This window comes from Rhineura floridana, chromosome 6 (genome assembly GCF_030035675.1).
Source record: "Rhineura floridana isolate rRhiFlo1 chromosome 6, rRhiFlo1.hap2, whole genome shotgun sequence".
NCBI lineage: Eukaryota > Metazoa > Chordata > Lepidosauria > Squamata > Rhineuridae > Rhineura > Rhineura floridana.
The window spans coordinates 72,720,671-72,845,839 of record NC_084485.1 but is presented as its reverse complement, the minus strand read 5'-3'; the positions used below and the strand labels follow the sequence as shown (position 1 = coordinate 72,845,839).

General features: G+C 42.2%; 2 protein-coding genes across 9 annotated transcripts in view; one reads left to right on the top strand and one right to left on the bottom strand.

Annotated features, from left to right (window-relative positions):
• Positions 1-3,763: 3,763 nt before the first annotated feature.
• On the top strand, positions 3,764-89,870 carry PACSIN1 (protein kinase C and casein kinase substrate in neurons 1). Of its 6 annotated transcripts, XM_061632373.1 has the most exons (11): positions 3,764-4,304; positions 63,599-63,691; positions 64,608-64,738; positions 66,735-66,891; positions 68,531-68,766; positions 69,540-69,695; positions 71,833-72,008; positions 82,940-83,060; positions 83,601-83,728; positions 83,888-84,081; positions 85,521-89,870. In XM_061632373.1, exons 3-11 carry the CDS (start codon positions 64,676-64,678, stop codon positions 85,628-85,630), a joined length of 1,341 nt encoding a protein of 446 aa, XP_061488357.1. In that variant the 5' UTR covers positions 3,764-4,304; positions 63,599-63,691; positions 64,608-64,675; the 3' UTR covers positions 85,631-89,870. The 6 variants fall into 6 exon arrangements, with proteins under 6 accessions (XP_061488357.1, XP_061488359.1, XP_061488355.1 ...); XM_061632375.1 differs by lacking the exon at positions 63,599-63,691 and having other exon boundaries at positions 3,764-4,018; XM_061632371.1 differs by lacking the exon at positions 63,599-63,691 and having other exon boundaries at positions 3,764-4,152.
• Positions 89,871-96,462: 6,592 nt separating this feature from the next.
• SPDEF (SAM pointed domain containing ETS transcription factor) overlaps positions 96,463-125,169 on the bottom strand; it is a 49,647-nt gene continuing 20,940 nt past the window's right edge. For all 3 annotated transcript variants that reach the window (XM_061630394.1, XM_061630395.1, XM_061630397.1), the window contains 5 exons: positions 102,066-102,557; positions 100,214-100,411; positions 99,577-99,624; positions 98,571-98,711; positions 96,463-97,203 (listed from right to left, as the gene is read on the bottom strand). In XM_061630394.1, the coding sequence (XP_061486378.1) occupies positions 97,025-97,203; positions 98,571-98,711; positions 99,577-99,624; positions 100,214-100,411; positions 102,066-102,557 (1,058 nt within the window). In that variant the 3' untranslated portion in view covers positions 96,463-97,024. The remainder of the gene's footprint in view (positions 97,204-98,570; positions 98,712-99,576; positions 99,625-100,213; positions 100,412-102,065; positions 102,558-125,169) is intronic.

The following is a 125,169-nucleotide window of genomic DNA, read 5'->3' as shown; positions in this document are numbered from 1 at the left end:
TTTCAATAAGGTTAATTAGAGCCTGCTTCCAAATACATTTGTTTCAAGTCATGAAGCCCCACAACATATATTCCCCACAAGGACCGCATAGTTATGCCATCCAGCGTCTGATTATCACAGATGTGGGGAACCTTTGGACCTCCAGATGTTGCTGAACTACAACTCCCACCACCCTGGCCACTGACCATTTTTTTGCTGGGGCTGATGAGAATTGTAATTCAGCAACATCTAAAGGGCCACAGGTTCTCCACATCTGGGTTATTGGCTGCCAGAATTTACAATACGGAGATGAAATTTTCTCTAGCCTATTATCATCCATTTCGTGCCCCCTTTCAACCACTCTGGTCCTCCAGGGAGAGTAGTTACTGTCACATCCTCTCACACATACAATAACCCCCCTCCCAACACTACATGAGGAGTTGCTAATTGTTGAATTGGTTCACATATATGAATGTCAATGAAGTGATATTGCTGTGATGAGGCTGCAGTGGATACACCTGTCAGATTGTTTGTCTTGCTCTGGAGATACCTTTAATGAGGCATTTTATGAACTTTTTGCTCCTAGGACAGACACACAGGGCTCCAGCTGTAGTTCAAGTTGCAATTCCACCAGCCAGTCCTCCAGTCCCACTGACAAGTACACATTCCACTGGATTCCTTCAGGAAAAACTTATAAAGAGTTGCTGATGCTCTTAGAGCAGCACAAGAAAGCCAGAAAGCATCCCAGGAATAGACTCCATGAGTAGAACACTACTTCTGCAGTGGTCTCCAAGAATGGTACTTTATTACTGAGCATGATGTGTGTGGACTCCGTACCTCTCTTCTCCTGGGGTCAAGAAATACTCTGATTATTAATTGCATTATGATACCAATAACACAGGATCATTCTTTCTATTTTTCCAAGATATTTGGAACAACAAAAAGTCTGCAGTGGGCCATACCCTTCTTTTGTGACACTGAGTGCTTCCAGATCTGTTTATTGAGCATTTATCCTGATTTGTTTGAGGGGAGGTTAGATGACACTGCGTCAAAGCAAGTGTTAACCATCACTTTCCTTATCACAAAGTCTATACTCTTTTAGAGAAGCAGGTTTGTTGTGCAGTATCTCCCAATCCACTCTAACTGCACGACTTGAATTTGCTGGTATGTGACTGAATCCGTCTTAAAAATAAAAATAGCCTGGATGCACACTCATTCTTTTCTTTGGGGCTACCAGCACGCTCTTAATTCTAGCATTCTATCACATTTATTTTCCAGGTCTTTTGTGGGAGTAGATACCAGTTCAATTCCCCTCCACCTTCTGTGCCATGTTTGAGAGAATCTATAAATGCCCAGTTCCTGCAAGGTTGCACAAGCAAACCCAATGTTGCCTGATTGCACAAGCAAAGACTCCCCTAAGGAGGCCATCTTGTTAGGGCTACCTATGAAGTAGCATGGCTGGTCATCTCTTGCATTGTTACAGAGGAAGCCATCAGAAAGTTGAACCACAGCATCCACTGTGGCATTACAAAGGATCCAATGATGCAGTGGTGCAATTAGGTCACTTTAGGCTCTGGACTTATAGGAGAGGAGTGCTCTTTAGAGGTTCTATCCTCTCTCCCATGCTATTTAACATCTATGTAAAGCCGCTGGGAGCTATCATCAGGAGTTTTGGGCTGCGATGTCATCAATATGCAGATGACACGCAGCTCTATCTCTCCTTTAAATCTTCACCAGAGATGGCTGTGGAGACCGTGTCCAAGTGCCTGGAATCCGTGAGTGGATGGATGGGAAGGAACAGGCTGAAGCTCAATCCTGATAAGACCGAGGTGCTACTTGTGGGTGACAGGGGGAGGTTGGGTGCTGTTGACCTACAGTTTAATGGGGTGAGTTTACCCCTGAAAGATCAGGTCCGCAGCCTCGGGGTGGTTCTTGATTCCAAGCTGTCCATGGAGGCTCAGATTTCGGCAGTGAGCCGGGCAGCTTGGTACCAATTACATCTCATACGGAGGCTGCAACCCTACCTCCCTATTCATCAGCTCCCACTGGTGGTACACGGTCACCTCTCAATTAGACTACTGCAATGCGCTCTACGTGGGGTTACCCTTGAAAACGGTCCGGAAACTACAACTGGTGCAGAATGCGGCAGCTCGGTTGCTTACAAACAGCCGCCGCCGTGATCACATCACGCCAGTATTATTTCACCTACATTGGCTGCCAGCTGTTTTCCGGGCCCAATTCAAGGTGTTGGTATTAACCTTTAAATCCCTATATGGTCTTGGCCCAGTTTATCTGAAGGAGCGCCTCCAGTACCACAAATTAAGCCGCCCAACCAGATCAGCCACACAGGGCCTTCTCTCAGTCCCACCAACAAAAACAGCTAGGTTGGTAGGGACTAGAGAGAGGGCATTTTCAGTGGCGGCCCCCACTCTCTGGAACTCCCTCCCATTCGATCTTCACCAGGCCCCTTCCCTGAATATATTCTGCCGGGCATTAAAAACTTGGCTTTTTGGACAGGCCTTCAGGAATTCCGGGGAGGGCTAATTTTTTGGGGGGGGGATATTTTATTATCTATTGATCGCCCTAACTGATTTCATGCTGCTATGTTTAATGATCGTACTGATTTTATTGTATTTTATCTGTATTGTATTGTAATTTACTGAATTTTAGTTTGTACGTCGCCTAGAGTGGCTTCGGCCAGATAGGCGACACAAAAATTAAATTTATTATTATTATTTATTATAGATGGTAAAGTGTATTACTTCACTTCAGAAGTTGAGTTAAACTATGGAGTTTGCTCCCACAAGGCATAGTAGTGTGTTGCCTAAAGGCCAAATTCAACTTTATTATAAGAATAATTTACAGGGATAGTAAGACCAGCGCTCAGACAGTATCAGATTCTCAACAACTTCAGGTATTGGCAAGATACACTCGCAGTTTTCTAAACTGAAATTGTGTTACTTCTTTTCTATCTTTGCCATATTGACTAGTTGTGTAATAGGATTGTTATATGTTGTTATATTTATAGTGTTGATACGGTTTTTATGCTGCTGTTATATCTGCCATTTATTTTCTTTATTATTGTATTATTTTGCTTGAAATTGTTTTTGAAATTGTTTTGACTTATTGCAAGCTATTTCATATGCAATGTGTTTTTGTTTTCTTTTTTGTACGTCGCTTTGAGTCCTATCTTTGGAAAAAAGCGACTAATAAATGCTATTAATAAAATAAATAATAAAATAGTGATGGCCACCAATTTGGATGGCTTTAAAAGAGGCTTTGAGGAGGATAATGCTATCAATGGCTACTAGCCTCCATTGTTGAGATAGTATGCCCCTGTGTACCAGTTGTTGAGAATCAGAAGTGGGGAGTGAGCTGTTGTGCTCAGGTGATCCTGCTTTTGGTCTCCCCATAGGCATCTGGTTGGCCAGTGCAAGAACAGAATGCTGGACTAGACGGGCCTTTGGTAGGGCTTTTATGATTTTCTCCATATGAGCCAGCCCTACTGCATCTAGGGGCCCTTCTGTGCATTCTGCTGAGTGGGGCCTACCCCGCAGCCTTCTCCCCCAAAGTCCTGCCCTGAGTGATAGTACCGTCGCTGGTGGATCCACGCATCGGATTGTCCAAGAGACAAAAGGTCTTCTTCGCAGGCCTCAACATTTACCGTCTTCCAACCTCCACGCACATAATCCCTCCTATATGCAAGCTGGTGCGTCTTTACATATCCCCCGCATCACACGTGTCGCACGCTTTCCTGTAGTCACGTGCGCGCCCGCGTGTCTCAACAGATCGGGGCGGGTGATTAGCGCTCTGCTGCCACCCGCGCGCGGGAGGAACGTTCTGGCGGAGCAAGCGCCGGAGCCCAGCGCGCCTGCATAGGACTTTCTTTCTCTCCGTGTGTGCGCGTTTTATGCGCCGGCGCCAACGGGGTGGTGGGAGAGAGTGCGACCCGGAGCGCGACTGGAAAGGGGGGACGTTGGCGTTCGCAGGCAGGATGAGCTGAGCATTACCCAGTTGCCATAGAAACCAGCAGAAGGAGGTGGGCGGCCGGTCGGTCGGAGGAGAACTGGAGGGGTGGGGAGAGGGGAGCGATTTGCCCGCAGTCCTCGCGAAGCTGCTGCGTTAGTCGGAGCGTCGCCAGAGGAAGCAAACGGCGCGCTTGCTGCGGTTCAGGTGGGAAAGGAATTAAAACTCTTCCCCCCTCCTCTTCCTACACACGCATACACCACTCTAGCTTCTCATCCATCTCGAGGGGTCTCTGGGAGCCTTTCGGGGCAATCTGCTACGCCTTCCGCTCTCAGCACCCCAGTCCTAGAGTTACGCAGGTAAGCTCTCTTCCCCCATTTGGGGGGGGGATAGCTTGGGGCTGATCTTCTGCATCCCCATCTCTCCAAGCATGCAGCAGCGAAGCGGGGATGGTGGCATTTGAAGCAAAGGCCCACTTATTTCTGACTACACCTGCAAAAGAGGTAGGAGGACACAGACACACCGGAGAGCCGTTCCGTACCCCTTTGAGGGTAAGGGACTCCAAGGGGCAGTTGTTGGGCTTCATCACCCTCGATGTGCTTTTATAGGGGCTTGTCCTGTGCGTCTCTGTCTCTTTCTTCTACTCCCCAATTTTTGTGGGGGTTTGGGGGTAGGAGGGTCCGATTCCTATTGGTATTGCCCCTGATTTCATGTGTGGTGCATTGCATGCAGTGGGGGGTGGGAGTGGCCTGCACTGCTGTGATCAGAGCCTGGACTGGGGGCGGGGCAGAGTTGTGGGGCAAGGAGCTGGCAGCCATGCATGCACCTGGTGGGCAGGTTGCTTGAGATGATAGGCGGATGAGCAAAGAACTCTTGGCGGAACTGACACGTGACTCTGCCACCACATCCATTGATTACATTACTGCAGAATAGTCTGCTTTAGGACAAAGGGGGTGAATTAGATGAGGCCTGTGGGTGCTTTCCAACTATGGTGGTGATGATGAGCACATTCTGCAGTGATACCGACCTTTCCAGCTTAGGCTGTCTGCACCATTCTCATTTAAAGAGGAATTTGCTCTGCTTCATCATAATCATTGTTGGATTGCATGACTCCACCAGTGGGGCCAAATGTTCTCAAAGAGAGGGAGAGGATTTTTTTGGCCTCTTCAAGGAAGGAATATTGGAACCATTTTAGGGAAGAGTAGAGGCACCCCCTCCTTCATCCGGGCTGTCTTCTGATCAAATATAGGAAGCCTTTTTGGAATTTGCCATCTCCAGACCAAGCTAATGGGCAATGGCAGCAGGGTAGGCCAAGGTTTCCATCATTATGTTGCTCTGTATGTGTGCAGTCCTGCAAGACCATTCCTCCTTAGTCTAGGAAGAGAGAAGCTTGGTCTGGAAAGAGGAAAAAGTGTGGTGTACAGAGGCTCAGTATCTGCTACATGCTAAATTCTTCCTTTCAGCTCTTCCTATACTTAAGCCATACACCGCTCCTCCCCATCATAGCATAATGAATTGTTTTGGTGGGGATTAAATTGGAGAGATGACCTGTGCCTCACTCCAGTCGGTCTGCTGTGGGAACTCTGTGATGTCCTGTGATGGAAAAGAAATCAGGTCAAAGGTGAAGCAGATGGGGGGGAGGGTCACTGTTATATTCCTAGATATGTAATCTGAGACCAAAGACATCCTGATTATGCTGGTGTCTTCTTGTAGAACTGATTTACATCAGGTGCAATGGTTTCTAGAAATGATGAAATCATGGTGGTATGGTCTGTCTGCCAGCCCAATCACACATAGGATCAAAGGTTTGTTAGTGCTGGCATGTTAAAAATGAGAGCCTGTCCTTGGTGGGATTGGGCCATGATTAGGCCACCATGAGTAGGGAGTGAAGCATGGCAGTTGCCATCATGTGTCCAAGTGGTCATGTGAATTGGCCCTTGGTTGTCCCTAAGCTTTCTTTAGTTGTAGTATCCTCCTAGATTTAGTCATCTTTATTCACATTAGTGCAATCACAGAAGCTTGCCTCTCCATTTCCCCCTTTACAAAAACATATATCAACATATCAAAGCCATGATTGAAGCCACCTGCTTCATTATGCTCCTAAATACATACTACACACCTAGTTTTAAGCATAATACCATCTCATTTTGCCTTTAGCTTTGTCTATATTCTACCCAGTATCCAGTTCTTCTGTGGATCTCTTCTGAATCAAATCCAGATTATTTGCTCCTTTCCTTCTTACACTAGCAAACAAACCCCCTTCATTTATTTATTAATTGGCCAATTTATATAATATATTGTATAATTTATATTACCATATATTTTCTCAGCAACCTTCTATATATACCTCTATTGTGGCAAACTGCCCTCCCATTTTGAGCAAGTGTATAAGACTTTATAAAATAGACAAGACTGTAAGTGACACAGGTGCAAATTAGCACTAAAGCCAGTAGGATTTCATTGGCACAAGCAGCAGCCTCAGAACCTCTCTAAATCTATTCTTCTCTGAGTCCCATATTTGAAGAAAGTTGACAGTCTCAGTGCTCTGTATCATCATTTGTCTTGTTGCTATCTCCTTTCATTTGCTTAAACATATCCCAATATCTTAGATGTCTTGTCTCTGGAATAATTGTAAGCTCCTGTAGGCAGGGACTTGATATATCATCTATCTGCAGAGTATCATGTATGCTTGGAGTATAGTGCAGCGAAGGTGGGTGGCATCTAATACGTCAGAGGAAGGAAAAAAGGGGGGGAAGACCCCCAAGATGCCAAAAAGTGTGTTTGTAAAAATAAATCCAAAGCAGTTTATTAAAAAGAAAAGCCCAACACGTTTCAGCCACCTTGGGTTTTGGCCTTCATCAGGGGATACCGAAGATGGAAAATAACTCTTGATAAATCTTGGACTAAAGAGATTTCTGACAGTATAGCTAAAGGTACTTTTTAAAAAGAAAGAAATTATCTGAGTTATTTTCCATCTTTGGTATCCCCTGACGAAGGCCAAAACCCAAGGTGGCCAAAACGCTTTGGGCTTTTCTTTTAAATAAACTGCTTTGGATTTATTTTTATAAACACACTTTTTGGCATTTGGGGGTCTTTCCCCCCTTCCTCTGCTTGGAGTACAGGACAGAAAATGGATACTGGGAGTTTGAAGATCATTCCAGATTTCTTGTTCTTCAGTAATGTTCTCCCCTTGTCCAAAGGAGGGAGAAGAATTGCATGCATGCAGACAATCTTAATAATGAGGAATGTGCAAAGCTGCTTTCTGTCACTGGCATGCTTCCAAATGCTGCAGCAAGTGTATGTACAGGTACAGATTCCAGTGAGATCACAGTGCTCTCACCTGCATCTATGGCATTTTGATTTTAAAGGATGCTTGATGAGAAGTGAAAGGCTGAAATGATTTTAGAGCAAGCTTCAGCCTGAGGTCCTGTATGTACTAAACAAGACCTGCCATCACAGAAGCAGTCACCTGGAACACAAATGCAATGACTACACTTGCTTGTGGCTTGTGAAGCCCTGATAGTTCCTGCCTTTTCACTATGGTTCACTAGCTGATATGAGTGTGCAGATAGCACTTGTTTAAACAGCATAACTAGCGTCCCAAAATGACACTTAACTGTTAGGCAGGCCTATTCTATGGAAATGGAAATAAACTGCCTTCAAGTCGATTCCAAGTTATGGCGACCCCATGAATAGGGTTTTCATGGTAAGTGGTATTCAGAGGGGGTTTACCATTGCCTTCCTCCAAGGCTGAGAGGAAGTGACTGGTCCAAGGTCACGCAGTGAGCTTTTAGCTATGTGGGGATTCGAACCCTGGTCTCCCAGGTTGTAGTCCAACATAACCACTACACTGGCTCTCCTGTTCTGTTATATAAGAAAGTAAAATAAAAATGAATACATTTATGTGCTCAGAATTCTGCAAATCATAACTGTGTTGGCATAAGTATTTGGGGTATTTCAATAGAATTTAGTTCTCTGCTCCCTACCCCAAAAGGGAGTGAAAATGCAGAGAGAGAGGAAAACCATGCTTGCACTAAATCCACTCAGTATCATGGATGCTAAAAATCAGGAGGTTAGCTTTTTAAAAGGCAAACCAGCATTTTCTCTCAAAATGGTAAGGGTTGGAGGTTTTAATTACCATCTTCACATTTTGAAATTTTTGATGTTTTGTGTCCTCCTAAGAACATGGGAAATCTATCGCTGCCAGGTACCAAAAAGAGACACAAAAGTATGACAGTTGGACACCTACCATTGTGAGCTGATGATATCTAGAACCTATGGTGAGGCCCAAGCACATTGTTTTCTTGAGGTCAGATTTGTAGGAAAGCGTAGCTCATATGCCTCCCCAGACCTTGCTTTTTCTTATTTGAAGGCTGCTCCATAGGTTCTAGATGCTTTGGACTGACTTTCTGAACAACTGTACTCTAATGTATATTATGCTGTTATGATAATGATGATAAAATTTAATATTTCAATTATTCAAAGCACTTCACATGCACAGTGTGGTTGTACAGTGAGCCTGTAAAATAAGTCACTATTATTTTCCCTAGTGATTTCATATCTGAGGTGAAATTCAAGCTGGGGACTTCCTGAGATTATGCCACACCAGTTCATAGTGATAATATTGCAAACAAAGGAAAAGCAGAAGACTCTATGACCAGAGATGTGTCAATTCTTCAATTGTATGCAAGTGCAGAATTTGGTATCTGATGTATACTTTGGCATCTTGAGACTCTTCGCTTCCATTTTTAAAAGCAAATTTTAAAACCTTTGTTGTTGCTAAGATTAAGAAGAATCTTCAAAGGTTGTGGGCAATGCCTGATGACATTTCAGGAGCTTGAAGGGGCTTAGTAGGATTTTCAGCCAGTAGGGAGGCCTGACTTCAATGCTCTGCATAACATTTTGTCCTTCCCTATGACCTGCCAAAGCTGATTGGCTTCTGCAAAGCAAGCATGTACATGCAAATATGGTTGGCAGGTATTACTGTTGGCGGTTGCAGAATATGGCTTTTCTTGATGCAGGATTTGAGCTACCTTGGTGCAGAAGTTTTATTTTATGTATACATTTTATTTGCAAGCATAAAGAACACACATTCTTCCTGTTTTAAAGCTCAGCAAAGCATAGCAATTCGAATGGTGTTTAAAAACAAACTTGTCACAATCGCTTACATTAGTCTTTAGCAGAATGCATGATGTTTACCTTCCATTGTGTAATGTTTTAAACTAAAGATCTTGCAATACAATTCTATACATTTCTACACAGAAGTAAACCTCACTGACTAAGTGGGATTTACTCCCAAGTAAATGTATATAGACTGCAACCATTTTTTTAAAAATATGGTAGTTATAAAAAATGCTATAAAAAGTTATAAAAAACTTCTTGGCATGGGTGCAGGTTTTATAAATACTTTGAAAGCCAGTGTAGTGTCATAGATAGAGACTTGGACCACAAAGAGCTGGGTTCATATCCCTGCTCAGACAAGAAGCAACACTGAGTGATATTGGACCAGTCATGATCTCTCAGCCTGAGCTAATTCAAAGTGCTGTTGTAAAGTTGACGGGACATGAATATCATGCACACCGTTGTGAACTCCTTGGAGTGATAATGGGATAAAAAACATATCACAGTTAATAAATTTATTGGATCCTGAACCCAGCTCCTGATTTAAAATACATTTTGAGGGTTCTGCAGGTGGTAACAAACCTCAGTCCTAGGACATAAGATGAAGTATTCACAGGATGGGCACCTGTGGTGGCTTTGTCACGTAACCATTACATAAAAAAATGGCTGGCTGAACGACCCCTCTCCTAGGTAGAAATGGGTCCAAATTACACTTTATGATAATCACACTTTAAAAAAAAAAAGTGTGCTTAACACTGCAACTTTTAATTTGAAGAAAAAGCAGCTTTATTTTCCCACTGAAGATCTCCTTCCCCTCCAATTGCTGTTTGGCACAGAAGGTGAAACAGCACCCTTGGAGCACATAGCAGTGGTGGTGGTGGTGATTTTGAGCAGGAAACTGGTGCAGGTCCTGCTCCAGATCAGGACTGCAGTGCTGGATAGGGTCCCACATAACTGCATTTCCTTCAAAATGGAAGTGCCAGTGTTAAGCATATTTTTAAAGGATAATTAATATAGCATTCTTCCCCAGTGTGGTGCCCAATGATGTTTTGGACTAGAATGTTCTGGCTGGGGTTGATGGGAGTTGTAACCTAAAACATCTGGAAGGTACCAGATTGGGGAAGGCTAGATTAAAGCTATTGCTCTACTCCCTTCCACAGGTTATTGAGCTCCCTCCCCCTCCTTTCTTGTGGCTTAACACTATGCTTATGTGGCCCAGATGGAGAGACTTTTGTTAGTACTGACCAATGTTGGTTCAGTAATAGTTGTTTGAAAGAATCTCTGCCATTGCAGTGTTTGTCAAGTGGAGCTTGCTCTTACATGTTGTGGATGTATGTAATAGACTGTATCCTTAAAAATGGCAACATAATTTAAACAATAAAAATAAAGCAGAGTTGGGGGAGCAGATGGGCTTCTGCTTCTGCGTTGGAATTGCTTTTTAATATGTTTTTTAAACAATATGTTTTTTGAGCCTTTTTTAAAGATGTCTTTAAAGCTTTTAAAGATGTTTTCACATTTGTTTTGTTTTAATGTATTTTAAGGTCTGTTTTTATGATGTTTTAAAGTGTTTTTAGCATTTTTGCTTGCTGCCCTGGGCTCCTGCTGGGAGGAAGGGCAGGACATAAATAAATAAATGTATTGCATGAATGTTTCCTTATTACCTGGACAACTGAGCCAGTGAAAATGGAGCTGTTCCTATGTGAACTGGGGAAGCGGTCCTTGTGACCAATTTGATCCAGAGTAGGCTGCCTCTAGAACAGTTGCTCAGCTACGGTCCAAACCAGAAGATATGTGAAATGAACATATTTCATGTGTCAAAAACTCAAGCAAACAGCAGTTATGGAGGCCCTGACCAGGCATGAGGCTGTGGCACAGAGTGAGTTGATTTCATCTTTTCCCCACACTGTGGTTCTGAGAAAAAAATTCCCACCCCCTGCTGCTATTCAACCTGAAAGGGAAGCTGCTGTTGGCACCAACATTCACTCCCAGGGCAAATAGCTGCTTCTGGGGGAGATTTTTGCTGGATTGCTATGCAAGTAGGAGACCGTGTGCTATAGTCACTTTCTTGGTTGGGGATCTTGTGATGGCTATTTTAAAAACAGACATACTTGATGTGTTCATGCATGTAAGGTATCATGTAGATTGGCCCTAAGATGGCTTTAAAAGAGAACTAGAAAATTCATGGAGGACAGGTCTATTGGCTATCAACCATGACTAAATGGATTCTCTATCTTCAGAAGAAGATAAGTATTTATTATACCTCTAAATATCAATTTCTTGGAGCCAAGGAACAGGGAAAAGCTGCTACCTTCATGCCCCATTTGTGGGCTTCATGGAAACTTCAAAAAAGAATGCTAAACTAGAGGAACCCTTGCAATACAGGAGCAATACAGCAAAGTGCTAGTTCCAGGTCGAAAGATTACCAGCTATCTTTTCTTTTTCCAGTGGAAGAGAGAAGAGAAAGTTTAACTAGGCTTTGAAAGAAAGAAAATAAACAAATGTGTTATGTAAATGATTGAGATGCCCACTACTGAGAAGGGATTGATGGTCCAAGGAAGAGGAGATAAGAAATTCCTTGTTCCCCAGGAAGGAAGGAAAACAGCAAGTCAAGACAAAGCAGAAGAGAAATCAGCACCTTGGACGGAAATTGAGTTGTGGGTTTAGGATCACAGATGGTGCTCCCGAAGCTGAGGCAGAGCTAGGTAATCATTGGCTGGAGTTTTATAGCAGGGTTAGGTAGTCATTAACTGAAGGTCCAACTCTCCGAGTGCTGCCTCCTAGCCAGTGAAATGGCTGGTACCTTCTGCAGTCATTGGTTCCTTGGGGGTAATGGAGTTTCCAGCTATGGGGATCATCCCTTCTCTTGATGCTCCAAGAAGTCTATGGACCAGCTATCAAAATATGGCAGCAGTAGTGTTTCCTCAGTGCTCAGGGAAAGGGAAGTGGTCTCCAGTGCACATGGACCCACATGGGACAGACCAGGGAGTGGATCCTTCTACTCTGTGAAGAGTCCTGGTCTGGGGCCATGACAATGGGCTTATACATCTAAACTGTATTTATCCACCAAAGGTTTACCAATCATTGAGAGTTAAGAACTGTAATGCTCTTGGTATTGTTATGGGGATAATTCCAGCAGAGGAAATTGTATATGAGGCTATTTGATGAAGCTCCCTACAAGGATGGTTACTGTGTTCCAAGTGAAGCATAGAGGAGGTATAAAACTGCTATAGAGTACTGAATTGTTCTCCATTAACCTAGTAGAAGCACAGTTCCTTCTACTGTAGTCTGTTAGATCATTTTTCTATATTATACTATACTATAGTATTTTTTCTAGGGCTATTCAGTTGAAAAAATTGTCTTTTATTAAGAGCAGACAGGAATTAATAATGGGTTTTACATTGGGGGGGGGAGAAGGGGTTTATTCTCCTTATATGAACATTGCCTCATGACAGTTTCTTCCTACACGTCATCTAGGTATCCCTGGTAATTAGAGAACCATAAATTGTTTTGGTTCAGATAGACCTTCATATATAGCCCTTCTCACCAACTCTAATTATCTCATCACCCCTTGTGAGTGAAGAATTGGGAATAAGATGCCAGTCTGTAATCTGTAGAAATTCTGTGCAAATCTTTGCAGATAGGTTGGTGCAAGCAATTGGGGAAATTTAAAAGGAAATAATGTTAATATTGCCCCTCCAAAGTTAAGGTTTCAATTGGAATGGCTTTTAATTAGTATGTTTACTAAGGAGACAACAACATGGGTATATGAGAGTGTGTACTGTGTATGTGTGTGCTAAAAGCTAAGCTTCTTTGGAATACAGCTTTTTGTAATAATTATGCCCGTAGGTTTCTGACAGGCTGTCTTTAATCAGGTTGAAATTCATGTTTTAGGAGACATAAAAGGTTATCTTGCAAATGTAAGAAGCTGTATCACACAAGGAAAAAAATCCACAAAACCTAGCAGTGTTTTAAAAGCATTTGACTGCTTGAAATATTATTGCATTTTAGCCTGAGCAGTTAACAAAATAAAGCTAATCAGCAAGGGTTATTTGTGTTAAAATGAGCCCCTAGAGGTCCTGGTGTGCCATACAATATTCAGATTACTAATAAGAATCTGTCTTCAAGTGCTTACAATCAAGACAGCCAAGAAAGAAAAATATCCTAATTTTATAGGACGAGGTAAATCAAAACAGAGATTGAAGGTCAGGTATTCTGTATAAAAAATGCAGGCGATTGATCAAGTCCTTCAGATCTGGCCTCAGACCGTTTGCCAGTATAGTCAGAACACTTTCACCAGAAGCAGGATGACTAAGGCTGCAGTCCAACACACATTAAGTCCCATTGAACCCAGTGGAGCTTACTTCTGAGTAGGCACATTGGATTGCAGCCCAAATCCATAACTACTCAATTTCCAGCAGGCCTAAATCAGGAGGAACTCAAAACTAAATCCAGCCTCTGTGTTGGGTTTACTTCATTGGCACTAACTTGTTGGCGTGTAGGGATTCTTTGGCTGTTCTCAGTCACAATTCTAGGCCCAGTTTTGACAAATCCTTTTTCCAGAGCCTGAAGAAATAGGAAAATGGATTGTGACTGATAGGCAATTGCTGCTGAAGTAGCAAGATAGTCTACCTAAGCTTTTTCATGTTAACCTGGTGTTGGAATGGGAGGCACCCAACTCAAAAATTGCATAGAAGCAACTATTTTTGTGCTTATTTTTCTATGGCAGGGATGAGGGACCTGTGGCCCTCCAGGTGTTGAACTACAACCCCCAAACTATGATCTGTGCTAACTAGTTTGTATGATTTCTGACAAACCATAATTGCACCTCACTCAGAGGCTACTGCACCTAGAAAATGGCATACTGAACAGACAAAATGAAAGCAGACACACAACCCTAAACTGGTTTGTCTGCATGACAGGAGACTCAAACCATGGTTTGGTATGATGTCTGAACTGAGCAGTTATCTCAGATATGGTCAACCTTAGCAACAGCTGGATTTCAAGATGGAATTTGATTCTGTTGATATTTGGGTCAACTGAAAAGCTGTTTCTCTATGAAAATCTGCTGCTTTAATATATTATTGGAGCATCTTAAGACCTTGGTGATTCCATGGGATTCCCTTTCATAAGCTTTGCAGAACACTGGATGGACTATTACACTGAGATCAGTGAAAATTTTAGTAATATATATATTTTAGAATGACTTTCAACCAGAGTTGTTAGGATGGTATACACTGTAAAATACAAAATAAGTTAATCCAATTCACAGTTCAGTTGCAAAATAGCAGTACAGAAGTCACTGTCAACAGGAACTGGCCAACCATCTTCTCAGGCTCCAAAGTCTGGATGAAACAGATATTTTTGTTTAGTTGGAATATTTATAAACTGTTTTATACATATTTATAAATCTTTAACAGATGATGAAAACATCAGGAAAAATATATTTCTGAGAATATGTGAATTTCCATTCTTTGGGAAGTGGCTCATTTATTTAAGAAGATTTTAAATGGTTGAGGATTTCTTAAGATCTCTCCAAAAATCAAATGGAATTTAGTAATATCTTCCTTGTAAGTCTTAAGCACTGCAATGTTGAAAATACTGGTATGTTATATTCACTTCTCCGAGTTTAAAAAATAAAAGTAACTGTAAACCTTCATTATGAATACTTTATCTAGAATTTGTTCTTGTAGCCATACAACAATGTTCATACTTCTTTAGAATAGGTACTTCACTATTAGCCAGCTATGTTGATCCAGACTGTTCTTTTTGCTGCTCTGGCTGTGACCCCTTGAATCAAGGAACCAGTCCCTTGACTTTTTTTTATTATGCTTTAGCACAAACTGCACTTTGCCCTTAGGAACACCCCAAGACTGCTAAAAGGTTAACGGCTGTTGAATTTCCACTGATTTGAGAGAACAGACCTCTCAGCTGAATTCATTAGCAGCTTCTGTAGCTGTCAAAGGATGCTGCAGTCATATCACTTACCAGGCACTAGAAGCCAAAAACAGACACTGGTGAGATGCTGCCATTCTGTTGTACACTATGATCATAGCAAAAACCTGTTTGGAAGAATTCTGTGGGGTATTGCAGGTCAGTTCCACCTCTGACAGTGTATGTTTTATGTTTTGCAGAATAAAAGCATAAAACCTGAACCCCAGCTCTGGAGTAACAGTTTGACTTTCAGGCATATTGAACTATTGTCATTAGGTAACTTTTGCCATTAATTACAATTACCTTGGGACGGACTCACCCTGCTGCTGTTTTCTCAACTATTCTCCAAGAAGGGAAGCAGCTGCTCAATTTCATAGTCAACTTTTCATCAAGACGTGGAAGGCAACTCAGTGGCTACTCTCAATCTTCCTATTCAGTGGCATAATCCAACCAAGGGCTACTAGTCCTGGGTTTCCTGTACCACTCAATTAACTGTTGTTCCCAGCCATGCACAAATTCCCCCACCCCTCCTCAAAAGTAAGTGAAATAAAGTGCCAGGTCAGACTGCCATCATGGAACCAAGAAATAGTCCTATCTGCAGCTAGGGATAGATGGATCAGCCTATGTCCACTCCATGTCAGTTTTGCATGTGTTCATTTGTAAGTCCATTCTGTTCTGTTTCCTCATTAATCTGTGGTTTTTCTTAAAAACATTTTTTAAAGTTGTGTTTTTCACAAAATATACATTTCTACATGATTTTATTTTAAAGTATTCATCCTAAAATATATGTTTGCATATGCATTTTGGTACATTATTAAGAACTGCACACAAAAGTTGGAGAAGTGTGATCCAATGGGTAACTGCATTCCACTTTGCACTTTAATCTGAAAGATGCGGATCAGGTTAGTTTGTATTGAAATTTGCAAAAAATGATGGTGGTGTTCAGAGCTAGTCCTACTCAGAATAGATATATTAAAGTGAATAGATGTGACTAATTTACGTTAATTAATTTCAGTGGGTTTGCTCTGAGTAGGACTTAGTTGAATACAACCCTGAGTTCCTTAAGCATCTCTGTTGAAACTGCACCACAAAGCACAATCTTGTTTCTTGTTTTGTGATGTGAAGTCCTGAGAATCTCAAATTGCATTTTTTTAAAAAAGCCTGGCTCTCATATTTTAAGAGAAAATGCCAATTTTCATAAGCCGAGAAGCATATCAGTGTTTTACACCCTAAATTACATAGCCTTTCCACATAGCAGGACCCAAGGCAGCTACCAACAAGTAAGATTTTAATATAACATGGAAAAAATCCTATAAAATATAGAACACAATATAAAACAAGCAGGGTTTGTGTCTTTTATAGTTGTATAGCTGGGAGCATATGTGCTGCAGTGATGAGAGATTATTCGCCTGTCAAAATTCTGCCCTATATCTATTAAAGTCACAGAAACCATGCTCACTTTTGAAATCTAGTGTCCTGGTTGAAAGCATGAATATAGAAATGAATCCTTCTCTATTATGTTGCTGATAGTAGACATACCTTCTTTACAACAGAGATGGGGAACCTAGGGCCAGCCTCCAGATGTGGTTGGGCTGCAACTCCCATTATCCCTGACTCATGCTGGCTGGGGCTGACCGGGGATGGAGTCCCAACATCATCTGGAGGGCACAGTTTCCATCTCTGCTTTACAAGATACTGCAAGGAGCCTCTTCCCTATCTTCAAGGATTTCAGCCTGTTTCATCAACCAATAAGTAGAATTTTATTTATTTATACAGAGATTTCTATCTTGTCTTCTGTTTCTTGTGCACAAATCAGAGTGGCTTACAACAATTTAAAACCATAATACCTTAAAATGCAACAATATACATTTAAAATACAGCAAAGAGACTACAGATAAAAGCATAACCTTTACAAAATACACACATCAGGCAAAATCCTGCTGGAATAAAAATGTCTTTACCAACCAATGAAATGCACTTCAGAGAGAAGGCTAGCTAGGCTGCATGAGACAAGGTGTTCCACAACAGTGGTACAACCACTGAAAAGGCCCCATTTCTTGTTGCCATCAGTCACTCCTCTACCCTAGGTCGGACTTGGAGAAGGACTTCTCCTGATGTTAGAGAATGAGCACAGATGCTATGAGAGGAGGCAATCCTTCAGGTATCCTGGACCTAAGTCACTTAGGCCTTTAAAGGTAATACTGTGAATTGTTCCTAGAAGCAAATTGACAGACATTGCAGGATAGGTGTAACACGGTCCCATGAGTGCGCACCCACTAACATCCTTGCAACTATATTCTGGAACAACTGCAACTTCTGAAGACTCTTCAAAGGTAGCTCCATGTAGAATGCATTGCAGTGATCCAATCTTGATGTAATATTGAGGCATGTGTTACTGTAGCCAGGCTGTACTGAATTCCCCAGGAATCGATGTAGCTGGTACACATGCCTCATCTGAAAAAAGATATTCCTCACCACTACTAACACCTGGTTACATCCAGGAACATTCCCAAACAATGAACCTGATTTTTAAAGCAAGTACAACCCCATCCAAATCAGGTCTAATCTCTATTACAGAGTCTTATCTCCTTCCTGCACAGGAGCACATCTGTCTAGATTGAGCCTCAGTTTGTCAGCCCTCATGTAACCCATTGCCCTTTAACCCAAAGGTAAGAACCTGAAGACCTCCAGATGTTGTTGTCCATCTCTCGTCAGCCTGGCTAATGATCAGGGGTGATGGGAGTTGTAGTCTAACAACATCTGGAGAGCTAAGTTTCCCCACCCCTGTTTTAGCCATGCAATAGCATATGTATCTCCTTCTGGGAAATATATAGTTGCCTGCCAGCCAAGACTATTCAGATTGTTCTTTTTCCTGCTTTGATTGTGCTTTCTTAAATTAAGAAACCACCCTGTGGCACTTTTTTTTTAGCTGTGCTGTAACAACCTGCACTTTGCCCTTAGTAAAGCCCCAAGTCTGCTGGAAAATAACGGCTGTTGAATTCCATTGATTTGAGAACAGAGCCCTGATAAGAGAAGATAATGTCACATTATGCCAGACATGACATCTCCCAGTGCACCCTTTGCAACTGCCTTGGGGATCTCAAGCAAGAATCTGATACGACCAAGCGTGAGAGATCTCCCCCTCCCTGGCTTCCCTCTTGCAAAACACCTTTTGTCTGCATCTCTCAAATGCCTCAACATCCCCAGAACAGATGATTAATACTATGTGCAGTACAGACAACACAAAGGTTCTGCCGTCAGAACATATTTTGATGGGCGCATTGCCTTCTTTTTTATACTGAGACATGGGTATCTACAGGCAGCAAGATAATACTGATTTTAAAAGGATTGGGAACCAAAGGAGGAACAGCTATGAAAAAGGGCACTTTCCTTCTTGATTCTCAGAACGCTACCCCTCCTCACATCTTCCTCTCCTTTAGAAGGCACTTTGAAGCCATCCTGCATTGTATGTGAATCAGCTAAAATCTAGTACTAAATCGTGCTTTCTCTTAGGTACGTGTGCAAACTCCTGCATAGCCTGCAGTGCCATTGTGACTCAGGATTTCAAAACCTGGTGAGGTAGATGCATTCTAAAGACAGCCACATATATTAGGAAGCTGCCTGTCAAAGACTTACCCAGTGTTATCTGCTCTGGCAGACAGTGGTTCTCCAGGGTCTTGGGAAGAGGTCTTTCACATCATTTGCTGTCTGGTCCCTTTGTATGTGGAGGTATCTGGGTCTGAACCTTGGACCTGCATTCAAAATGTGTGCTCTTTCACTGAGCTATAGTTCCTTCCCAGCACACCTATTTATGCATGTGTCTGCCTCACTCAAATATTAAGCAACAAGGTTCCCCCCTCCCCTCTTTACAAATAAATGGGCATGCAGGTGGAATGATGATGATTATTATATTTCACCCTCCCAGTAGGAGCCCAGTAGACCCCTACTGTCATTTACCTGTCTGGAGTCTGTTGGTTCAAGCACTATTCTCCCGTGCCTGGTTCACCTCCAGGGCTAGGATAAAGTACTTCAAGGAAAAGTGCAGTGAGGTAAGGTTAGGGGAAGTCTTTGCTCTTCTCACCTGCAAGCTCCTTTGCAGGTAAAAAGAAAGCCCTCGCTTCATATGTGGACAGGGCCAACTTGTGCATCAATACATGTGACCAAGTGAGAATTGCTTATTACATTCTGGTACACAACCTTCCCATACCAGCCTTTCCCAACTTTTGAGTCCCTGGAAGTTGCTGGACTACAATGCCCATCATTCCTGACCATTGGCCATGTTGGGTGGGACTGATGGGAGTTGGAGTCAAGCAACATCTGGGGCCCAAAGGTTGGAAAAGGCTGTCATATGGGCAGTTTTCAGGTGAGATAAGTGCAAGTACCTCTAAGTTATAACCGTCGTACTTCCCTGACTCCTCAAATCTGCACAGTGGACATTATAGGGGAGCGAAAGCATTTCTTCTCCCTCTCTTCCATAGGATGAGTCACAGGCTTTCTTTCTATGAAGTGTTCACCATGGAGAAGGTGGTGGAGAGAGTAGTGGTGGGTCAGCTGCAGGCATTCTTGGATGACACTAATTATCTGTATCCGTTCCAATTTGGGTTCTGGCCTGGCCATGGGACTGGATGACCTCTATAGAGCAGGACAGGGAGAGCACAACTTTGCTCCTGCTTATTGATCTCTCTGCAGCACCTCTGCAGGTATCCTCCTGGACTGGCTTCATGGGATGGGAATTAGGGGGCACTGTGTTACAGTAGTTCCAGTCCTACCTACAAGACTGAGTACAGAGAGTAGCTTTAGGTGAGTGTTTTTCAGCTCCCGGCAGTTGTGCTATGGGAGGCTGCAGGGTACCATCTTACTCCCAATGCTATTTAATATCTATATGAAGCCACTAGGAGTGGTCATTAGGAGTTTCGGGGCAAGCTGTCATCAGTATGCTGATGACACTCAACTCCTCCATAACATCCAAATCAGGAGAGGTTGTGTGGGCCCTGGACTGGTGCCTTGAGGGAGTGGTGGGATGCATGAAGGAAAATAAGCTGAACTTGGATCCTGGCAAGATGGAGGCACTGTGGATGAGTGGTTTCCATGTCCGAGAAATTGATAATTTTTCTACCCTCAACAAGGTTGCACTCTCCCTGAAAAAGCAGGTATGCAGTCTGGAGGTGCTTCCAGATTCAGCTCTGTCACTGGAGGCCCAGGTAGTCTCAGTGGCTAGAAATGTCTTTTATCAGCTGGATCTGATGAGATACCTACGACCATTACTTGACCAGTAAAGCTTGGCCACTATAGCTCAGGCATTGATGACTTTGACTGGATTACTGTAATTCACTCTATGTGGGGCTTCTCTTGCCCTTAGTGCAGAATGCTGCAGCCAGGTTGCTTACAGGAGTGAGACCCTGCCAGCATATAACACCTCTGCTCAAGAGATCTGCACTGGTTGCCAATTTGTTACTGGGCCAAGTTCAAGATGTTACTACTGTTATATAGAATCGATATTTCATCAATAAGGCTTCCCCTCAACCATTGTTTAACTTCTTCCCCCCACACTTTTGGATCCCGGACCGGGGAAGGTTGGCTCCGACTACTAACCAGAGATCCCTACTACGCCCATCTTCTTCCGCCTTATCAAGCGGACAGCATCACTTAGTTGCAAAAGTTTCTTCGGAGTGTAGACCTTTGAGACAGATAGACTTTCTCCCGGAGGAGCTCTGCCTTTTAGAATCATATGATTCCCTTCCGAAACTCGATCAAGAGGAAATCAGCAATAGACTATCTCACCTGCTGCAAAGATTAGCAAAAGGAATTCAAGAGCCAAAGGGTGTGAAACAATTATTAGCCAGGTACAATAGTCCCGATTCTCAATCAACAAGCCCGGTTAATAATCTTCCCAGGCAAACGAAACAATTGAGCAAAAATAATAGCTTCTCTTCTTCTGACAAGGACATGACACCTCCAAGTCTACTATATCGTGAATGGGGCCAGCTTTCCAGGAAGACGGCGAACAATCCGACCTGGCTAGAGATGCGTGAGTTACAACCGGAGGAACAGGGTTCCTTGGATGAAATATCGATGAGTAAAGATGTCGGTCAAATGATGACGATCATACCCAACAGGATCATTTCGAATGTCAGCACACTCTATCCAGAAGTAAACATCATCACTCCATGCCCTTGACAAGGGCCAATAACACCAGTTGTCTCAAGGGATACAGTGACTATGCCCAGCCCCCAAAAAGGATCTTACACTCCCAGAGGCAGAGAAAGGGACTCTTCCCTTTCCTTCTTATCGTGGAATATAGCTGGATGGAAGAGCAAGATGGCTGACCCGGCATTTAAACGGTTCCTTCAACATTTTGACATTATTTTCCTTCAAGAAACGTGGTTAATTGAGGGAGAGCCCCTTGAGATTAGGGGTTACAAAACTTGGTTAAATCCAGCGACCAAATCCACTGCTAGAGGTCGCGGACGAGGGGGTTTGGCTATATTAGTTTCCACACATCTAAATGGCCAAATAATTGATCTGAACTCCCATACCTCGTCAGTCTCTCTAGCGCTGGGTATGAAGTTCCAGGGCCTACCGCTGGTCATAGGCGTAAATATCTACATCCCCCCGGCAAATTCTAGCTTGCCTGATTCCCCCTGGTTAGTATTAGACTCTTTTCTAGAAAGTTTACAGGACAGGTTTCCTTCCTTTGAGCTCCTCCTAGGAGGTGACTTTAACGCCAGAATGGGCATTAATTATCCTATAAGGGATGATGGTTTGTTAAGTCCCTTGGAGGGCCTTCTATTTTTAAACAGATCAACGGAAGATCGAGTAATTAATAAGTACGGCCGTGCCCTGTTTCAACTAATCCAAAAATTCCAACTGGTATGTTTAAACGGCTCCCCATTAGATATTTCTAAAGGCTCTTTTACTTACCATGCTAGGTCCGGGGCCAGCCTAGTAGATTTCTTTCTGGGCTCCTTGCTTTTGGTAAATAACGTTATGGAACTCAATGTCTTAACCAGGCCAGAAAGTGACCACCTCCCCCTAAGGTTAACCTTCAAGTCCGCGCCTAACAATAGATCTGATCTAGTAAAAGCCCCTTATTTAGACCTTGAATATGGACGAAAACGATTAAAATGGTCGCAGGAGATAGGTGAGAAAGCTAGCCTTGTTCTGTCAACAAACTCTATTATGCATTTACGCCAACTGGCCCTATCTGACCCTCAATATAGCTTAAAACTATATGAGTCCATAATTGCAGAACTCACCCCACGAATTGAAGATCTTACTATGATAGCAGTCTCTCCCTATCCCAAGACATGGTATGATAAAGAGTGCAGGATGGCTAAGAAACAATTGACTAAGCAAATTAAATTATTTAGATCTAACAGCCTTCCGGTCACTCTGCATCAATTAATAATGAAAAGAAGAAGTTATAAATCTCTTCTCAAGAATAAGAAACATTCTTTTTACCAGGAAAATTGGAGGGCGCTGGCAAAAGCTGCCCAGAAGGGAAATGAGATTGAATTCTGGAAAATGTTACAAGGAAACCCGAAATCAGTTAACTTTATAGCTGCCTCCCCCATAATGAAGGAGGAATGGGAAGCCTATTTTAGCTCGATTTTTGGATATCTCCTCCCAAATTCGTCCTGTACTTTTGAGAAGCCGGCTGATCTTCCGTCTTGGCCTCCGGTTACTATCGAAGATATTGAGGGGTTGGTGTCCTCCTTGAAAGCAGGTAAAGCCCCTGGTGAGGATTTGCTCCCTCCTGATTTTTTTATTCAAAATACATCTTGGTGGGCGCCTCTTCTTGCCACTCTTTTTACGTATATAAACAATACTGGAGTGATTCCACAAGGCTGGTTAACTAGCATAGTAGTCCCAATATTTAAATCAGGAGACCCCACTAACCCAGCAAACTACCGACCCATAAGCTTGTTAAACGTATCGTTAAAACTATATAGTCGTTTGTTGTTGAACAAATTACAAGAGTGGGATGAGTTAGAGTCAATTATACATGTTGAACAAGCGGGGTTCAGACCCAAAAAATGCACAATCGACCAGGCATTTATACTCCACCATTTAATAAGGAATACTAAATCCAAAGTCTTCACATCCTTATATATGGCCTTTGTAGATTTCTCAGCGGCCTTTGATTCCGTTGACAGAGACCTGCTGTGGCAAAAATTGGCCTTGACAAGCATAGATCGAAGATTACTCTGGTTGATTAGAGCTTTATATCAAACTAATGCCATCCAAGTTCAGCTAGGAAATAAAGGTACCCTGTCTGCTAAAATCCCAGTGTACAAAGGTGTCAAGCAAGGGTGCTTATTGGCTCCCTTTCTTTTTAATTTTTTTATTAATGATTTAGTCGATTCATTATCATCTCCTTTTTTTCCTCCCTCTGTTGGCGCGGTAAAAATTTCTATTCTGCTTTATGCAGATGATGTAGTTCTATGCTCCCTTACGAAAATTGGACTTAAACGTATGCTCCACAAATTAGAGGAGTATTGTCAGTTGCAGAAACTTAAGATCAATCATACTAAAACCAAAATCATGGTATGTGGTAAAGCCAGGAAAGTAAAGAATAATTGGTCACTAAATGGGATCCCTATTGACCAGGTATCTTCTTTTAAATACCTGGGTATATTTTTGTCTAACAACCTATCCTGGACCCCTCAGCTAAAAGCAGTGACCTTAGCTGGAACACGCGCCCTAGGCTTAGCAAAAAGGTTTTTCTATACCAAAGGGAGTCAACTTGTTATGCCAATGATAAAAATTTTAACAACTAAATTTCTCCCTAAAATTCTATATGGTGCAGAATTATGGGGATTGGCAGCAGGAACTAAATTGGAGTCAATTCAGAATGCTTTTATGAGGTTGGTGCTAGGTCTTCCCTCGGGGACTCTGTCAGCACATCTTAGAGCTGAGCTGGGATTACCCTCAGTTACTGCACGAATTGATCTCACTTACCTACGATATTGGATCCGAATCTTGAACAGCGAAGATTCTTCCTTGGTTAAGAAATGTTGGTATGATCAAATGCTGTGGGAAGGCTGGGCCTTGGAATGCCAGTCACTTTTTTCCAAATATGATCTTTCCCCAGCTAAACTATTGGAACTAAGCAAAGCAGGACTAACCAATTGGGTTTATGATTATGATGCTGCTCTGGACCGTGCGTCCATAGTGTCGGCCCCCTTCTCATCCTGGTTCCCATATATTAAACTGAATCATATGGCAGCAATGTACCTAGATGTACTTGATAGAGCACCAATTAGAAAAGCTTTTACTGCATTACGATACCAAACAATGCCCACAGCCTATCTTGATGGCCGTTATCGCGGCATACCAGTGACTCAGCGTCTCTGTATCTATGGCTGTGATGCAATTGAAGAGATTGTTCACTATTTACTCCATTGTCCACTCTATGACAATCCCAGGAGGAAATTTTTATCTCCGTTCTTAAATATTTTAATATATAGTTCAGATAATGAGAAGGTAATCGACCTTTTAATGGATAATTTCGAATCAGTGACACGTGCAGTTGCCAATTTTGCATTGGCTGCACAAAATCTGAGAGATGCCTTTGTGAAAAGTACCATATCTTGAAAGCATCTTCCTTATTTGTTACACTTGTCTAGTTGTTTAAACCAACTAGAGGTGTTGTGTTTATATGTATGTATATGTATGTATGTTTGGTTGCACATGGCCTATGGCTAAGCTTGCAATAAAGTATTTTATTCATACTGTTATATAAAGCCTTTAACAGCTTGGGACCAGTTTACTTGCGAGACCACCTTACCTCATATGTGCCTACTTGAGCACTTCACTCTGTCGAACAGGCATGGCCACATTTGTAAGAAATCATTCTTTTAGTGTGGCAGCACCTACTCTTTGGAACTCCCTGCCTATTGACATCACGCAGACGCCTTCATTGTATTCCTTTCATTGCCTGCTTAAAACCTTTTGTTTAGGCAAGCCTATCCAGACACACAGATGTTGATCTGTTTAATCTTTTTAGCTAGTAGCTGTTTTAATTGTTTTTAAAATGTTTTTAATTACTTGTTTTAACTGTTTTATTGATAATTTTAATGTTTTTTGTAAACCACTTAGAGGTCTTTACATTCAAGCGGTATATAAATTTTGTTAGATAAAATAAAAAATACATAAGTGGAAAATATTTTCCCCACCAGTTCTTGCTGGTTACCTGCATGTCTTTTGGTGGGTGTGGATGCCTTAGGACAAGTTGCTCTGATTACAAGGACTGGAAGTATTTCTTCAGAGCTTCTCAGTCCCATAATCCACATTCAGGCAAAGGAGCTTCATTGGTGTCTAGTCTCTGGCTAACCACAGAGAACAGAGACAAGATTGGTGTGAGCTGTGCAGTCCACATAGCTAACAATCCATGGTGAGTGCTGACGTGTCCCAGAAGTAAAAACACCCTGCTTTTCCCACACTCAGCAGGAAGCATGGGAAATGTCAGCACACTGGTTTCATGCTGCACACACACATGACTGCCATCATCCAAGTTAGTGGAGGGGGTGTCAACCCCTTAGGGACATCCCTGCTGCCATCTTGGGTGATAGCAGGCATGCTGATGCAGGAGGTAGGTGGGGTGGGTGGGCTTGTTAAAGCCTGCATCATCTGTATTGGGGGGGTGTTGCCTGGAAGCTCCAGCTCTGATCTGCGGCAGCTTTGGGTCATTAGATCTTGCAACCTGACACTTTTGTGGATTGCGGAGCGGGAGCTCTATTCTCCCAGCCTGAGGAAGGGCCCTTCTGGGCCACAGGGATCCTCAACCAGAGCCTGACCTGGCCACCCACTGGCGTTGGGCCTGATGAGATCATAGGAATCTTGGAGATCATCCAACGACCTGTTCAATGCAGGATATACAATGCAGGATGCAAGTATAGCATACCTGACTGATGACCAGCCACTGCTTAAAAACCTCCAACAAAGGAGACCTCTCCTTTGTCCATTGTTGAACAATTCTTACCAATAGGAAGTTTCCCCTAATGTTTAGCCAAAATCTGCATCCCTAAAGTTTTCACTCATTAGATCTAGCCCTGCACCCTGGAGCAACAGAGAGGAAGCCTGGTCCATCTTCTGCATGACAGCCCTTCAGATATTTGAGGACAGCTATTTGGCCTTTTCTTAACTTTATTTTCTCCAGGTTGAATGAAAAACTAATGAGAAAAAATCACTTTTCCTAGTTAAACAGGACTGGAAACTATTGCTCTAAGACCACAACTATGCTGCAGACATGCACGTTTTTATACTAGTTTAACTTTCACATTTTTCCGTTAAAAAATCAAATCAGTTCTTGGGAACTGTAATTTGGTCAGGGTGCTGAGTAACAGAGAACTCTAGCAGAGATCTCTAACCACCCAATTCATTGAACTACAAATCCCTATGATTACCAGACCTGCTGCAAGAAGAGTGTCTTCTGCATGGGAGTTAGCATTGCTTTAACAAAAGAGGATAAAATGTGCCATTTTTGCATAAATCCAGTTCAACCCAGACTCCTCTCAAGAGGCTCGTAGGCTGTGTATACACAGAGATGCTCTTCTTGCTACTGCCCATATATTCATTTTATAGCTAAGTGGGAAACCCTCTGCCTTCAGGGCAGCTGAACTTGCCCACACATCATCTCTGGTATCATCAGTCTTCTTAGATACTGTGAGGGGCAGGGATCCTACCCTATATTTAACAGAAGCCCCATGGGTAATTTCCTTAATGGCAGATGGGATTTGTGCTTGATTAAATGCTTCAGATCTATAATAGGTGAGAGGAGGCGGGGGGAGGAGCAGTTAAGTGGACTGCATCATTCCAACGCAGCTGCATTATTCTCTCCCTCCACTGGTGGGAACTGAAGAAGGAATCAGTGAAGATACAGCATGGGGGGGGTTATCTCTCCTATGGGATTTCTTCAAGCACACATTGGTCTGCAATAAGAGGGAGAGCCAGAGGAAGGGCAGATTGAGCATCATCATAGATGTATGGATGTGTGGCATTCTATAACATATGATGAATATACATGGAAAGTCTTGAACACCAGATTTATTTATTTATTTATTACATTTATATCCCACCTTTCCTTCCCCATGAAACCCAAGGCAGCATACATGTGGTTCCCAGGTGGTCTTCCATCCAGGCACTGACCAGACCCTGACCTGGTTAGCTTCAGCAAGGTGATGGTCTCATGTGCTTTCAGACCATAGCCTGGGACTAGATGCTGATAAAATTTGGGCTAATTAAAGGGACTATTCAATCAGCATTTCTAAACATTTCTTTCCCACACACATGAACTGTATATATGCTTTTTCCCTTAAAATGGGAGGAGGAATCTTTTGTATTATAGCACTAGAGCAATTGCTGCATCCTCTGTGGGCTCTAAAATAAGCCTGTTGGCAAAGAATCCATATGCCAGTGCCTCAAATAAATGGGAGTCTGTCTGTCTGTCTGTCTGTCTCTCTCTCTCTCTCTCTCTCTGTGTGTGTGTGTAGGCATTGTATTGGGTAGGGCAAAGTAGGAGTGACACTACAAATACCTCTGCCCCAGTATCACTGCTGTATGATAGTGAATGCATATCTGAGAGCTTTAAAGGCATCTTCTCTCTTGTACCTCCACAAAAAGCACTGTTACCACATTAGCAAAGACATCCTGCCCAGCAAAGACATTTCTTCATTTCCCATCTATCCCATTACCCACTGATCTGTTTCATATAACTAAGGGGACATTCACAACAGCCTTGAGATATATCAAAGGAATAGGTGGGATAATTTGCTCCACATCTGACATAGATGTTAACTGTTTTAGTGACCTCATTTAGTTGCAGGAAAGTATGCCCCATTAAAGATGGAGTCCTTTCCCTGCCATGTTTTGTGTAATGTTTGAATAGACATCATGTAGAACAATAGCAGTTCACCTTAGGTGTAGATCCATTGCTTGGAAAAAACACAAGAGTCCTGGAAGCATCTAGCTTCCCAAATAGGCCAGCCTGGTCCTTTTAGGAAGTTCACAAACAGGGCATAAAGGCAAGAGTTCTCCTGTCCCCCCCCCCCGGCCCCTGGTTGCATATGAACCTGGAAGTTGCATGTTGCAGTCATCACTAGTAGCCACTGATACAATTACCCTCCATGAATTTGAGCCTTCCCCTTGAAAGCCATTTAGCTAATGGTTATCACCACGCTTTGTGAAAGTGATATTATAATTTTATTATGTATTGTGTGAAGAAGTATGTGGAAGAGCTGACGGATGCCATGTCAAGAGGTAAATTCTGGAGCCTTCCCCCCTTGGCAGCCAATCTGCTCATGAGTACAACCTATTCAATTTTGGTTTCTCATTTTTCCTAAATTCAGATCTCTACAGAGTATGGTTGGTTTTTAAAAAACAAAACCTTCATGACAAGTCAGGATTTTAGTGCAATTTTTCCTAATAAACCCTAATATATCAGGTTTGCAAACAATTTACCCTAGTATAATGTATTTGTGTGTGTTATTTTCACTAATATATGCATTTTTATGGATACTTTTCCTTAATAATAATTCATTTTTGTACACATTGGTTGGTTGGAGAACTGCATCATAAAATTCAGAGAAGTGAATTTTGAAGGATGAGCTGTGTTTCAGTTCATGCATTAGTTCAAGGTGTGAATTAAAATGCAAAACAAATTGAATTTCTCCCCTATCTCTATGAGTAAGCAACCCATTCTCCCACTTCACACAACAGGTAATTCTGTTGCTGTGTTTGGATCCTATAAACTATGCATCTGCAAATAAGAATGTTCTAGGAGGATAAGAGACAAGAAAATATAGCCTCTCCTCCCAGTAAGGAATCCTATTGTGCAAACATGCCATAGATGGTCAGATGTGGCCCTCTGTGCTACCCAGTGTGCTAGGAGCTGCAGGAGCTGTAGCTCTGGGGTGGGAGGCCATCATTTATTTTGTGTGTGCAAGGTTGTTTGAGATGGGGAGAAGGGGTAAATCCCCCTTCAGGCTGCTTTGCATCCATCTAAAGGATGGTGATTGGCTGATACAGTTTTTACTGCAGAGCAAGGGCCCGTTGTGCTTTCAGCTCCTGCCTGCTCCTGCCAGAGTGTGTTCTATCAGCCTTATCTCTGATTAGAGCACTTCTGAAGCACTCAGTCAGCATTGGATATTTTATCTGTAATTAATAACCTTTCCCTGGGGCAGTCTATTTTGATGGGCTTGATTATGCTGGCTGCTAGATTGTGTTCAGCCAACTGCAGTAATATTAAGGAGGTAGTGGAATATCTAACCCGCTTTGGGAAGAGAGGAGAGAGAGAGCAGGCATGGAAGCATATATCTTTCAGGAGAGGACTAACCCCTTAACGTTAGCTCTGTGTAGGCTAGGGTTTCCCATTTGTACCACTATTTCCCATTTAGAAGTTTGAGAATCTTTGGAATCTACCAACCCACCCTGCATGGCAGCCTGAGAATTTATTTCATTCCCTGTTTATTATTTCCAGATTGCAACCTTCCTACTACAGTCTTAGGCTAGCACCCATTTTCATTCAGAACTGAGAGTAATAGAAACTATTATTTTCTTCTTTAGAGGGGAGAGGTGACCAGTCATGGCCATATTCTATTATAAAGTTTTGGGGCATCAGGCAGGCATGTGAGGAAATTGGTATGTTTGTATGTCCATTCTTGACATACGTAGTGGAGAATCAGGGCTGTGGGCACACTAGTCACTTCAAAAGCAGTGAGAATGGTTTTTCTGGCCATGTTTTGAAGCAACTCTGCCCTTAGCTGGACAAACCTCCCTTCCCCATTGCTGCTTTCAGATCTTTCAGGACCACCTATAGCAAAGAGTTGGGCCAGTCACTGTCTCTGCCTGAGCCTACAGCAAAGCATTTCCTTGGCCACACCTGGAGGGGCAACGGGTTGATCTACCAATCAGTTGTGAAATCTGTCTGAAGCTAATTTTTTTAAAAATGCACTTGATCCAACCAGGTTTTAGAGTAAAAAGGGGCAGAGTTTGACTAGTGTCATGGGCCGCCATTTTCATAAAACAAAGATGGAGAGGCACTGGAACTGGCACAATAGTAAGTGTGTCAGTACCCTCAGATTGGCAGGACTGTAGCAACTCTGGAATATGGATAGCTGGCTGAGGACTATTCCAGGGGAAATTAGCTGATTCACACATACATGATGATGTACGTCACTTGATAAAGATATTTTTTTAAAAGAAGCTTTTAAGATGTTTTATTTTTGAGATCTTTGAAAGATCTTTTGTTAGGATGTTTTAATATGTTTTTAGTGTTTTGTCTCTTGTTAGGCACCCTGGCCTCCTGCTTCTGGGAGGAAGGGCAGCATAGAAACTTGACAATGATGATGATGATAATGTAAGAGCAATGGGAGTATTCCCTCTAAATAAATTAGTCCCGGTTCAGTAGAAGTTTGATAATTGTATAACTAATGGGGAAAGATGGAAATCTCAGTATATGTTTGCGATAGTGCCTGTACTATTTGCCCTCATTTTTGGTACATATGATACAAGTCAGTGGAGTGGTGAAATTAACTGGACCAGTTGCAAAACTGTTCATGTTTAGTTAATGTCTTTCCTAAAGAAAATTTGAAAGAGCAAGAAAATGCTCCTAAATGAAGGAGCATTGTTGAGGAAGATGGAGCCTTGCCCTGTTGTTGCTGTTGTTTTCATTTTTAAAGGCTGTATCCATAGGTGGATACTCATTCTGTCATATGTTGTTGTTGTTATGTGCCTTCAAGTCAATTACGACTTATGGTGACCCTATGAATCAGCGACCTCCAATAGCATCTGTTATAAACCACCCTGTTCAGATCTTGTAAATTCAGGTCTGTGGCTTCCTTTATGGAATCAATCCATCTCTTGTTTGGCCTTCCTCTTTTTCTACTCCCTTCTGTTTTTCCCAGCAATATTGTCTTTTCTAGTGAATCGTGTCTTCTCATTATGTGCCCAAAGTATGATAACCTCAGTTTCATCATTTTAGCTTCTAATGATAGTTCTGGTTTAATTGGTTCTAACACTTAATTATTTGTCTTTTTTGAGGTCCATGGTATCCACAAAGTTCTCATCTAACACCACGTTTCAAATGAGCTAGTTTTTCTCTTATCCACTTTTTTCACAGTCCATCCATAGAGATCGGGAATACCATGGTCTGAATGATCCTGACTTTAGTATTCAGTGTTTGAGGACCTTTTCTATCTCTGATAGCTACTCTCCCCAGTCCTAGCATTCCTCTAATTTCTTGGCTATTGTCCCCATTTTGGTTAATGACTGTGACAAGTATTGATAATCCTTGACAAGTTCAATGTCCTCGTTGTCAACTTTAAAGTTACATAAATCTGCTGTTGTCATTACTTTAGTCTTCTTGATGTTCAGCTATAGTCCTTTTTTGTATTTTCCTCTTTAACTTTCATCATCATTCGTTTCAAATTATTACTGGTTTCTGCTAGTAGTATGGTATGGTCTGTATATCTTAAATTATTGATATTTCTCTCTCCAATTTTCACACCTCCTTCATATTGGTCCAATCCCACTTTCTGTATGATATGGTCTGCATATAGATTAAACAAATGGGGTGATAAAATGCACCCCTGTCTCACACCCTTTCCTATGGAGAACCAATCGGTTTCTCCATATTCTGTCCTTACATTCTATCACATGTATAACATTATTAATAATATCTATTTATAATTTTTTAAATTTAAGGTGAAACTATTGTTTCTTGCCCCACGCACAGCTTGAAGTTTTACAGAAATATAAAAAATAAGTTTAATTGGAGAGCATGGGGGGTGGGGTGGAAATGAGGGTATATCATAAACAGCAGCCCCTGTGCAATACTGCTTCAAATTCTTTAAACACTATTATGTGCAGATAGCCTTTGACTTTTTACTTGATGGCTCATCTGAATGTGTGAAAAACCACAAGTGAAAATTATTGTGCTTAAGGTGATCTCCCCCTTCTAAGATGCACACCTTAATATGGTGAGGAGGTTTGAGAGTGTTGAAGAAGCTGAGAGCCGTCAGGAGTCTAGACCAGGAGGCTAGACTCCTAGCAGGGGCACCCAAGGCAGAATGGTCAAAGCTGAGACACCAGACTAAGATGCATCCAAACTCAAAGGAAGGCAATGGTAAACCACCTCTGAATACCTCTTATCACAAAAACTCTATGAACAGAGTACCCAAAATGCAACATGAGATAGTGCTGGAAGATGAGACCCCCAGGTCAGAAGGCACTCATCGAGCTACTGGGGAAGAACAAAGGACAAGTTTGAGTAGTGCTGTGACTAATGATGCAGCTGGGTCAAAGGCGAATGGAAGCCCAGAGGCTGATGCGCACAGATGCGAAAGGAGAATCCGGAGTTGTATAACTTACACAATAGGAACATGGAATGTGAGAAGCATGAACCAGGGAAAGTTATAAATTGTCAAGCAAGAAGACATGGGGTTACTTTAATAGTGAGAAGTGATGTAGCAAAAGCAATTAGGAGCTATAATGCAAGGGCTGAGTGAGTGATGTCAATGAGATTTAACTGGCAACCTATTAATATAGGCATCATCCAAGTCTATGCTCCAACGGCAAATGCAGAAGAAGAGGATTTGGAAAGATTTTACACAGAAGTACAGGAAGAAATTGATCACACACCAAAACAAGATGTTATGATAATCATGGGGGACTGGAATGCAAAAGCAGGAAACAGAGAACTAGAAATTGTGGGGAAATGGGGCTTAGGAGATAGAAATGAAGTAGGAGAAAGACTTATTGAATTCTGTGAAGCCAATAATTTGTTTCTCGGAAACACATTTTTTGAGCAACTGAAAAGACAACTGTACACGTGGACATCACCAAATGGTCAATATAGGAATCAAATTGATTATATAATCAGTAGCAGAAGATGGAGAAGCTCCATACTTTCTGCAAAAACAAGACCAGGAGCAGACTGCAGTACAGATCATGAATTGGCAATATCGAAAATTAGAGTAAGACTAAAGAACAACAACAAAGCAATCATAATGCCAAAATACAATATAAATAACATCTTAGAAGAATATAAAAGATCAAATAAGGAACAGATCTGAGGATTTAAACTTAGTTGACAGAGAACCAGAAGAACTATGGATTGAAGTCAGAGACATTATCAGGAAAGAATGCAAAAAGACAATACCTCTAGTTAAAAAGAGAGAAAGACCTCAATGGATGACTGAAGAAACTCTTAAAACGGTTAAAGAGAGAAGGAAAGCAAAAGCAAAAGGAGATAGAAACACAGTTAGAACCCTAAATAAAATTATACAGTGACTAGTAGGTAGGGACAAAGAGAACTATTACAATAGTTATTGTATAGAAATAAAAGAGGACAACAAAAAGGGTAGAACAAGAGCCCTATTCCAAAAGATTAGAGAAATGAAAGGGAAATTTAAACCAAGAGTGGGGATGTTGAATAATAAAGAGGGGAACACACTGACTGACCAAGATGAAATAAAAGGAAAATGGAAGCAATACACTGAAGAACTCTATAAAAGAGATGACAGGATGACAGATTCATTCATGGAGGAACCGTATGATGAAGAACCAGAAATTTTAGAATGTGAGGTGAAAGCTGCTCTTAAAATACTTGGAAGAAACAAATCACCAGGAACAGATGGCATACTAATAGAGTTGCTACAAGCTACTGAGATGGAATCTGTCCACATTTTGACAAAAATTTGTCAACAAATATGGAAAAGAAAACAATGGCCCACAGACTGGAAGTGTTCAATATACATCCCAATTCCAAAGATAGGGGATCCCAGGGAATGCTGTAATTATCGAACTATTGCCTTAATATCCCATGCAAGTAAAGTAATGCTCAAGATTCTACAACAAAGGCTCTTACTATATATGGAGCAAGAAATGCCAGACGTCCAAGCTGGATGTAGAAAGGGAAGAGGGACCAGAGATCATATTGCAAACATACGTTGGATAATGGAACAGAGCAAAGAATTTCAGAAGGAAATCACCCTGTGCTTTATAGATTACAGCAAAGCCTTTGACTGTGTAGATCATGAAAAACTATGGGATGCTTTAAAAGAAATGGGGGTGCCACAGCATCTGATTGTCCTGATGCACAACCTATACTCTGGACAAAAGGCTACTGTAAGGACAGAATATGGAGAAACTGATTGGCTTCCAGTCGGAAAGGGTGTGAGACAGGGGTGTATTTTATCACTCTATTTGTTTAATTTATATGCAGAACATATATAGAAAGTGGGATTGGACCAAGATGAAGGAGGTGTGAAAATTGGAGCGATAAATATTAATAATTTAAGATATGCAGACGATACCATACTATTAGCAGAAACTGGTAATGATTTGAAACTAATGCTGATGAAAGTTAAAGAGGAAAGCACAAAAGTAGGACTACAGCTGAACGTCAAGAAGACTAAAGTAATGACAACAGAAGATTTATGTAACTTTAAAGTTCACAATGAGGATATTGAACTTGTCAAGGGTTATCAATTCCTTGGCACAGTCATTAACCAAAATGGAGACAATAGTCAAGAAATCTGTAGAAGGCTAGGAGTGGGGAGGGCAGCTATGGGAGAGCTAGAAAAGGTCCTCAAATGCAAAGATGTATCACTGAACACTAAAGTCAGGATAATTCAGACCATGGTATTCCCAATCTCTTTGTATGGATGTGATAGTTGGACAGTGAAAAAAGCGGGTAAGAGAAAAATCAGCTCATTTGAAATGTGGTGTTGGAGGAGAGCTTTGTGCATACCATGGACTGCAAAAAAGAACAGTAATTGGGTGCTAGCACAAATTAAACCAGAGTTATCTCTAGAAGCTGAAATGATGAAACTGGGTCGCCATAAGTCATAATCGGCTTGAAGGCATATAACAACAACAAGGTGATCTCAAGCAACATGAAAGGTATGTCTGCGATATTTGGTCTGGTATTTGATCTATGATGGCAGAGTTCACACAATCAAAATCAGATGTTTTGCTTCACTGAGTGATGAATAGACCTCTGTGAACTCACCTTTAGTATCGAACTGTGTTGGGTATATGGACTGGCATTAAAGTAAAGGATCCTGTGATACCGTGTGTTTAAAACTAAGGATTGTTTTGTTAGAAATGAGTAGGTGTATCCATTCAGACCATGAAGTTTACATGGAAGAGCAAAGGAAATCACTTAAAATGCCCTGTGGGAAATCAGTTGGTGCTAGAGATGGAACAGATGGTCACAGAACTACACATCTGAACTAAACTGGATCTGTCACAGCTTTGCAGTAGAAGGAGCAGACCAAGATATCCTTGTTTTAGGCTCTGGAATAGGTCAAGATTGCATTTCTCTGTACAGCTTGTCACATTTATCATGATCTGAGCACAGTTCAGATCATGACTCACTAGATCTATTCTAATCCGCCAACAAGCCATATCTGTATTTCAAAAGTCAGTGGGCATATATTTAGTTTTTGATTCTCTGTTAATGGTTTCACCAACCATACAAAGAATTCTTTGTTTATAACCTGCCTCTTCCAAAAATAAGATGGCTTACAAAAACATAAAAACAGAAATACATAATAAAACAACAAAAAATAAAGACAAGGAGTTTGCAGCAGCAGATAACACAACCAAAATCCAGATATCAGAGATTCAAAGCAGCAGCAATCCAATCTAATATTCAAAGTTAAATGCTGAATTAACGTCTGGGTGAAAAAATAGATATTCCCTGGTGCCAAAAGGAAAAGAGTGTAGGCACAGACAAATAAAACTAGGCAGTACACAACAGTAATTGGATACCACCATAGTTCCCTGGTAACCATGCACTGAATTTCAGCATGTGAGGTTACTCAGAGAAGGGCCTCACTAATCTTCATACAAGGACAATTTCATATGGACAGAGACAATACTTAAGCACCCCTTTTCCAAGCCAGGTAGAACTTTAGAGGTTAAACCAGCACCTTGAATTGTGCCCAGAAGCAGACGAGAACTCAACGGGGCGGCTTCAACACTGACAAGATATAAACCATATAACCTTGTCAGACAAATGCAATTTCTGAGAGATATTCAAGGTCTTCTGAAAGATGTTCAATGCATTCAGTGTGTTGCAGTAGTCAATCCTGGGTATCACTAGGACAGCTTTTCCCAAAACTTTGGGTCCTCAGTTGTTGGACCAACTCCCATCAACCCCAACCAGGAATGATGGGAATTATAGTTCAGCAACATGTGGAGACCCAAAAGTTTAGGAAAGGCTGCACTAGGACATGGAAAACTATCTCTGTCCAGAAGAGGTTTATTAACCTCAGCATATGAAATTGCTGGTGAAGTCCAAGATGGCAATGCAAGCAGTAGCCTCTTACTTTGGGCTCTGCAGTTAGCTTTAATTTTTTAATATTGATTGTTCTTTAGACAGTTTTAATTGTTTTTAACTTTTTCTCAAGCTTGCATAAGGAGAGGTTTTTTTTTAAGTGTTCCAAGGTGTAATCTGTCCCAGTTGTTATCAGCTGTATGGGAGATATTACAGAATTTATGGAAGATGTTTTGTGCAATGGGCAAAACCAGCACATCTAACATAAGGATTGTGTCTACCAGCACCTCCAGATATGAACATGATATTTGAGGAGTGTGCTCAACATGATTCAGAACAATGGGGTGTGACCCCATTGTCATGGTCAGACGACTTCCTGGTGCAGTTTAGATTTATGGCTCCAATCCTTCCCTGCAGGGGTGGTGGACAGATTAAGATGGTCCACCCCTGGAGATTAATGGAATCCACAGGATTCCTGAATGCCCTGGGGGAGTTCCCAGTAGATAGAGCAGGTGACCCTGTTGAAGCCCTTATAAGGCTGTGGAACAGCAAGGCGCGTGGGGATCTTGACACGGTTGCCCCTGAGCGCCCTCTCTGGCATTGTGGAGCCCAATTTGCACCTTGGTACACCAGTGAGCTAAGGGCAATGAAACAGGTTGGACAATAGCTAGAAAGCAAGTGGGAAAAGACGTGCTGTGAGGCTAATTGGGCACAAGTAAAACATCATAACCATGCCTACTGTGTGGCGTTGAGGGTGGCAAAGAAGGCCCACTTCTCTGCCTCCATCACATCCTCAAGTAGCCATGCAGTGGATCTTTTCCATAATGTCAGGGGTCTGTTGACATCAACTCCAGGCAATGGAGTTTTAGACCCTTCGGAGGCCCACTGTGAATTGTTTGCAAGGCACTTTGAGGGTAAAGTTGCTCACCTCCGTAGCAGTCTTCATGCCCCGTGCACATCTACTGTAGTCCCCAATGAGGTGTCCAGTGCAATGTCTGCTGCAACTTCTTGGGAATGGTTTCAGTTGATGCGGCCTGATGATGTAGACAAGGAGCTTACATTGATGTGGCCAGCAATGTGTCCTCTCGACCCTTGCCTTCTTGGCTTATTAAAAGCTTGCCGAGGGAATTTGACTGGGTGGATCAAGAGTGTGGTCAACACATCATTGTGGGAGGGAGTGGTTCCAGCCACCTTGAAAGAGGTGGTGAGCCAACCACTCCTGAAAAAGCCCACCCTGGACCCATTGGTGTGTTACAACTACCGCCTGGTCGCAAATACCCCCTTTTTAGGGAAGATGATTGAGAGGGTTGTGGCGCAGCAATTGCAAGTACTCTTGGGTGATACAGATTATCTTGACCCATCCCAGTCTGGGTTCAGGCCTGGTTATGGGACTGAATTGGCCTTGGTCACCCTGATGGCTGACCTTTATCAGGAGAAAGACAGCGGGAGTGCGACCCTGTTATTCTTACTTGATCTCTCAGTGGCTTTTGACCATGGTAACCTTTTGGGCTGACATGGTGAGATGAGTATTGGAGGCTCTGTTTTACAGTGGTTCCGATCCTACCTCCAAGGTCGTTCTCAGAGAATAGCATTGGATGACTGTCTTTCGGCCCCCTGGCAGTTGTGCTGCGGGGTGTCGCAGGTACCCTCTTGTCCCCCATGCTGTTTAACATCTATATGAAGCCCTTGGGAGTGGTCATCAGGAGATTTGGTGTGAGGTGTCAGCAGTATGCTGATGATACCCAGCTCTATTTCTCTGTAACATCTGAATTGGGAGAGGCCGTGCAAGCCCTTTGCCTGGACTCGGTGGTGGGCTGGATGAGGGCCAATAAACTGAGTCTGAATCCTAGCAAGATGGTGGCACTGTGGGTTGGTGGTTCCCAAGTTCGAATAATTGGTCAGTTGCCTGCTTTGGATGGGGTCATACTCCCTCTGAAAGAGCAGGTTCGTAGTCTGGGGGTGCTCCTGGATTCATCTTTGTTGTTAGAGGCTCAGGTGACCTCCGTGGCTAGGAGTGCCTTTTACCAGCTTTGGTTGGTATGATAGCTGCAGCCGTTTCTGGACTGGGATAGCCTGACCACTGTTGTCCATGCACTGGTAACCTCCAGGGTGGATTACTGTAATGTGCTCTATGTGGGGCTGCCCTTGAGGTTGGTCCGGAAGGTGCAGCTGGTGCAAAATGCGGCAGCGAGACTGCTCACTGGGGCCGGGTATCGCCAACATGTCACCCGGCTGCTGAAAGAATTGCACTGGCTGCCCATTTGCTACCGGGCCAAGTTCAAGGTTCTAGTTTTGGTGTACAAAGCCCTATACAGCTTGGGACCAGGATACCTGAAAGACCATCTTACCCCTTATATGCCCAGTTGATCACTGTCTCTGCTGGAGAGGGCCTCCTGCAGATACCATTTTATCAGGAGGTCCATTCTGCACAACATCGGAGATGGACCTTTAGTGTAGTGGCACCTAGCCTCTGGAATTCCCTCCCTTTAAATATTAGACAGGCGCCATCTCTGTTATCTTTTTGGTGCCTATTGAAGACTTTCCTCTTTCAGCAAGCCTTTTAGGTTGAGACCTATCCCAGTCTGCGTCTGTGTTGGAATTGCTTTTAATATGTTCTTAAACATCTTCTTTAAAATGTTTTTAATCTTAGATGTTTTGAAAGCTTTTTTTAAGTAACTTTTTTGAAGATGTTTTGTTTTAATGTGTTTTAAAGTTTGTTTTTATGAAGTTTTTGGTTCTTTTGTTTGCCGCCCTGGGCTCCTGCTGGGAGGAAGAGCGGGATATAAATCAAATAATATAATAATAATAATAAACAGGCTAAACCCCACATCTAAGGTCAGATGGGCCACCACCCAACAGAATCTCCATCTTGTCTGGATTGAGCTTCAGTTTATTAGCTCTCAACCAGTCCATTACCACCTCTAAGCGCTTGTTCAGCACTTCTACTGCTTCATCAGATTTTGACAAAAAGGAGGAATATTGCTGGATCTCATAAGTAGCTCCTTGTTCCAAATCTATGGATGACCTTACTCCTTACTGGCTTGATGGTGTACGTCTCCTGCCCACAATAGCCTGCTTGCTTTGTATTGGCTTCTTCAAAAATCTTCCTTAGAAACAATTGCTACTGCCACCTCCCCACAGAGAAACCTGACAGTTCTCCAGCAGTATCTGCTGTCACACTGAGACTTGACAAAAGCTGGATCACGTTTCCCTCAAGGATAAGCTGGTGAAGAATGCTGCCTACAATGTCTCATCAGCCTCAGAAACACAGGCCGTCAGTTCAAATAAAGATCAGTTCCATTTGTACCTCCTGCTATGTGGATAAATAGGTCTGAGGAATGGGGAACAGATAGTATAATTCAGCCTTCCCCAGCCTCATGTTTTGGACTACTGCTCCCATCAGCTCCAGCCAGCATGGCCAATGGTCGGGGTGATGGCAGTTGAAGTGCCAAACATCTGGGGGGCACTCAGTTGGAGAATGCTGATATAAAGACCCAGTTATTCCCCTAACAGCTGTCTGGCATAAGCACAAAGCACAAAGTATCTTTATTACAGTCAAAGACCAGCCAGAATGTACAAAATATAAAAAGTATAATATATACAGAAAACAAGAGCAATTTCCCAGTAATATTTCTAAAATATAAGTATTAAATTTATAATTTCATTTTATACTAAGAAGGGTAAAAGTAACATTTAACAATAGAAGCTGAGAGCTCAAAAGTTTAATATCCAGTAATTACTCTGTAGTAGAAGCTACTGTAGAGTGTTTAATGGTGTTAAAAGCTTTCTGGCGCGAATTGCTGCTGCACAAAAACTAGCCACCTTTAATGTAACCTGGTGGGTCTTGTCCGCTAAGAGGTAATGTATTATCATTTTTTCATCTTTAAGGGGGATTTGTTTTAGGATCGGAGCTAAGAATAAAGTATGTAAATCATGATAAAAGGAACAATGGAGTAATACATGGGTAACCGTTTCTACTACTTTAGCACCACACGGGCAGACTCTTTCAGGATAGGCGATTTTCTTGTACCTGCCCTGTAGGAGGGCTGATGGCAGCACGTTAAATTTTGCTAAAGTAAAAGCCCTCCTATATCTAGGAATGGTTAGGTTAAATAAATATCGGGGTATAGTAAATGATTTTTGATTGTAACCAGAATTAAGAGCAGATGTCACCTGTGTTAAATGATTTTGAAGTTCTATATCATATAATCTTTGTCGTATCTGTGCTTTTGCTTTTATAAGGCCCCATGAGAGTATTACCGGTATGGAAGACCCTAATAAGGCTATTTTGTCCATTACAGATTTTAGCCATCTAGAACAAAAGACATCATTTAGAATGAGAGGGGTAAGACCCACAGGCACAAACAAGATTTCAGCCATAGGTTAATCTTAGCTAACCAAATACAGGCTTCTAAAGTTATGATACCAGCTTCTAATCGTATGTTGGAATTTGAAACACAAGTAGGGGTACCGAGAATTGCCCTTAGAAATTTTGTTTGCACTTTTTCAAGTGGGGCCAAATTAGTAGAAGAACCTATTTGAGCTCCATATAAAAGTTGGGGAATTACTTTAATTTCAAAAATCTGTATTGCTGAGGGGACATGTTGACCGCCTTTGTTGTAGTAAAAGGAAAGGAGTGCCTTGGTGGTTTTGTGGGCATTTAAAACAGCATAGTTTATATGATGCTGCCAGGAGCCTGAAGCATGGAATACCATTCCCAGATATTTAAAAAGTGGAACCTGTTCTATGGGATAACCATCAATCTGCCAAAGATGTTTTGGCCTTCTTCTAGAAAAAACTATAACTTTTGATTTACCATAATTAATTTCCAATAGCCCTTTTTTGGAATAATTGGCTAGCACCCTTAGGAGACGCCTCAAGCCAATTTGTGAATATGAAAGGAGGGCCACATCATCAGCATATAGAAGTGCTGGGATTTGTCTCCCAGTCAGGTTGGGGTAGTGTGACCCATGAGGTGTTAAGTAACTAACCAGGGAGTTTATATATATATTAAATAATGAAGGTGCCAAGATACATCCCTGTTTGATGCCTTTAGGCGTTGGAATGTCTTTTGTTAAATGACCAGCTCTATCACATCTAACTCGCAGGGAAGTAGATTTGTATAAACATTGAATCAAGGCTAATAAGCGCCTGTCAATATTGGTGAACTCCAACTTATCCCAGAGCTTACATCGTGATATAGAATCGAAGGCTGCTTTAAAGTCGATGAAAGCAACATAAAGAGCACCATTTGGGGATGAAGTATATTTTTCTATTAAATGGTTTAGAATAAGACCATGGTCGGTTGTAGAACGTCCAGCTCTGAATCCTGCCTGTTCTTCTACAAGGATGTTTTCTTGTTCCATCCAGGATGTAAGTTTATCATTTAAATAGGTGGTATAAATTTTACTAATGATATTCAGTAGACTAATTGGCCTATAGTTAGCTGGGTCAACTCTGAAGCCTTTTTTAAAGATCGGTATTACTATCGCCAAACCCCAATCACTTGGAATAGTGATATTCGAGTTGATATAAGAAAATAGGGCAGCTAATACCGGGGCCAACCAGTCCACATTGGCTTTATAAAGTTCAGCTGGAATACAGTCCGAACCAGATGCTTTTCCTGCTTTTAATCTCGCTATTAAGCAGCCGATTTCCTTTGGGGTGACCTGTGACCATTCCGGAAGATCTTGGTGATGTAGTTCGATGGATTTAATGCAAGGTTGTACTCCAGAGAAAAGTTTTGTATAGTGATCTTCCCAGGTGTTTACTAAGATGTGATAGTCCAAGGTACTTGACGAATGGGGCCAGCCTTTAGCAACCATTTTCCAAAAGGATGATGTATCTTTTTCTCTGGATGCTTTCAATAAACGTTGCCAGTCTTCTGTTTGAGCTATAGACTTTTTGATTTTTATTAGTTGTTTATATCGCCTCTTCTCTTCCAGCATCTGGAAAAATAAGACGGGAGAGTTTGTGTCTTTGTACGCTGTGTATTTTTCAGTTAATAGTTTTTTTTTGAGCGACGCAATCATAATCGAACCACGATTTAGACTGCCAAATGGTTCGACAACAGCTGTGTTTTAGGGTGCTGATTAAACTTTTTTGTAGAACTTGTATCAATTGTTGAAGTGTATCAAGAGGCGATTGAGTAGGCAAAGAAGCTATAAGTTTGTTACGAAGCGAAAGGCAGGACTCTGAGTTTAGCAGACTCTTTATATCGGCGTCCAGATGGGGAGACCATCTGGTCCGAATGGTACTTCTTTCAAATTCTGCGACAGAAGTTGGAGCTTGTTCTGCAAAGATATTCTTGTTGCCACAGGACAGCGAAAGAGCAAGTGGTAAATGGTCACTTTCAGGGCGCGCTTCCACACAGCAACCAGAGATGGCTGGCAGAAGTTCTTGTGAAACACTAAAATAGTCAATAGTGGAAGTTCTAGGTCCAACTAAAAAAGTGAATTCACCAGGGATATCTCCATCAACCCGCCCATTTGATATAATCATATTAAGGTTATTTAGCATCTTCATCAAGTAAAGACCAGAGGGATTAGTGCCAGTATCCTTTGACTGCCGGCCTGGAATAGAGTTCTGGTGTGAAGTTACTGGCACCGGTTCATTATAGCGAGAATAGAGAAATTCATCAGAGGAGCCTATCCTAGCATTAAAGTCACCCGCTAGTATGATCACAGCATCTGGAAAGAGGGCTATTAAATTTTCTATATATTCTTCAAGTTTTTTTTATAATTGTCTTTGCTGATTTTTTCTGTCTACACACTGGAAGGTAGACATTTATAATCAGGAGCCGCGTCCAAGAGAGATTTATTATTGTTGCTATGGCCATCTCATCTAAGGGGTCCAAATTTACAGAGGAAGCCAGTATCATGGTTGAAATAAGTAAGCATAGTCCACCTTTGGGTCGGCCACCTTTCATACTGGGGGATGCATGTAGAGTATAGGATATATACCCATTTAGAAAGATATCCTCACAAATCCATGTTTCTTGCAGTAAGATAATGTCTTGTCTTTTTAAATAACTAAAGAAATTTGGATCAGCATATTTATTCCGCCATCCAGAAATATTCCAGGTCACAAAAGTCAGGTTATTCTCGGTAGTCTTGGATGGCAGTCAAACTTTACTAAGTTGATTGCTTATCTGCATTGGGCTGTTCTTTTTATTAACTGATGGGTTAAGGAAGAGATTGTGGTCAGAGTAAGACTGTAAAGTGGTTGAAATAGTTGGAATTATCTCCACTATATCCGAATTCTGTTGGGCTGCATTCTTTTCCCCAGTAGAGCCTATAGGGACGTCTTTAGGTGTAGGTTCAGTTGATGTAGTTGTAGGCTTTTTTTAAAAAAAAAATGAACTGGTGAGGGTATAGCTATGTCCTGTATGGTTATCATTTCATTATCCGACTCTTCTGATGATTTATGTCTATGTCCTTGGAGGATCTTAGCATTAGATCGGTCTCTCCAATCTTGGGGTCTAGAGGAGCTTTTGTTTCTTTAAAGATGTTTAGCAAGTGTGATTTTAGGCATTCAGCTCTTATGAGGATATCAATTTGACTATGAGGAGGTAGCGTGGCAAAGGAGTTAATTACCATTTTCTCATCCTCATCAAAAGTATCCTCAAATTCATTAAAAGATTGACTATCTTCTTGATACACTGCATCTGTATTCCCCTCATGATTGTTTGGATCAGTGACTCCAGGTTTATTAGATGAGTCCTAGGGCCAATTCTGTATTGGCCTCTTGTTTTTCTTGTTTTTGTTTTTGTTTTTCTTCTTTTCTTTCATGCAGTCAACACATGGCCTGCAGCAGTGAATCAGAGCAGCCGGAGCTGCCTTATTTTCAAAGAATCTTGATAAGGTAATTCCAAGCTTCACAAACCGAGCCTTGGCCTTGAGAACTCGGTTTGCCGCATTCAGAGTGGCAAAAGAAATTAGTGCGCGGGCTCTTTTTCCATCATGGTAAATGTATTCTATCCGTACAATTTCATGTAAGGATATATGAATCATAAAATGATTTCTAAATAAATCCTGTAGATGAAGTTTGCGATTGAATTGGGATAGAAGACCCTTAGGTTTAGGGAAATTTGCCAATACTAGTTTGAAGGGATTTAGAATAAGATTCCAGTTAGAGTCTTTTATAGATTTCACTTTCAATTGTTTGCTGGTTTCTCTCAGTTGCATATCCGAGAGCCTATTTTGAGGGGCGGTGTAATGCATAGGCATTGGTGAATAGGCCTGTATCGGAAGAAGCTGGATAGGAGATGTAGAGCTATCATGTATTTGGGGCTTCGGTCTGGAAATTAAAGAAGTTGTTATGCCTGAGCTCTTTTGAGGTGACCTTGGCATCATAAGGGTAGCAGGTTTATCCAGTATATCAAATAGTTTTTTTAAGTTCATCTTATTTCCTCGTGATGTCTTTAGATTCTTTAAGTTTTTGGATTTTTTTGTATTTGGTTTCCTGCTCTTGGGTTTTTTACGTTTCTGGTGTTTGGTTCCTGTCTTCTTGTGTTTAAATTTTTGTGGCTTTCTTTTGTAAGAGGATGGTTTCTCGTCATTTTGTTCATGCTTTAGATGCAGATTGACAAGCACTGTTAGAATATGATTGCATTCCCTCAGGAAGGACTTCATGAGGTCGATATCCTTAGCTAGCGCGAACAACCCGCCCAGAATCAGTGGGTTATTCCTCATTGAATCCAATTGGGGGTAGTAGGAATGTTCTTCGATTGATGAGTCTATACATTTCTCCACTATTATATTGGAATTGATGTTAGACGTGTCAACCAGATCATTATTCAGCTGGTATTACAGTGAGTCTAATTGATGTAAATTCCCCATCACCGTCCCTTTGCCACTATTTTTAGTTTGGGTTGTCTGATGCTTTTGCGCATTTTCAGCCATCGCAATTTCACCTGCCAAATTTACAGATGAATATTCATCTGAGGCAGTTTCTATGTTATCCTTAAGGGATAAAGACCAATCAAGAAGGAAATGCGAGGCTTGCATATCTTGTATAGAAGGCCCTTCATTTTCTTTCTTTGAGGTTGCTGTGAAAAAATTTGTAATCTTTAATTGGCCACTTTGGAGCTCCACTGACAAATTTGGGCTTTCTGTTGGAGCTTGGGTCAATTCCTTTCTTTTTAAGCCTCCAGGCACAGGTAAGCTCTCGAAATTGGAAGTATCTCCTAAGGCTTTTCGAGCTTTTCTTGTTAAAACCATTGCTAATATTATTTGCTTTGTCACTTTAAATTGGGAGCTGTAATAAATCTTGGGAGGTGCAGCAATATTCCAACTCTCCCGTAAACAGAGTTGAGAAGTCTTTGGGCTGATTTCTTAACGAAGGGAATAGATTATTGAACTCTAAATATTCGTCAAGTACACTAAAAAGCTGGTAAGTTAAAAGTTTGGTTTTTAAAAGGATAGACTTAAAAAGTAGATTTAGAGTTTGAATATTCGTTTTCTTCTTTAGAGGCTACCAGTAAAATGCTGACAGGTTTGGTCAGTCATAACGCCATCTTATCTTCTCTTTAAGTGCTAGAAAACTTTAGGTCTATTATTCTTTAAACAAGTTAGAAATTGGTAGCACAAAATAAGTCGTAGGCTGTGATCTAAGAAATGTACTATCTTGAGAGTTCCAGCAGGACTTGAAGGAAAAGAGAAAGATTTATGTTAGTGGCTTGCCTTTAGAGGTGTTTCCAAGGTTCTCAGCCACCGGGGAGTTCATTCAGTTTGGAGTGATTTCGTCAAAGCAGTAAATTATCTCCCCAACCAAGTGGTATAGTACATATCTATAGATATCAGAGGAAGGGCACCAGGAGTTTTCAAAATACCAGCAGTAAATTCGGTAGGAAGAATATGTTCTTGGTCTAATTATATATATTTTAGCTTCAGCTCCAACAAACACATCTCGTTGGCTTGGGTCCCAGCCGGAAGTCCTTTCTAAGCAGCTGTCTGGCATAAGCACTTCCTCAATAGCAGAATCCCTCGTACATGGTTGTACCCTTAGATATAGACACACAGAGAGATGCACAAACACATCAAGGACAAATTTATGTGCTCTGCCAATGAAGCAATATGTCTTGGGGAATGAGGGATGACTCGGTTACTATTTTTGCTTTCATTTCTTCATAAACCCTCCTACTTCCACAGCCTTCTTCTCATAATGTAGCCCTTTTATCTAAAAAGAGTGTACAAAGCCACATAAGAGAGGGATGGCACTAAACACTAGGGCAAAGTGGAGGTTCAAAGAAGATGTATTGATGATCCACAGAAATATCCACAGTCCTAGTGCGTTTTGGATCCTTCTTCAGCATAATATCTCTCTTTTAAAAAAAAATCATTAAAATTATTGCAGGAACTTGGCCATGCACACATTGTTCTTAAAAGATAAAGACAACAACAGTGCTAATCTGTTTACATCTTAAATCTGAACAGATATAAAAATCCTCCTCCTGAGCTATCAAAGGCTTCCAAAAATGTTTATGACAAGGCAACTTAACAAATAATAACATACAGAGAAAGCACCTGTGAGACCATATTGTGCTATAGAGAATTAACAATTTATAATACATTGACCTCACCCTCATCCTTTCCTTGGAAAGACTTACAGTCTATTAGCGAGTATGCAGATTGGCAGATCTGTTTCAGACAGACAAAAGGATGTACTTCTTCACACAGTGCATACCTAACCTATGACATTTGCTGCCACAACCTGTGACGGCTGCCAGCTTTAAAAGTTGTTTTGATAAATTAATGGAGGATAGAGTAATCATATCAGTGGCTACTAATCATGGTGACTATATGCTACATCCAGGTTCAGAGGCAGCACCCGTCTGAGTATTTGTTGCTGGGGGACAATAGTGGAAGAGGACTAATTGTTGCCATTGTGTCCTGCTTGCAGGCGTTCCATCTGCATTTGTTTGCCCACTCAAGGAAGGAGGATGCTGGCCTGGATGGATCTTTCATCTCATCCAGCAGAGCTTGTTTTATGTTTCCAGATATGATAGATTCAGAACAAGGGAGCCCTCTATTTCAAACACTGTGGACTGGCTCTTCTCTGTAGTTTAGCTGCAGTTGTTATTATTTGTATGCATTATTATTATTTCCGGGGGATGAGGGTGAATCATTTAAAAATCTTTTCAACATTCAGTATTGTACTTATCAAATGTAGCTACAAGGAGATTATTCAGCTTGGCATTGCTGCTGAAATAAAAAACAGCCAATCTTGACTTAATGTAGAAGATCCTTCCAGCATATATAGAAATGTGCCATCTGTAATAAATCATTCTATTTGTTTATTGCTTTTTTATCTCACCCTTCCATTATGTTATTCAGAGCAGCACATACTGTTCCCCCCTTCATGTTATCTCTACAACAACCCTGTGAAGTAGGTGAGGCCGAGAAATAGTGACTGGCCCAAGGTCACAGAGTGGGTTTCATAGTTGAGTAGGGATTTGAACCCAAGACTCCCTAGTCTTGGTCTAGCACTATAACCATTCTGCCACACTGACTTTATTAACATCAGAAGATCTAGTTCTTCATTTAACCCTGTACATATAAACTCAGCACTTTGATCAGCTATCTAGACACCAATTCTAGAAAAAAAGGTTATCACTCTGTCTCCTAGATTTAAAATAATGCAAAAAAGCAGGTTTTCCCAGGTCCGAGAACCCACTCTCTCAGCTTTTCCCTCCTCATATATGGTACTCCCATCCACCTTAACATCATCTCTGAAGTGGCAGGTGGAAATGACAAGATCACAAAAAAAACACAACCCACCTCTTTGCCTCTTTTATCAATCAGCTGTGTTGCCTCTTTTCACTGCAGTGAGCTGATGTGGAGTGGTTTCAAAGAGCTGTTCAGTGTGACTTTGCTGTGTCTCTAAAGTACAAGTGCAAAAAAGAGTTTCACATGAAATCCATAGCTTCTCAGGATTGTTCTTCAAAAAAGGATAAAAGTCCCAAACACAAGAATAAAGATGAGAAATTGTTGACTTTTTCACCCAGCTCCACTCAACATTTCAACAACATCTGTGGTAAGGGGAATTGATGGAATCTCAGCTCAAGCTCAAGCTTTCGTGTTGCAGAAACAGCAACACACATAGCATCTGAATTCTCCTGTCTATGGAACCCTCCAGATTAGGGGTTTTTTTGCAGGTGTATTCTGCAACATTGATGCTAAAATAGTACATTAGTGAAGGATTAATATCACACATCATTTCACTTTATTACTGCTGTCTGGAGGGGCACTCTTGAGCTATAGCACAACTAAAGCTGAACCAAAAACATTTGTGTTATATAAAAAAAAAGTTACAGGATTTCAGCAGGAACTTATGGGACATGCACTGATTGGAAAAGAAGTAGCATGTCTAGCCCAAAACCTTTTGCAGAAGTAAACAGTATTGCAAATAGGATTGCATATAACTGCCTTGATACCATCATGAGCACAAACCATCATGAATGCACTTCAAAAAGAACACCTGAAAGGATCCTATGAGACACATACAGTGTTATCCTTGTTCCATCTTCCTCAAGTGTTCTCTCTTCCAACGGGCTTTCTCCCTGTATTAATAAACAAGATTCCAAAGAATAAATGGCTTCTATCAGTTACTAACTTTTGACCATATAACGTCTTGTTGACACAAGTGTTTTTTTTTGGGGGGGAGGGGTTTGGAAAGTTAAAATGGTGAATTTACAAGCTTGGAGTCGAAAAGCCCTTTCTGCAAACAGATTTGCCACTCTGTTTTGCCAGTGCTTTTGGATCATCTGGAGGGTCTGTCTTGAGTGCAACCCCAAGGGAAAGACTAGGACTAAAAAAATAAAACGATGGTTCCTCTGGACATGACTGTATCTCACTGTGTTAAAGCCATGGATGGCCAGTAGACTTTCAGGAGCCACAAACTATGGTGATGATGGTCTATATTTGGCTTGTGATAAAAACTAGGTCAAAGGTAATCCTACTCAGAATAGACCTGTTGAAGTTAAAAGACATGATTAACTTAGGTTCATTAATTTTAATGGATCTACTTTGAGTAGGACTTCACTGAATGCAGCCCCAGATTTTTAACTGATGTGAATCAGTATTACTCCTGGTTGTAGTCATTAGTCTTGCCAAATCAGCAGGAAGCAACCTCAAAGTCTATCCGGGATATGGTTGTATGGTTTACACCAACCCTTGTGGTTGAGCCTTGGGGTCACCATCACAATGCCTTATAGGTGCAATGGCGCACTTGAGGATTTTCCCTGGTGCCCACAAGGCCTCGGACTCCCTGCATTGTGTTCATCATGAACCTTCACTCTGCCTGAAAAGCATACATTGGTAAAATGAGAAGGTTGAATATAAATGTTCTTTCCCACTCCTTTTGGCTCTGGAAGGCTCAGATTGGCACACAAGCTGCCAAAAGAGCCTGGAAAAGCACATATAGGTGACAGTGAAAGTGGGAAGGGTGACACTCTCTCCCACTTTCTCTTTGAATGTGCTGAACTTTGGTTCAAGGCAGCATCTGAGCAGCTGAACAGAAAGCAGAGCGACTGAGGCTGTGTATGCATGGCCTTTTATTCTAGAATCAATGGAGACCACTGACTACTTGTTTTTTCTCCGTAGTCCACACACAATCTAGATCTGTTGCATTTTTTTTGCCCCTGAAAAGCACTTCTTGAGAAACTGGCATCATTCTGCAAATAAAAGCTCAGTGCAGATTCATTCTGCATTACCAAGCAGTGTGTCCATTTGAAAACAAATGAAAATAGATGTAGGTGGTCCTAGAAATGAGGGGTGTATCCACACTAGGGATGAGTGCAGAATTTGATCCAGTTTGCATTTCAAGCGAATCTCAGATTCGCTCTTTCAGAAACAATAAGAGAACCAAAACACAGTCATCCATCAAAATTCACACTTATTTGAATTTTGCAATAAAGTTCACCAACCAATGTTTACAAAAATGTGTATGTTAGGGGAAAATGTGCATAAAAATGAATATATGAGTGAAAATAACATGCATACATGCATTACATGAGAAATTGCTTGCAAAAATGTGTACATTAGTCAAAACTGCCTACAAAAATGTGTTAATTAGGAGAAATTTGCACTAAAATGCTAGAGAATTTTCTTGAGGATATTTCTTTAAAAATCTGCAAATTGCTGCAGAAATGTGGAGAACGGAAAAATGAAAAACAGAGAACCAAAATTAACAGATCTTTCTATCCCTAATCCACACTTGCCCAATGGCATTATGGGTTAGTGTATATCACTTCATTCACCTGTGGCATGTGCAGGAAGGAAAAGGCTAGGTAACAATCAGAGGGAGGGCTTTCAAACATGTATCAAGTAACCCCACCTAGCCTTGTGAACAGCAGGATCCAGAATCAATCTAGATTGAAAGCAGCATGAGGACAAGCATGAACTATTTCAGATTGAGAAAAACTAGTGCCAGTTTGGTCATGATCACAGAGCATGTATGAGCTTTGACTGTTAGCACAGGATCTCCTGTTTCATATTTGTATATAACTCAATTTTATGGCCACATTCTTTTGTTATACACATGGAAACTACATTTTTAGCAGACACACAAAACAGTATACAACTGCTTGAATACTGTTGACCATGTGCATTGTTCTCATAGATATGCACGGTAGAGCCCCAGAACATTATTACACTAAGGAAGCAATCATCCTTACTGTATATAAATGTGGGTGTTTGCAAGTGCAGACACAAGTTCACTGTGCAGAGTGGCAGGTCACTAGTATGCCCTTTCATTGCCTTCATATCCAGATTACAAGAAGAAATGGAGAATATTCAGGCCTCCCCCTGGCTAAATTGAAGAGGTGACTGCCTACTGAAGCCCCCAGAATGAACAGGCTTTAATCCCTCCTCTTTCCACATGCAGCTCAAAAGACTATGTCAGAGCAGACAAAGAGTAAAGGCAGAGGTTATTCAGTAACCAGTCTGCAGAGCAGTGCTGGCAGTAAAGAGCTTCACCCAGTTTTCATTTTGAAATAGTCACATATTCGATATATTACACATTTAGCAATTAAATAAACAAAACTGAACCATTTACATTCCTTGTTTATTTACTTAGAGCCACCAAGGTGCATGTCGCTTTACTGAATACAAGTGGACAGATCCTTGCCCTGAGGAGCTTACAATCTAAATTTCAAGCCAGGGGAAACAGCAAGGGAAGGGGGTAGAAGAGGAGACAGCAGTAAATGTGAAAAATTTACCATTATTTCTGTTATATGTACTTAGGCTTAGTTACAGGCTTGCTAACAGTAGGCTAAGAGAACTAGAGGGTTGTGCCAAATGTGCCATGGTAAAGCTGGGTTTTGAGGACAAATTTGAAGGAGAAGAGAGAGCTGGCATTACACAGGAGTTTTGCAAGGCAGTTTTGCAAGAGTCCAGGAAGGGAACAGTGACTCTCTTCTGGAACTTCTGCACAAAATAGTCTGTGACATTTAACTTTTTTTCCTGCATCAAGTCATTTCTTGCAAAGTCCCAATATGTTGGGTAGAGAAACAGATTGCTGCTCAGTTTAAACTCTGAGAAGGTGGGGGAATGATCTAGAGTGCTGTATTCCAAGCTCACACATAGGTACCCTGAGTATCAATGAATGATAACTCTTTGCTGTGTTTTCTAAACACACCAGCAAAGCTATTCTTCTAGAATTGATTTCAGTGAGCAAGCGTGTTTCTGTGTGTGCGTGCACACTTTAACCCGGTGTATTGCTGTGTAATCTTAATTGGCTAATGGATTTAAATGGTTGATTTTATAACTATTGTTATATATTGCTTTGCTTATTTTTAAACAGAAAGGCAGTATATAAGAGTCTTATGAGCAATTAACTAAATAAGTAAAATTAAGCATGATGCTGTGAACTGGTCTGAAGCCTCATCAGGACAGGTTGATCCTCTGCTTTACTCCACTAAAGAGGTGCATCTAATTTAGTCTTTTAGCAACAAAAATAATGATAATGGAGAAATGGATAATCCATCTCTCCAGTGGATAATGGAGAAACTACCACCACATTTTGGTGGAAACTGTTTAGATAAGAAGCGAGGGGTTCTGTGTTTCTATTGGGAATTGGCTGCTGCCAGGTTGACAAAATGGCTAGTTGGCACAGCCAAGATGGCAACACCCACTTTGGAGCTGTTGTTTGTGAATATAATAATGTATTGTCTGGAGAGTTGAGCATCCAAGTTTAAGTGGCTTCATATATTATTTGATTATTCATATAACTTATTTTAATGTGTTAGTCACTTAACACAGGGTAATCTCAAGGTGACATTCATTCAAGTTTATAAGCATACAAAATTATTAAAAACAACAACCATTAAACTTTAAACAATCGAATCAGTATATATAAAACAGTAGCTTCCATGGGGAAAACTTATTAGTAACCGCAGAGTGGCACTAATATTAAAGCCTTGATTCTGTTGGACCACATATATATACTGCAGGAAGCAATAACTGACAGATACGCAAATGACACATCACCTGCTTCCACTGTAACATTCAAATGCAGAACTTACACATCTCCTTGGAATGGAGGAGAAGCAAGATCTCCAGATACTACAGATGGAAGGCATAGTCCAACAACATCTGGAGGACACTACATTGGCTTACCCTGTTATAATGCTTGAAACCGCCATCAGTTATAATCTGGGAAAGAATTATTATCTCTAGGAGTGCATGATGTATATTTTTGAGCAATCACATATTTCCTTCCTTCATCTCCATTCAAATACAAGATATTGTCTTATAACAGAGAGTTGATGTATGATTTTCAGGACATTAATGATGAGTGGCCTTCCTCAGTTTCATGCAGTCCAGATGTCTTAGACCTCAAATCCCTTCAGGCCCAGTCAGCATGGCTTCATGGTCAGAGGTTATGAGAACTTTAGCCCAGAACATCTATAGAGCACCAGACTGAAGAAGGCTGGATAAGAAAATGTCTTCAGATTAAATGGACATTTGCTGTGGGTGGGCTACCACTGTATAAGAGACATATTGGTTTAAGTCAAAGAGAGAGCCTTGAGGGGAAACTCCTGATCCCTTTTGCAACATAGCTTTTCTTGGATGTATTTTTCAGGTCAATATTAAGGTTCCTGAAGAGCATGACAAATGACTGAGATTGAGGTTGGAGCCCCCCCCCCACACACACACATACACACTCCAGTTTAAGGAATACAAGGTAGTACTAGGCCAGCCTTTCCCAACTAGTGGGCCACCAGATGTTGTTGGACCACAATTCCCATCTTTCCTGACCATTGGCAATGCTGGCTGAGGCTGATTGGAGTTGTGGTCCAACAACATCTGGTGGCCCACTAGTTGGGAAAGGTTGTACTAGGCTTTTCTGTCCTCCACAAGCTGGTTGCTATCTTGGCAACTGTTTATTGATTAGTGGACTGCTTTGGGCAATTCTTTGCCAGAAGCAGCCTCCCTTGTCTGGCTGCTGGATAAGGTTGACTCTTTGTTCCAAGACCCAGCAAAATCACATTCCCCCCCCTTTTTTCTTTTCTTTCTTTGCATGCATGCATCACATCAGAAACAAAAACAAAACAAAGGCATGGAAGAATTGCTTGGCATCACGAGCTGAAGCAGCAGTGCTTGTGATCAGAGCCAGCCTGAACCTACTGCAGTATTTCTTGGTTTAACAGTGGAGCAAATAGCTGTCTCATGAGGAAAAAACCAGTGGATGCTTTCAAGTGTGGATTATTTTATGCAAATAATTAAAGTACTGAGTCATAGTTTATGTATGCATGCATTTCTTTTGCGCACATTCTGTGAGTCAAATCTGCTAACCAATAGGATGGTAGAACCCAGCAAGAATGACAATGCTATTTCCACAGCTGCTGCTGCTGCTTCTACAAAAAACTAGCCAGTCTCTCCTATTGCGATGCCATTTTAGTTATATCAACCCTTCTGAAAGGTTCTTGGAGGAGTATTTTAAATCCAAAAAACATGACATCCTTTATAAATGAGAGAAGATCCAGTTTTTTTTAACAAGACAAAAATCACACTGATTCTACCTTATACCAGTTCTACCTTAACCTGAACTACCAGAAGGCAGGCACGTGAAAAGTTTGATGGCACTTTGGTACAGATTCTGAAGCCTCCGGAGCAACTGCTGCCCCCCTCCCTCTCCAACACAGGAGCCTTATGCTGAAACAGCAGATGTTGGGATGACTTGCCATGTTCAGAATCAGGGTGCATCCTGGCTGACACCTGTTTCATTCATTGCAAGTATGGGTGACACCAAAACAAGCCGTTGGTGTGAAGAACATAAGAACATAAGAAGAGCCTACTGGATCAGGCCGGTGGCCCATCTAGTCCAGCATCCTGTTCTCACAGTGGCCAACCAGGTGCCTGGGGGAAGCCCGCAAGCAGGACCCGAGTGCAAGAACACTCTCCCCTCCTGAGGCTTCCAGCAACTGGTTTTCAGAAGCATGGTGCCTCTGACTAGGGTGGCAGAGCACAGCCATCATGGCTAGTAGCCATTGATAGCCCTGTCCTCCATGAATTGGTCTAATCTTCTTTTAAAGCCATCCAGCTGGTGGCCATTACTGCATCTTGTGGGAGCAAATTCCATAGTTTAACTATGCGCTGAGTAAAGAAGTACTTCCTTTTGTCTGTCCTGAATCTTCCAACATTCAGCTTCTTTGAATGTCCACGAGTTCTAGTATTATGAGAGAGGGAGAAGAACTTTTCTGTATCCACTTTCTCAATGCCACGCATAATTTTATACACTTCTGCCATGTCTCCTCTGACCTGCCTTTTCTCTAAACTAAAAAGCCCCAAATGCAGCAACCTTTCCTCGTAAGGGAGTCGCTCCATCCCCTTGATCATTCCTGTTGCCCTCTTCTGAACCTTTTCCAACTCTATAATATTGTTTTTGAGTTGAGGCAACCAGAACTGTACACAGTATTCCAAATGCGGCCGCACCATAGGTTTATACAACGGCATTATGATATCGGCTGTTTTATTTTCAGTACCTTTCCTAATTATCCCTAGCATGGAATTTGCCTTTTTCACAGCTGCTGCACACTGGGTCGACATTTTCATTGTGCTGTCCACTACAACCCCGAGGTCTCTCTCCTGGTCGGTCACCGCCAGTTCAGACCCCATGAGCGTATATGTGAAATTCAGATTTTTTGCTCCAATATGCATAATTTTACACTTGTTTATACTGAATTGCATTTGCCATTTTCCCGCCCATTCACTCAGTTTGGAGAGGTCTTTTTGGAGCTCTTCGCAATCCCTTTTTGTTTTAACAACCCTGAACAATTTAGTGTCGTCAGCAAACTTGGCCACTTGACTGCTCACTCCTAATTCTAGGTCATTAATGAACAAGTTGAAAAGTACAGGTCCCAATACCGATCCTTGAGGGACTCCACTTTCTACAGCCCTCCATTGGGAGAACTGTCCATTTATTCCTACTCTCTGCTTCTTAACCAATTTCTTATCCATGGGAGGACCTCTCCTCTTATTCCATGACTGCTAAGCTTCCTCAGAAGTCTTTGGTGAGGTACCTTGTCAAACGCTTTTTGAAAGTCTAAGTACACTATGTCCACTGGATCACCTCTATCTATATGCTTGTTGACACTCTCAAAGAATTCTAATAGGTTACTGAGACAGGACTTTCCCTTGCAGAAGCCATGCTGGCTCTGCTTCAGCAAGGCTTGTTCTTCTATGTGCTTAGTTAATCTAGCTTTAATAATACTTTCTACCAGTTTTCCAGGGGCAGAAGTTAAGCTAACTGGCCTGTAATTTCCGGGATACCCCCTGGATCCCTTTTTGAAGATTGGTGTTACATTTGCCACTTTCCAGTCCTCAGGCATGGAGGAGGACCCGAGGGACAAGTTACATATTTTAGTTAGCAGATCAGCAATTTCACATTTGAGTTCTTTGAGAACTCTCGGGTGGATGCCATCCGATGCTGCACCCACATGTTCTAGGTATGTTTTAACCATGTTGGCAGGAAAAGGAGATCTGCTGCCAGCATGGTTAATACCAACCCAACCCACATAGCTGTTGCTTTGCACAAAAAGGCTTTCAATTCAGAGCAATGCAGTATGATACCAGTCCCCAAAGTGGACACTACCCCAGAAAGTTAGAAATGAGGTCTGAGGGAGTTTTCAGATATTTGTCATGCTGATTCAGGGCTAACAATACCCTCAAGCTACATAGGGACTATGCTGATCCCCTATCCTGATTTCCAGTAGTAGATTGGGGAAGCAGATACTGGAGGGATTGTACAGTTCAATTGGAAATAGTTTTTCTTTTTTCCAATTTTGGATAGGATGAACTCGTGTATAAAGAAGCCTGTATAATGAAACAGACCACTGAAGAAGTCCGTGAACTGAAATGCGTTTAGCATTTTCAGTTATTCAGATATCTGGGCTAGTGCACATTAAGAACATCTTATGGTGGCTTTTAGCTGTTTAACGAACATGACTGAAGATTGAATTATAAGAACATTTTATGCTGTGTGTACAGAGGTTTCCTTTCTATTTAGATTTTTTACAAGGTTTTTCCCATATTGTGGTTATATTAATTTGATATATGTTTAGTTTATGGATTTTTCTTGTTTCAGTTATTGTATTACAGAGGTTTTTAACCATCATTTTTTCTGGATTTTTGTATTCTTGTTTGTTCTTGTCTTTTTTATGTTATTAGGTACAACTCCATTTTTATGTAATAAATTTTACTAATGCATTCATGGGAATTCTAGACATTTAATGCTACCTGGACTTTTCTGTTTCACAATGTTGGGACTTAAAATGGCACCAGGACCAGCTCAATGATGAGGTGAACTGAGAAAACGTATCTCAGCCAGTGGGTGCAGGGTGGTAGAGCCCCCCCTCCCTGCTTGCTTACATCATTGCAGGTCCAAGCTTACAGAACCCTTGCATGGGGGACTGCTGCAAAGGCCTGTAGCCAAGGAGGCCTGGCCCCCCTAATTTCTCCCCCTACATTTTCCCCCAAGAAAAATTAATTTATTTACAGGGGGGGAAATCTGCTCCTGGTCCCCCTGTGAACGTTTAGGTTGGCTATGGGCCTGTGGCTGCATCTGTGAGGCTTCTGCAGGGCTCTCCTCCTCCTCCTTGCCTTGTTCTGAGTAGAAGTAACTGTACATTTTAACCTGTTTAAAGAGAATGTCTACCATCCACAGAAAGTGGCAGCATTGTCGGCACTCTCCCTGCCACCTTGCAACAACACATCACTCAGAAGAAGGACCCCCCAATCCTTTCTTATAGCATGGCAGCAAGGAGCAGGAGGAAGAGAGCTAACCACTGAAAGGGAGGAGTGGGAGGCGTGGTGGCACTGCCACCATCACCAACAGTAGCAGCATGTGGGACAGGAGAGAGGGAGAAAGGAGGAGGGGTGGGTTGGCTCCCCCCACTTCAGGCAGCACAGACTCTGTCCCCAGGGACATGGTAGCACCATCTGAGGCCTGCTGTAATGAATTTGCTAGGCACTTCCAGGATAAAATCTTTAGCATCCGCCAGGACTTAGACTCCAGTATTATAGCAGGTGAATCAAGCAAGGTATCCAGAGCACAGCCTTCTCCCAATTTCTCAGATGAGTTTCAGTTGATGCAGCTTGAAGACGTTGACAAGGTGCTTGGACAGGTTCATGCAACCACGTCTGTGCTGGATCCTTGCCCTTCTTGGCTAATAAAAGCTGGCAGGGATGGAACAGCCGGCTGGGCCAGGGAAGTGATTAATGCCTCTCTGCGAGAGGGGATGGTCTCTGGCTGCCTGAAAAAGGCAGTAGTGAGACCACTCCTGAAGAGACCCTCCCTGGACCCAGAAAATCTTAATAACTATAGGCCGGTAGCAAATGTTCCATTCCTGGGCAAGGTTCTGGAACGAGTTGTTGCAGGCCAGCTCCAGACACTCTTGGATGAGACCAATTATCTGGATCCATTTCAGTCAAGTTTCAGGCCTGGTTTTGGCACGGAAACAGCCTAGGTAGCCCTGTATGATGACCTTTGTTGGGAGAGAGACAGGGGGAGTGTGACTCTGTGGATTCTTCTTGATCTCTCAGCGGCTTCAACCATGGTATCCTTCTGGGAAGACTGGCTGAGTTGGGAGTGGGAGGTACTGCATTGCAGTGGTTCCACTCCTACTTGGCAGGTCGCCTCCAGAAGGTGGTGCTTGGGGAACATTACTCGGCACCCTGGACTCTCCAGTATGGGGTTCCGCAGGGGTCAGTTCTGTCCCCCATGCTGTTCAACATCTACATGAAACCATTGGGTGCGGTCATCCGGAGCTTTGGAGTGCGTTGCCATCAGTACGCTGATGACACACAGCTCTATTTCTCCTTTTCATCTTCTTCAGGTGAGGCTGTCAATGTGCTGAACCAGTGCCTGGCTACGACAATGGACTGGATGAGTTCAGGGCCACCTTCTTTAAAGACTTCAGCAGGAATCCCATCCGGTCCTCTAGCTTTGTTTTTCTTCATTTGATTGATGTCTTTACTGACTTCATCCAAATTAGGGGATACTGCAAGCTTGTTTCTAGTTTGTTGTTGTGGAATTTGCGAGAAGACCTCACCAGTCACAATAGAGTTATGATTAAGGAGGTTGTTGTAATGCTCTTTCCAGCACAGTGCAATAGACCCTTTATCTTTAAGAAGTTTGGTACCATCCATTGAATGTAAGGGATTTGTACCGTAATTTGTTGGTCCATAGATAGCCTTTGTAGCATTAAAAAAGCCCCGTGCATCGTGAGCATCTGCAAAGTGATGGATTTCTTGAGCTTTTTTTTATCCACCAGGCATTTTTAAGTTCTCTAGTTCTTCTTTGGACCTATGCACTGGCATAGATTTTTTTTTTCTTAGCAGCACAGTTAATGTCTTTCTGCCATATCGGAAGGCTTTCCTTTTCTTGTAGATGACATGTTCAATCTCAGCATAATTCTCATCAAACCAATCCTGATGTTTCTTAGTTTGGTATCCAGTAGTTGGTTCACATGCTGCAATAATGGATGTCTTCAGTTTAATCCAGTGTTCCTCGACATTTTCAGGGAGTTCCGTCAGTAGATGTTTCTTAAGAGTTGTTTGAAAGCAGGCTCGCTTAATAGGATCTTGAAGGGCGTGGATGTTCATTTTACGCCTTGGTTTTCTTCCTTGGAGCTTACATTGAGGAACAATATTAACGGCCATAGTGGATCGAATTAATCGGTGATCTGTCCAGCAGTCATCAGCACTTGTCATGGCCCTAGTGAGGAGTACATCACAACGATCTCTGGCACAGACAATTACGTAATCCAGTTTTGACTGAGGGTGCTTTCATGATGTTTTAAATTTATTTTTCTGGTGAAAGAAAGGTGACGATCCAGGGAGGGGAGCATGCCTGTAGTAGAACATTAGTAGCCATCTTCAGTTAAAGGTGGGAGCAGGGACAGCAGTGGTGTCTGACTGATGATGTATGCATGCTGCAATTCTTATCCTGTTCCACCAGGTGGCAGCTGAGGGAGGTGGATAAATAGAATCTAAAAAGAAGAGATAAACAAGTACACCCAGTGAGGATGGTGTCATGCTGTGCATGTGTGGCCTGTGGGTTGTGAGGATGTTAGTAGGATGTGACTGTGGCAGTCATGAATTGCAAAGGGATTGGGTAATTAAACTATTTTTTCTTTAGGAGGAGAAACTTGCTGAATAGAAGAATGAAAAGGGAGGGTTTGTTTGAGAGGAAAATCAGAAGCTCTGCCTTATTATGTATTGGTGTGTGCATGTGCAGTATTTGCTTATGTATGTGTGCATGGAAGAACATAGTGTGATGGTACAGATCTGCTCTTTCCATGTTTATATTTCAAAACGATGATGAGATAATCTTGCAGTTTGGGCAGCAATGCTATTAATATCTTTCATTCCTTATCACTCACGTACCTTCTGAGCTCCAATCCTCCTAATAAGAAAGTGTGTAAATTTGTGTGGATCTTCAGGAGTCATGTACCAGTGCTCACATGAGCAATTCTACCATGTGCTGCCCTGGTTTTATTTCTAGTTATTCAGGGTTCACTGCTCAATATGGCAAAAAAAATATTTTTCTGTGTGGTTGTTAATACACCTTTATATGCACACATGTTGTCGAATGTAGCTCCCCGTGAAATGTCATGCCTTGCAATGCTTGCTGAGTGTGTATCCCAGCTGTGCATGTTGCTTTGTATGTATGTATATCCTGCCCTTCCTCCCAGCAGGAGCCCAGGGTGGCAAACAAAAGCACTAAAAACACTTTGAAACATCATAAAAACAGACTTTAAAATGCATTAAACAAAACAACTTTAAAAAATATTTTAAAGCTTTGAAAGCATCTTAAAAAAAGAAGGTTCAAAAACATATTGTTTTAAAAAAAGTTTAAAAACATATGAAAAAGCAATTCCAACACAGAAGCAGACTGGGATAAGGTCTCAACTTAAAAGGCTTGTTGAACGAGGAAGGTATATTTCTTTGATTCCAGCTGTGCTGTTGGTAGCTACAGCTGCCTGAACATGTTCTGCATTGCTGTATGTCCATGTGCTGCAGTGTGGGCTACTGGTGTCTGCATGTGCACATGGACATTATCAAGTGAGTCGCACTCTCTGTGCATGTGTGCACTTACACACACAGCTGTACTCCTGTGTCAACATGTGAGGGACACAGTGAGACATTTATTTATAAGGCAGGCTTGGATTAGTAGGTTCCTGAGTTATAACACTAAATCCCTTAGAGGCACTATTAGTTCCACAGCAGTGAGCTCTTGAAGTCAGTCTTTGCAATAAGCTCAGACACTCCGGTAACCATTTCAGCACAGAATCCAGAAGGCTGAAGCTTTGAGTCAGTCAGGTCTGCCAAAAAAAAGTCCCTTTCCTCACACACAAGAAAACACACAGAGCTCCTGTTCCAAAGATAGATTAATAGAAATGCTTTTCGTTAACGTATGATATTCCTTGCCAGCTCAGAGCATGCATTTTCCATTACCTGCGTGGCTAGGAGGTGCTGCATCTGCTTTTGGTTACCAAAGCATCGACTCAGTAAGTAGACCCTTGTCACCTGCATAGTCCTGCATAGGACTGTTCCAAGTCAGCAGTCAGTGCCACAGGCTAATTGCCAGTGCTCTGGAATCTGCATGGTTTGGTGTTTCCCTTCTAAGTCCTGCTTCCATCCAATATAGCTTTCATTTTTTCACTGCTGGGATCCCTGCCTGCGCCACCATGCCCTGAGAGAAGCTCATGGGCAAACAGCTGATTTTTGAGTTGAGCAGATTTTATAACAAGAACAATTTAAACAAGCATCACATGCCTTCAAAAAGAGGCTTAGCTTGCCTTTAAAAAGATACCTCAGAATCTTTATTACTTTCTTTATTATTCCCACTTTACAGATGAAACAATTCAGGCATGGGGCATGGTGTTGGTTCACCACACACACACACACACACACATAGCTGTCACTGATAGATCATATGATTTTGATTTGGACATATTAAGTTCTGATCTGGGCATTCATTTAGAATAGTTCCTTGAGCAAAATCCTTCCAAAAAAGTTAATTGAGGATGTCTATATCACACGAAAAATGGTTATTTTAATTTAGACTCAAAGTTATTCTGATTCTACATTTCACTTAAATCACAGTACTTCACATAAACAGGATGATTAGATCCAGTGAGGTCAGGGGTTCTTTATGTTTCAGAGTTATGCAGAAGAAAGATTTTTTTTTAGCAATTACAGTTTGTCCTGCTTTAGTGTTGCAAGAATTGGGACCTTCCAGAGTCACTACTTAGTTGGAGGGATCCAACTTTAAGTTTGTGCAATTAAAAGTAGATTAAAGCACCCTAGCACAACAAATCCAGTTTAAGAAAAACAGACTTTTTGCCATTAGGAAAGTAATGTGGAAATGCACTGAAAAGTGTGGGATGAACAAATGATTAATGTGAAGATGTGCAAGCAAATTAGGATGAATGCAGGATGAATGCTCACTGTCATATTACCTCCCATAAACAAATCAGAACAAATGCTCAATAAATACTAGACACAGTGTACCTGCTGCATAAGCTTTGTGCAGGAGAAGGCTTAGAAAAGCTGCATCTGCTGAAAGTGGTTCTTCTGCCCAACAGTTAAAACAATAGGAGCCTTGCCTGTCTATTTGTACCTGATCGTCTTACACATGATGTGAGTGAGCTGGGGGCACTGAGTGAGACGCCTCTTCTCTCTTCCCATGCCAGCCCTGCCTCCCACTCTCTTCTGAGAGCAGTTGTCTATTCCTTTGGATGATGCTGAAGGATTAAGTAGTTTGGCCTTCTCACATTTCTCTGAAATACAGATTAGTACAGATTAGGGAAGTACAGATTAGGAATGGGGCTCGCTGCCTAGTTCCAACCCACTTATATTCACCCTTTTTTTATTCCCACTTACTTTGGCACTTGCTGATTTGATCCACTGTTGTTTTTTGGTTGCGAAAAAAATGCATACTTTATAACATAAATGCTTATGTCATGGTGTTCCACATGGTTTATTTTTTCCTATTTATCACACCTACACACTGTTACAAATGCATCAATTTAGAGGAAATTACAAAGATAATTACATAAAATTGGGGAAAACAAAATTTAAAAATCCATGCTAAGTACAGCCATGGCCCACCACAAAAAAAACTGTGCCAGTCTGAAAATATAGCGGTCTGTCAAATTCAGTCGGAATCCGGTACTAAGTCCAATTTAGTGGATATTCTCCCCAGTCTCTAATACAGATTAGATTGAAATGTCTCTAGAGCAGCCTTCCCCAATCTGGTGCCTTCCAGATGTTTTGGACTGCAACTCCCATTAGCCCCAGCCAGTGCTGCCATGCTGGTGGGAGTTGTAATCCAAAACTTCATGAAAACACCAGCCTGGGGAAGACTGCTGTAAAGCTTGATCCCCGTAATTCCCACCACCCCACATCACAAACAGGCCACACCATCCTACTTTACAGAAGACATACATAAATAAATCTCTGTCAGAGATTAATATGTTCCCCATGCTAAGCATACTATTCTCCTTTTAAAGGTGTTTTGCCTTACAGCTTCAGCTAATAGTGATTCATTCCAGACTGACAGCAGACACATCATTCCAGATGTTGTGTAAGATGTCCCTAGAACTGAGCAGGGCTTTAAAGATTGGTGGCCTAATGATGGCCATAGAAGAGCCAGGAATAGGTGTGCTCTCCTAATAGTAGGGGAAGGTGGGGAGAGGGTTGAATCTGTCTGAGCTGTGGAGTGCATTATCTCTGGAGAAGGTGCTTTCCAGTTCCAAACACATTCTGTCTGAATATACTGCAGACGTCTCTGGATTTACTGCAGATGGAGACCTGAGAAGGCAGACTGGGACTGCAGAGGGAATGGCAGACAGAGCTCAGACAACGCGGAAGGAAGGGCATGCTCTGTTTTCCTAAGGTAGCTAGCAATGGAAGTACTGTTCAGTAGTATTCCCAGTTTCTTAATTCCCACTGACGCATCCCCAAGGGGACTCCAATAATTGGCACCCGTAGTTTGCTGGAGAGGGAGGTGGTGCTTAATTTTAGTGGACTACTGTTCATGTGAGCCTTTATGTTGACAGCCACATGTGAGGCCTTAAATGACAGTCACCTCAAAGGGCTTGTTTGCAGAATTAGTGACATAGCCTGAGATGGCAATACTTTAACACATATCTCCATTATTGTAAATTCAAGGTCAAAACCAAAGAGCTGCAAAATAATGAAGCTGTCTTTCCTTGCCTTGCTTGCCATTTTGAGAAAATGGTGTCATTTGTATCCTGGGAGGAGGAGAAAGATGCAGAAGCATAGGAAAAGGGAGCCTCGCCTTTACTTCCATATGCTGCTGCATAGTACAGAAACCCCACTGGCATCAGTTTGACTAACTTGAGCATACTCTGCAGTGTACTTCCATCATCTAGAGCAGCCTTTCCCAACCAGTGTGCCTCCAGATGTTGTTGGACCACAACTCCCATCTTTCCTGACCATTGGCAATGCTGGCCGAGGCTGATGGGAGTTGTGGTCCAACAACATCTGGAGGCACACTGGTTGGGAAAGGCTGATCTAGAGCTCTGAGATCTCTATAGTGCTGGCAAAGAAAGAGAGGTCCTATCTGCTCCGAATATGTATGTTATTATGGGCCTAGTTTTTGTTTTTTGGGATCTGACAATACAATTAGGGATTCAAGGATGGGGTACATTGTTTCTTAAAGGATGTGCCTTGAAGGACATAGGAGTTTGCAGGAATGTTAATTATTATTTTATAAGGAACTAATTTTTCTGGAAAGAAAATCTTAAATCATTCAAAGTTTGGATGACCTGTCTCCTTATTCCTTGCAGTGCATGAGTTCTGGTGCTGCCTGCAGAGTGGCTGGACATTTTACCATAAACAAAAAGGGCCACACACCATGTCAGGCTCCTATGATGAGTCTGCTGCATCTGCTGAAGAAATAACGGACAGTTTCTGGGAGGTAAGAGTCCCCTCTGCACACACCACATTCACAACTTCTGAAGAAACATTGGCTAAGGAAGGAGGCAGCATAATAGAACCCCTCGAAGGTCCAGCCAAAGGTTTCTTGTTAGCCTCATGCAAATGAGGGACTTCTGATTGGTGGTGCTGGCTGGCTCTAAAACCCAAGGTTCTAAAGAAGGGAAGCCATGTGCTGCCATATGAAAGGCTCTCAACAGTAATGCCATGGATTTTGCTGGGCAGAAAGGAAGGGTAAAAGACAGAGTCTTCAGGAAACAAGTGGTCTGAATTATCTAGAATTTGCTCTTCTGATGCTGTATCCTACTAAGGAAAACACAGATATTTGTGTTTCCAGTGTTTTTTTTAAAGGCACCTAATGCATCTGGTAGAACAGACTGAGCATGCTCAGTCACCTTACAACCAAAGGAGGGGAAATGTATAATTAGAGGGCAGGGCCACAAGTAAACAGTGAGTAATCCTCCCCAAAGGAATGCCTACTTGTATGAATCAGAAAAAGCTATTGGCAGCTGCCTTTGAGCAGGAACTGTGGATGATGTAAAGGAAAAGCAAAGGTAAAAGAAGTGTATTTCCTACAAAGAAATGCTCCCATGTAGATGAGCTCTCAGTGAAAGGGGACAAAAGTGACCTCACAGCTGTAATAGAATGAGGGATGTTAGTGATCTAATTGACTGGAATCAGTCCAAGAAGCTTTGCCCTTACTCTCAGTCAGCTTTATTTGCCTTCAGTGGAGCTGTCAGGTAGACAGATCTAATTGGGTAGTTAACACTGTGACATCATCACATTCAATGAGTGATCTCTGACTGGGATCATGAAGGGCAGGCACTGGAGAACATCTGGTTCATGCTAGGCTATTTTGGCCAAGCCACACCCTCCTGCCTTAACCTGATGTCATAAATGATGTCAGGTAAAGACACAGCTTGGCCAAAAGGGGTTTCCGGACACCACCAATCAGCTGATTGGTAGCACCTGCAAAGCTCTCTGCTAAGCCCCATGCACAACACTTTGCAAGCACAATCAGCTGATTGTTGGGGTTTGCAAAAGCCATGTGCACTGAGCTTTGCAAGAGATGATCAGCTGATCATTTGGAGCTTGCATAGCACTGTTTGTCACTCTTTGCAAGACCCAGTAATCAGCTGGTGGTTGAATTTTGCATAGTGCTGTGTGCAGCTCTTTCCAGGCCCTGACAATCACCTGATCATCAGGGCCACAAAGAACCATGCAGCATGTTCTGCAAGCCCCAACAATCAGCTGATCAGCTCCAACCACCTGCCAAACATAGCCCAGTTTGAAATAAGGATATTATGAATGGGAAAGAAGCCCTGGCCAAGGCAGTGGGGGAGGGGCACTGAAACAATTAGGGGCAACAATGGCTGAGAACAGATGGGGAAACTACAGGTGTTTGCAGAGGTGGAGGTGGTCAAAGATTATTCTTCTTACTCCTAAAAATGCACCTTTCATACTTAATTTTGAAATACAAAAATAATTGGTATAGGCCTATTTGCAGATGCCCAAAGGCGTTACCTGCCTTATAATATCTCCATGTATCCCAGAGCTAAGTCTGGGAACAGATTCTGGGGCTTAGCCCTGGTCAGCGCTGGCACAAATTCCATCCTTGTATGCAACAAATACAGCTTGAAATTTCCATTGTTGCTGTTGTCCTATGTGAATGCCATCCCTGTTAATTTCTTATTAGCTGAACAGCAGGGTAAGATCTAACCTGGCTTGAGGGCTTCAGGGAAGGGTCAGGCTCAATGGCAAAGAGGCACAAAAATGGCCTCCCCCACATTTTCATTCACTGTCCCTCTTTTAAGATTGAAATGCCTCACATTTCTCCCACCCTGGTCACCCCTCCCCGGTTCAAAAACAGTGATTCTTTTCCCCCTCTCCTGGTTGCTGTGAGCCAGGCTGGCCTCCAAGACTATTCCTGGGACTACTGCTGGCCACTCTTTCTAGATAGCTGTTCCTGTGTCTGGCAGGTTGGGAACTACAAACGGACGGTGAAACGGATTGATGATGGATATCGGCTGTGCAATGACCTGATGAACTGTGTCCATGAACGGGCCAAGATTGAGAAGGCATATGCCCAGCAGCTGATAGATTGGTCCAAACGGTGGAGACAATTAATAGAGAAAGGTATTTCTGCCTCCTTGCCTGGGGTAGGGGAGAGCAGATGGGAGAGGGAAGTGAAGGGAACTGCAATGTGCAAGATAGTATCAGTCCCCCTCCCCTCTTCCCCATGCAGGAAGCTGTGTAATGTGGAGGATGAATGCCTCCCCAGGAATTTCTTCAGATTAATTATTTTTCATTTACAGGAAACAGTATGCTTGGGGCTCGATGAACATGTTGCTGCTGCCTTCCCAGACAATTACTTGGTTATTTAGAAATGTATTATTTCCAAATCAACATTTGGCCCAAGAAGTGTTCAGTAAACAAATAAATTAGTGTAATAATGCACAATGAAATTCAACATATTAAACTATTCATAAAAATGTCAGAGCAGCTAACATCATGCGCTTTGTAAACCCAACAAGAGTTTAAAAACCTCACTTCTCTTTTGCAGCCTGATCAAATGCATGTTTACTAAGAAGCAGTGGGACTTACTCCCAGATAAGTATGCGTACAATCACAGGTCATTGTATACTCATGCTAGTGCAGATCTAGTGCCAGCAGCATGATATCCTGTTCTATTTATTTTTATTGTTACGGTCAATGACTAGCATGAGGATAACCTGTTCTATGTAACTAAAAGCTATCAGGGGAACAACCCGTAACCTTGCTGGGTTGGGATACAATGGGCTAAATTAACATGAAGTAGTCAGTGCTCAGGATCACTCATGGGTTTGTGGGTGTTTGTTTTAAGCATATAGCAGTCCTATGCAATTGCTTTGAAGATTGGGTAGGTGGCACTGGGGGAGGGGATGGTTAACCAGTACCACTTCCCCAATCTTCATAGCAGCCACATGGGGCTGTTGAATACACACACAAAACCACACCAATTCACTGGAAATTCTGACCGTCGACATTGTGACTGGTAACCAGTTAACCGCCCTCCATTGACAAAGGCATTGATCATTAGAACAGGAAATGAGGGAATTTGCAGCCTCCCCTGCTGCCCCACCATAGTCACCCATCCCTCCTCCAAAAAACCTGCTCCAGGCTGGCCCTCATCCACCTGTCTGTTGATCTAAAACCAGAAAGGCAAGATGTGTACTCCAGAGCTAGAGAGGGAGAATGCACAGCTACACATCTTTCACAGAATTAAATATAAAATAAAGAAAAATGTCCACAAAATGGTTGGGCACCTATGCAGGAGGGGTTGCTTTGCTGGTAATATGGGTGGATCCCCTGCAACTATGAATATCAACTGAAAAAATATTGCACAAGGAATAATAGTCTGATAATGCTCTAAAGCAGGGGTAGGAGACTGTGGCCCCAATGTTGTCCCATTACAGTTCCAACCAACCCTGACCATTGGCTATGCTGCCTGGGGCTAATAGGGCTGTTGCTGAGTCCAAAACATATGGACGGTCACAGGCTTCTCATCCGTGCAGTTAAGAATTAGAGTGTCTAGATATTCTCCCAAGCTCTTGTGACTGTGGGCTTCTCAACTCTCTGCCGCAGTTTTCCAACCAGCAAAATGGGAAAGGTGACAGTGTCTTAACTTGTTATGATGAGTGCATGTTGGGAATGTGTAGTGTGCCAGGAGAGAAGAGGGTGTTATTTTAGGATGCCCAATGGTCACCCCATCCTTGCTGGTGCTCTCGGTGCATAGGCCCACAGTACGGCAGTTTGGAGAAAGCGTGGATGGCCATAATGACAGAGGCGGACAAGGTGAGCGAGCTGCACCAGGAAGTGAAGAATAGCTTGTTGAATGACGACTTCGAGAAGGTGAAGAACTGGCAGAAGGATGCCTTCCACAAACAGATCATGGGAGGCTTCAAGGAGGCAAAGGAAGCAGAGGATGGTTTTCGGAAAGCACAAAAACCCTGGGCCAAGAAGATGAAGGAGGTAGGAAGGGCTGGAGGAAGAGAGAAGGGCAGAGTAACTGAGAAGGCCAATCATTTCAGGGAGGGAAAAGGCCCAACAGCTTCCTTGGGCTGTGGTTGAGAGAACATTCCCATCCCATTTCAGCCTCAGAATCATAGCATGGGGCATGGGCAGGTATCTCCTGTCCCTTAAGAGGAATGGGTCATGCATGCAGGATAATATGAAAGACCACGTGCAGCCTGAAAAGAGGAACATTTGTGCTCACAGTGTCCATAGAGCTACCTTCATGGTTTAGCTTTTACTTTCACAGACCTAGATGGGCCTCAGTGTGTCTGAGGGACATCTTCAAATACAGAGATCCCTGGGAAGTAATAAGTATTCACCAGTTCTCTAGAAATGTACATAACTGTTTACCACAGATTTTGACACCTGATGAATTTAGAAAACCAGAGCTTCTATTGTTTAAAATAAACTCAAGTTTCTAGCCTTCACAGTTACAGAGAAAACATTACAATTAGTAAATATGGATAAATTAAGGCATACAACCTATGCAGTTTGTGGAGTTTACCTCAGTAGCCAATCTGGGTTTCTAATCCCATAGTTTGGATTTTTTGAAAATATAGGTCATAGGCTTTATTAAGGGGGTGAAGGAATTGTGATGGGAAGGAATTCTTGGTTTGAGGCAAGAGTGAGTATTTTTGGCTGCAGTCTTAATCTACCAGTTTCATAAGTGATGAGGGGCTTGGAGTGAGCCTCTGCAGTCATCCTTTTCCTTCTGTCTCAACTCAAACCAGCTGGAAGCAGCCAAGAAAGCATATCACCTGGCATGCAAAGAAGAGAAGCTCGCTATGACCCGGGAAGCCAACAGCAAGGCTGAGCAGAACATAACTCCAGACCAGCAGAAGAAGCTGCAAGACAAGGTGGAAAAGTGCAAGCAGGATGTGCAAAAGGTAGGAGTGATAAGTTATCACAGAGAGAAATGTTTGTTGTTGTCCACCTGAGAAGCATAGCTATCTTCACATGTAGAAATAGGTGTCAGCATAAATACATATACCAAATGCACACACATTCTTTTACAGTATGTGCATGCGCACTCTTACATAAACAATCTTTCGAATATACTTACTCAGCCTTACACAAAGACTCTTCATCATACTTCCATCTTCACACACATCAACTTCTATGTGCACATACCCATCCTCTCTTATAACTTATTTCCTCTCCTACTACAATTCACACTATTCTCACATTTCTTCTGTTATGCATCCTTACATATCCACTCATGTACATCCTACCCATCCTTAAATGCGCACTCAAATGAAATGCAAGTCATTATTTTGCACAAAATTACCTGAAAAGCAAATGAGGATTACGCAGAATCTCCTCCTCTTTGATGTCAGGCAGATTGGAGGGAGAAGCAGGCTTAATGTCCCAGGCTTGTAAGGAGCTGTGTCTGATGGGCTGGAGCATCCCAAATCAGTTAGAGAAGAGGGCTTTATAAGAGGAGAGAGAGAGAAAAGGACATAGGTCAATGAAGACTTTTCAGCTGTTGATGATCCCAGGTTTCCTGGTGGTTTTTATTTATTTATTTATTTAAAATATTTCTATCCCACTCTTCTACCCCACAATGGGGCACTCAGGGCAGCTTACAATAAAATCTCACACATAATAATATTTATTTATGTTTATATAATAAAATTATACAGAATAAAAACACAAGACAGTCAGTTAAAATACATAAAATACAATTGCTTAAAATACATAAAATACAATTATATATATATATATATATATATATATATATATATATATATATATATATATATATATAAACAAACCGAGAAACCTACATGTATATATATGAGTACATATATGGGGAAACAATAGTAAAAGCCACAAGATAATTTTTAAATATATATATATTAATAGAAAACTGTTAGAGCCATATGACAATGGAATCAGTTACCTAGAGAGGTAGTGGGCTCTCCGACATGGGAGGCATTCAAGAGGCAGCTGGACAGCCATCTGTTGAGAATGCTTTGATCTGGATTCCTGCATTGAGCAGGGGGTTGGACTTGATGGCCTTATAGGCCCCTTCCAACTCTACTATTCTATGATTCTAAAACGTAGAGACAGTGTCAGACTCACCTGTGAGACCCTCTTAAAGGCTCTCCAGAACAAGATAGTTTTTACGAGTTTCTGGAAAACCGTCAGGGAGGGAGCAGAATGGGCTTCCTGAGGCAGTGAATTTCAAAGCCTAGGACCACAACTGAAAAGGCTCTCTCACACGTGCCTGTCAGTCTGACATCTTTAATTCTAGGCACGCGAGGAGACCAGAAGCAGTTGATCTTAAATCCAGGGCAGGAGCATATGGGTGCAAGCAATCCTTCGGATACACTGGTCCAAGTCTGTTTAGGACTTTAAAGGTCAAAAACAGCACTTTGAATTGGGCCCGGAAACAAATTGGGAGCCAGTGGAATCGGTAAAGCACAGGGGTAATATACTCCCTGCACCCTGCTCTGGTTAACGTTCTCTCTATTGTTAACAAGCCATTGGGATAATTGGTTAATAAGGTTTATTGCTTAATGTTTCAATAATTGTTTCTGGGTCTTTGATATCCACTGTCTCTGGCTGCTTTTTCCTTGTTTCTGAGGTAGAATCCCTGCCTGAACCCCTTTATCAGGCCTTTGTATAACTTCACACGTGGCAACTGTGATGGCTGAGGAGTTCATAGTCAACTTGGGATTTCTGTTCCTGTGTATTTCTATAACGAATTCTGCCAGCAACATCTTCAAAGCAATGCTCGCACTGCCTTCCAAAAGTTTTCTGTATAGATGGCTTCAGCTGACTGTGAAATTAATTTTAATACAGCACTGATCTGGAATAAATTCATTCAGGCAAAATCTTAAATGTTTAAGGCTTAAACTGTATAGGTCAGTATTGCTATGCTGAAAACAGTGGAGTGAAACCTGTTTAAGTACATTGGATATCCGGCCCAGAAACTCAGTCTAGGCAAGTCTTGCTGGGGAAAGAGGGCATGTTCTCAATAAATGGATCTTAATCTGAGCCTTTCTTTTGCACCTGCAGACCCAGGAGAAGTATGAGAAGGTGGTAGATGAGCTGAGTAAGTGTACCCCACAGTACATGGAGAGTATGGAGCAGGTCTTTGAGCAGTGTCAGCAATTTGAAGAGAAGAGGCTCAACTTCATGAAGGAAGTGCTGTTGGATATCAAGCGGCACCTGAACCTGGCTGAGAACAGCAGGTACCACATTTTACTGAGGTTGCTTCCACAGAACAGTTTATTGAGCATTCATCCTGATTTGTTTGAAGGAAACTTAAACAATGTTGCACCAAACAATTGCTATCACACATTTTCCAGTGTATTTCCTTGTCACTATCCTTACTGTAAAATTTCTGATTTTAAGGGGAAGCAGGTTTCTTGTGCAAGAGTGCCAAATCAGCTGTAATTGTGCAACCTGAATTTGCCAGTGTGACTGAATCCCACCCACAAATAGCAACAATCTGGAAGTGCTCTGAAACTCTGTAACAGCATGATAGAAAATTTTCTAGGGATTTATGGGATAAGGAAACTCCTTGAGCAAGCACTCGGAGCATTTCTCCCAGCCTTCTCACCTTCCCTTTCACTCAGGTGTGATAGGGTACGTCTCTGTTGGGTGCTTCTCTTGCACCCATATCAGCGCTTTAACATCATGTGGTGACTATGGGAGAAATTTGCCCCTAAGAGTACACACAATGCAGTGCAGGAGAATTATCAATTTATTTATATGCTGCTTTTCCACACACAGAAAAAATCATGCTCAAAGCAGCTTACAACAAGAACAGCAATACATCACAAAATCCACACCTGCAAAAGCAGTGTCATAAAAACAGCAATAAGAAAATAGCAACATAATAGCTAATTGTAACAACATACAAGAAACATTTCACACTATCACTGCACCTCAGGTCATGCATAGAAGGCTTGCTGCACTGACTCTGCTTGAAACTCTGGCTGCCATACAAACAGTTCAACAGGAATCGTGTGTGTGTGTGTGTGTGCTGTCCCTTGCTAGAAGTCTTCAAAAGATGCTGTAGCTCTGGATTTCCTGCATCAAATGGGGATTGGACTAGATGATCCCTTCAGCTCTATGACTACATACCAGCAGGCAGCAGACAGTCCAAGGCATGTTTGCCTTGCAAATAGTGAAACACTCATTCTTTTGAGTTTTTTTAAAAAATGGGTTACCATTTTTTACTGCTCCGCATCCCCATGAGAAAAATCTTCCCTGTAAGTAGAGGGAGAGCTTCTTACCCAGCCCTCTCTTTGCTATACCAATTTTCTTCTTGGATGGTTTCTTTCTTTTTATTGTGTTTTCTGATAATTGCTTATAGTCTAAAGGGGTACAGTCATTCTACCATCAGAAGCTAGGGGTGTGCACAGACCCCAAGGTTTGCCTTGTATCTGTACAGTAGGGCCCTGCTTCTCGGCACCCTGCTTTTCGGTGTTCTGCTAATACGGCACCAGTGGGGCGATCAGCTGGAGGGGGGCTGGAGCTCCTCGCACTCCAGCTCATCGTGCCAGAGGAGGGGAAGATCAGCTGGAGCATGCTACAGCTGATCTTCTCCTCCTTGGGGGTGGTCAGACTCCCACATTCCCGCTGATCGCTCCAGAGGAGGGGAAGATCAGCTGTAGCGTGCTACAGCTGATCTTCTCCTCTTCCGGCGTGACCAGACTCCCCTGCTGGAGCTGATCGCACCCGAGGAGGGGAAGATCTGATCTTCTCCTCCTCTGGTGTGATCAGCGGGTTAGGGTCCAGACCCCCCCATGCTACAGCTGATCCGCTTTTCGGTGGCTTTCACTTTCCGGCGGGGGTCTGGAACCTAACCTGCTGTATGAATGGGGCCCTACTGTATGCATTTTTAAAAATTCTGATCTGTTTCTGAGCTGCTCTGTGATCTCTCCACTTTGGTCTGTATTTCAGGTTCTGAGCCGTTCTGTATAAAATGGAGCTCATGTCCCCCATTCACTATATAGGGAAATCTAAAAACAGTGATAGCTTTCCCCCCTTTTGGCCAAAGTGGATGAAATTTGCAATCACAGGACCCCCTCCAAATTGCAGACAACTAGGTCCAGGGGCTTTTTGTGATGGAAGTAAAAGGAATTCACTTTCCTCCATAATCTCTTATGAGTGGAGGGTGTGGGGATTTGTCTTTTTCTTACCTTACAATAATTAAAAGGTGGCTAAGTAGTGTTTATTGTGGGGTTTGTATATTTTTAAAACTTTGCAGCTTCACTCTAGTCTTTCCTTCTGGTGGTTTTTGTGTCCTCTGATATTCGCCTTTACAGGCTTTACAATGTGAGGCTATGTAGAACACTGCTTGTGGAGTTCTGAAGAACACTGGGGTGGTGGGTTTTCGGTTGTTGCTTTTTTGAAGCAGAGCAATGTAAGATTTTTTTAAAACTTAAATGAAGCCTTTAACTTTTGAAAACATCCTCTGCTGCTGTGCTTTAGCAAAAAAATAATCCAGAGCCTCTGAGTGTTCCACAGGAAACATTTTGGTGAGCCTCACTTCTTGCAAAGCCCTTAGATCTAGAGAAACATAGAGATATAGAGAAAATACAGAACAGATAAGTACAGAACCTGTCGGAATTTCTCTACTGAGTTGCGTAGCAGAGTTGTGTAGCGCTGCCGAATGGAGAGTGTTGAGCGAGCTTAGTGTGTGTGTGTTTGAATCTTTGCTAAGATTCTACCTTCCCTGCAAATTAGTCAGACAGAGACTTTAAGCTTTAAAATAAGAAACAACTACTTTATTTTGGAAGTACATGCTTGATAGGAAAGAGTTCTATAGCTAGCTAACTAGCTATGTTGGAGCAACGAGCACTGGTCCCAGTACTCGCCCTCATCCTGGTTGAGAGGAGAGACAAAGAGAAGATGTCTGCTCCCCTCTCGAGAGAAAGAGAACACAGAGAGAGGCGGGAAGGAACTGGGATCAAACATCCTGTTGCTTACCAGTCTAGCAGGAAGGGAAGAGACAGCAGGATCAAAGGGATAGGTATAGCCTCAACCAGCAAGAGGTCTAGCTCTCTAGCTACCCTTATTAACCCCATGCAGCCTCAACCCACCAAGTTGGAGTTGAACCTCATACATTCCAACACCCCTTCTCAACGAGAACTTGGTTCATTCTACAAGGTGCATCTTGCCTCGTAGTTTCTGGTGTCGGACTTTGCCCAGTGGTTTGGTTAAAGCATCAGCTGTCATCTCTTCTGTTGGACAATAGGTCATCTCTAGAAGTCCTTTCTCCCTTATGTCCTTAAGGTAGTGGAACTTCACCTCAATGTGCTTTGTGCGAGAACTTTGCCCTTCTGATTCCGTGAGTCTTATGCAGGCTTGATTGTCCTCAAGTATTCTGATAGGCTCTGGTTCAGATATGCCCAAGTCTCCTAGAAGCTTGCGTAGCCACAGCATTTCCTTGCATGCCTCATCAGCTGATACGTATTCAGCCTCAGTAGATGAGTGTGCTACAGTCTCTTGCTTTTGACTTGTCCAACAGATAAGTGACTGCCCATAGTAGAACAAGTTTCCACTGGTTGAGTTACGATCTTTGGTGTCTCCAGCCCAGTCAGCATCAGCATATCCTAGAAGTTTAGGATCTCGAGTAGCTGATAGCTTTAGTTTTAAGTTTGCAGTGCCTTTCAGATATCTTGCCACTCTCTTGACTGCTTCCCAGTCTTTCTTGTTTGGCAAGCTGGTTTTTCTGCAAAGGTATCCCACTTCTTTCACCACATCTGGTCTGGTTATTGTGCTGATGTACAGGAGTTTCCCTATAGCTTGTCTGTACCTTTCATTGTCTTCCCAGGGTTGATTGTTCTGGTCTGGTTTCAAGTATCCTACTTCCATTGGTGTAGGTGCTGGATGTGCATCCTTCAGTCCTAGACTCTCAAGTAGGTCTTGAATCTTTTGTTTTTGGTTTAGAAGAAAGGATCTATCGTCCTCTCTTTCAGTTTGTATTCCAAGGTAGTATGTGATGTCACCTAGACATTTCACTTCAACTTCCTTGCTTAGATTATTTACTAACTCTTGCTTGTCTTGTGGATTCTCATAAGCCAAGTAAATCATCTACATAAATCAAAATATAAGTCCATTTGTTGTTCTTGAATCTGCTATATAGGCATTGGTCTGCTTCGCCTTTTTTATAGCCTTGTTTCAAGAGTATTTGGTTCAGTTTGTCATTCCATGCTCTTGCAGCTTGTTTCAGTCCATAGATGCTCTTTGGCAGTTTGCATACTAGGGTTTCCTTTCCTGGTATTTCAAAGCCTGGTGGTTGTTGCATATAGATTTCCTCTTCTATTTCCCCATGCAATAACGCTGTTTTTATATCCATGTGTTCCACCAGCATTTTCTTGTTAGCAGCGACACTTAGTAGAGTTCTGATTGTTGTATGTTTGACTACAGGAGCAAAGGTTTCATAATAGTCTTGTCCATACTTTTGAGAGTATCCTTTGGCCACTAGTCTTGCCTTGTATCTCTCAATGTTCCCTTCAGCATCTGGCTTTTTCTTGAATACCCACTTGCAACCTACAGCTTTCCTTCCTTGAGGAAGCTTGCTAAGTGTCCAAGTTTTGTTCTTGTGTAGAGCTTCCAGCTCTTCCTTGGCTGCCTGCCTCCACCTCTCAGCTTCAGCTTTGGGTAAGGCTTCAATATCTTTCCAGCTCTCAGGCTCTGGAAGTTCATCAGCTCTTGCCAGGTAGGACAGTCTCAGTTGGAGGTACACCTCTGTTGGTGCGGTTAGAGCATCTTGGTACAGGACTTTCTGCTGCCCCTTCTGGCTGTGCAGGTTCCTCTTCTTGCTCTGATTCCTCACTGTCCCCAGTGCTGGCATGTTGCTGTAATCTGTAGTGCTGTATGGTATTTCTACATCTTCTTCACTGTTGTGGTCTTGGAATGGTGCCCCTTCTGGTTGGAATGCACCATGACCTTCATCAAAGTAGACAGCTCTTTGGATTTCAGTCCTTTCTGTTTTGGGATTTAGGATTCTGTATCCCTTTTGTTTTGAAGAATATCCAACGAAGATTCCTTCTTTTGTAGCGTTGTCCAATTTGGTTCTCTTCTGGTGTGGAATGTGACCATACACTTTTGATCCAAACACCTTTATATGAGCCAAACTGGGTATGCGCCCATACCATAATTCGAATGGAGTCTTGTTGCCATTCACCTTTGTTGGCAAACGATTTTGTAGATATGTGGCAGTATATACTGCCTCTCCCCAATGTTTTTGTGGGAGATTGGCATCTTCCAGCATGGATCTCACCATCTCAATTCGTGTTCTGAATTTTCTCTCCGAGACTCCGTTCTGCTCTGGGTTGTGGGGTACAGTGGTTTGATGCTCAATCCCAAGCAGAAACTGCTGGGTAGCATATGACATGTACTCCCCTTCATTATCAGAACACAGAATCTGTGGTTTTCTCTGAAATTTAGTGGTCACCATTGCCACATATTCTTTGAGTTTCTGAAGCATTTGTCCCTTTTCCTTCAACATATATATCACAGTGAATCTTGAATAATGATCAATAAAGCTGACAATATATTTGTTTCCACCAGTTGAAGTGATTGGCATTTCACAAATGTCGCTGTGAATCAACTCTAGGGGGCGCTTAGTCTTCCTTTCACTCTGTTTAGGAAAACTGGGTTGGGTCCCTTTTGCTTTAACATAGCATGTGCATCTCCCCTTGACAGGGTTCAATTTTCATGCCTCTTACTAAATTATTATTATTATTTTTAAGGGTATTTATCTTTGCAATGTCTCTATGCCCTAATCTCCGATGCCATAAGTGTAAACAAGACTTGTTACAGTATTCTTTCACAACATTAGCGTGTGGACTTTCCTGATCCACTTCATACATGTCCTTTCTTTTGGTAGCTGTGCATAAAATTTCACCATCTCTAGAAATTGTGCAGGAATCTTGTTCAAATAACACAGAGCACCCATTGTTTGTAGCTTCATTAACAGAAATTAAATTGTTTGAGATTCCTGGGGTCCATAGCGCATTCCTGAGATAAATTTCCTCGGTGCCGCTTGCAGTCTGGCAAATCAGCTTAGCATCTCCTTGCGCTTTTATGGGCACCCCCCTCGAATCCGCCATCTTGACTGATCCTCCACATGGGGTTAATTTTTCAAAGTTTTTTCATTTATTAGATGAGCGCTTGCCCCCAAATCCACATAAAATTTATTTTTATTGTAACATTTTTCAACATGGCTTACTTGAAAGCCCTTTGCACTTTTCTTTTCTGTCCCTTTAAATTCTTTATTTCTTTCAGGCTTCCCTTTCTTGTCACATTGGTCTTTAAGGTGTTTTTCTGAATTGCATAGATAGCAACGCTTGGCTTTCACACTTTTGGATTCCCTTTGTTCCTGAAATCTGCATCTGACTGGCTGTCGGTTAGAAGCTTGGCCAGTTTGTTTACTTAAGAAAGAGGAGACTCCGTCTTCTCTTGCATCAGTTTTTCCTTTGTTCTTCTGAAAGAACTGCGCTTTAACTTCAGAAATAATCTCGTTTAGAGTTTTGTTTTGTTGTTGCATTATAAGTATGAAAGTCTCCATATATTTTGGAAGAGAGTCCAGAAATAATGCAACCTGTACATTTTGGTCCAGCTGCGTTCCCGCCTCTTCTATCCCTTGGATTAACACCATAAATTTAGTAAGATGTTCCTTAAAAAAATCATCCCTCATTTGCAAATTAATAAGACTTCTTAACATTCCAATCAGATGTCCCTGGCTTTTCGGATTATGATGGGATTCAAGAGTTTTCCACATCTCTCTGGCATTTTTACTATTCATAATCAAAGGAATCTGCGCATTACTCACACATTTAGTGATGAGGTCTTGTACCATTTCATCCTTCTCAGTCCAAATTCTTTGTTCCTCCCGAGAAGCACCTTCTCCTGGTTCCGATCCTGTAATAACTTCTAACAGCTTCTGTTGCTTTAGATGTTTTAGCATGCAAAATTGCCACAGCTTCCATCCTCTGGGTGCCAGTCTCTGGAGACCTAGCCGCTCCTCCGTCATGCTGGCCATCCTGAAGTAAAAGCCTCAACTCTTCACTGACTAAAAACTCTGAAGGTCTCTAATAGCTTCCTTGATTCAAACACCATAGCTCCTTTAATTGCTCAAATCTCCATTTGCATGGCTGGTGCCCAGAACCTGTCGGAATTTCTCTATTGAGATGCGTAGCAGAGTTGCGTAGCGCTGCAGAACGGATAGTATTGAGCGAGCTTAGTGTGTGTGTGTGTTTGAATCTTTGCTAAGATTCTGCCTTCCCTGCAAATTAGTCAGACAGAGTCTTTAAGCTTTAAAATAAGAAGCAACTACTTTATTCTGGAAGTACATGCTTGATAGGAAAGAGTTCTATATCTAGCTAACTAGTGTTAGGTCCAAACCCAACAACAAGCCATCACAGCTTACTCACCCACGTTCACCCGGGAAGGTGCGTAGTTGAAAGCTTTGCTCCCACTGGCAGAGGCCCCAGGAAATAAACACGCAATATACCTTTGCAAAGGGGTCCCAACCTTTTAGCAAGATCACTCTCCAGAGAAGGGAACCCTGTTTATTGAAAGAGTTCAGATTATATACCCTCACAGAGAGGTTACAGGGTAGGGGAATAAAACTTCATAAGACAAAGAAAAAAGGAACACATATCAATGTAACTATTTAGGAGGGGAAGAGGGGTACTTGAAGGACAAAGGCTTGGAACATCATACTCCCTTTCAATACCAGTCTTGCATATGTTATAACCTTGAGATAAGAACTGGTGCCAGAATGCTGGGGCATAGCTTGAGGGAACATCAAAACATACAGGCCCATCAACTTAAGATATGTACATCTGGGGGCGAATTCCTTCACCTTTGAACATATTTCTGGTGAGGCACAATAGACATGTAAATGTGACATTTGCTCTTTTGTTGTATCTCCCATTTCCCTATAGAATGGGAAAGGGATCATAATGGTTGGAGCCTTGGGGAAGGAAACTGATTTTAATTTTATTGGTGGGCCTTCCTGTTTGCTCAAATAGGTGAGAGGTGAGAGGTAAATAAACCGAAATCAATTTTATTTTAACTAATGTTTCATTTTTAACTCAACACTAGCTATGTTGGAGCAACGAGCACTGATCCCAGTACTCGCCCTCATCCTGGTTGAGAGGAGAGACAAAGAGAAGATGTCTGCTCCCCTCTCGAGAGAAAGAGAACACAGAGAGAGGCGGGAAGGAACTGGGATCAAACATCCTGTTGCTTATCAGTCTAGCAGGAAGGGAAGAGACGGCAGGATCAAAGGGATAGGTATAGCCTCAACCAGCAAGAGGTCTAGCTCTCTAGCTACCCTTATTAACCCCATGCAGCCTCAACCCACCAAGTTGGAGTTGAACCTCATACATTCCAACAGAAACAGAGCAAAATGGGGCTTTGTAGGGGCCCTGAACTGATGTGTTATTGATGCCAGACTTCAAAGTGGGGGGAGGGGAGACCCTCAAATCCACTACTTTATTCAGTCCCGACACAGAGCTGATGCACACCCCTATCTAAAACCTATCAGAGCAGCAGGCTTCCAGTGCATTTAACAAGAGAGCAAGGGAGCATCATTCCCATTCATAAAAGTAGATTCATTCACAATCCCAAAATAGCCAATGTGATAAGTGAACACATCCAATGCATTAGCAGCAGAATTATTTATTTTCGTCAGAAGCTTGGCTGGCATTTTAGAAACAAATTAATGGGATGAGAGGGTCTCAGTAGTGACATAAAGAAAGCTCCTTCAAATTTTGAATTGTATAAGGGGGGATAGCATGTAACCTAGTAATTTCTCCATCCACAGTAGGAGCGTATTTACATACATGTCTGAAAGGAGCCTCAGACTGCATTTTTTGGAAACAGTATATATTTTGTATTGTATGTATTTGTGGGAGCTCATGAAAATATTGGGATTTTTTTTCTTTCAGAAATTCTATATTAGCACATGCAGCTCCCAAACTATAAAGACCACACATGCCCACACAGCCCAGCAACAAGCTCCAAAACTCCTTCCTGCTATAGGAGCTGTGGCTGTGAATCTCAAGAGGTTTGAAAGCTTGCACTAGTTTTCATGACCTGTCTAGAGGGTTTTCATAAGCCCAAAAATACTTTTGAATCTGCTTATTGACAGACCATTCATATGTGAGAGGAGGGGAGACAGAATGGCAATCATAAGACCACTACAAGGAGAAAGGAGGTCTGGACTGCATAATCCCAAAACTAATTGAAGTAGGAATGCTCAGGAATGTGTCAGAAGCTATATTAATTATATCAAATATTTGTTGACCAGCCCAGATAGATCTGTAATGGTCAGCACAGCCAAATTTGCCGTGAGAGCTGCTCAGATTAGACAAGCTTGCCTTGCGATCTGAGTTTTATTTTCAAATGATGTTATAATGTTATAATTTTTATAATTTTTGTTACAGTTTTAGATACCACTGTTAAAGTTTTTAGATACTGCCTCTGTATATTAGTATTTTATCTGGCTAAAACCTGTATTTGGTTGCCTGTAATAAACTGATGTGTCAGAAGCTATATTAATTGACTGATTAATTTAAATACTTCTACACCACTTTATATTTGAGAATTTCAAAGTGGTGTACAAAAATATAAAGTCATAGAGTCGATAACACAGATACAGTAAAATGCAGTAATACTGTTTCTTCAATCTCCACAAAGACCAACCAATATCAGTGCTCAGGGAATGCTTGGGTGAAGCAGGAAGGGCTTCAGCATATGCCAAAAACCTATAGCAGTGATATGGTACCTCCAGAGGACTGTAGCACTTGGATCCCTCCAAAAAGATAGTAGGAAAATAATACCCAGAACAAAGAAGGCACCCAAAATCAAATGAGGCATCATTACTCAAATGTGAAGAACATGAAAGCTTGATCATCTGTCTCAAATTCCACAGAAGTATTCTGTGAAATAAAGGACTACTCATTCCCCAATATCCTTCTAACTGAGAGATAAAGGAACTGTGGGCAAATTATATCTTAAGGCCTACCCCACTCACATTTCAATGTCTCCCAGTAGTTTTTCCAACCCTACTGCTGAGGAAAATGGGCTACCCTTAGTCAGTTTTTTTGTAAGGATGCTATAGTAAATCACAAATGGCATAACAGCAAAGTTACACTGCCATCCTTCTTGTACTTTAAGCCAGTGGATGCCAATGACGGTCCAATTTATATATGTTTCTGGTGTCCCCTTGTGTTTAATTAGAACAATCTGAGTGCTCAGGAGTGTTCCTGGGTTATAGATTACGGGTTTATCCACACGGGAGCATTATTGCATACTAAATATGCTGTTTTTACCTCTGTTTTCTGTTTGTACCATCCACAGTAAGGTCTCAATACCAGCTGCAAACTCTGGTTGCTTGGCAGCCAAGCATGCTACAGTGATTTCCTTTAAAAAAACCCTGCAAGTGTGAATATCTGTGTTTTCCCTGGTAGGATACAGCTGAAATAAAAATCTTGGTTTCAGCAGCGTTATGCTTTTGCGCACAGGTTAAGGGGGAAAAGAAAACAAAGTCACCATTTGCAGCAACAACAAAATGCTAGCAGAATGGGGGAGATCAGCTGGAAGTTGCTTTTCAGCTTACAGGAAATAGAATGAATGAAGGGAGGAGGAAGGAGTGGGTGTGGAGAGGAGAACAATTGACACACCCACCTAAAAGCATCGGAGAAAAGCATCTGCAAGCATTAGAGATACGGAGTGAAGACATTTTTTCCTTCCCTTTTTGTATTATCAGTGGATTGGGTTGATTTACAGGGGGAAACTGCATGAGAGCTTCTCTTTGCTGGTAACATCATCTGAACCATGCAAATTAAAAAGATATGTGAGTAGCACTAAACATACAGTAAACCGCTGTGTGGATGAGCCCTACAAGTGTAAGAAGCTGACTTATACCAAGTTGGACCATTGGTCCATTTATTTCATTGTGGTCTATAATGGTCAGCAGCAGCATTCTAGGATTTCAGACAGGAGTCCTTCCTAGCCCTACCTGGAGATGTCAGGGATTAAACTTGGAGCCTTTTATATGCAAAGCATAATACTAAGTTAAGACCTTTCCTTTACTCATGTCCAGTCTTCAGAGAAGTGTGTTGTTTATATGTTTGTTTGTGACATGCAGTTATGCTAAGGTGTACCGTGAGTTGGAGCAGACTGTTCGTGCAGCTGATGCTCAAGAAGACCTTCGGTGGTTCCGCAACACTAATGGGCCAGGAATGCCTATGAACTGGCCTCAGGTGGAGGTAAGACACTGCCCCGTTATGATGAAACCCGGGATGGCTGCAATGTCATAGGAACATAGGATGCTACCTTATACTGAATTAGACCATTGGTCCATCTAACTCAGTACTGTCTACACTGACTGGCAGCAGCTCTTCAGGATTTCAGACAGGGTTCTCTCCAGCCCTACCTGGGGATGCCAGGGACTGAACTTGGGACCTTCTGCATGCAAAGCAAATTACAACTGAGCTACTGCCCTTCCCCTTATGCCAGCTTGTAGATTCCATGGCTGCTAGCCATGATGGCTGCCTGGAACTTCTATATTCTGAGAGGCAGTGAGCCACTGAATACCAATTGCTGGGGAGCAACAACAGGACAAGACTACTGATTTTGTGTCCCGTGGACCACTGTAGGAAAAAGGATGCTCAATTAAATAGGCCTTTGGTTTGATCCAACAGCATCCTTATTATTAGAACTTGTGGCAAAGTGTATCTGGGGCTTAGGAGATCAGTGCAGAGCTGCAGATAGGAGACCAGTGGCATGTGTGTGTGTTTTGTCTGCAGGAGTGGAACCCAGATGCAGCACAAACGATAACAAGGAGAGAGAAACCTCCTAAAAAGAATGAAGGAGGCAACACATCCAATGCCAGTGGAGGTGGGGAGGCAGCAACGCAAGCTGCAGACCGTGGCAGGTGAGTATGTCAAGAACCCTAGGCATAGGAGGCATTGTGCAAAAATGTCTCATGGCAGCAGAGTGCCATTGTGGGCAGTCAGTCATCTTGCAGAGTTGGACATGCCCAAAATCTTTGTGCTGTAATACCACTTCTCATGGTGCCATATTGCATTACCAGTGTGAGCAGCTATGAGCGTAGCCAAGCCTATGCTGCAGAGTGGTCAGACGACGAGGGCGGCAACACCTACAACTCCAGTGAAGCCAATGGTGGTGCCAACTCCTTTGAGGAAGAGCCAGCTACAAAAGGCGTGCGTGTGCGAGCTCTGTATGATTATGATGGGCAGGAACAGGATGAACTAAGTTTCAAAGCAGGTATGCCATAAAATATGCTAAGCAGTAGCGACTGAGAGGGTAAAGAGGCTCCCTGCCCCTGTGCAGCACAAAGATCAGGAGCCTTCCTCTCAAATGCCTGGTTCCTTAAGAGATTTCTTCCTAGAATGGATACATAAATATATAGGCCCTATAGTATAAGACTTTCAGCTTACATGTGTCCAAACAACTGTTCTAAAAATATTTAGGGCTACACAGAATTTGGGAATGGCAAAGAGATCTTTTATTTTTGCTCATTAAAATCGTAGCTTACATGCTCACAAAGTTCAATTCCATAATACTTATGATTAGCATACACCCTCTTCTCCTAAATGTAGTGGTTAGATAAGGAATCTGTTGATTAGAGGGCACTTCAGCAGATTAAGTCCTAGTATCAATTAGAAGTACTTGCCATACACATTTTTTTTTAAGACGGTCTCCTTAAAATTAGAATGGGGAATCTTAGACCAAGGTGCTGAATGTGGCCCTCCAGACCTCTCTGTCTGCCCCTTGGGCCTCTCCGCAGGCCACACCTCTCACTGGCCATGTTCCACACCCTCCTTGAGTGATTTTGCCTGGCAAGAATATGTCCTTGAACTGTGATAATGCCTCTTGCTTACCAGGATGAAGGGGTGTGTGTGTGCGTGCATGCATGTATATAGAAAACTGACTTTTGCATGGCTGGATTGTAGCCCACTGTGAAAGGTAAGAATCCCATCCATTGCTCCATCCACTTTTACCTCTGGCCCCACCCATCATTGGCATGCAGCCCCTGGAAAATCACCCATGAGGGAATGCAGCCTGCAGCCTGAAAGAGGTTCTCTTCCCCTGCCTTACAAGGACGACAGATCGCCATTAGTGCTGGTGCTACCTCACAGATATTAGCCCTGACCTTTGAGATCTCATAGGCTTGATTCCCTGAGATCATATATGTTTGTGCAGCCAGTGCATACAGGCTCTCACCTTAAACTCACCAAAATCATAAGTGCTGCTAGGTCTGAGGGAGCTCTGCAGGAATTGCCTTCTCCCCTCACCCCGCTACCCTGACCTCCCGCACCACTACCCTAGCCACCCCACATTTCTTCCTCCCAGCCACTGCTGCTCCCTTTTATTGCCATTTGCACTTAATTTTTTAATGAAAAAAAGCCTTGGGAGGCTGAAAATTTGAAAGTGGCAGAGGGAACAGGCTCTTTACCCTTTCCCCCACTGACCATTTTCCCACTCAAAATCAGGCACCCATGTGTTTTTGCCCACATAGGTTTCCAGAAGGGTAAATATGGGGTGAAAACAGCTGTGGTGAGGGATTTTGTGCAGCAAAAGGCCCAGTGGAGAAAGTACTAAGCCCCCACCCATTTGTGCAGTTTGCCCCTAACTTTGATAGAGGGATGGTATTCCACATTGACAATGAGCTCCCAATTTCAAATTTGTTCTTCTTCTTCTAGGTGATGAATTAACCAAATTAGGTGAAGAAGATGAACAAGGGTGGTGCAAAGGGCGTCTGGACAGCGGGCAACTGGGTCTTTATCCAGCTAACTATGTGGAATCTATCTAGTTTTGTCATGTTCTCCTCGCTGCTGTCAAATAGAAACCAACCTGCTGTCGTCTCCCATCTCTCTATGCCAGCCAAGTAGTCATCTTGCCGTTCAGTCACTCACTCAGCGCAGTTAGAGATCCAAACATATTTTCCAATCAATCTTTTATTTTTTTAATAGTAGCTTCTGAAGAGTATTTTGTGATTGCTTTAATTGTTTTTTTTTCTTTTTGTGATAATGAGATACTAAAGGTCGACACTGTCTATGGAGGGCTTCTTAAATAAGTGAAAGCCAATATCTCAAGCCCTTAAAAGCCTAACCAACAAGGCTTCTGATTGGCTGGTTTTTAAGGATAATGTATTGATGATCTACCTTAAACTATTCTGAAACATCTGGCACTTATGCTACTGGGGTCATTAAATCTATTTCACCTTCTTTGAATAGACTGAAGCAAGTAAAAACAAGGAGGAAATTGAGTATACTCTCTTTGATTTTTTAATCCTGTCCATTGGCTTTCTGCATTTTCTTCTCTATTCCTATTTTGACAAGCAACAAGGCAACTACTGTGTCTTCTGCAACAAGCCTCAGTCAGCATTCCTGTGCTACCTTCCAGCTGATTATCCTGAACCACTGAATTTAGTGAAGTATTGTATCGGTATGCTATATAAATCAAAGGGTTCACTCTACAGCGCCCCAAGATCTCATTTTCCCCATGACACTGGAACATGATAAGGCTTCTCATTTGGCAGATTTGGAACATACTGAGACTCTGAGCTCAAGATGGACACCCTATGCAAATAATCAAAGTGTACTTCACTGGCTCCTTTTCCCCAGTTTCTCTTGAGGAACTGGGCTGCATTACTGGGGATCTGATCAGATAGTGGTGGAGCAGATGCACCCCTTTAATACAAAAACATGAATTATCTGCTATTTCCAGACTGAAAGATATCTGCTGAGGAAGGAGAGAGATGAGATGCACACCTGTGAAAGCTAATAGCTGCCTACATGAAGAGAAAGACCACCAAGCTTTTGATGGATAATGCATTATTATTATATGGTCCCAAAAACGTAGCTCAAAACTGATGATCTGCCACACTTTTCCATTTGATTGCCCATTACATTGCTGTGGATGGTCAAGATGCTGCTGGAAGCATATCTTTGAATGAAATCCAAGCCTTCAGCCAAGGTGATCATTTCACCAACCACCAGATGTTGGCTGGTAATATTATGCAATGAACAGGCATAGGAACCAGGGCCAAGTGTACCAAACTGAGGTGGTGAAAGGCTGCATCTCTATATCAACTAGAACAAGAAAACCTACATAGTGCACAATTATGGAGGCATGAAGTTGTCACTGTGGTATCATGAGGCAGCAGATGATATGAAAAGCATTCAAGCAGCTAGTAATAGATGCCCACCCTAGTGCTGGGCAAAAGTATCTCAAAAGTAGTGGAAACGCCAGTTGGACTTCTGTGCATGTTGTGCTATGGACAAAGATTGCACCTGAATTTGTGCATTGATTTTGAACAGTTTAGAGACACAGAAGCAGCCAGCCGCCTGAAGGATAGCAGAAATGGGTAACAGAAACCACAAAGAAAAGTTGGTTGTAAAGTGAGATGTGATGTCCCTTTTGCAGATAAAATAAGAAGACTGCTAAGAGGAATATTTATAATGGAATCCCAGATAAAGCACCAAATCCTGTTGGATAAAGCTTCATCCTGTTTGAGAAAGTACACTTGCAGCTTCACAGAAATGTAAGGAGGGAGTTTGAGGGCTTCCCAGGATGCATCTGTGGAAGTTCTCTGTTTCCTTCCTGAGCCTGGAGTTGGCACTTAAAACCTTTAAACTGAGGATGGATGGATGCCTAGAGTTTAAACTAAATGTGTAAACCCAAACATTTAAAAGTCCGTATCAGTGGTAGGAGAGGGTTTGGTTTACTTCAGTCTCCAAAATTACCCTGTGTTAACACTGGAAATCAGAAATTGGGATAGCTCATACTTGATAGATTCAGGAAACTGCTGGGTTCCTGGACCAGGGATGAAAAAACTCAGACCCAGGTACCAAATGCAGCCCTCCAGGCCTCTCTTCCTGGCCCTAGGGACTCTCCCCAGGCCCCACCCCTCTCTAGCCCTGCTTCCCACCCCAAGCTTTTTTGCCAGGCTGGAATGTGTCCTTGAACTCTGATAGTGCCTCTTGCTTGTCTGGATGGAGGATTACGAGGAGTGTGTATAAAAACTTGCTTACTGTACAAAGGTAAAATTTACATTTATTGCTCCACCCACTTTTGCCTCTAGTCCACCCACCCCTGGCATGTGAACCTTGGAAAGCTGCCCAGGGAGAGTGTGAACCTCAGGCTGAAAAAGGTTCCCTACTACTGTCCTGGATCAAAGGGAAGTGGCTTTCCCCCATCTTTCACTTTCCAGAACCTTGTCAATTGGCACAAGAGAAACTCTTATCCACAGGGGAAGAAGCTTTGTTAGAAAAATTAGCATAGGGTGACCGTTTCTCTCAGTCATCATCCTGTTTGGCCAAAGATATCGCTGAACTTAAAATCTGAGATCCAAATGGATTTAAGATTCAAGAAGCCTTCTGTAACAGTAAATGAGGATCCTTCATAATTTTTAAGTTTCCCAATGTTCATAATAAGTTGAATTTTCAAACAAGCCTTGGGTCCTGTTTTCAGATAGTACAGAGCTTGAGCCCTAAAAAGGTAAATAAAGAAGCAAGTTATTTTTACTGCCTAGATGTTGGCCAGCAGTACAATTCACTGGCTTTGGATTTATCCCTGCTACCAGAGACAGACCAACGTTTCTGAAGAGGTTATTTGGTGTTAAAGTTGTCAGAGAATGGAAAGTGACAGAATAGATTCAAGCATTTCAGTGTAAATGTCTCTACTTAAACGTCTGATATTCAGTGCAAACAATTATTGGATGGAAGACACTTTTTGTGAATTCTTTGTTTCTTTATGCACTGAATGCTGATCTCAGAATCTACCATTCCCACATGAAAGACAAGGAAACAAATACCAATGGGTTACATTTCCAGGGTAATCACTCCATCAATGGAAAGAGCTTCTGTAAATGGACAGAGAGTTGCACACATAGAAGGGTCCTTCTGCAAAAAGAACCTCCTTCTGTTGACAGTTATGTTTGATGCAATATAAATAGGGAGTCAATATGTCAAAGATTATTATAGCATCCAATAAAAAAGGAAGCAAGATCATTGCTAGTGACATTAGCAGAGAAGTAGAATTAGATGCAATTACTTTAAGGAGAAACTAAATTTGATCTGAATACCGTTGGAACATATTTGTGTCCCCAGAATCTCAAATTTAAAGACATCTCTTGTTTATTCAGGAACTGTTTAGTTACTGGTTTTTAAATAGCTCCAGTCACATAGGCCTTTAAGAACTTGTCCTTCTCCAAGTGGAAAGCTGAAATAATCACAACAGATTTCTCTGTATTTTATCTTCCTGGTTTCCCTTACCTTGCTTCCCCTCTACTCAAATGCATGGGTCCCTCACAGCCTTTTTTTATCTTAGAAACTAGAAAAGCTAAAGGTCAGGTAGGTTACGTGAAGTCTTAGCAGTCCTTTCCCCAATCTCTTTTCTCCATGGTAGCACAATATACATGGTGCGTATCATCAGCGCTGCATATCAGCTGGGCTTGTGCCATCTTTGACTGACATATTTTGAACTGATGGAATCTGATTATTCCATCATCCAGCTACCTCCCATTGCCTAATCTGTTCCTTTCACATATCTCACCTAAGAGGGCTCACTATATTTACTTCTATTTTTTAGAAGGCTCCTTTTTGGTGTCTGGTTACAGCACACTTTTATTAACATTTCTCTTCTTAAGGGTGCCCTTTTACATATGATTGATCCTGCTGGGAACCCACAGATGCTTATGGTTATTGTAGTTTATCTAGTGTATTTCCTCCATTTTCATGTTATTTGTGTCCCCAAGTCTTTCCTTGAATGCCATCAGTCATTCCCTTCTCAACAGTCCCCCAGTTTCTTTATATACAGCTACCATCCTTCCTCCTCCACTGCAGTCTGTTTATCTTATGAATTATTGGACCCAGTGAACCAAGTGTTGTTCCTGAACAAAACATGCTGCATACTGGATAATGTAGACAAGATTTTTCCGACCTTCAACTTTTGTTTTGTTAGGTTAAGAAAAACTTTGAGGAATGCTGTTGTCTCAGCAATGCACCTGTGTGTGTTTTTTGTACATTGATTGTGTAATTTAAAACAAAAAGGTGTATATATATATATATATATATATATATATATATATATATATATATATATATATATATTGTGACTGTATTACTGTGTATACAAAAAATATAACATCTATGTAAATGTTATATGGATTTTAATTCTTGTTTGATTCTCATACTCTTAATACCTCCTGATGTAGCTGTAGCTGTCATGTTTACAAGATGAGCTTTTATGCTGAAATTGATCAGGCCACTGGAGTAGAAGGTGAACAAGGGGTTAGGTCTGACTCCTAGAGTGGTGGCTAACTGATGCTGCACTTCCAACCTAAATTCAGTTTCTCTCAAAGTTCAAACCCAAGACTTAATTTGAGCTCTGGCTTGCACCCTGTCTGACAGATGGATAACATGGCTTAAGGTTTGACCAAGTCCTGTTTTCTTTTTGTGGTATTCAGAATGTTCTGAATAGAACCCAGTTTGGTTCAAAGAGGAAAAGTAGATCTTTAGAGATGGCAGAAGCAGTTTTCAAATGAGGCACCATTCTTCAAATTGTCTTGCTCTGCCTGGAAAGCACTGCATTTGGACTTCCCTGGCTGCTTGGTAGCAGACTGGGCGTTAGAAGATGCAAAACTGAGAATTAAGTTGCAAAAGGGAAACTGATGGTGTGTTTTGCTAATGGTACCAGAGGAGAGAGAGTTTACAAAAAGCCTTGATCATGGCTTGAAAAAAGCCCCCACTTCCACCATTCCTGCACCACCATCACCAAGGTATTAAAAATGCAAACATTTTGCAGGAAACCTAACCCTACTACTTACTTAGAAGAAAGCACAGCTTTGCTTGTTAAGAGAACCATTCACCGACATTCAAAGGGCCGATTCTCATGCCCATCTCTGGGAATGGTAGTTGTATCAATTCTGAGGCGCTCAATTATACACATAGAGGCAGCTAGATTAAGGCTGACACATGCAGAATTCTCCCTGCATTAACTTTTAGCATGCTGATCTGAGAGTAGCTTTTTGAGCGCTTGTAACAGGACCCTAAAAGTCAATGCAGTTCTTTGCAAACCCTCAGCCTTCGCATGCCTACCTCCATGTAATGAGACGAGTGGCCTGAATCACGGTCTGCATAGTGGCTACCCTACTGGAAGTGCTCATGAGAATCAGCAGTAAGGCTTCTGTATTTGTTATGTGGGCCAAGGGCCACATAGTGAATTCAAGTCCCAAATGAAAGATGGGAAGAAAAATGATGGTCCCTTTGTGGATTCCTCTGATTAAAGCCCTATGGAACTAGGGGGAAATGAGTTAAGCTAAAGAATATTGTTACTGTCAGCAAAGCTACATACTAGCAGATGGAGAGTAATGTATCTGTGTCATGCCAGTCTGCCCCTTCTTCTGTAAAGAGCAAAAACTATACTTAAGAAATACAATAATAAAAGGATTATTTTATTCATGCACAGTGTGTTTAGCCTTATTACCATTAGCACAGATTATGGAGAAGGATCAGTTGTTGTTATGACACAGGAAATGCAAACTCAACTTGGAGTTACAAGATGCAACAGAAAATTTTGCTCCTTTGGCTTTTAGCAGATCATAGAATTATAGAATAATAGAGTTGGAAGGGGCCTATAAGGTCATCAGGTCCAACCTGCTGCTCAATGCAAGAATCCAAGTTAAAGCATACCCAACAAATGGTTGTCCAACTGCCTCTTGAATGCCACCAGTGCTGGACAGCCCACCACCTCCCTAGGTAACTGGTTCCACTGTCATACCACTCTAATAGTTGGGAGGTTTTTCCTGATATTCAGTCGAAATCTGGCTTCCTGTAACTTGAGCCCAATATTCCATGTCCTGCACCCTGGGACGATTGAGAAGAGATCCTGGCTCTCCTCTGTGTGACAAACTTTCAAGTACTTTAAGAATGCTATCAAATCTCCCCTCGGTCTTCTCAAGGCTAAATATGCCCAGTTCTTTCAGTCTCTCCTCATAAGGTTTTGTTTCCAGTCCCTAATCATTGTTGTTGCCCTCCTCTGAAGCTGTTCCAGCTTGTCCACATCCTTCTTAAAGTGTGGTGTTCAGAACTGGACACAGTACTCAAGAGGAGGCCTAACCAGTGCCGAATAGAGAGGAACTAGTACTCAATAACTAGAGGGAATTCAGCAGGTACAGGTGGACACATCAAGAGCTGTGGCAATGTGCAAAGTTGTGTCTTTCAAAATTCCTTCTTTTGCACAGCTGTTGAAGGTACAGGAGACCTTTATCACACATGTCCACTCAGCTCCAAGAGAACAGAGATAACATATATAAACTCTGAAGCCGAAGATCCAATTGTATAAAGAGTGGGTCATGTTTGCAGTTGCTACCAAACTATCACTTTAAAAGTAATTAAAAGAACATTTGAGGGTCCCTTTTCAGGCAAACCATCTAAAAAAAATTGAGATAAGTCAGCAGAGTTGTGTTAAAATTGACAAAATGGCTCAGGGGGATTAGCACATGCGTAGGTTGTCCCTGGCTTTCCCTCCTAAAATGAAATTTGAGGCAGATTAGGGGGTTCATTGTCAAGCAGACATTCTGAGACTTGTGAAGGGAAGCCAAACATAAATTTTGATTGGACTCATACAATCATTTGAGGTTAGTTTTACACATCTACTTGCAATTGCTTCACACTCACATATGCTTCTCCCCATCAGTAAGAGTCACAAATGAATACAGTATGTTAACTAAAGTGGAACAGCAGGATCTCCCAGTAGTAACTGCAAGTGGTTCACTGGGTATCCCTAAAAGTGGAAGTCCCTTTTGCCAAAAGAAGTCCTTCCAGAGGAGATATATATGCTCTGATAAACAAGGCACACATCAGCAGTACAGAAACGAATACTCAGGAGATGGGATTGGTTGAGCCCTGCGACTTAAAGAGCTAGCTAACCAGAGACAGTTGGCACAGTTGAATGGCATGTCAGCATCTGAATGGTTTCACAGCAGCATTAACTGAAGTACAGCAGATTAGGCAATCTGAATTTCCTTTGACATTTTATTTTTCGAGCAAGAATATTCTAGGAAGCAACCATTCCCTTGTGATGTCTTTTCTCAGCGTCATACTATAGCTGGGTATTTACATTCCTAACATGTACTGTGTCCATAAAATCCACCGTATACATATGAATGAATGCATATCCACAAGAAGTGACAACTCACTACTCCCACACCCTGATATAAATCTCTCTTCTGCTGCAAGCATTGTTATTTATTGCAACAGAAAAAAAGAGAAAGCAGGTGCTTTTTGTAATGGCACACAATAGCCACATGGTTCCGATTTGTTTAAGCATTTATTATACTCAGCAGCAGCTATTTTATTTGCCAGATGCTTACTTGCTTTCATCCCATTGTACACCGCAAAAACATAGATTGACCCAATCTGTACATCTCTCCTTTACAAACAGGAGCTGTATCTGTTTTGTATACCTCTGTTACACAGAAATAAAATAACCCCAAAAGGCATGGTTGAAGGTTTTTGCTGTAAAAAAGACCCCACTCCTCAAATATTAATTTTTTCCACAAACCAAGGAAAAAGCAGTTGCCAAAATAGGCAGCTATTGGAAATTGGTCCTTAAGTAATTTCACAAGGACCCTTGTCACTAAACCTTCCATTTAAGCTATGAGCTGTCACACACAAATGTAAAAGAACATAATTTCAAACATATTCCCCCTTCCCATTGTGCAGTACATGTTTATCATCTTGAACTTCAATACCATCCATTTGTAAACTGCATCTTTTTTTTTCCAAGTAAAATTTAGGTTGGAAAGAAGAAAAGAAATAACCAGTTGGATTGAAACATTGGTCTATAGAATCATAGAATCAGAATCGTAGACTTGGAAGGGGCCTATATGGCCATCAAGTCCAACCCCCTGCTCAATGCAGGAATCCAAATCAAAGCATTCCCAACAGATGGCTGTCCAGCTGCCTCTTGAATGCCACCAGTGTCGGAGAGCCCACTACCTCTCTAGGTAAACTGGTTCCATTGTCGTATGGCTCTAACAGTTAGGAAGTTTTTTCCTGATGTTCAGTCGAAATCTGGCTTCCTGCAACTTGAGCCTATTATTCCGTGTCCTGCACTCTGGAACGATCAGGAAGAGATCCTGGCCCTCCTTTGTGTGGCAACCTTTCATGTACTTCAAGAGTGATATCATATCTCCTCTCAGTCTTCTCTTCAGGCTAAACATGCCCAGTTCTTTCAGTCTCTCCTCGTAGGGCTTTGTTTCCAGTCCCCTAATCATCTTTGTTGCCCTCCTCTGAACCTGTTCCAGTTTGTCTGCATCTTTCTTGAAATGTGGAGACTAGAACTGGATGCAGTACTCAAGATGAGGCCTAACCAGTGCTAAATAGAGGGGAACTAATACTTCACATGATTTGGAAACTATACTTCTGTTAATGCATCCTAAAATAGCATTTGCCTTTTTTGCAGCCACATCACACTGTTGGCTCATATTCAGCTTGTGATCAACGACAATTCCAAGATCCTTCTCACATGTCATATTGCTGAGCCAAGTATCCCCCAGCAATATTACTCCCATCCTAAATGGTATTGTTTGTTACCAAACTAGTCAAAGGTGAGCATGTCTAGAGACAAAGAATACCAGGAGCTGTGTAAAGATGGCATAGCAATGCTATGAGATCTAGCTGTACTCAGGCCTTTGCAAATGGTATTGCCTTGGCTAGTCCCTGCTTTGCTGGACAGCTACTTTGACAAGGGAGTAAGGATGACCAGGCCAGAGTCTTATGCCCATCTCCAAACAATGACTCCTTGGTAGGTTTCATTTCTCATTTATGCTGCTCTTGTGTCTCAAGGATAGGTAGTTGGGACACTTGGCATGATTCAGAGCTACCTTATACTGACCTCTGCTCCATAGCAAATTGAATTAATTCTTCCTGCCCTGAAAACCTAAACACTGAAGTTTGAGGCGTCTATATGAGGTCACTGTTAAAATGAGGAATTGGGTCCTCTGCTCAACAAAGTGGAAAGTTAAGATGGGTTACTATGTCTTAAACCCTTATGAAGAGAGTTCTGTTAATGAAATGTCTGGGCTATCTCTAAAATTAAGAGTATACCTTTACTACAAATACAGCAAGAGAGCAGCAGCTTGTCAATTGCTATCTATCCTGCAGCTCTACAAGATGCAGGTGCCCTTCCAAAAAGAAGCTGACAACTGCAACTATTTGGTTAGGACTGGCAGTTTCAAATAATGTTTGGCATAGAATTGACACTTTGAGAAGGCACTTACTTCAGATCCAAAGAATGGCTACACAAGGCTTAAAAATCACACATGCACACACGCGCGCGCACACACACACACACACACACACAAAGAGAGAATTGAATTTACTGTGCATTTAAAGTAAACAGCTTCCCCTACACACATTCTGGCTATTTACTACACAAGTCCTTTGTGCTTGCTAAGTGGTATTACAGGCAACCTCACTTGACAGATTTTTTTTTAAACAAGATCTGGTGATTTTGCCAGAAAGTTTGGTGCGGGATAGAGGACGGACCACACACATTCAATTATTTTCCTCCCTCTCAGTTGGCAGTGTGAGATTAACAGTGTGCATGGGACAGCCATATTTGCCTCACTCTTGTCCATTAGTCAGAGTTACTGCCTTACAAAGTGCACACAACTGGCCTCACTTGGCACAGACCATTCTGCAGGCAGGGCGCTGAGAGCATCTGAGTGACAAGAGAATGATTCATGTATGGCCACCCTGTGAGACTGGGAAGTGCTCTCCAATTCCCAGCATTAGCTACTGAACTACAGCAAAAAACAGCAGCATATTTTCAGGAAGTCAACAACTTTGTCTGCTCTTGGGATGTTTGCCACTCCCAGGGATCGGCACATGAGCCCAGATACTGTTAGTACATTGCAGCATCCTGTACAGTTGCTGCCAGCAGCACCATGCTCCATACAAGCCATGGGGCGACTCTGCTTTTCTCAGCATTACCCAGATGCTCCGCCAGTTGGCCTCCACAGGTGCCACTGTGTTCTAGCCTTGGGTCAGCATGAGCCCTGGCAGGAGGTGACTGTACCTGATCCTATTGTCTTTCCTCTCAAGCAACGCTGGTTCACACACTGGGAATGGGTGACTCTGTCCTTCTGCTAACAATACCCCAAACAGTCAATGTTCTCATTCACTGAATGCATGAGAAAATGACCAAACATGGGTAGACTTTCTGGTGTGCCTCCTCCTTCAGTAGGATCACGTTTTCTTCTGAACAATATAGACCCAATATAACATTGTCAGCTAGATTTTAAACTTACATCATTATACCCCTTATACTGAAACCCAAAGAATTACTCCTAGTTTGTGTCAGCGTCAAACCCCAGTCAACTCCAGCAGCAAACCCCAAGCCACAGTGCCAGGAGTGCTGCCTCTCCTCCACTCCCACGGCAAGTTCACCAAAGCTATTTCCTTGTCTCATAATGTAGCCTTGAGAGAATTTCTGTTCCGTTAAGGGAAAGGCATGTTGAATGATAGCATGTTTGAGGGTGCCGGAGCATCCAGACAGCTCAGAAGACTGCCATCCAGTACAGGATGTGAAACAATACAGTACAGGAGATTTGGCTACCAAGTCCTTCCCAAATGTGTTTATTGCAAGATCTGGCTCATGTGAGACTTTTTCTGGTTCTGTCAGAGATGTGCCCTACAGCTCAAGCTTAGCAAAGTTGCAAAAATAAATTGCTTTTATGCCCACAGTATTCTACAAATTAATTCATTGGAAATGAAGCAACATGTACTGGTTAGACTCTTGAGTCTCAATACCACCACCATTTCCCCCCTTTCCACCAAATTCCCACCTACTCTTGGCTTCCCATAGCATGCAGCTGGATTTATATTTATATACAGTATATATATACAGAAAGGAAAATTTCCTATACACAGAACCGTGAACCCCAAAATGAAAAGTACATACTTCATACATTTCACAGCAGTTACTTTTCTTTGCCATTTTACCTTGACAATAAAAGTTTGTTTCCCTGTTCACATAGACAGTTAGGGAACACATGAATCTTGGAAGTTCAGCAGACAAATCCAGTGGGTTCCAGCCTCTTGTCCAACCCTTGACTTCATCTGCATGTTAAAGTTATATTGCAAGGGAAAGGGGTACTATACTTCCCGAAGTTCTCCAGCCCACAAAGTAGTCCTCAGACAGGGTGTACAAACTGGTAGACCAGCCGTTGGGAGATGTCTGGTTTCCTGATTATCCCTTTCTTATAATATTGCCGGATGGAGCGACTCAACTTGTCATAGTTCATGGCAGGCCGGTTCTTCCGAATTCCCCATAGACGTGCCACTTGTGCAGAATCTTCAATCTTGAATATACCTAGAAAGTAAATATGAGCAGCAACAGAGCCAATTATAGCATCTGTTTTCACAAAATCTATTTACAGTCTAACCATAATCTACTTCCAGGCTCTATTACAATATTTTGAATCAGAAGACTGGATAATTGAAAAGACAGCATGTTTAATGAGCAGCCATTAACATCAGGCTGCAAGCAGAATAGGTGAGAGAAGGGATGGGGGGCCACTCTGTTGATACCAATGAGACTGAGAGACCAGTAACGTTTGGTGCCTCCTCCTCTTGAGCTTTTCCACCCCAGCTGGCTATTAGAAGAACTTGTAGGTAGCAGCTCGTTAGGAGTCCAAAGCTTGAGGAGTCCTCTTCAGACGAAGATGTTTGGAGCTCCTACAGAGAACCCCACTCCACCTGAAGACTTGGGGGAACTAGCAGTAGTCCAAAGGCAGCTGAAGAGCCCTCACCTAGGCTCCCCAAGAACTCCGTGCTGAGTCCTGCCTTGATCATTGCTGATTCTCCCCCATCATCCTCTGGACTTCAGGAGTAAAGGTGGGCAGAGGATGCAGCAGGAAGCCCAGAATCAGGAAGAAGGAGAAATGCCCTTTTGGCTGCCAGACAGTTCTATCACTCAGGAAGGTCTACTTTGGAGAAAGGATCTACTCAGGAGGAGGGAAAAGACCCAGCTGCAAGCAATGACCCAGCAGAGGACCAGAGCTGGCAGCAACAACATAAGCCTCCCAGTCTCCTTTGCACCTTTGCTGGATGAACAACTCTCTTTTGAATTTATTATTGATGTAATCTATTGTTCTATCTAGCCCCTTTGCTCTGGAACTCCTGGGCTCAGCCCCAGATCTACCTGGCCCACCTCCTGATATAGCTCAGACTTTGGCTTTAGCTGCCACACCAGATGATGATCATAGACAGAACTTTACTTATTTCCTCCTCCCTCCCAGTCCATTTTCCTTTTGTGCTATGTTTTTTTAGATTGTAAGCCTGAGAAAACAGGACTTGTCTCTTTTTAGTGATCTGTGTTTTTAAAGCTTTTATTTTTAACTGTTTTTAACGTTGTTTTGTTTTAATGTATTTTAAGTGTTTTTATGATGTTTTAAAGTGTTTTTAGCATTTCTGTTTACCGCCCTGGGCTCCTGCTGGGAGGAAGGGCAGGATATAAATCAAACAATTAAGTAAGTAAATAAACCATACATATATGAATCATGAGCAGTGGAGACCAGAGCTTTCACTCCAATGGCTTAATATGCCAGGATAGTAGAACTACCACCACCCAAAAATGTTTGAGCTTATAATCGCATGGACAAAGCCTGGAGATGAAGTGCTATGCCTCCAAACCAGGGAGCTGCTTTGAATTTTCATGAAGGAATCAACAGCACTCACCTTTCTCCTTATTAAGCCAGCGAATGAAGCGCCCATAGTTATGAGGCTTCAGCAGAAGCTCTTTCAGAAACTGCCATAGGTGAATTGGCTGGCCTGAGCAGGATGAGTCCACCTCACTGTCTGTCCAGTTCTCTTCATTCCCTATAGCAAGAGTGTACCAGACTCAGTTAATTATCGGAAAACTCAAATTACCTTTGCTAGGAGTGTTTTTGGTCAGCTTGGGCTGATGTGCCTGCCAGCTATATCCATTCCTAGAGAATGCCAATTAGACTACTGCAATACACTTTGCATAGGGCTGCCTTTGGAAAGCGTCCAGCAATTTCACCTGGCAGAGAATGTGGCAACTTGAAGTTTGGCTAAAGCCAGTTTTCAGGAACACGTGACACTCCTTTTGCAAGAGCTATACTAGCTTCTCGTTTATTTCCAAAATTGATTCAAAGTGCTGGCTGTCACCTTTAAACCACTACGTGGCTTAGGACCAAGCAGCCTAAATGACCACATTCCCATATGAGCCTGCCTGTCCATTAATATCCACTGGAGAGGCTGTGCTTTCAGTCCCAACAACATCTTAGTTGTATTTAGCTGTGATACAAGAGAGAGTTGTAGTACCTACCAGTAGAACAGCTTTCCCTTCCTGGTGACCTCCACATGCTGTGGACTACAACTCCTAGCAGCTTCAGACACTTGTTTGCAAACTGCCTTGAGTATTTTAATGGCAAAGTGGGGTGCAAATATTTGAATTAAAAAACACCCCCCAAAGTAGTCAAGGTCCACATTTTCTCTTTTTGCCACATAGCAAACAGACAACATCATAAGTAGAGCCCAAAATGGCAGTAGCTGTTGCTACTACTAGTAGTTGTATTACAATTCATTTATATAGCGACTAAAAAACACAACTTGATTTATTAAGCCTCTTTAACTGTACCCCAATATCTACCCAGCTGTTTCTACTCTCTCTCCCCCATTGATTTATTGCTTTGGTTATTGGTGGCAAGAGTGAACTCACCGCAGTAATGCATCTCTCCAGGGGCAGTTTTTTCCTTCATCCAGGCAGCTGGAAGACAGGCACAAATGTCAAAGGATGGTCCAGTGGTCAGGCCATTGCCCTCTGACTGGTCCAGTGTTCCCACTCTTGAGGATCTCATTTGGATGTCAATGACTTGGATTTGGAAGGAAGCAAAATACCAGTTCCTTGCTCTGTGACAGGTCCATCAGCCCACCCATCTTTCCACCATAGAGTGCCTCATATAGAACTATTTTAACCCAAAGACTTGCTGTCTCATCAGGCTGAATGCTGGCACAATTTCAGTAAACCTGGCAGCAAGTCAATGGTACAGAAAGATTCATTAGCACAAATTATTTCCCTTTCCTTGAAAAGACAGTCTTTCAGGAATATTTTGGAGGTGCCCAGGTAGTACAGGAAAGTGATCTTCAACTTCCCATCATCCCCAGCCAGCTAAGCCACTGGTCAAGGGATCATGGGAGTTGTAGTCCAACATCTGGGGTCCCAAAGTTGAAGGACAGTGATATAGAAGGATGCTAATAAGAACAAGACCCTGCTGCTGTAATCCAGCCTGAATGTTGTTCTTCAGAACCAAGCCTTTTAGTTGTATCATCTTTTTCCCAGCTCCATCACTAGGTACCTGACTTCCAAATGTCCAGATGAGCATGCAAGACATCACCACATGCTGGGGACCGCTGACGGAACTGCTCCTCAGACATGGCACACAGGTCCTTTCCAGCCAGTTCCTGGAATGATTTCCCAATCTGAGGCAGCCGGTACTGATGTTCTGTCCATAAGATCCATTTCTGGACATTTCCTGGACTCCAGTCTGCTGGGTCTACAAGAGAAACAAAGAGCTATATTCCAAATACAGTTCATATTTGCATGGTGAGAATAAAGTACAAACACATTCTCATAGTCTCTTACTGAATGAATATGAAACAAAATTATCAAGTTGCTTTTTACTTTAAAAGTCTACAAAAAGTTAAAATGGTTGGCTTTGTGCATAGCTCTGCCACTATGCTAATACATAGCTTTTGAGAGCTTTTTCCAACCCTTTTTGCTATAGCTTTTGATGTATGATTGATTTTATCTCAAAGCACTATCTTTGATGTCAGTGTGTGATCCCCCAAGCTACCATCTTTCTTGGTACAGCACTTGATTATATCACATAGAGACCCAGAGCCACTGGGGGAGCAGAAGTAAAAATGAACCAGCAATGATTTTTTGTAATGACATGCGCATGTCATTATGCATGCTACTTGCTATTACACATCTGTCTTTCCCTGAAAGCTCCAAGAAACAAGGGGCAGATTTATATCATAAACAGTTCTCGGGATTCTTTGAGGGAAATCATGTGCTTTAAATGTGCACTGGATGTAATGTAAATGTATGGTATGGATCTGTCCAAGGTCAAAGAAGTCTTCTGCAAGTTGCTCAGGAGCTCTGTGCAGGGAACAACATTACTAACTCCGGCACAAGTGGGAACAGAAGCAAGCTACTGATGCCTAGAATAGCCTACTCAGCTATTGTGCAATATGAGCATAAACATTCTCATATCCATTCCCAGAGATCCTCTTCAAATGGAAAAATGGGACATTGATGAATCAAGAGAAAGGGAAAGGAAGCAATTCTGCTTGATAAGAAGGTCCCTAAGGACAAACTCAAAATGGTTAATGAATGCAAGTCCCATCCTATTTTTCCACCCTCTTGTTTTAGCAACAACCCAGATTCTTTCACCTCCTAGCCATGGTGACTGCTCTCATCGTGCATTTATTCTGCTTAGGTATCCCCAAGTCATACTTAGGGAGGTGCCAGAAGCAAAGAGTCCACTTCTGATCTCTACCATACACAAAGTATATCCTAGTGAGGAACGTAGAGACTACCCTTATGAGTGTAGCTATTCTCTGAACTCAGAACTGTGTTTCACAAACCAAGTGCTTTTCCATAGCAATGGAAACAAAGAGATTTGAGGGGTATTCACATGTTGCATTCAACCATGTAGCTGAATACACAAATAGCTAAGCTGTATGCTCATAGTTATTAACATATAACATGTAATGAGTGTATAGTCGGAGTACCTGCATAAACAATAGTTGAACGGTATAAATAAACAAGGGTACACAAACAAGGGTACATGTGTAGACACAGCTTGTACCTGTGTTTGGTATAATGTGTGAACAAGCGCCCTTGACAGAGATAGGGGAGGGAGGGAAAGGAAACTAATTCTTTCCTGGTCCAAGCTACTCTGTCCTTTCAGTGACGACATGCTGGCTCTGTGTGTCTTTGTATGTATAAAATATATAGTTGCAACAGGGAATGAGTACAATTTCAAGAGACACCAAACTACTGGACCAGCTCAGGAGCACATATTTCCCCTTGGTCCATGCTTATTGATCTTACAGAGCTTTAAAGTGTGAAGTTCCATTCCCCTCTGCTTTCCCAAATACGCCTCCCAATGAGTAAAAGGAGAAGATGCTTGAGGTACTCACCTGCAGCAATATTGAGAAGCTTGCAAGCTGTTTCAATGTCCTTGAGTACTTCACCCACCACCATGCTCTGCACCTGCTCCAGGGAGTGCTCCTCCAGATGAAGGCTGGCTTGGTAGTCCATATCAGGTGTGAGGCTCAAACCTTGACTGTCAATGATAGGGCACTGCTCTGGTTCTTTAGGTACTTCTGCCCTGCCCCCTTGACTGCTGGGCTGCTGGCTTTCACCCAGACCCTTAGGAACCCAACTGCTATTGTCCGGGTAGAGCATATCAAAGTACTGAAGACAGAAGGTAGGTAGGGTTTGCTCAGGTGTGGCAGGGGGGCTAGGACTATCAAGGGACCTCCAGCTCTGGCTGTCAGGGTCTTGAGCAACAGGCAGCTTCTCCAGGCCAGAAAACAGCAGAGGATTGTGAAGGTTGACCTGGCTGTGTGGCAGAGCGGTCAAGCCTTGGTCAGCACTGCCCATCACTCTGCACAGGTTTGTCTCCAGATCTGTCATCAAGGAAAAGGAGAAGAAAGGGGGGGGATAGAAATACACACATCAGTCAGAAGGGATGGTTTGATAGTAATTTCTCCATTTCTGCCCAGTGATCAGGCACAATGGAGGGGAGCTAAGCCTGTTAACAGGAAAGAAACCACGAAAGAGTCACTCCATGGACAAAGAGACCCCTAGATGAAAATAGGTTAAATAGCTCTTCAAGGGCCCAGGCAACTCTTCTCTTTTGGGTCATTTGGCAATAAGAGGGCAGGGGAAGGAATCCTGTCAGGGAGGGCAAGGGGATAATCAAATGCAGAAGAGAGAGTTGCCCATACTCAAGAGGGTCAGATGATAACTTTATGGAGAGTGAGGGCAAATATCGTTCTACTTTCCTGAAATGTAAGAATGAGAAAAAGAGAGGAACCAAAATGTTTAACACTGGGAATTCATCAAATGGCACTTGTCAACACAGACAGAAAAATCAGAGATAGGCACAAACCACATTTGGTGCTAGAGTTTGAAAATTCAGACCTGAGGGTCTTCTTTATGCACAATCTGGTGTGTTTTGGTTTTTTTGCAGTGCTTTTTTGGTAAAAAAATATGAGGTGCTGGTACTGATACCATGATAAAAGTGCCATGGGTGCCAGCACAAAATGGGTTGCTATGGGCAGCAAAAAATGAGGTCCCAATACCCCTTAACAGTGAGGAGTACTATTACAAAAAAGCACTGGGTTTTTTTTGGTGCATGAGTGTTCCTATTTATTTATTTATTATTTGTTTATTTCTTATTTGATTTATATCCTACCCTTCCTCCCAGCAGGAGCCCAGGGCAGCAAACAGAAATGCTAAAAACACTTTAAAACATCTTAAAAGGACCTTCAAATACATTAAAGCAAAACGTTAAAAACATTTTTAAAAAAGCTTTAAAAACATCTTTTTAAAAAAAAAGGATTAAAAACATTATTAAAGAAAACATGTTAAAAGCAATTCTAACACAGACGCAGACTGGGATAGGTCTCAACTTAAAAGGCTTGTTGAAAGAGGAAAGTCTTCAAAAGGCACTGAAAAGATAGCAGAGATGGCGCCTGCCTAATATTTAAGGGGAGGGAATTCCACAGGGTAGGTGCCGCCACACTAAAGGTCCGCTTCCTATATTGTGCAGAACAGACCTCCTGATAAGATGGTCTCTGCAGGGGGCCTTCACCTGCAGAGCGCAGTGATCGACTGGGTGTATAAGGGGTAAGACGGTCTTTCAGGTATCCTGGTCCCGAGCTGTATAGGGCTTTGTACACCAAAACTAGAACCTTGAACTTGGCCTGGTAGCGAATGGGCAGCCAGTGCAATTCTTTTAGCAGCGGGGTGACATGTTGGCGATACCCTGCCCCAGTGAGCAGTCTCGCCGCTGTATTTTGCACAATCTGCAGCCTCCAGACCAACCTCAAGGGCAGCCCCACATAGAGCACATTACAGTAATCCAACCTGGAGGTTACCAGTGCGTGGACAAGAGTGGTCAGGCTATCCTATTTATTGCCCGTAACTGCACATTGCCTCTCAAAGGAGCCCACCTTGGTTACAGGACAAGCTAATTTCCAATGTAGTTGAAGTACAATATCTCAGACCTGCTCAGATGGTGAGACTTCCTCCCAAATAGTTTGTTCACTGTTTGTTTGTTTTTGAAAAATAAGATTTGATAATATAAAATGCTGTGGCCATAAGAGAGTGAGAGTGAGAGATGTCCATGTCATTCTGTGAACCTTTACATTTTTAGGGTCCAAAACAAATTCTGCAGAGGCTGTATGTCAGGTGAAGGGAAACTCCTGCTTATGTGAATATTTACATATCTTAAATTGCCCAGTGACTAGCACTGTAGCTAAACTAACATTTTAAAATGCCAGTGGGTTGGAACGCACAGCTGACAACCCTGCAAGTAAATGTTGGCTGCTCATATGGTACACAGACCAGAACCTCACACTGTCTTCTCCTGCCCGAACATACCCCCCTCTCCAATTTTAATGGCAGCAGGAAAGTGAAGGTCAGAATTCCCGTGGAGGTCCTCAACAGAGCTGCCTCCAAGCAGATATTTTAGAACGATTGCTTTCAGAACATTCTCTTATCCATACCAGGTGAGATGCCAGTATGGGGCCCTTGGAGGACCTTTGAGAGGGGTTTGTTTGTTTGTTTATTGGATAAGCCCAAGCTATGTAGACAATAACTAGCTTGCTCCTTGTCCCATGTTGCTTTGCCTTCTAAGAGTTATTGTATTCTTATTATATTGTTAAATGTGAGCAGACAGTTGTTTTTCTTGTGTCCCCTCCTTATTTTTTTCATTTAAAAATTTGTATTAAAAATAAAAAAGAGTAAAGGAGCCAGGTGTGAATCAGATTCAAGCATATGTGTACATAAAAGAGTACACCTCTATGCTGTAAGTTCCCAGCCTGCATACGTGTGCACATGCAGGGATAAAATCTACACTGAGGGTGGTTATGCACATGAGTGAATTGGAACTCTTTAACCTGAAGTAACTGTGAGGCCATGCTGAGCCTTGCAGTTCAAAGCCACTAGGATTTCTGTATGGGCATAAGCAAGATCAAGAAAGCTATTTCAGAATCCATAGGTCAGGCTACTTAAGGGCTAGAAAGCGGCTATCTACGAAGTAGATGACTGTGCAAATATTTTTTCAGCTCCCTAAATTTCCCGTTTCCCTTTGAAGCCTCATAGGGAATAATATAAAAGTGGAAGTGTTACATTTCCAAAACCTGGTTACGTTATCTAAAACAGAGGACGTCTTCTAACACCAGATGCATTTGCTCACCACAATTTTAATAGCTGTTGCATAGTATCTTCGCATTTAAAACTACCCATCTGAAAATGCATATCACTGGGTTATCCAAAATGCATGTAAACAGAATAGAAAAGACACTGTAAAGGCAACCCACCTCCATACAAGTTCCAAGCACCCATGATGGCTGCTGTATGTGTACTGAAAATGGATTGCCAGCACAGTGTGTTCTAGTTTGCTGCAATATCTTCTTATCCAGAGCAAACACAAGGGTCACATCCACACCATACATTTAAAGCACTCTTATACCACTTTAACAGTCATGGCTTCCTGGGAACTGTAGTTTGCTAAGGATGCTGGGAACTGTAGCTCTGTGAGGGGGTCTCTTAACAACTCAGTGACTTCCAAGATCTTTTTCTAAAGATTTGTCATCAAACCAGACATAGGTGAAGTGGTGTGGATTGTGCCATCAGAGCTTCCTCAACTAACAACAGTTAATTTTATTAATTCTTCACTTGCTAGAAAAGTAGATTTTTTTTAAAAAAAGTATATTCAATAGAATAGGGTTTTGGTATCTTACCAAGTATCAGAGACAGGCAAGGTGCACATATTTAGATGGCCAGAGTGGATGCAGCACATAGCAGAAACTAGAATTTGGCTTTGATCCTAAACACACCTACCTGAAACAGGTAACATCTACTGCATTTATTTCCAAATAAACATATACCAAGTTCCAAGTATCAAGGTTTTGATAAAATGGCAGGCTGGGCATGCCCTGAGACCTCACCACCACAGCTTTAGACATATCTTCACAACCTTCCTGAGGGGATGCAGACAAGTGTCATTCAAATATTCAAAGTGCAGATCTGAGACTAGCTAAATGGACCAGAATGCCTGTGGCAGCAGAAGGAATAGAACCCAGATCTACTAAATCTCAGAATACTGCAGACTGCAGTATACACACCTGGCCTGGCACAATCTCTCTCAAATAACTGTCCTGCATGCCAGCTCATCATGAACTGAATGGCACAGGTGACATCCGATGGATTATTGATACACAACCATTTCAACCCCTGAAATTGAGATTTGAGGAGCTTGATTTTCTTTTAATCCTTGCTTTAAAACATCCCGTCCATCTGTTTTTGTACAAAGAGGCCTGGACTCAACAGAGAAGGGGATGAGCCTGCTGGATTTCCATGGCAACCTTTGGAACTGTCACTAACCAAACAAGAAAGCCTGCCTGTTCCCTGAGGCTTTAAAGGTGGGGAGAAAGAATCACTCCAAAATGAGAAAGCAGTTACAAGGCGGCTGTTGGGGCCATAATGGCCAAATGTGTGAGGTGAAATCTATAGCTCACAAAATGGAAATGCTGCCTTCAAGTCGATTCCGACTTATGGCAAACCTATGAATAGGTAAGAGGTGTTCAGAGGGGTTTTACCATTGCCCTCCTCTGAGACTGAGAGGCAGTGACTGGCCCAAGGTCACCCAGTGAGCTTCATGGCTATGTGGGGATTCGAACCCTGGTCTCCCAGGTCATAGTCCAACACCTTAACCACTACACCAAGGGCTCTTCTTTTTATGGGTATTTCCCTCTTTCTGCAAAACCTTCCCCGCCTTCAGATTAAGGTAACATGTCTGTCAAGGAACTCTAGAATCTTCCTGTGAGATTGCAGAAATTGTCCTTCAGAGCTATCGTGAAGCACACACAGATTAGTGACTAAACTAATCACACAGCAATGACCATAGCAAAAATAGCATACATATGCCAGAAATCTCAAACCACCACATTCCAAACAGAATCTGTTATCCAATGTGCCATTCCTAAACTCGAATGATAGGCTCTTGCTCTTTAAAAATTAACACATGCATCAATGTGCAGAAAAGGTGGATTTCATACAAATGTACTGGGAAGTAAACCCCATTTAATGAAATCAATGAAACTTATTTCCAGGTAGGTATGCATAGGATTGCACTGACACTAAACTGGTGTACAATTAATGCATATCAGATACGCAGTGGTAGTATATGCCCTGGGTTCCAATAATACGTAATTCAGGACTAAATTTGTTTAATAAAGGCTAATCATATTTTGGTCACTAGCTTTTAAAAAATTCAGTTTTACGGATTTCACTTTTGAAATCAGTGAATAAATAATGATAAACATTCTGTTGATCATTTTTTTGCTTGGTTGGTTTCCTTCATACAACTGTATAAAATTAGCTTGGTAACTGTTGCAATATCTCCAATCAAAAATATACTCCTGGGGGATACAGAGCTGAAAAAAGGCATATTCTGGCCTCCAGATGAGATCAAGGGTGACCGGGAGACTACACCTCCACCCTCCCAGGAACAATACCATAGCAAGAGTGAGACGAACCTGGCTCCATCTATCAGCCAGTGAAGGTACAGCTACAGGGAGCTTGATTTTCTCTTTTCTGCTTGTAAGAAGACTCTGATTCTGGAATTGCAGAGCTAAAGGAAGGCACATTCTGCCACCAATCAGAAGAGCAAGGGCTATGGAGAGACTGCCTCCCCTGCTTCCAAAGAACCCCACATCAAGCTGGCCTCAGCCAGTGAAGGGGCAGCTGCTTCAGTGTTTGCTTATGTTTTAACATCTGCATAGTATTTAGAAAATTTTAGGCACTTATGTAAGAATATCTAATAGTAACAATAACAACAACAATTTATTTTTATCCAGTAATCTGCAATACTGACTTTCACAACAGTTAGTTGTGTAATGTCTACAACTTACACAATTATTAGGGGGTAGACTTTGGAAACAGCTCAGCAGGCACACTTGGAGAAAATGGGGATGGAGAGCAATAGAAAAGCCTCCCATTTTCATTTTCCAGAGACTTCAATTTCACTTCTGCAAAATAGGCATGAATGGCCCTATCATCAGGAAGGTGGAAATATAGGTATTGGAAGTGTCACAGGACCTGGCTGGGCCATTGTTGAGATACCTAGGAATCATAGGTTTCATTTAAGAATAGCAGTAAAGGAATCTCTTGAATCTGCTGAAGTCTTCGTTGAGCCAAATAAAAGTGCCCTTTGTGTAGGGTTTTTATTTGCAGAAGTGTTCTGTACAGTACAGTACTATCTTTGCTCACTTCAGTGTGCCAAAAAAAAATTCATTTCCTTGCTGCTGTTCCTCCCAGGTGTGTGCCTAAGGGCTGGATCTATATTTGCTTCCCAGCATGAATGATATATCGTTTAAATTAAGACAATTAAATGTCACTTGTTGCTGCAAGCTACAGACCCATTATTGGCCAATCAAAGACAACTGGAAGAATGAATCCTACAGTTTGATTTGTTCTTAAAGCAAACCAGGCATGCATGTTCCTACTACTTATCACAGAGTGGCCTGACATCTCTAATTTGCTGTTACAAAGGTTTCCTAATTATCTCTGGGAGGAATAATTAAATGAAATTAAAAACTCGTGTGGATCTGCACAGCTACATCTGAAGTAAAGATATGTCCCTCTGTGTTACAGATTTAGAAAGTGGAACACAGGAGAGGTAAAAGGATTTGCCGGAGGTGACACAAACACATGAACTGTGGAACTATTTAAAAAGCAAACAAGCAAGCAGGAGTTCCAGACCTCCATCGTGTATTTGGATCACTACTCAATCCTGTCTTTTTCATGATATGATATGATTGAAAATTAAAACTGTAGCTGAAATTAATATCCTGAGCTAAAATAAAACATATTTCAAGAAAACTGATCAAGTTTTTAGAAATTATAATGATGTTTGTAACTCTGGAAATCAAATAAATACAAATCAAAGCACAATTTAAAAGGCTGACATTTTAAAAGCCGTATCTCTGTCGTAGATCTTTGAAAGTTTGGCTCTTCTTGCAAAACAAAACAAAACTCTACAAGAACATCTTAACCTAAGCAAAGCAAGCACTCCGTTCCTTCTTTGCACAGGCAGTACAAGTTGGTTTCAACTCAGACTTGCTCACACAATCTAAAAAGCATATATTTCAAACACTGCATTGACAAATCAGGCAGAGATGCTCAAGGGATTGTTCAACTCAAAGGCTTCCATTAAGATTGAAGACGGTGTCCTTTGGAGAGCACTCAGTAAAAGTACAAACTGCTGGTATATATTTTGGCACATATGCCATTTATACATTTAGCCTAGTATTACTACTGGGGCGGTCCACACCTCTCCAGGGTCTCAGGCAGAGGTTTTTCCCATTACCCACCACTTGAACTTTTTATGCCAGGGGCTGAACCTGCGACCATCTGCATGCAAAACCTGTGCTCTGCTACTACTGAGCTATATTCCCTCCTCATATTTGGGAAGCCATAGTTGTGGCTTCTAAATCATGGAAAGTGGTCTCTTTAATGTAACCATTTCCAACAGCTGTGATGCTCCAAATGTCCTTAATATGCTCAAATTATTTGTTCTTACTGATTTCATTTACACTGTGTACAGTAATGGAAGAAAGGTGTGATATAAATGTAAGAATGTAAATGAAATGAAAGTGGCATACGTGTGGATCCCAGACAGTAACCCATCCAGGCACTCAACAACAACATTTATTACGGTCAAAGACCCATATAGTATACAAATTATACAACATATAGAAATAAAATAAGGGTAAAATAAAGTTCGGATTAAAATGAAATTGCATCCAAAGTACATTACTAAAATTTCGAGACCTTTCTTAGCCAGAAAACAAGGATAATCGTGTTTGTTGAATTGCGTAGATAAACTTAGCTACTCGCTGGGAGATCCCTCTATCTACGCCTGAAAGAAGATAAGATATTATAGTATCAGGAGGGTTGTATACCTGACTTGCAAGTAAAGGGGATAGAAATTTATTACGTATCTGGGAATATAGGGTACAGTTTAGGAGCATGTGTTGAAGGGTTTCAATAGAACCTGCTTCGCATGGACAAAGGCGTTGCACATAAGGACGGCCCACAAACCTTCCTTCCAACAGTGCTGAGTGTAAAGAATTAAACCTAGCCTTAGTAAAGGCCAGCCTTAACTTAGGAACTGTAAGGAAATCCAGATAAGGGGCGGAATTGCCAAAATCCGCTTTTAATTTCAAAAAAGTGGGAGAACATGTTTTAGAAGCCATGGCTATAATAGATTGCAGATCTAAGTCTTTAAGTCGGGTCCGAATTAGAAATTTAGTCGTGTTAGAAGATTGGGATGATAGATATTCTCCCGAGAGACCTAACCGTGGGAGTTTTGCAATAATTTTTTTATTCAAGTTAGATATATATACATCGTTCCAAAGGGCAGAAAGATATCCAGAGAGAGGGTTAAGCGCTAATTTGATCCAATAATTAAAAGCCATCAACCATGCCTGACACTCTAGGGAGATAAAACCACACTCTAATCTAAGGGCTGCCGAGGCAACACATCTAGGTACACCCAGCACACGCCTTAAGAAAAGGGAGAGGACTGCTTCCACTGAGGAATTAAATGAGTGTATCCAAATCGGTGCTCCATATAAGAGCTGGGGAATGACTTTACCTTTAAAGACCTGAATAGCGGCTGGCACATACTGTCCCCCTTTAGAAAAAAAGTATTGCAACAGACCCTTTACTGTGTTCCGGGCATTCAAAATTGCCACTCTTATATGGGTAGCCCAACTCAACGAACAGTGAAAGATAATGCCTAAATATTTGTATTGAGAGACCTGTTCAATTTGATGACCATTAATTGTCCAGGAGGAGGATGATATGCATCTAGAAAATACTAAGATTTTTGTTTTGGAAAAGTTTATAAACAACAGGTTCTCACTACAATAGGTCATAAAGGCCCGTAATAGTCGTTTAAGTCCCACTTTAGAGAAGGGCAGCGTTGTCTGCATATAAAAGCAAGGGACATCTTGCTTCAGCAATTTTTGGGGCATGGAATTCCTGGGAAAGGCAGCATGCTTTCAGGTCATTTAGGTATAAATTGAATAGCAGGGGGGCTAGAACGCAGCCCTGCCTCACCCCCATGTTAGAGGGGATTGAATTAGATAAGCCACCCTCACGGCCACAACGAACACGTAGAGAAGTGTGTTGGTATAGATTATAGATCAGGAATAGGAGCCTTTTGTCAATGGACGTGTTTGCTAACTTGGACCAGAGTCTATCTCTGGGGACGGAGTCAAAAGTGGCTTTAAGATCAACAAAAGCCACATAGAGTCCGTTTCCCCTTGGCTTATTGTATTTTTCTGCAAGATGACTCAGTACAAGACAGTGGTCAAGAACTGAACGTCCTTTCCTAAACCCGGCCTGCTCTTGTCCTAAAATCTCATGTTCCTCCATCCAGGAGACAAGTTTAACTTTCAAGTAGGCTGCGTAAAATTTACCTATTACCAATAGTAGACTGATAGGCCTATAGTTGTGGGGGTCCTCTCTGTCCCCTTTTTTAAATATGGGTACAACTATTGCTTCACGCCATGCAGCCGGAAATTGACCAGTGTTGTTAATTCTGGTGAAGAGGTTGGCTAAGATGGGAGCCCACCAGTCTGGGAAGTTTTTTAACAATTCTGGAGGAATATTATCTGGGCCAGGCGCCTTAGCCGTTTTCAACCCAGCAATTAGATCTCTAACTTCAGCCTGAGAAACAGGGAGCCAGGGAGGAAGGGCCATAAGATCAGGGGGATCAAAAGGGCTTAAATCATTACCTCGGGGTTCTGCATAGATAGAGGTAAAATGTTGTTCCCACACTTGAGGGGGGATATTACATAATGCAGAATGTGAAGATTTAAAGGCACTGGAGATAATAGACCAGAAGTTTTTGGAGTCCTTAAATCTTGATACATAGATTAAAGTCTCCCAATCCCTCTGCACCGCCATCCTTTTTTTATTGGCCAGCAGCAATTTATATTCCCTTTTGATAGCATAGTATTCAGGAGGCAGCTGGTTGAGATTTTGGTATCGGTATTTCAAGTAGGCCATCCTTAGCTGACGTTTAAGGGCCAGACATTCAGTATCGAACCATTTCGGGTTAGCACTCAAGGTTGTTTTAGCAGCGTGCGGGTTCGGGAAAAGGATGGCATTTAAATTTAAGATTAGAGAAGAATACTCATATAGAGCATCTTGAAAATTATTAGAATTCTTTAAGTTCTCTGAAATGGACATTGCCATCGGGGATAAGAAGAAATTTTTTATCTTAAGGGCCAGGGATGCCGACCATATGGTCCTTTTGCCTTTAAAATAGGCATTATTGAGTGTGGAATTATAGTGATTTGTTAGGCACGGATTATCAGGGAGAAGGCAATTATGTTAAGTGGAAGATGATCACTGTTTTGTCTATTACCTACATCAAAAGCAGAAATTAGTTTAAATAGTGGAAATGAGATTATCGCATAATCGATTACGCTGCTTCTGCGGTTAGAAATATAGGTGTATTCCACACAGCCATCTATTTGATCAAGGCCATTTAGAATTGTCAGGTTATGATTGCCTACCAGACGTGCTAGGCAGATCCCCCCATAATTAATCCTATTGTCCTTCGACTGTCTGTTAAAGGCAGGGATGAGATGTTCACAATTTTCACCCGCCATAAATTTGAAGAAAAAAGTGCAGCATTGTTGGGGCCTATCCTCGCATTGAAGTCCCCCATGATAATCACATACGCTCCAGGATGGGTGGACTCCTGATCTAGCAGATAGTTATCTAACTCATCCCATATCTGGTCCACGTGAGCTCGCGAATAATTAGGCTGAGGAGTTCCACTTCCGGTAAGACGCATCCACCTCTTTCTTTCTCTCCTAAAGTGAACTTTAAAACCCTATTAAGGGAGCTGTTTGGAGAATTGAACTTTTTATAAGGATTGTGGAGTAAGGAGCAAGGAATAGGAAGAGTTGTGGGTGTAATCCTGATAATAATTTACAACTCTAATCTCCGATTGCCGAGTACAAGGACGCTGACACGCAGGAGGCACCGCCATTAATCTTCCCTGTTAACATTCGCACCTGACAAGTAACTTGGAACTGTCGGACACAATTGCATGCTTGCCCATAGCAATTATTCCTGTACTATCTTCAAACCAACCGGAGAACAGAGCTTGTTTTTATTAAACTACTCAGAGTACGGAGTGCAGAGACCAAATGGTTATGACCAGAAGGAACTATCAGGAGCTGGGATTAACGCTGAAAGATACTGAAATGTTAAGCAATGCTTAAACTAAAATTACGAGCTACTTTCCGCCTGCACGTGACTTATTATCTTCACCATCACAGACAATACTAACTCAACATCTGACTTCACAGCGGGATGACAAATGGACCTTAGGACATCCCTTAGCTGCTAAATCCTTTGTGACCTTTCCAGATGCTAAAAGCCTTGCAAAGGAGTTGCAGGATGTGGGTCTAAACTTTTCCTTGAATGTATCTAATGACAACCCCCCATCAGAAATCATAACCATTGACTTCTATTGTCCTTTCAATCAATGACCTCTCCAGAGAGCGAAAAGGAGCAGGGAATCTCCCCTCCACTTGATTCTGGTCAACAATGGTACTCTGCCCTGCTTGATGAATTCAAGTTGATTAAAGCCTATATCTTAGAGACTAACAATCTACTCACTAAGTTGGTGCGGGCACTAATGACATCCCAATGCGAAATAACAGGAGCCCACAGCCCCTCACTGTCACCAGTTCCCAGTCTCGAGCAGTCTCACAGTCACTCCCGTGGAGCAGGTAAGAAAAGGGGCAGAGGCAGGAAGAAACAGTTACCTCCAACCCCAAAAACAAATAAACCAAAAAAACCTAAGAATATTAAGAATTCGAAGTCTCATAACCTAGAGAAATTGAATTTCAAACCACTATTTAAACTGTTGGATTCCTCAATGGAGGAGAATCCCCAAAGAGTTCATGGACAAACAAACTTGAGAAAATCTGTTTCTTTGAATACAGAGTCATCTTACGATCTAAAGAGCCCCTTTTCTGATGTGGATAAGCCAGAAAGAGTTTTATTAGTGAAGAGCCATCCAGCAAGTAGGGGCGAGGAAAATAGAAATTATCAGAGCCCATGGTCCCTAGAACTACAACCGGAAAAGCTGGTCATTTCCTGTAACCGAAGTGTCTGTGGACGACGCCCCTTATACCTGAGCATCTCATTTCTGGATAATTGCTTTTGACAATTTACGTACGCTTCGAGACGCATTAATTACATCAGGTCAATGAATAACATCTCTCATAATCCGCATGACTGGCGTCTGATTGTCACTTGCCATACGTGTAAGGAAGCCAACCAAATTCTCAGCATAAGAGACAGTCTAGAAAAAAGGGGGATTTTTGTCCAAAGATACTACATCAGTGCTGGTCCCCCGTCGCCACTAATCGGTTCTTTCGCTCAGCCTTCACCTACAAGCACTGCTATATCAGATGTAACCTCAAGGACCAGTAATTGCCACCACTCGGCTCACTCAGTCCCGGATATTTCAGATCCCCAACTTTCTCCAGCTGGCGAACCTCTATTGATGCCAGCCTTACTGCAGGATCTGGAACCAGAGGAGCTTCAGCTTACGGAACTGTACTCTCAACTCCCAGAGTTTGAACAACCGGCACTTATTAATAAGCTGTGCCAGCTGATCCAACGTCTCAGAGCGGTAGACAGTACTCCAACTCTGCTAGATGTCCCCGCCTCAATCATTCCAGCTGGAAATCCACTAAACTCTATCTCAATGGATACTAGGAATTATAAAGATATACCACTTATTCAACCATCAAGGGCAGCTGTGGAACGGGACAAAGCTAGGTTCCTACATCCGGAGAAACTAGGTACCTTTACCAAGCAAAAATCATCCTCAACAGAAGCGTGGGGTTTCAGTAATATCCAACCTGGCCACTCCCAGAATGGTGCAGTTTTATGGGATGCTGCAGGATCCCTAAATCAAATTTCGGAAATAAATTGACATTCTTTAGCCCTAGTACCTTTTTTTCCAGTGATGAGACAAACATCCCGCAAGATTCGTTTCACACTCACAGGCCTCCTCCACCATCTAATCCCGCCCTTCAGCTTTTGTCGTGGAACATAGCTGGCTGGAGAAACAAACAAAACGACCCAGAGCTGATCTCTTATCTTAATAAATTTGATATAATACTTTTACAAGAGACTTGGGCAACCTGCAAACCTTCCCTGAACAGTTTTTCTTCTAGGCACCTTCCAGCGGTGTCTTCGGTTTCAAGGAGAGGTAGAGCAGAAGGGGGCCTGGCAATTTTGATATCAACTGGCCTGGCTATCCAAGTCAATGATTTGCAGCCCCTGAATTCCATTGCCATGGCAGTCCTTCTGAAACTCAATGCTTTAACTATACTGTGTATCAATGTATATATGCCTCCTAATTATTCGCGAGCTCATCCAGGCACTCAGATCTGCTTTGCTTCAGCAGCCTCATGTGTCTTCAGACCATATGCAATTGTTGGGTTCATTCCTCGCACATCCATTTCCTCAGGATGACATTGGCAAGGACACTAATATGATTGTCTCTACTGCCTTATAGGACATGGAAATGTTTGATGTACAATTGCTCACAGATATGGTTGAACATGCTAGGTTCTACCAGCAAAAAAATTGAGTGAGCTCTGTATTTGTATTGCTTTAGAAACAGGCCTGAATGTACATTTAATCCTGCACAAAAGGAGAGGAAAAGAGAGAGCAATCTTAAAATAAGAGTATTTTTTTAAAAAATACTTTCAACAAAATGTTCATGCAGGGTACTGGCATAGATCTTAGTGTTCATAATTAAGTTGATGTGAAGAAAAATATGAACATGGCTCATGGTTGAGGATGCTTCTTCTAATTTCCTTGTGTCTATATGGATTGTCCAGATATATGAGATCTTGTGGGCTTTGCTGCAGCCAATCTGGATCAGTGATAAAAGTCAGCATGCAACCTCCTGAACAGTGTGCTGCTGGCTCAGGCTGAGAGGAGAGGAGAGGAGAGGAGAGGAGAGAGAGAGAGAATTTATGCTTTTACAGGAAACTGTAGGACTTCTTATGCAACATGCTGTCTTAAGTCCCAGAATGCCCAAGTTCTTGTTGGGAGTTCCAAAGCACCAGCAGGAGAAGCCAGCAGAGACTGAAACAGGAGAAAGGGACAAGCATCATAATAAATCTGGGACACCGAGATCCCAGGGACAGTGAGAGCCTAAGCTGCAGAACATGAGATGTGAGCAAATAAGTTGCGCCTCTGGTTTCCAGAGTGCATGGAAGAGCTGACACAAGAACTCAGGAGGTAGGGAAGAGGATCTAAGGGATTTGTCAGCTGTGCACAGCTAATGTACATATGTGCTGTACTGAACTGTCATGCAGGACTAGCCCTGCCATGCAATAGGGTGAGCAGTGACCTGCTTCAGATGACACAATGAGGAAGGATAGATGAAGACAGGAACCGGTGTTTCAATGGTGCAGCAGGACTTTTCAAAGTGTTGACCCTAATAGTGGAGGTGCGAGAAAGGCATTTGGACTAGTACTGCTTTCATGTCTGATTACAAATACAAACCAGACAGCCAGAAACATAAAGATCTTAAGCTAAAGGAGCTAAAGGATATTAATTAGAGTCTTCCAGATTTTTTAAACAGGCTCTGTGTGTGTGAGTGTGTGAGTGAGTGAGTGAGAGAGAGAGAGAGAGAGAGAGAGAGAGAGAGAGAGAGAGAGAGAGAGAGAGAGAGAGAGAGGTTATAAGTGTGTAGTGATGAGCTCAGGGAAATGAAGCATGGATGCTGGCCATGCCTTGCCTTCCACAAATAATGCTATAAAAGTGATGCAAGGTACAACACATACTTTCAGTTTTCACACACAGACACACCTGCAACAGCAGTTCCCCACATTAAGTCAATGCAAAAACATCTTTGAAAATGGATTGTGCAGAAGTGGTTAATGTTTTCATGTGTAACCCATCCAAATTTTGTTGTAAGCTGCCCTGATAATGTATTTGAAGGGCAAGGTATACATCTAGATCAGCCTTCCCCAGCATGGTGCCCTCCAGATGATGTTAGATTATAACTTCCATTATCCTTGACCATTGGCCATGCACACAGGAGCTGATGAGAGTTTGAGTCCACAACATCTGAATGGCAGCAGGTTGGGGAAAGGGATCTAGACAGATACTGAAATGCAATATAATGACAGAGGGCCCCTCCAGACTGATATTTCATTTTGTGTGTATTCTGCAACATCTTCTTGACAAAATAATAGTACTGTAGTGGTAGATTTATTCTGCTTCATTATTCTGTTTCATCTGTTCTGTAATGCTTCCCCAATGCAACCATATTAGTGCTGTCCAGAATGGTCATAGCACAACAAAAGTGGGCAAAAAAACAAAACATTTGTGGTCTGAAAAGTTATGGGATTTCAGCAGGATGTTACAGGATATGCACTGAACATAAGAACACAAGAGTCTGCTGGATCAGGCCAATGGCCCTTTTAATCCAGAATCCTGTTCTCACAGTGGCCAACCAGATGCCCAAAAGCAGGACCTGAGAGCAACAGCATCCTTCATTAACTGATTTGAAATGAAGCAGTATGACTGCCTCAAAACTTTTGCAGGCACAAATCATAGTGAAAGTAGGATCATGTATGACCACTCATGTGCACAATTATTCATGGATATCCAATAAAAATGCTTTCTGGAGGGACCCTGAGTGCATTAAGGAAGAAAGGAGATCATCTATGTCAAATGGTAAGGTCAAACGGAAAGAGATTTTTTTCTTGGTTGGCAGGAGATACACACATGTGCTTCTGTGATTACCTTATTCCTTAGTTCCATGCAAGAATGCCCACAGATCTAACAGCCTCTGTACACAGAGACCTCATATGCCCAGATATAGTGGCTGATGCTTGCTGTATGTTGTAAGTTAACATATATTTCATAGCTGGTTCATAGCTTAGCCACTCACTGCTTAGACAAATAGCACCAATTAATAAAGGAAATTTAAGTACCATACTCTTGGACTTACACTACACTGATCTCTGAACTAGGTACTGCAATGCAGGAATAATAACAAAATCATTGTAGCAACCTGAAAGTAATATTACAAGGTTCTTATAAGAAGTAGGCAAAATAGGACAGGGTTCATCAGGAAAGGGTGAAAATTATTGCATCATTATGCCAATGTGCAAATCTGGTGCATCCATACCATGACTCTAGTATGCTCTGCTTCTCATTATTTTAAAATACAAATACTAGATGATAAGGTATAGAAAGATATCAAGTATTACTGAAGATGCAGACTACCCTACATAACAGCAGAAGCTAACTTAGTTGAAGACAGTGGTGACTGGTGGCTCCATGTCAGTGGGGCAGTAGAATCTGCCCTGGGTTTTAGTCAAAACTGTCAAGGAGCTGTCCACGGTGCTGAAGCAAGGAGCTGTCCAGGGTGCTGAAACACCTTGGCAAGCTCCTTGACAGTTCAGACTAAAACCCCAAGCATTAACAACATTAACATATGGCACAGATAGTGCAAAAGAGGGCTTTTTTGTGTTACATGGGACAGCAGTCACAAAGAGCATCCAATAAGGACATTGCCATGCTGGAAGAGGCTAAAGGCCCATCTAGTCCAGCATCCTGTTGTCATAGTGGCCAATCAGATGCCTATAGGAAAACTGGAAGCCAGACATGAGTGCAACAGCAGCTATCCTCACTTGTGATTCCCAGCAACTAATATTTAGAAGCATATGGCCTCTGACAGTGGAGAAGAACATAGCCATCATGGCTAGTAGCTTTGGTCAGCCTCACCCTCCATGAATTTGTCCAGTCCTCTTTTAAAGCCATCCAAGTTGGTGCCCATCACTGCCTCTTGTGGGAATTAATTCCATAATTTAACTATGCACAGTGTGAAAAGTCCTTTCTTTGTCTGTCCTGAGTCTTCCAGCATTCAGCTTCATTGAATGTCCCTGAGTTCTAGTATTATGGGAGAGGGAGAAAAATTTCTTCCTATCAACTTTGTCCACACCATGCATAATCTTATACAGTTTTATCATGCCCCCCATTTTTTCTGAACTGAAAAGCTAAATTAAACAATAAAGTTAAGAGGCACCAAAATGATTCCCCCCCATACGATACACAAATTTTAGGAAGCCATTGAGAGAATGCAATAACAGCTATTGATAACAATAGATTCAGACAAGGATTAGTAGACACTAGACAAATGGCTAGGCTACCATCCTCTTGCACAAGATGACCTAAAGTAGACTGTCAGAAGTTTAAAAGATTTGCTCCTTTTATATATATATATCGATGAGCACTTTAGGTCTTGCTTTATTGCTGTTTTTTATAGTTGATTTTAATGTTTCTTATTATTTCCGTTTTTAGCATGCAAGTTGCTTGGAGACACTTCTCTGTAAAATGATAAAATCATCATCATCATCAGTGGTGGCTGGTGCCCATTGAGACTACTGGGGCGGAAAGCAGAGAGGCCAACAATAGGTGGAGCCTGAGCCAATGATAGGCAGAACCAACTAAGTCTAATTTTGTTCCCATATAGAACTCAGCAGGGAGGAGGAAGCTGACAGCCTGGGCCACCTCCTGGACTGGTTGTAAGTAAGAAGGCAGGCAGGTGGCATCTGGGTGAGCATAGACTGAGGCTGGTGAAGCACTGCCCCATTTGCCCTAATCGAGAAGCTTCCACTGGTGAAGTTATCAATAAGGACTCAAGGGACTAAGTTCTTTACATAATTACATTTTTACTTGTGTAACCAAATATTGTCTCTGTGGGAAACTGAATATAAATGAATGGTTGAATCTGACCCAGGAAATGTATTCCTACAGAGTTTATCCAACTAACTGACATTTTCAAACTGACCCCATTCTGTGGGGCGGTCTGTGGATGGATTATGTGGGTTGCATAAGGGAGAAGCTGATAAAGCTGATACAGGTATGGTCATATTTCATCATATGGATTTGGAGTTGGCCTGTTTGTCCCTTCCAGCATGTACTTCAGTTATCCTACAAAGGCCATGCATCTTTTCCTGTCAGATACCCTGAAGTCTGGCTCTCTGCAGGTCAGGGACTGTGCCAGGAACAATGGCAGATGCTCAGAAAACTATTGTTTTTTGGGGGGGGCATATTTTATCATATGGATTTGGAGTTGATGGCTTGTTTATCCCTGTTCAGAAAACTCTTTTTTTGGGGGGGGAGTAATACTTCAGAGACTAGGAATCCCCATGGGGTGCTTGTTCCTCAAGGTTTCCCAGAGAGATGTTGCCCAGCTCCAAAATTCTAGTTTATTTGCACTGGATTAAATTAAGGCTTTAACAAATCGGCCCTAAATCCAGCCCCCATGTGGTTTCCAGCACAAAAGAGAATCTGGTAACAGCTTGCAAGGCCTGAATCCTGAGAAAGCACTTTGCCAAATTATGACAGTGGGGAGTTGCTTGGAAGTGGGATTAGATCATACTCCTGCCTTGACCACAAGCAAAGGAGATAATAAAGAAGAATGCCAGGCATTTTGAGGGCCTGACGTCAACAGCGCTGCAGCTGCCTGTGGGCCTCTCCCTGTCACCCTCCATGTTCAGGCTCTCCGTGTCCTAGTCAGAAAAACACAGAAGAAAGCACCTTGAAGAGGTACACACTGACACTGACAAGAGGTTTGTATTCTGCATGTAAAGGCTGCAAGGATTTTCAGTGGTTGCCACAGAACTACTTTCCCAGGAGCACACAACTCACTCTTAGTAGCAGATCCCAATTCTAACCTAACCTGCAGGGCTTTCTGCTTGAGATCGTATAATGGATAGAGTTAACATTTGCTGTGCTGCACCTATCTTAGCTCTGCATTTGGTTATCCTTCCCCAGTCACCCTATTAAATAACCCAGAGAGTGGAAGGATGCCATTTATATTTCAGGCCACTGGAATCTTCTCAGGAGGAAGGAATGAGCTCCACTCTCTAAACAGGGATGGAGAATCTCAGGCTTGGAGGCCAAATGCATCCCTCCACACCTCTCTCTAGCTGGCCCTTGGGACTCTCCCCAGGCCACACCCTTCACTGGCTCTGCTTTGCACCCCAAGTGTTTTTGCCTGGCTGGAATGCATCCTTGAACTCTGACAGTGGCTGTTGCTTGCTTAGATGGAGGATAAAAAAGGAGTATGTATCAAAACTAGTCTTCTGAACAAAGTTCAAGGTTCTGGTTTTGGTATACAAAGCCCTATACAGCATGCAACCAGGATACCTGAAAAATTGTCTTACCCCTTATATGCCCAGTTGATCACTGCTGGTGAGGGCCTCCTGCAGATACCATCTTATCAGGAGGTCCGTTCTGCACAACATAGGAAATGGACCTTTAGTGTAGTGGCACCTAGCCTCTGGAATTCCCTCCCTTTAAATATTAGACAGGCTCCATCTGTGTTATCTTTTTGGCACTTACTGAAGACGTTCCTCTTTCAACAAGCCTTTTAAGTAGAGACCTCATCCCAGTCTGCATCTGTGTTGGAATTGCTTTTTAAGATGTTTTTAAAGCTTTTTTAAAAATATGTTTTTAACGATGTTTTGTTTTAACATGTTTTTAATTTGTTATTTTAATTATACAACCACAAGAGTGGCTGTATACTATAGCCAGCATAGATTTTCTGCATTCTGCAATGTTAAATTGAAAATACCCCCCATGCCATTCTGATGCTTCCCATAAACTCATTTCAAAACAAAACCTTACAAAACTTATAGTCCTGAATTCAGAAACACTTGCTTAACAACCCTCTAAATTTTCATGGCAATACACAAAACAGTCAGAGAGAATCAAGAGTTCAAAGTGTAAAAAGAGAGAGGGAAACACCAGACCCCTTTTGGACTTTTTTCTGTCCGAGTTCTCCTGATCTGTTGAAATTAATTAAAAATCAGCCATGTTCACAGAGTACCTGTAATCCTATTACTGACCTTGTCTCATACTCTGACCTTCATCTTCTGCAGTTTAAACGTTTAAAAAATGCCTGGCTGATTTTTAATTAATTTAAGAAATTTAGCATTGAAAATGATAAGGCTGGGCATGCTCAGTAAGAACCAAAGTGTTCTAAAAGCCAGACTCACAGCTGCTGGGCTTGCCTAATCAGGGGGCCACACCCACACCAGGACTTTATTTCACTTTAGACAATCATGGCTTCCACCAAAGAATCCTGGGAAGTGTAGTTTGTGAAAAGTGCTGAGAGGAGACTCCTATTCCCCTGACAGAGCTCCAGTGGCCAGAGTGGTCTAACTGTCAGCCGCTCTGATTGAAGCTCTGTGAGAACAGGGCATCTCCTAGCAACTCTCAGCACACTTCACTAACTATACTTCTCAGGGTTCTTTGGGAGAAGTCATGACTGTGTAAAGTGAAATAAAGTTCTAGTGTGGATGTGGTCAGGGACAGCATTGGTTTAAATTTGGGTGGGAGACTACATTTGCCTGCTGTAGAATAAAAAGGTGGGAGAAACCCTGAAAAAGAATGATACTGCTCACAATGTTTTCCTTTTGGAAAGGAAAAGAGCTTCCCCTCTGCCCAGTGCCCACCCACCCAATCTCATCTCCTCCCCTCCCTTTCCCCTCCCTGCCCCCCTCCTACACTCCCTGCCCCTCCCCCAGGTCAGTTTCACCTACCTTAAGTATGAATGCACAGGAGTAAATCCCATTGCTTAATAAGCATGCAAATGATCAAACCTGCCCTCCCCTCCTCCTCCCTCCTATCCCCTCCCTCTTGCCCCTTCCCTCCTCCTTGCTTCACCCATCCATTCCCCTCCCCATCCCCTTCCAATCCCCTCCTTCCCCCTCTCCCTTCTCCTCCCTCATGGTCAGTTTTATGTATCCTAAGCATGATTTCACAGGAGTAAATCCCATTGCTTAATAAGCATGCAAATGATCAAACCTGCCCTCCCCTCTTCCTCCCTCCCATCACCTCCCTTTTGCCCCTTCTCTCCCCTTCCTTCACCCTCCCCCTCCCCTTCCTTTGCCCTCCCCCTCCCCTTCCAAACCCTCCTTTCCCCTCCTTCTGCTCCCCTCTCCCCCTTCCTCCTTCCCTCTACTCTCCCCCTCCTCACCCCCATTGTCAATTTTACCTATCCTAGCCATGATTGCACGGGAGTAAATCCCACTGAAGTCAATAAGCATGCAAATGATCAGACCTGACTTTCCCCTCCTTCCCCTCTTCTCTCCCTTCTTCTCCTCCCCTCTTGCTTCTTCCTTCTCCCCCGACCACTCCAGGCCTCTCTCCCCATGGTCAGTTTTACCTATCCTAAGCATGATTGCAGGGGAGTAAATCCCACTGAACTCAATAAGCATGCAAATGATCAATTCATTCTCAGCAAACGTCTGCAGGATCCCATTTCTTACCACCCGGATTAAAAAGCAGAGAAATCCACTAATAGGCAAAATATTCCACACCCGTGCTCTAAAGCAAAGGTAGCCAGTTTATGACATGTGAACACCACTTTTGGGGACCACTTGGCCATAACTGTTCTAAAGCAAAGAGGCTGGTTTTCTGCTGAACTGCCTCCTGAGGCAAGACCTTCTATGGAGAAATAAATATCACATATTGATATTTGAAGGCAGAACATGGGTGTGAACTAAAAGAGCTGCAGACATATTCTCCAAAAGACCTGAAGGGAAACTGTGGGCCGAAAGGCTTAACAATGGGCTCCTGCTGGGAGGAAGGGTGAGATATAAATCAAATAAATAAATAAATTTTGGGGGGAAAGAAAGACTTATTGGCATAGAAACATACAGTACCTGGCCATTTCTTAACTCAAAGCAGGGTCACGTCCACACCATACATATAAAACACATTTATACCACTTTAACAGTCATGGCTTCCCCCAAAGAATCCTGAGAACTGTTTATTTTATTTATTTATTAGATTTATATCCCACCCTTTCTCCCAATAGGAGTCCAGGGCAGTAAACAAAAGCACTAAAAACACTCTAAAGCATCATAAAAACAGACTTTAAAATATATTAAAACAAAACATCCTTAAAAACATATTAAACTGTTGTTTGCCCCTCACAGAGCTATAATTTATAATTTACTTATTATTAATGAAATTTATATCCTGCCCTTCCTCCCAAAGGAGGAAGTGATAAAACAATAATATAAAACAATAAAAACATCTTTAAAACAATTCCAATAGAGATGCAGACTGGATTAGAGATCTGTACTTAAAAGGCATGTTGAAATGCCCAGCACCTTTAACAAATTACAGTTCCCAGGATTCTTTAAATATGCTTCAAAAGTATGGTGTGAATGTGACCCAGGTTCTTGAGGCCTGAAAAAGAGAAGCTTTCCAGGAGCAGAACCCCTAGGGTAGCCTTTGCAAACTTGGTATCCTCCAGATATTTGGGGCTACAACTCCCATGAGCCACATCCAGCCTTGTTGGAGGGCACAGGTTGCCAAAGGCTGCCTTAGACTGTGGGAATAAAAAGCCTGAGTGATCTTCTGACAAAACATGCTGTACTCTAAGGGTGGAGACCTTTGTTTGATTTTCTCTGGCTTTGGCACACGGGCTGCTTGCTGCCTTTATGTTTATTGGATAGGTGGGGAACTGTTTACATGGGAAGGGGATCCCCCAAAAAAGGAGATTCACTGCAACAGCAGACCAGGGAAAGAATGATTGTCCAAAGTAAGAAAAGAAAAGCTACTTTTTGTCTCACAACTCCATTTCCATCCCATCCCATAATTAAGACATCAAACCCATAGCTCTTGACCAGTCACCCCAGAAACCTATTAGCAAAGTCTTTCTTTCTAAGATTCTGACTGGGAATCTGAGTTCCCAGGTTCTTTAGGCACATTATATACGTCCTCACCACAATTTTCTCCTCTTTCTCCCAATAAACTTTTTCTCATGTTTTCTTTTTCTCCCAAAACTGCATTAATTTTTTTGTCAGTTGGTCTCCTCATACATTTGTTTCTTTTTCTTCTCAAACA

Excerpts from the sequence above, each read along its gene's own strand:
- PACSIN1 (XM_061632375.1), top strand. The coding sequence starts at position 64,676 with ATGTCAGGCTCCTATGATGAGTCTGCTGCATCTGCTGAAGAAATAACG. Across the intron at positions 68,767-69,539 it reads GGGCCAAGAAGATGAAGGAG|CTGGAAGCAGCCAAGAAAGC; the intron begins GTAGGAAGGGCT and ends AACTCAAACCAG. Across the intron at positions 69,696-71,832 it reads GCAAGCAGGATGTGCAAAAG|ACCCAGGAGAAGTATGAGAA; the intron begins GTAGGAGTGATA and ends TTGCACCTGCAG.